At 41.2% G+C, this 144,179-nt stretch overlaps 1 protein-coding gene across 1 annotated transcript; it reads left to right on the forward strand.

The window, feature by feature from the left end:
• The first annotated feature begins 31,948 nt into the window (after positions 1-31,948).
• Positions 31,949-100,718, forward strand: LOC126442784 (poly [ADP-ribose] polymerase tankyrase-1-like). The gene is made up of 3 exons (XM_050090820.1): positions 31,949-32,062; positions 73,339-73,482; positions 100,126-100,718. The coding sequence occupies exons 2-3, from the start codon at positions 73,358-73,360 to the stop codon at positions 100,616-100,618; spliced, it is 618 nt and encodes a 205-aa protein (XP_049946777.1). The 5' UTR covers positions 31,949-32,062; positions 73,339-73,357; the 3' UTR covers positions 100,619-100,718.
• The last annotated feature ends 43,461 nt before the right edge of the window (positions 100,719-144,179 follow it).

A 144,179-nucleotide genomic window follows, 5' to 3' on the forward strand; every position in this document is an offset into this window, starting at 1 on the left:
ATCACCTCTCCGCAGTAGTGACTATCACAGAGACAATCAGAGAAACAGGCAATTTGGGAACCAAAATAATTATTATCAAGGGAGACAGAATAACTTTAGACGCAACGGTCCAGCGCGCAGTTACGATTCAGGGAGAAATTCTCCACCAGTTAACCGACAAGAAAGAAACTACAGGAACTACCGACATGACGACAGACGATGTGATCGTAACGACAGACCTGAATTGCATCAGAACTGGCGGGACTTAAACAGGGCAGGGCCCTCTCGTTGCGGTGAATTTGTAGAAGTTAGGTCTCCAAACCCCAATAACGACGCGCGCCAACAAAGAGACAATAGGCAATGACTCACACCGCTGGCAGCCACAAAACATACTTATGAAACTGACGACGCAGCTGCCGTAGCTAGTAATTACGTAAAAATGGAAGACATTAGGGACATCTTACTCCAAGAACATGATGTAAAATATAACAACATTGCATATCCTGTGATTCACATTACAGTAAACGACGTAAAATTTACGGCAGTACTTGACTCTGGCAGTCCCATTTCAGTAATCAGTGAAACAGCCTTTAGCAAATGCAACAAATCGAACGATTGCCCCACACTTCCGTTACGTAAGATTAAATCACAAGGTGCAATCTTTGGAAAAAGTGTAGATGTACGCCAACAAACCAATTTAGAATTCTTTTGTCAAAGCCACAGCTTCTCTATGAACTTTCTCATTGTTCCATTATTGTCGACGGAAATTATATTGGGAGTAGACTTTTTGAATGAATACAAAGCAATCTTAAACTTTCACGATGCTGAAATAAGTTTAGAGAAAGAAGGTAAGTCAATAGCTTTGAAATTTGAAGATTGGCTCTCAAACCATGACGAGGAAATTAATCGGCTTTACCTTCTGTTAGACAACAGTTCGGAATTTTCTACGGAACTAGACACTCACAATCACTCTGAAAGTACTGACAGGGATGATATCGACGGCGCATTTGACACTAATAAGTTAATTCAGAATAAAATTCAAACAATTGAGAATTGTAATGACACTGATAGGCAGGACCTTTTTGAGATTTTACAAGCACATTCCACAGTTTTTACTCATAAAACAGGAACAATCAAGGGATTTCAATACCAATTTCGTGTTCGTGAGCATACTCAATTTTGTGTTAGACCATATGTAATTCCAGCACATTATAGGGACCGTGTTAGAACAGAAATACAATCTATGCTCGACGAGGGCATTATTGAGCCTGCAGTAAGCTCATACAACAATCCATTACATGTTGTTGAGAAGAAAAATGGATCGATCAGGCTTGTCTTAGATTCGAGACAAATCAATACGATCATTATTCCTGAAACAGACAGGCCGCAAACGTTGGAAGAACTTCTTCAAAATTTTAATGGTGTAAAAGTGTTGTCTTCCATTGATCTCAGATCCCGCTTTTATCAGATCGAACTTCATCCAGAACGTAGAAAATACACAGCTTTTCTTTGTTTCGGCGTTTGTTATCAGTTTCGGAAACTTCCCTTTGGTTTCAACATTTCTTCGGCAGCATTCATTCGCGGGCTAAATTCCATATTACCTGAGTTCTTAAAACGTCACATCACCTTATATGTAGACGATATTCTGATAGCAGAAGCCTCATGGGAACAACACAATCGCATCCTCAACAGTTTGTTACATATTTTTGTAGAATCTGGAATTACAGTTAACTTGGAAAAGTCTGAATTCGGCAGGTCAAAGGTGAGGTTTTTGGGACATATTATTTCTTCTGAAGGCATTCAGCCGGATCCTGAAAAGTTAGAAGCAATCAGAGCCATTCCAGTTCCATCCACAAAAAGACAAGTCCGCAGTTTTCTAGGTCTCGTAAATTTTTACCGTCGTTTTCTGAACTTGCAAATTCTTGTTACATCAAAACTTTGTTCTCTCACTGGAAAAAATACTATTTGGAACTGGGACGAACAAGCACAGATGGAATTCAATTCTTTGAAAGAATCGCTACTTAACGCGCCAATACTAGCTCATCCAGATCTGTCACAAGATTTCTGCCTTAGCACGGATTCTTCTAAAGTCGGTCTTGGTGCCCATTTATTTCAAGAAGCCATAGAAAATGACACTACCATTCAGAAAACCATTGCTTTTGCTAGCCGAGTGCTAATAAAATCTGAAAAAAATTATTCCGTTACTGAATTAGAAGCTTTAGCTATCGTTTGGGCATTTAACAAATTCCGTTTCTTTCTTTCTGGTAAGCACGTAAAAGTATACAGTGATCATCGTGCATTACAATTTCTTATGTCTTCAAAATTAAATCATGACAGGTTAAAACGTTGGGCATTGTTTCTGCAAGAATTCCACTTTACAATAGTCTACATTCCCGGCAAGGAGAACATTGTTGCGGACGCGCTGTCACGCGCACCGGCTGGGCTTGAGAAAAGTAACACAGAAGGCAACCTCGAGAAAAATTTCAGTATTCTTTACATTCAGAAAGTCGCCTTTGAAAACTTCATCACCACATCTTTAAAGGACATTGCTCATGAACAAGATAAAGATCCGATTTAGAAAGACATCAAAAGTAAATGGCATGAAAAGACATACACTCAGATTCGGCATTATTACCTGGTTAGAAACAACATACTCTTCAAACGCTGCACTGTTGATGACAAGCTATGGGTACTTTGCATTCCAGACGATTTTGTTAATAAGCTCATTTGGTACATTCATTTCAGCTACGCACATTTTGGTCCACGAAAATGTTATCATATTCTTCGAACGACTTGTTATTTTAACAATATGGAAAAGCGAATTTGAAGAGTCTTGTCTATTTGTAAACTTTGTCAAAAGGCGAAACCATCTACTATCTCACATCGTGCTCCGTTGTTTCCTATCATTCCTTCTAAATTAAAAGAATTTGCTGCTGTTGATCTCTTGGGACCCCTTGTCAGAACATCTAATGGATTTTCGTATGTTCTAGTCGCTGTTGAACTTACTTCAAAATTTGTTTCTTTCACACCGTTACGTAAAGCCACTTGACGGTCTGTATCCAACGCCTTTGCTAAAAATTTCTTACGTGAAGTTGGACACGTTAGTAAAGTCATTTCAGATAACGGACCGCAATTCAGATCTGCTGTTTGGTCACGCATGCTTCGCAACCATAAAATCAAACCTGTTTTTATTTCATTGTACTCACCACATTGTAACCCGTCTGAACGGATTATGAAAGAAATCAATAAGTTTTGCAGACTTTATTGTCACAGAAAGCATCAGCATTGGGACAGATATTTACACCTATTTCAAAATGTGCTGAATGAAATGCCTCATGATTCAACTGCTTCACCACCTACTCTTGTACTGAAGAATGAAGAACCACCGAACAGAATCAGAGAGCTTGTACCTTTCCCGAATACACATAAACTTCGACACAAAGACATAATTGATTTGGCTCTTAAAAATATAAAATCTGCAGCAGACAAAAGGAGAAAACTACACGGTAAAGCAAATGCAAAGAAATTGTATATTGGTCAGAAAGTTCTCATTAAAGCTCATTCATTGTCACATAAGAAGAAACACTTGAGTCATAAATTCTTTCTAGTTTACAATGGACCTTACAGAATCCGACGTATACCACATGATAATTGCGTTGAAGTTGAAACTCTGCGTACTAGGAAGAGTAAAGGTTTACACCACATTTCACATGTAAAACCGTTTATTGAAAGATAATCTACTTTTTAACTTTGTCTTTGCCATAAAACTTTTCACTTCACATTTCTAGTATGCTTTGTCAGACTTAAGAAACTGTTAACATGCAACAATGTTTGAAGTTAAATATCCAGTCTAGAACCTAGGGAACATTTTTAAACAGAAATTACGAATGCATTGTTATAGTGAACAGACGACACAGTGTTGTATTTGTACATTCTTGCTTGTTAGTTGCACGATTACGTAACGACTATCAGGCTTACATACTTAGGACACATACTGGTACTGCTAATGAGATTTTTATGCAACATTTTAGTTTACTTGAAAATACATTCTGGGTTTAAAGTACTTTCTGTGAGATACCAGACGACACAGTGGTTAGTTTATGTGACAACTACACGGTTTTATCACGACGCTACTAATGAGTGACAATTTACAATGTTGCTTTTGCGGTGTATCTGTTTTATATCTGCACAGTTTTTCTGAATTCTTCTGGAAAGTAAAACAGGTTTTAGTAGTAACTTTTGTAGTATAGCTATAATGAGACAGGGTTTTCCGTAGCATAACAATACGTTACAGTACAGTACTTTCTTCATCACAACAATAAGCGTAATAACTACGATATCTATACACAAAGCATTTCACTTTTGTTTATCATGAGGTAAGTACATTGACTTCTGCAGAACTTAGCTTTCGGAGGACGATAACTACGACACTTCCACAGAGATTATGTTGCAACAAGACGCACATTTAGCGCTACAGGACACGTATTTGAGTGATTGATTTTGTACTTAAAATATTTATTTTTAAAAATATTTGGAGTACAATGATACAAAGGTTTTCCGTGATACATTTCATTCCATTGCTGTAATCTGTAACACCTGAGGGTATAATTACATTAATCCTCAGGGGGGTACACACTTACTTTGTGTACCATGTGTGTGGCAAACACAAGGAGCCCTAGCTAATATGGTATTTGCTTATACAACTTTACACATCGGTACCATATTTCTCTAACACACAAATTACACAGCTATCTGATCATTTAACTGAGAGATAAACATTTTTTTACTACATCAGTGACACATGTTTACGCAATACACAGTTGGGTAACTTCACACTTATGAAACTGCATTTTGTCTGTACTTTGTAAACTGTTCATATTTTTTCGGAATCATTGTGATACTATGAGAGCTTTGAATGATGTATTTGGTAAGGGAGCATGATTTTAAAGTATGTTTGAGGTAGATGACACTATTGAAATGAGCAGATAATTTTTTTTAGGTTTTGAAATTATTGCAGAAAGCTACGACGTTTTTGAGATTTGACTGAGGTGTTATGATGTTATTATTACGACGACGATGTGTACTATGCTGTTGAGATATGTTTATGATCAATAAGATGATGCTACCGTATATGAGGAATAAGAAGTATGTTGGAAACCAAGATTCGTACTTTAAGAGTTATGAAATGTGTATAAATGTGTGAATATATCACAATGCCGGTGAAAATTTTTTGGACACTGTTATGTTTATAGGGTTTTGTTTCTACACATTTGCAGCGCTAATTCTTGACCTGTGAAATATTTTTATGTGAGACTGTCACTGTAGCGGAAACTGCTGTCGTAAATATTTCCGTAAGAAAGTTAAGTGACCACCTGCACGTAATGCGTTGCGGGCACCCACCTGGGCGACAGCCGCCCGAAAAAAAGCCATTAGCCTTTCAGCGGCACAGGTAGAAAAAAAAGGGGAGGCCATGATCCTCGCTATTGACGTTCCTTTGTAGAAAGCATCGCAAAAACGACACTGTCGAACTTGAAAACATATGATTACACTGTGGAGCTCTTAATTTATGATATTTACTGAAATGCTTAGGAATTGATGGGAAATATTCTTACATCTGCAAACCTGATAATGACAAGTGTCTTTCTACGAGAGTTGAGAGCTACTGACTTACGAAATGCCACATAGCTATTGAATGATGTTTTTATGCTTTGGTTTGCGTAATTGCTTATTTCATTTGACATCTGTTTTCCAGCTGTGTTGCAGCATTGGTTTCATAAAATAAAATTAAATGCATTTGCTAATGTGAACACTTTCTGTCAACAGATCTATTAAATAATAATTTTGTGATCCACATTCTTCAAAAAAGGAGCACTTGGAAAGGAAAGAACAATAAGAAGGGACTGCATACATAATATTCTTTTCAAGTACATGGTAATATTTCTTTTACAATAAGTTGTTGTGGTGCACCACTTTAATTACTTAGACATTAAGATGTGATTATACATTTCCCTTATCTGCATTGTTATCTTTAGTGTACTATTTTTTCTGCTTGAGCTATGTCATGTTTAGATATAAGCTGCTGTTTGCCAGGCATAGTGCTACTGAACTTTAATTTGTGTTACTCTGCTAAGCCAGATTTATTTTTCTTGTTTGCTGCACATTGCCTCATATTAGTTGTAATGTTGAATTGCTTGGTAATTTAGATTTACTGTAGCTTGCTTTGCAATTTTCCATTTTTTTGGTCATTGCTGTTTGTGTTACTTATTTTGTGCTGCTGCATTGCCTCGTCCCTTAGTTTAGCATCTGAGCTCAGTAGATTTAAGTTAGCTTAAGAGGGGGTAGCCTCTAAGAGAATGAGTTGCGATGAATTGGAAGAAATGCATTGAGAAGTTATACAAAAAAAAAAGTACAGAAAACAGGTTTAGGTAGGATTTTCTTGGAAATAAATGTTGAGGTAAGAAATGTGTCAACATATAAATACAGAAAGCATGCTTAGATAGAATTTTTTTGGTGGAAACAAAGGATGAAATAAGAGGAAAGATATATGAAGTTTTGGGTTGGACTGCAGTACCAAATGTTACACTGAAAACAAACCCTGTCCTTTTCTTTTGTATTATTTTGCTATGTGTGTATGTACCATTGTATATTTGTCTTTTTCCTGTCTTTAAGTGTTTAGCTAATATGATTTATGTTGTAGAATTTTTCTAATACTATGTCATTTACTTTGTAAAGATGTTAGACATTATTTGTTCTGTTTTGTTTTAATGCTCATGTGTGCAATTGATGTTTCGAAAGTTATTCTGATCTTTTATGTATGTACTCATGTCATAATTCCTGTAACACTGACGTATATGTCTATTTCTACTCTTTTGTAACGCCTGTTTTACTACAAATGTTATCTGCATTGTTATGTTCTTTAATGATGTATTTTGTACCTTTGTAATTGTATTCTCATGTTATAAAATTGTAATTGACACCAGTTCATCTTATTATTAACTTGTAAGTTACATTTCACTGCACACGTTTCTGTTGGTCATAGTATATGGACAATATGTGAGAAGTAGGGACTGTTAGTGTTTGCACGTGTGTTACTAATTCAGAAAGGGACTGGATAACAGTATTGCTGGTTCTAAGGACAATTCCAAAAACTTTGTGAGTGCACAAGTGGTGGTTTATGGACTTGCTATATTCTCCGCAAGACTCTTCGATGGTGAATGTGCACCTGCACAATCGCAACAGATGGCTGCTGGCCATCTCTACAAGGACTGCAGTGGGTCTGCACCTCTGGTGGCCCACCAATACCACAATCTCTACCAGGACTCCAGTGGGTCTGCTCTGTGATGACCTACCTACCAATATTCTTCAAAACTTCGAATGACTCTGCTGTGGGTTTGCTCCATTGTGGCCCATTACCTGTCAGCATGTCAAGAGTCAGCACTGTCTTTCCGTTGGAAGGACAACACTACTTCTTCAAGACTGCATGGAAATCCACTACTTCCGTGTGCATTTTCTTTTACTGCTCAGAATTTGAGAAAAACACTGCTATTTTACTGTGATAAACAATCAGGACTGTCTCTATGGACTGTGAGAAAATTTTAGCTTTTGACCAACATTGTATCAGTAAGTGTGTGCATTTGATATCTTTGTTATTGTAATTATGAAAAATTTTGTCAAATCTGTATTGGCCACTGCCCAAACCAATTTGTAAAATTTTTTGTGGGGAGCATGGGGGCTATGTAAGTAGGCTGTTTAGCTTTTTTTATTGGTAACGCCACCTCTGTATGAAAATCACAGGCTGTGCTGTGTGCAGTCTGTGGCTGCTTTGCATTGTTGTAATACTCGCCATTGTAGTGTTGGGCAGCGGCAGCTGGATGTGAACAGCGCGTAGCGTTGCGCAGTTGGAGGTGAGCCGCCAGCAGTGGTGGATGTGGGGAGAGAGATGGCGGAATTTTGAAATTTGTCATGAACTGCTATATTTATATATGATGATATCAAGGTAAATACATTGTTTGTTTTCTATTAATGTCTTTCATTTGCTAACTATCCCTATCAGTAGTTTGTGCCTTCCATAGTTTGAATCTTTTATTTAGCTGGCAGTAGTGGCGCTCGCTGTATTGCAGTAGCTTGAGCAGCGAAGATTTTTGTGAGGTAAGTGATTTGTGAAAGGTATAGTTTAATGTTAGTCAGGGCCATTCTTTTGTAGGGAATTTTGAAAGTCAGATTGCGTTGCGCTAACAAAATATTGTGGGTCAGTTTAAGCACAGTCTTGCATAATTGTTCAAAGGGGACGTTTCAATTTGACGAGTTGGTCCAATCACTTCATCGCCTCGTTAGTAAGGGCGACCCGGTATGATAGCGTCTCTGGTTTGGAGAGAGAGGTTCAGCCGTGGGCAAAAGTCTGCGGCCGTTGCTTAACTAGAGGCGCGCCCCTACTTCCCAGACACAGCAGTGCACACATCGAGAGCTGAATAATAAACACAAAAATAAATGTGACTAAGTTACTACAGTGATTCTATCATTTTTCTTCTGGTCTCAGTGTATATCTAGTGCAGAAGACTAACGTAATCTCGATGACGTTGTGGTGTACGTGGAGAAGGGGTTAAACATAATGTGTCGGAAAAAATGGGTGCTATCAGTTCCTTACGGCATGGCAACAACGTAGGTTCATTTGTTACCAATATTGAGTAAACTGAAAGTTGCTAAATATTGCCTCCAGAACCGTATGTGAATAATCTCTAAAACAGCAGCTACAAGATTCGATATTTACATCGAAGGATAGGTCTGAACGAAACAAAAGTAGTATGCGTCGTTCACAGAAATGTTCTGAGTACCGGAGAGGCTTTCCTACGTAAAGTCAGTCTACCAAAGACAACTTAAAGACGCCAGTAGTACACAGTAATTTTAGCTTAGCAACTTTTTTTGCCCTAATTGGGACCTGGTTTTCAAAGATTAGCTACATAAACGATTTCCGCATATTTCAAATACAGGTTTCTATTATGGACTATTCAGACACGTCGGAGGGCGGACACCAAATGTCGCACTAGCACCTACTAATGATAAATTTCTTCTCTTTCATTATCCATGCAACTATGATGCCGACTTGATACTTGGCCGGAATGTGTAAGAAATCACAGCATTACTTCCTGCAGGAGGATGGAACCACAACAGAGGTTGGCAACAGAGGTTGCACAATTTGATTGTGGGGTCAGAAAATGAAGCGATGGAAATTTGTGCGTTTAGCACTTGAACCCGCTGTGTGCCAAACGATTGGTTAGTTTTGCGCCAGTGATGTTTTAAGAGTGTTTAAAGCTGCAGCAGAGCAAAAAGGCACTCCCTTAAAAAGATAAACTAGATAATAGAACCAGTCTTTTGGAATACTGAACGTATCAACTTAGGTGCAAGAGTGTAAGGCCAAGCTCTGTAGATTGTAGGAGCTGCATCATGTGGCGTTGAATAGTAAGACGCGATTGTCCATGTCATGACGACAGTGTTTGTGTGTCACGAAACGAGGCCTGCCGTGACATTTATAGAATATAGGGGAATGACTGTAATTCTGTCGTTCTTCAAAATATGGAATTTTCGGGACAGTGTTTGAAACGTTTGCTGTCATTCCACCTTGCCAAATGAACGGGGGTAGTCATGGCATTAACAATGTGAGTCTTGAGGAAGTTAGGTTAACTTAATTACAACATGTGTGATACTGGCACAACGAGGACTTCAATTGTAAAAGTAAGTGCTCGATTCCAGCTACAGGTACTGTGACTGTCTAATCCATTTGGTTTCAAACAACTGCATACTTGCAGCGCTTCAGGAACATAACTCAAATCTGACATACAGATGGCTTTACTCAACATGATGCGTAATATACAGAATGTGTATACATAAACGGGACCAATCGTCACGATGAGAACAAGATAAATTTCAAGTATCACTTTCACGCATATCTGACTGAGCTGACGCACCAGAAAGTACTTTCTCAGCAGCCAACACAAAACATGTTCATGTTTCATTTTTGAATATTCCTTAAAAGGACCAAAGTAAATGGAATATGACCCTCCACTTAATTCACAAAATTATGTGTAACAAATGTTGAAACTGACCACCGTTTTCATGCTGGCGTAGCGCGTTAGGTATTCAATTGCGACCTCTAGGTTCTATACTGAGATTCCTTCATTTGATGCTGTCTTTGTGCCCTACACTTTTGGTCAAATTGTGTATCCGCACCCTGCACTTGCCAGACGAGGCGCGACGAAATGTCGGTCGAATTCTCAGGAGTCCAGTGCACTTAATATCTGGCAGAAAGTGATGAAAAAGGCAAAATGGCGGAACGCGTTGGTAGTGACCTGTAACTTTAAAATTCATTAGACGATAACTGTGATACGTTTAAGAAAGGCGCTAAGGAAATGGATGTAAAATACGTTACTTGGTTACAAAAAGTCCTCTAGTAAAGTAGTAAATGTATAAGTGTCGTGACAAGAGTGTCAGTCATGTTATTATGGGTCAACGCATGAGACCCCACAGAGTCGGTATTACAGAAAGCAAAGATTATACACCGTTGGTCAATTGCCATAGCATTGAAAACGAAACAAAATTTTTAGCTGCGTTGGTCACATTCTTCGTATCACCGTGAGTAATGACGGTACTCTTTTATATCGTCTGTGATTCGGTAACTGTTAAATACAGTGACATTAACTTCTCTTTGTATCTCAGTATATACCTACAACATATGGGCAATGAATGATCTATGGAACCACGCAGCCGTCGACCATAATTTAATATTTGCTGCGTATTTCCATGTGGCCTGTTTACTGAGCAGGCAAGGTCAGCGGCACGACAGATACGACGTTTACGCGGGACACAACATTCAGAAGACGGAAATTTCGGAAATCGCTTTTTTCAAGTCATCGTCACATATTTAACCTTAATAGATTCTGCTAGTCTGAAGGAGCCTCCGTGTTGCGACCTTCATAATTTTTAGGCGTATGGTGTCTGCAGTGCAACTGTCCTTGATACAGCGAACTTGTCGGTGCTTTCCTAATATGGAGAGGAGACATTAGCAAATGGTGGAGGGTACGGATTTGTTACGGGCGGCAATGAAAATATACGCAGGAGGAGGACATTGCACAAAAAGGTTTACCCACGTCCGTTAAAGCGTTCGAAGATACTTTATTGAGTATACTTGGAAGGAGAGACAGCATTGGTCGTATATTTTTGTTTTATTACCGCAAAATCGATTTTCGGTCACATGGTGACCATCTTCAGTGCTGTAATATATAACTTAAATTGGTAAGCACTGGTGTCAATAAGCTTACAGCGATCACATAAACCATCATCAGTTTATGTGATCGCCGTAAGCTTATTGACACCAGTGCTTACCAATTTAAGTTATATATTACAGCACTGAAGATGGTCACTATGTGACCGAAAATCGATTTTGTGGTAATAAAACAAAAATATACAACCAATGCTGTCTCTCCTTCCAAGTATACCCATTATCTGGTCATGGTGCACAGGAACTCCAAGGAGTCGCCAATCAATACTTTATTGAGCCATCAATGTTACGCCTACTGGTGCATGGTTTTCAATTAAATGTAGATATAGATTGCGAACCTATTCTCATTGGCGGCTTTGTGGTATCGACTATTCAACCACGATGGAGAATGGACGGCATACTTGATAAAGAGGTTACAAAAATGATAACTTTACGTGTTTCCACATTGTCAACAAGACGAGTACGGGCCTGTTATTATATTTGACCGGAATGTGCAGGAGATGACACCAGCATATCGGGAAAGAACACGTCACAGCGATGTAAACATGTCGTCTACACGTCTCACGCGATCCTTCCGCTGTATCACCAGACACAGCGATTAATAATCATATGAGCGCACACTCCGCTGCAGAGTGAAAATCTCATTCTGGAAACATCCCCCAGGCTGTGGCTAAGCCATGTCTCCGCTATATCCTTTCTTTCAGGAGTGCTAGTTCTGCAAGGTTCGCAGGAGAGCTTCTGTAAAGTTTGGAAGGTAGGAGACGAGATACTGGCAGAAGTAAAGCTATGAGTACCGGGCGTGAGTCGTACTTCGGTAGCTCAGATGGTAGAGCACTTGCCGGCGAAAGGCAAAGGTCCCGAACTCGAGTCTCGGTCGGGCACACAGTTTTAATCTGCCAGGAAGTTTCAATAATTATATAGTTGGCAGCTGTAACCGGGAGAGTTGAAATCAGTCGGAAAGATGTCCGCCGTTCGAGTTTTCAGGCTGTATTAGGCCTACAATAGAGCAAAAGCGAGACTCATTCAAATGCAGGAAAATGTTTGTTGCGTACTTCAGTAATAAGAATGTGAGGCCAGGATCACTCGATTACAGGGATGGCGTGTTAGGCGGTGCAGATTCGTTCGTAATGAATGAGTCGCGAGTGTCGATGTTACGACGTCACCATACGTCTCAAAGATAGACGCCCTCCAGAGACTTGAATATATGTAACCCAACTGAAGCGAAAGGAACAGATAATTCTGGGAAACGCGCCTTATTTCTAACATTTACCGTCGTTTCCTACCTTCCTCTTCTAAGTATCATGCTTCGCCTAGCGTTTCTACGCAAAGTTAGAACTGTTATCAACGAAAAACCGAGGAATACAGATATTCTTTTGTGTAAGAAAAGGGCTTTTTTTCCTATCATCAGAGAGGCCGCACAGTTCAGATTCTCAAAAATAATTTCACCCTGTACAGCGGGTGTTCTGCAGAGCAGTTCCACGAATCAATTGCGTCCCGACGTGGGGAAACAGCGTCGCAGACGTCGACACCTTCTCTGGCAGCACTACGGTAGTGATACGGTGCCGAGAAAATGGCGATGGACATTTCTACAGTGATCCTGAACTGCTACTAAGGTTTAGCTCGACAAGAGCACGGACAGCGCCTGGCGCAAGAATGCCGTCGCGAGCGACTCCGTTCCCTGTTGCAATGGAATTTTAGGCACACAGCTGTTTTCGCAGCAATTCATTGTGAACTCCGCGTCATTTTAACTGCCCGTTACCTGACTGTGATGAATTACAGGGCGGTGAAATGGGAAGAACTGCGATTACGATGATAAGCTCAAGGATTGGCTTGACGAGAAATCAACTGTCTCTTAATAAATTTTTTAATTTAACTTTTGAGTCAAAAGGCTTAAATTCTTCTTTAAGAAGAAGTGCTTTAATCGGAAGAACTTAACATTTCTTATCGCGTTTTCTGTGGATTAAGGGAGAGAACACCATGCTGTTTCAGTCTATTCCCCTAAGCAATGAAACTAAAAGACCGATTTACCCCGAATTGGCAAATCGCTTCATCGTCTCGCTAGTACGGAAGACCTCCAGTATGAAAACGGAGATTCGGCCGTTGACAAAAGTTTGCTACCGACGCTTCCTCAGTTCCCAAATAGAGCAGTGCACACAGCGAGAGGTGAGTAACACACACGGAAACGAATGACTTCGCTAAGTGTACTGATATCAGGTGTATTTTATTTCTTTCTGGTCTCACTATAAACCAACGGCAGAAGAGTAACTTAGAGTGATGTGGTGGTTGTAGGTGCAGGAACGGTGAAGTATAATCTGTCAGAACAAAGAGGTGCTATCAGTTTCTTCTGACCAGAAGACAACATACCTTCGTATACTACCAATATGTTACCAATTCTGACAAAACTGAAAGCGGCTAAATACTTCCTCCAGAACCATATCTGTACTGGCTCCAAAACTTTAATAGTGGCTGAAAGTTTTGACGTGTACTTCGAAGCATCTGTTTAAACGAAACAAAAGAGTCGTTCATGGAAATCTTCTGAGTACAAAAGACGCTATGTTACCTAAGAGTCGGTGTATCAATGACAAATTAAAAATTCTAGTGGCACAGTAGTACAGCTACGATGTTTCCCGAAACTGCGTCACGGTTTTCAAAGATTACGCACATGGAGCTTTGGCGCCAATTTCTACTACAGTTTTCTAGTCAGTACTCTTTAAACACGACAGAGAGTGCACAACACATTTGGTACAAGCAGATATTAATGACAAATTCATTCTTTGTTGTTATCAAGGCAACTTTGATACTGATTTGATACGTGGCCGCTATGTGTAAGATGATGCAGAAGTACTTTGCGGGGGAAGATGCAACACTTTGGCAAGAGATGTTGCGGGATTCGATTGCCGAGACAGAAATCAAAGCGATGCAAATTTGTACGAATGGCACTTGTAGCCCGCAATGTTGAAAACGACGTCTTAGTTATACCGCATTAATATCTCAAAAACGTGCATGAAATCTTCGCTCAACAAGGAGTACCCCTTTTAAAAGCTTAAACTTGATAATACAGGAATATTTTGGAACACTAAACGTATCATATTGCGAGAAGAGCGTAAGGTAGGGGCTGTATTTGTGACGTTTGAGAGTCGTCGTAATAAAGAGGATGCGAGTGCAGATGTTATAACATCACCGTTGTGTATCAGGGAACGCGATGTTTATAGAACATACGCAGATTTTCCAAAGGAGATCTACACATCTGCATCTGCGTTTCTAGAGACGGGCTGACAGCGATGAGCTGCCGCTGTGTCTTATGACGGAAGTGCTTGCCGACCGCCACAAACACACGTGAGAGAAAAGCCAAGTAGCGTTTTCTGGTACATCACGCTTCTTATCTCGATATTGTCTCGCTATCTGTGCTGGCTTAAACACAAGTCATAGCTCTTTCTTCCGTGTAAAAATCGCACATGGCGGATGTCACTTCTTAAAGCATAATGCCACACGTGACTCGCACTCCTGAGGAAATTGCCAAAAGGCTACGTGCTTCCCGCCAAACCTGTTCTGCGGAAGCGGCCAGCTAAATGAGCCACAGTCCAACAGCGACAGGTATCCATCGAATTGCTGCAATTCTGTCGTTTATGAAAAAAAAGAATTGTCAAGACACTGTTTGAAAAGTTTGCTGGCGTTCCACCTGGCCAAACGTAACAAGGATAGTTATCGAATTAACATTGCGACTCTTGGGGAAAGTAGGTTAATTCAATTACTACATGTGTGACACTAATACAACAAAGTCAGTTGTTGAAATCAGTACTTGATTCCATGTATAGACAATGTAACTGTCTAATCCATTTGGTTTCGAACCTAAACACGGCAAGAATGGATGCATGCTCCGTGTATCTCTACGGTCGAACACATGATAGGTGGTGTATGTCCACAGTTTCACATGCGCCAACGAGCGGCGTATAACCAGTCAGGCACCGTAAATTAAAGCGTTGGTGGTCTGCGTTCTGCCGATCGGCGCTGCCCAGCGACACGACACAACAATATCTAAGACACGAGCTTTTTCCTTGTCATCGCCTTTTCAGTGAATTAACAGATCGTTTTTATCTGTTACCGTTTAACGAATGCAATTTGTAGAAACAGGACGTGAACAGTTAGATCCATTGCACCGAAGTAAAACAGGTTCTCTCGCACTGAGTTTGAATTTCGCTTCCATAAAAAAACAGATCAAAATCAAATAGGGGTAATGCAGGAGTAGGTTTAATAATGAATAGGAAAATAGGAATGCGGGTAAGCTACTACAAACAGCATAGTGCACGCATTATTGTGGCCAAGATAGATACGAAGCCCACGCCTACCACAGTAGTACAAGTTTATATGCCTACTAGCTCTGCAGATGACGAAGAAATTGAAGAAATGTATGATGAAATAAAATAAATTATTCAGATAGTGAAGAGAGACGAAAATTTAGTAGTCATGGGTGACTGGAATTCGTCAGTAGAAAAAGGGAGAGAAGGAAACGTAGTAGGTGAATATGAATTGGGGGTAAGAAACGAAAGAGGAAGCCGCCTAGTAGAATTTTGCACAGAGCACAACTTAATCATAGCTAACACTTGGTTCAAGAATCATAAAAGAAGATTGTATACATGAAAGAAGCCTGGAGATACTGACAGGGTTCAGATAGGTTATATAATAGTAAGACAGAGATTTAGGAACCAGGTTTTAAATTGTAAGACATTTCCAGGGGCAGATGTGGACTCTGACCACAATCTATTGGTTATGAACTGTAGATTAAAACTGAAGAAACTGCAAACAGGTGGGAATTTAAGGAGATGGGACCTGGATAAACTGACTAAACCAGAGGTTGTACAGGGTTTCAGGGAGAGCGTAAGGGAACAAATGGTAGGACTGGGGGAAAGAAATACAGTAGAAGAAGAATGGGTAGCTTTGAGGGATGAAGTAGTGAAGGCAGCAGAGGATCAAGTAGGTAAAAAGACGAGGGCTAGTAGAAATCCTTGGGTAACAGAGGAAATATTGAATTTAATTGATGAAAGGAGAAAATATAAAAATGCAATAAATGAAGCAGGCAAAAATGAATACAAACGTCTCAAAAATGAGATCGATAGGAAGTGCAAAATGGCTAAGCAAGGATGGCTAGAGGACAAATGTAAGAATGTAGAGGCTTGTCTCACTAGGGGTAAGATAGATACTGCCCACAGGAAAATTAGAGAGACGTTTGGAGAAAAGAGAACCACTTGTATGAATATCAAGAGCTCAGATGGAAACCCAGTTCTAAGCAAAGAAGGGAAAGCAGAAAGGTGGAAGGAGTATATAGAGGATCTATACAAGGGCGATGTACTTGATGACAATATTATGGAAATGGAAGAGGATGTAGGTGAAGATGAAATGGGAGATATGATACTGCGTGAAGAGTTTGACAGAGTACCGAAAGACCTGAGTCGAAACAATGCTCCGGGAGTAGACAACATTCCATTAGAACTACTGACAGCCTTGGGAGAGCCAGTCCTGACAAAACTCTACCATCTGGTGAGCAAGATGTATGAGACAGGTGAAATACCCTCACACGTCAAGAAGAATATAATAATTCCAATCCCAAAGAAAGCAGGTGTTGACAGATGTGAAAATTACCGAACTATCAGTTTAATAAGTCACGGCTGCAAAATACTAACGCGAATTCTTTACAGACGAATGGAAAAACTGGTAGAAGCCGACCTCGGGGAAGATCAGTATGGATTCCGTAGAAATATCGGAACACGTGAGGTAATACTGACCCTACGACTTACCTTAGAAGCTAGATTGAGGAAAGGCAAACCTACTTTTCTAGCATTTGTAGGCTTAGAGAAAGCTTTTGACAATGTTGACTGGAATACTCTCTTTCAAATTCTGAAGGTGGCAGGGGTAAAATACAGGGAGCGAAAAACTATTTACAATTTGTACAGAAACCAGATGGCAGTTATAAGAGTCGAGGGACATGAAAGGGAAGCAGTGGTTGGGAAGGGAGTGAGACAGGGTTGTAGCCTCTCCCTGATGTTGTACAATCTGTATATTGAACAAGCAGTGAAGGAAAGAAAAGAAAAATTTGGGGTAGGTATTAAAATCCATGGAGAAGAAATAAAAACTTTAAGGGTTGCCGATGACATTGTAATTCTGTCAGAGACAGCAAAGGACTTGGAAGAGCATTTGAACGGAATGGACAGTGTCTTAAAAGTTGGATATAAGATGAACATCAACAAAAGCAAAACAAGGATAATGGAATGTAGTCGAATTAAGTCGGGTGATGTTGAGGGAATTAGATTAGGAAATGAAACACTTAAAGTAGTAAAGGAATTTTGCTATTTGGGGAGCAAAATAACTGATGATGGACGAAGTGGAGAGGATATAAAATGTAGACTGGCAATGGCAATGAAAGCATTTTGGAAAAACGGTAATTTGTTAACATCGAGTATAGGTTTAAGTGTCAGGAAGTCGTTTCTGAAAGTATTTGTATGGAGTGTAGCCATGTATGGAAGTGAAACATGGACGGTAAATAGTTTGGACAAGAAGAGAATAGAAGCTTTCGAAATATGGTGCTACAGAAGAATGCTGAAGGTTAGATGGGTAGATCACATAACTAATGAGGAGGTACTGAATAGGATTGGGGACAAGAGAAGTTTGTGGCACAACTTGACTAGAAGAAGGGATCGGTTGATAGGACTTGTTCTGAGGCATCAAGGGATCACCCATTTAGTATTGGAGGGCAGCGTGGAGGGTAAAAATCGTAGAGGGAGACCAAGAAATGAATACACTAAGCAGATTCAGAAGGATGTAGGTTGCAGTAGGTACTGGGAGATGAAGAAGCTTGCACAGGATAGAGTAGCGTGGAGAGCTGCATCAAACCAGTCTCAGGACTGAAGACGACAACAACAACAACAACAAACCGATGATGCTGTCAACTTGATTATTATATGTTCACAAGCAGTGGCTAGAGACAACATATCCGCTAATCCTACTTTGATGATTAAGACTTCGCCTTGACTCCAGAGAAATTTTTCTATCCATTATATATGTCTTCAAAACCATGGAGTGTAAATACGTTCCACATATTATAGCTGTTACTATTCCGTACAACGCGTGTCATCCAAGTGAGTATAATAAGAGTATCACATGTGTTAATTGGCTAGGATAAAAGCATTGTGACGATTTCTACTCATGTTTATCGGGAGATTTTCTCACAGAATCGCCTCCGTCTCAGAAGCGTAGAGCTGGAGGCAGCTGAGACAGAAGGCCATCCACGAATGTGCGGAGTGCGAAACAGGAAGTGTGCGGATGCGTTACAACGGAGAGGCTGGTCAGCGACTGTCAGTGTGAGCCACATGTGGGAGTGGACACGCATCTGGCAACTGGAGCGATACGCGACATTGTGCTGTGGGTTGATTTTATAAATGTAGTCGCCGCGTCAAATACGGATTCACTCTCATTTCGGTAATGAACTCGTGCATGTAAATTTCTTTACCGTTCTCATTTACTTCATATAACCGCCAATGCTCGCGGGAGAGTTAAAACCGTCAACATTCCGCGGAGCAAACAGCAACAATCAGTCGCTGAGGCAGCGACAAAGCTGTGTTGGTTGCAGGACACGGAAAGTTAACGAAAAAATAAATTCAACTTTTACATTACTACTATCTGCATTTGCGATTTACATCTAAATGTGCTCATAATCGGTACACGTTAGGTATGCGGATCTGATGCCGCTTTCGCGATGCGGGAACGTAATTTAAGACATAGGGACGCCTGTACTCAAAATGAAAGGAAATTCACAGAAAATGTACGCATGAACACAGTCTCTGGACTAGCCAGTCTTCAGGATGAGAACAAGAAAAAATTAAAACATTACATACACTTTTATCATACTTAGCCGACGTACCAGATAGTACTTCTCTAGAAATGAAGAAAATCACAAGTTCATGTTTAATGTTTGAAGATGTCTTAAAAGATCAAAGTAAATGAAAAATGAGTAAAAAAATTAGTCACAACTTAATTAACGTAAGTATGTCGTAGCAAATGACATAATGATAGTCGAATTCTCAAGAGTCCATAGAAACTGCTGGAAACGGCAAAATGACGGAATGCGTTGGTAGCAACGTACAACTTTAAAATTACGTAGACGGTAAGTACGTGAAAGAAAATGCGATACGTTTAACCAAGGTGTTACTATTTAAGATGTAAAATATCTTTCTTGATTACAAAAAGTCCTCGACCGAAGTTGTAAATGTATAAATGTCGTGACAAAAGCGTCTGTCACATTATTATGGGGCAACATATGAGCCGCTACAGCATCGGTATTAATGAAACGAGAGACAATGCACCATTGGTCAGTTCCCAATGCACCGACAATGAAACACAACTTAGCCCAGTTGCCCTCATTTGTTGTATTTATTTACAGTTTTGACTGAAATGTGGTGAATTTTGCCTCAAGTCCTCCATGTAGGTATCTAATACCTGCTGCAAGTTTCCATTTTTTTTACTCAGCTGCCAAGATGAACTGTACGACACAGACGAGGACAACGCGGAACACAACATTCAGGTGAGGAAAATTTCGGAATCCGTTTTTCTCTAACCATGTGGTTATATGTTAAGTATTAATCGGCTTTGCTAGGGTCAACCAACGTCGATGTCCCGTGAATAATATTTTTTTTTTCACGCATGGTCTCTGCAATACAGCTGTCCTTGACCTATCAGTCTTTGTGTAATATGAACGGGAGACATTAACAGATAGTGGAGAGCACGGATTCCTGACAGACGCCAGTGGAGTCACGATGCGGTGGAAGCCGAGGAAGGAACTGCGGGCAGATGGATGTTCAAAAGCCTCGTGCACGGGCATTGAAGCGTTCGTAGCTGATTTGTTACGCGATCAGGATTACGATTGTTGTGGAAAGAAGATGGGCACTGCTGCAAACACATTTCACCAAAGAGCATCAGGCGTTTAGGCACGGCGACAAAACTTCTCAAAGAGTAAAAACACACTCACACCGCTGTGCACAGTCAGGGGGTGTCTTGACTCCGGCCACTGTTTGCCGTAGCCCTCCCCACTAAGTGAGAGGCTGGCTGTGGCTATAAGCACATTTCCAGGATAGGTATCACAGAGTTTGCGTAATAAGAACTTCTATTGGCAGATCGGCTTGGAAAGACTGCCCTATGTGCTACGTAGTAGCAGTCCCTTCTGTTTGATGTTCGCCCGCATCTCGTGGTCGTGCGGTAGCGTTCTCGTTTCCCACGCCCGGGTTCCCGGGTTCGATTCCCGGCGCGGTCAGGGATTTTCTCTGCCTCGTGATGGCTGGGTGTTGTGTGATGTCCTTAGGTTAGTTAGGTTTAAGTAGTTCTAAGTTCTAGGGGACTGATGACCATAGATGTTAAGTCCCATAGTGCTCAGAGCCATTGGCACCATTTTTTGTTTGATGTTCAGAAAAACGGACTGAGTACCAGATACGCTTCCCTACGGAAGTATATTACTGGGAAACCGGAGATTGGAAGACTAGATAACAATTCTGTCATCGCTAATGTCCCGCAGATAGGTTTCTCTCATATTGGGCAATGACTTCGAGATAGTCTCGCAGATATACAAATCGCGCCGATTTGTGGTACAGCTTTGCGATGTCGACTGTTGAAACACGACGGATGGCACGTTTATTAAGCGGAAATAAAAATGACAACTTTGTTTCGTAGTCATTCAAAAAAATTGTGGGATTTTGTTAATATATACCAAAAACGTAAAACCGACTACGGTAGAATTTCGAGATGTAAGGCGCCGCAGGAATATTATTAGCATGTTGCCAACAGAGAGCACGTGATCCGTTTGTATAGGCGAACACAAGCTGTACTCTGGTGAGTTAGACACGATCGGAGAGATATCGACCATTTAGACACTTTCAAAGTGAGTTAATAGCTATGCTAGAAAAAAAAGTGTCGTATTAAACGGAAAAAATCATCTCTTCAGAAAAGCATGGATTTTTTAGAGTAATTAATGTATTATTCTAGTGAGAACGAAAAGGCCAGGCTCACTCGATTTCAGGGCTAGCCTATGTGGCAGTGCAGACCCGTTCGTAATGAATGAGAAGCGAGTCTGTGTGTTATGACGTCACCATAGTGTATCGGCAAGTGACGACTGCCGTGGTCTTTAGTTAATGAAGTACTGTCACAAAGAAGCTGCAGAGTTACTCTTTAAGCTCTTAATAACACTAGATAAAATAATAACAACAAATATTTCTCTTTCCGATATCATCACAATTGTAACACTCTTTTAATATGTGGCCGGAATATGTAAACGGCCACAGCGCCACGTCGCAATAGAAGATGCCATATTAAGGAAAACATGTCAAGCAGTCAACATGTCAGCAGTCATGTCAAGCATGTTTAGGCCATAATAATTATACATAAGCGACAGAGTTGCAAACGGTTACATACACATCGCTGCTTTTAGAGCTCATTAAAGCTAGAGCCAAACAAAAAGCATGCCCCTTAAATTCCTTAACTTCCTAAAACGACGGAATGTTTAGGGTGCCAAATGCATTTTCTTAGTGTGCCAATAACAGTCGAAGGTCTGTCGATTCTAGAATACATGTAAACTATCATAAGTAGCTTTCTAGATAAGCAAATTCGTCTCCAATGCTGATTTGAACTTGTTTGCACTTGTTCATTATAGTGTCTGTTTACAAATTAATACAGTAGGAAATACAAATTGAACTGCCACATCAGACTCCTCCTTCTGACTGACCTTCTTGTCTGACATTTTTATTAAATCGACAGAAAATACCTCTTCACTTACACTGAAATATCATTTACCATTTTCTATGTCAATTTGCGTCTCATGTCGTAAACTTGTCCGTCCCCTATTAATTTGTCAATGATGAGGAAATGACATTTGACTAAAGTGTCCTATTATAAATGGCATAAGTGCTTGCAACTTCACTACTTTGGATTTGTTTCCACTGGCCGTCTGTATTCTACCGTTCTGCACTGGGAACATGGGAATTTACCCCTTTTTCTTTAACTCTTGGAAAAGTTCAGTCGACATTAAGTTAGTCGTTGCACCTGTGTCTAGAACTAAGTGTACCTCTATGTCAGATATCGTTGTCTTTGTAACTGCGTGTACCTGCTCTTCGTACAACTGTTCCTGAACTTCCTCCTCACGTCCGTATAAATCATCTTTCACGTCACCTTGTTCGTCGCATATCAGAAAACATGTGTTTACAGGTGTACTGGCTGCACTCGCTACCTGGTCAGCAGCGTGGGGCCTCACTGCGACCGGTTGGAGTTTGAAACCCCGGTGCAGGAGCGTTGGCCTCCAGTCACCGGACTGGAGGAATTTCAGCGAGACGTACGGTGTGTGTCGTGTTATGCCAATTGGTGTCACTGGCTGCGGGTGACCCATTTTCGCCTGAATTCGTAGTTGTGAAATTACAGTTCGCGCTATTATGTTGTCCGAAAGTGGGCTGAGGCACAGCGCGCGGCATTCGATTGTAGCCGACCGCCTGCCACAGCATCGGCTGGCTGTTACCACGTAACTGGCGGCGGATCTTTTGCAGAAAGATGTCTTACATAAGACACTGCGTTAAATGGTATTTACGTGGAAAAGATCCATAAATAAACGAAAGATTCCGACAGAGAGAACGGATATAATTGACTGGCGATGTTAGTACCCAAACCAAGTGAGGAAATTAAGGGAGCTAGGCAGAAAATTTGTTTTATATTGATGAAACTTGGGTGGACAACAATATTACTTACAGAAAATGTTGGCAGGGCCCTTGTGTTGATAGCATTATCGACAATGTTAGCTGAAGCAACAGGATTATGGTGGTCAATATTGAGTAAAAAGATGGGTTTTAATCCAACGCACAGTTAATTTATAAAGCAGGATATGCAACAGGGGATTACCGTGGGCAAATGAACTACGAAAATGTTTCAAATTGGATATCGACTAAAGTAATTCCGAATCTGCCACCGAACTTCGTTTTTGTAATGGACAACACTTCAAGTCACAACAAGGAGAATAACAAAGCTCCGACTACGTCCTCGAATAAAAGGGAAATGATTGAATGATTATTAAAAAAATGAGGTGGAAGATGATTTGTCAATGATAAAAACAAAATTATTTGATTTAATTAAACAACATAAGCTGGAAGACAAATTATTTGAAATTAATAAAATGCTTGAAGCTTATGGACAGACTGTGCTGCGACTTCCACCATAAAACTGTGATTCAAATCCAGTTGAAATGGCGTGGATAAAATTCAAAAATTTCCTCAGAGGAACAAATATTCTAGGAGATATTTACAAGACGAAGTTGCTGCAGCTGGTGAAAGAAGGTATGAAGCAGTTTTCCGAGATTCCGTTTTTTATTACAAACTAAATTTTGCAGTAACCGAAAAAAGCATATAGGAACACTTGTCCCAACTGTAACAGGTTTTGAAACGATAACTCAAGTTGACAGGAGTGCATAATGCCTCGACGTGGAGACACTTGAGACTACTGGGTTAAGGATGGGATTATTGAAGGCCTACTAGACGCCATAGTTATTAATTTAGAAAATGACGACGACGACAATGATAGTGACAGTGACACTGTTGATGGTGACCTCTAAAGTAAGGTGTATGTAAATAGGGCGATAAGTAATTTCTTAACAAATACGTTGTGTATTCTTTCAAGCGTGACTCTGCTCATACACTATAAAGTTTCTTTTGGTAGAAATGTACTACATGGCAATAGAAGTTAAACAGTTTTCCGAGATAAATACAGTCAAATGTGATTCAAAGCAAATACCTTTATCACTAGTTGTACGAAATCAGTAATAATTTAAGAACTTTATGATAAAATTAATTAATTTAGAATGTGATTTAATCACGTAAAACCTTTGATGCTTAGGGAACGCCAGCATTTGAATATATTCTGTCACTAATCTCGGTTACTAGTCAACTAATTCTAAGACATATTGCTTAAAAGCGTAATAACTACGCTAAACACTGCTAAAATTTCCTTCGACACTTGTACACCGATTCTGGACTTCTATGTCAAAAGCTTGACATAAGAGTTCCGTTCACATATTAATTTTTATTTTTTGGTAAGAAATTTATTTGTCAATCTACAGCAATGTTAACATCTTCAAAATACTCCCCAATAGATACTCAACACTTATGCCAGTGATTTTTCCAATTGCCGAAACAAATTTGGAATGGTTTCTTCTGGATAGTTTATAGGTCTCCTAAGTGTGTATTTTTAATCTCATCCATGCTAATAAATCCGCTGTCTTTTAAGGCCTGTTGGCAGTATACTAAAAATATGATACACTTTATTCCATTCTTATAACAAAATTTAATATAGATTCTCTAATCTATTTACATACAAAACAAATAATCCTTGATACTACCAAAATACATGTATCCTTTTTGATAGCTGGCAATAGAATAAATACCCAATATACATAACATTATACACATGCTTTTCAGACATGTTTACGAAGACAGTGACAAAAGATGTAGCGCAAATAGGACTAATACAACAAGCGGAATTATAAATTCCCCCCCCCCCCCCCCGCCTCCACTATTTAACCACTCTTCGTGTTGCAAGAATTGTCAAGTTTCGACGGAACCCTTCAAAGAAAATTTCTAGCTTTTAGTAGAAACACGAAATAAGAACAACCCTTAAATTCTACAGATTGATTGCACTATACGGGGTTCGTTTTACGAATAGCAGTAGAGGGAAGATACATTCACATGAACAGGCATTCGGTTCTGTGTTTGTATCAGAATCCTGACTTCGTTCTTATGTTAATATTACTTACTCTATAATTTTGTGTTTCGGAAGAAGCTATCGTCTTTTGTATTCATTATTTATCTAAAAATAAACGCCGCCGGGACGTATCTGTAGACGGCGTCGCCACAGATATGAAGCGCGCGCCGCGGCAGGGCCGGCACTACAGCCTGTAGAAGCGCCTCGTGACGTAGCTGGGTAGGCACAGTGGGGACTTGCTCGCTCGCTCTTCAGTTCACTGACAGAATATAGCCTTGTACTGGCGGACCGTAGTTCGCCTGCCCGTTGTAATTGTTCCTATTGTTCTGAAAACCTCGCCTAAATCTTATGTTTTTCCCATTTTCATTACCAAATCCATTCCCTTTTTGCATGTACTGTGTCGGGTATGGTTGCCGCACTTGTTGCGTAGTAACATTATTACTTACAGGTTAGTTTCCAAAGACGGGTTGAGGTGTTTCTTTATCTACTGCTTTATGTTGCCGTGTCGCCTCTTCATAAATCAGATCGATGGAATCCAAAACTGACAAAAAGTACTCAGTATCGTGTTGTGTTCTGATGTGGTTTTTCCCTTATGTGTGGCGGAAGTCGGCTCTTCAATATCTTCAGTACATTCACCTGTGATATGGGAATTGTCAGACATGTGGTCTTACTTAAATACTCGTCGAAATAACCCTGCAAGCTTTCAAGCTTGCCACTAAATGCAGTCTGTTTAAAGACTTCGTCTTAATCTTCCTTGAACGGCTTCCAACCAGTACTTACACAAGCGCCTTCATATTGCTCGTAACTGTGACAACGTTCCGCCATTTCATTGGCCCACAGAAGAACGCCACCTTGGGTGTAACCAACAACAAATCTTATCTTTTGAGCCTCCATCACGTTGTGGAACGCACTGATAAAAACCATCTGGTTCATCCGCTTTCCGTCTGGCGAATACGTGGCAAACCGCCTCGCCGGCGGAGATGGATGTTAAACATGCGGCATTACGAGACATCGGTGTGTTGCTACAAGTGTGCGGAGCAGTGTGAGACAATGGCGCTTGTGTTGCAGGTACAGCTGCAGGTAAATTACGAATTTTGCAATCTCCACTTGCGCTCGCTGTCGCGCTTGTGACGGGATGTGAGTTCTGTTGTTGATCGAGTCGTTACCGACGTGGTTGATGACAGGCCCAGTACTGAAATGCCTTTCTCGGATTCGCATCCGGGAGGAATTGAGAGAACACCAGGCGACTGACCGTAAGTAATACGTTCCGTGGCTTCAGTATTTAACTGTATGGTGAAATCCTTAGAATACACTTTTGCGTCACATATATCTCACGCAGATCGTGTACCCTGCGTTCAAGTTAGGAATTTCCATCACCCCTGTTTTTAATTACAACACTATGTTAGCTAAGAACGAGCGCGTGTTATGCTTTCTGTCTGGTCCCCTAAGAAACATGCGGTATTGCAGGACTATAGCTAAACAGTATTACATTCTCTTTAAAAATTAAATGACATTCGAAGCTACATTATTTGTGTGCTCGTCCGTTCTTACGATTTAACTGCAACGTTCAAATCAGTGCAGGTTAGTGCTGTCAAAGTTAAACGCGATGGTAAAACTGTTGTCCCGTTCTGTCGCTCAGTCGATGTACGCGTAACGCACAGCGCAAAACGTATCCTTATCATCGTACTTGACTGTACTCCAGTCGCCGGCCGGAGCGACCGAGCGGTTCTAGGCGCTACAGTCTGGTACCGCGCGACCGCTACGGTCGCAGGTTCGAATCCTGCCTCGGTCATGGATGTGTATCATGTCCTTAGGTTAGTTAGGTTTAAGTAGTTCTAAGTTCTAGGGGACTGATGACCTCAGAAGTTAAGTCCCATAGTGCTCAGAGCCATTTGAACCATTTTTTTTGTACTCCAGTCAGCTCGGCTTTCGCTCCATGTGAAACGCAACTCGATGAGATTCCAGGAAAAGCGGAATAATACATGGTGTAACGATTATATCAGGTTTATTCTTACGATGAACGTATAACGGCTAAATACTGTACTTGAACTATAAAATCCAGAGTTACTGATGGCGCTCTTGTTGAATTAAAGAACGAGACCAGGCAATAAAACATACTCAGTGCGACCTGTGGCTACCCTCAAAAAATTAAATACACACCCGTTCCAGAGACACAACTAATCGCTACTGAACCCACGAACACGAACAGGCGTGACCACTAGCTGTGGGATTCCAACGCCAACCAAACGTAGACCGAACCGCAACCGAGGCCAGCCGCTTCGTCGGCCAACGGAGCGGTTACTGCCATTCGTTGGCCAAGGCTAGCTAGAGTGACCAGAATTTCCACCTGAGAAAACGGGACATTTGCGAAAAACTGGGATAAAAAAACGGAACAAATCGGGACAATAGGCAAAAAGAAAATATTCTGCATATATGGCTGAATCGCTTTACTAAAATAAATAAAAGCTAAAAGTTTATACACACGAAAAGGCTTATAATTTAACAAGACACTTCGTAACAGGCTTATAATGGCACAGCATCCTATGACACATCATTGTTTTTCCAAAAACTGATTACAATGCTAAATACTCAGAAACTGATTAAACGTTTTCTAACAAATGGACTCAAATGTAGACATCAAAAATATGTAAACCGTTTACCTACTGTATCACGAACACTGCTACTAACATTGTGCCAGCCGCTGTGGCCGAGCGGTTCTAGGCGCTTCAGCCTGGAACCGCGCTGCTGCTACGGTCGCAGTTTCGAATCCTGCCTTGGGCATGGATGTGTGTGTTGTCCTTAGGTTAGTTAGGTTTAAGTAGTTCTAAGTCTAGGCGACTGATGACCTCAGAGGTTACGTTCCATAGTGCTTAGAGCCATTTGAACCATCTGAACTAATTTTGTGCTTATCAGAAGTCCTAATAACTTTCAAAAGCTTTGACTTGGTTAATATCAGATTGCAGAACTCGTTGAGATAAAATCTTCATAATGAGTCTTAACTATTCCAATTGCTGCAAGAGTTTAGTGGTAAAACGGTTTTTCTTATCTATCCAAATAGAATTCACAGTTGAAAACACACTTTCCACAACAACATTTGTGCCTGGTGCAGCAAGAGCAAAACTCCCATGCGTCTCTATATTTCTACATGAAGTACCTGTGATTTGAAGTGTATGGAATCCATCACACCATGACTTACTTGTTTCCAAATTAGTTTTTTTCCCATTCCTCATGTTTCTGGGATACAATGTTGTTCACGCATCCAATCTCATCTGAAATGTTGCACATCAGTCTACTGTCTCAAGATGTATCATACAATTTAAAAGTTAAGCCCAAGAAACGGAAATTTTCAGTGTTACCCAACGAAATGATTTCAGAGGTTGAAACGGAGAAGCTGACTTTTCTAAACAAGTCACGAAAGTGTCATAAAATGAACTGACAACTGTCCCATACCAGACTGAAAATGCCTTTCTTTTTCAAGTTAATTACAATTGATAGCTCCAACTCTTCAGCTGATTGCGGAACTGTGGTTCTTTCCAATTTTTGAAAACATTTTCATTAGCTTTGTGTGAAATAAAGCCAAAGACGTGTCTGTGGGTTCTCAAATTGTTTCAGCAATTTGGGACACCTATCTTGAGACAGAAAAGAAGATTTCAAAGATTCATGCATATCAATAACTCTTGTAACACCCAGCAAGAATGACAACCATCTAGTGTTAATACTGCCTAGAACTTCTTTGTATTCTGTATCAAAGAAATCACGGAATGATTTGAGTCCCCATACACACACCGAAAGTAAATGTCAAAATACTGAAAAATTTAATTCACTACTTTTTCTATGTTAATGGGAAGAATTTCTGCACTTGATCTCCACTTGTACCACATGGACTGCGCAACCAATGCCTTGAAAGTTAATCTCGAGAACACTGTTAAGTTTGGAATAACCATTGTTTATTCCTGCCCTCTTGTATTCACCAAATTTGGTATTACAGTCATTTGTACAAAATGTGACAATCTTGTCAACCATATTTTTCTTTTTTACAATATCCAGACTCAAGCTAGCTAATAATTCCGCCATTTCTCGACTAACGTTCTGAAGATGTATTATGTTGGATTGAACAACTTTTGTATGAATGAATTATCTAGTTAGGATTGTCACCAGCTTCAAGATTTTTTGATTTGATGCCTCAGCTATCACTCACACAGACGTACTATAAGCATCCTCAAATTCTGGCGCGGGATTAGTCGAGTGGTCTCAGGCGCTGCAGTCATGGACTGTGCGGCTGGTCCCGCAGGAGGTTCGAGTCCTCCCTCGGGCATTGGTGTGTGTGTTTGTCCTTAGGATAATTTAGGTTAAGTAGTGTGTAAGCTTAGGGACTGATGACCTTAGCAGTTAAGTACCATAAGATTTCACACACATTTGAACTCAAATTCTGCGTGAACTTCTCGCAATTTGTATGGCTGTAAAACGTTCATGAAGATCGACTCGCATTTTTTGTAGTGGTTCTCAAATTCGTCTCTGATAAGAAGAGCCATGAAGGTCGTAGAACGGAAAGAACGACCGTGTTTTGCGCTATGGAACCCAAACAGCACTTCTTCCGTAGCGGCACTTTTCTAGTCCTCTGTTTGTAGTTTATGCGTAGTTACAAAGAAAGTTATGCTGCTAGAAATTCTTGCAGAAACTTTGTGTGCTGCGTTTTGTCGACACGTCCCCAATGTTCAGTGGAAAATACCAACCGACGTGGCGTACATTCTACCATCGTATAGTCGTGCTTTCCTTAAAGAAAGGGACTCTCCCTTCACGGTTTTAGAGGAAGAACACTTTCTTTCCCTCGTATTAACGGGCACGAGTTAGTTACACATGCAGCAAACAACAACGTCCTAGTGCGTACGCGACTTAAAACGGCACCCGTCACTACGTTTACGGGAGACACATCTTCTGAAAGAAGAAAACTGTTTTTTGCTGTCTTGTTCACATATTAAGGTCTGAAGCGCGTTTGCTGGCGCGTGGAAAAGAGCTGTTACACTTTCTCATTTAGTCAGCACAATCGCTATTTCTGTTCAATCAGACGAGTTGTAAATAGTTTAACATTTACACTCATCCTTCACTGTACAAAAAGCCACTCTGTCCATATTACCCGAAAATTTTTAAAAACAGCGCGAATGCTGAGAGCACAAGCACATTTCAGGACCGGTTGCTTTTACATTGGAGCGAAAATCGATTACGGAGTTGGAAAACTGGCAAGTAGAAGTGGTTTTGTAGAACTTATTTTAATGTCTTTACATGACCACCCAGTAGTGGTGTTGGGAAATCGGTTTACGAAATCCACTTTTGGGAGCCCCAGGTGATCGGGGTTTGTGTCAGCAGCCGCATAGCGCGGTACGAGATAAGCGGACCGTGGCAGGGAAGGAGGCAGGCGGCCCGGCAGTGGCGACAGCTTACGCTTTACGCTTTAGAAACGGGCCTTGGCCTTGGCCCGAGGTGTAGGAGTTTAGACTTATTACAGTCGTTCCTCCTGTTCCTGGTGATGCGATGGTGATGTGGCCTCACTGTATGGTTTGTCCTCTGGTTGTCCGGTGTCTGTCCTGTCCTGGCTACTAGCAGGCAGGCATACTAGTGGACTTTGATCTTCTAGGTCTTCTTTGTCTTGCGAGAGACGTTCTGCAGCGCTGTCTGCAGACAGCTTCCTCGTGCCGTCGCGAACCTCGTTCCTCAGCCGACGACTGCGTCCTCTAGGATGTATCCCCAGTCGCGCGGCGTGAAGACTGGGTTCGCGTTGTGGTGTTGAGATCTTTCTTGGTGACGAACTCGAGCAGAATTGCCCGATGCCCGCCACGTATCTCAAACGGCCTGTGCGGGAGCGACGGCTTCCGTACCCCTTCCGCCTGGGCGAAGAGGTACGGGCTCTTTTGGGCTTTGAAGCGCCCACCCCATACCACGGTGGCAATCTTCTTCAGCACGTTCGTGCTGTCCGGGAAGGGTATGATGTCCGTGCGAAGATTGCCATCCTCTTCTTGCTTCCCGCTCTGTGTTGCCTTCCCGCCTGGAGTTGGGGAAGGAGAGGACGGTGCCACGTCCGTGGGCGTCTCCCCGGTCTCCTGTATTGCTACAGGTTCCGGGGCGACGTCCGTTTGAGTGGCCACGTCCTTCAGCGACAGCAGGTCCGTCTGCGTGACGGCGTCCACCCCCACCGGGTGCACCTCAGGGGGTGGGGGGGCGGGCGCGGGAACCATATTCTTGTTCAGAACACGCAGCTCCTCGCGCAGCTGCTGGAGCTGCCGATGAACTCCTTTGAGCGCGGCCCGTTCTGCCGCAAAGGGGACTCGGAGGCCGGCCGTGGCGTCGTCAGTGGCGGCTTCTGCTTCGCACCCCTCGCCGCAGCGGGGGGGGGGGGGGGGGCATGGGGGCCGCCGTGGCGCTGGAAGCCGCCGCAGCGCGTGGTACGGCGGGCTGACGGCGTGACTCCCTGAGGCAGCCGCAGCTACGCGAGTTGGCGGCGTGTGGACCGCCGCAGTTCGCGCAGCTGCTGGCCGCCCCACGGGGCTTCGTGCAACTGCGCGTGTCGCGAGCCGCCGCGCACTTCCAGCACGCGACGGCGTTGTCGCAGTCACGCGCAGTATGGCCCAGCTGCTGGCACTTGTAGCACTGCTGAATCTTGCTCCTCTGCTGAGTGCGCTTGCGCTTTGGCTGCCGTTGGCGGCCGCTGTTGTTCCCCATTGCACGGATGAGAATTCCCAGTGCGGCTGCAACCTGCTTCCCTTTCCGTCCAGCCGTGGCGTCGGGCTAGTGGCGTCGGCGTGCGCCAGCGACGGTAACGATGTGAGCCGCAGCGAGTCGAGCAGCGGAGTGCGGTTGCGACAGCGACGTAGGCGCCCCCGCCCGCCCTGCCGCAGCCGTTCCCTCGCCTGCCTGGCAACCCCGCACCGTGACGTCATCGCCGGGCGGGGGCAGCCGCGCGCCCCGGGTGTCTGTGCGGCCCAGTTGTGTGCCAGGCGTGTAGCAGCGTGCGGCTCAGTCCAGCCTCGGCGAGAACACCAGAGACAGGTGAGGCGGGCAGCAGGGCTCTACTGGATTATGTGGAAGCGGCGGATGTTGTTCTGCACGCTTCTGTGTGGTTTGTCCCGTAACTCACGGCAGGGCAACGTCAAGCAACTGCTGCTCCTGTCTAATACATTCTTACGTTAAAAAATTAGGATCGGTACGAACAGAGGGATGGCGAATAGTGTGTCGAAACAGCGTGTCTAGTGTTTAGTAATTTATTACTCGTTATTTATCGCCTTCTATCAGTCGAGCGAGAATGACGTGGAACGAACGGAAAATACCGCTACATTCGGCCGGGTACTGTTTCGATCTTCCAGTGTCGAATCCTGGAGAATTCTCGTACCACAGCTGTTGAAAACGAAAACCACGCGTTCCTAATTACGTCACTGCAAAGCAATAACCAATGGTCGTAGGACACAAGTATGAGAAAACCATCAAAATCAGCACTTCGGACTGAGGGAATTTTACTGCGACACTGCGTCTTCCGCCACCGATTCCAGATTCCAGCAGCCGTGGCTGCCTGTAATGCTGGACCGCCAGCCCGCAAGCCGAGAGCGATTGCAGGTCGCCTATGCGGCGGCATGCAGGGTTGACAACTTGCTTTTCAGCATTTCGCTTAATTTGGCCGAATTTAAACATCTAAAATATTGTCGTAATATTCAGAGGTGTAATCTGCCATTACGGTTTGCATACAGTGAGGAAAGTATCACAGTTGGAAAATTGGCGTGTCTGGACGTAAGGTAAGGTAACGCACAGGGCTGAAATACGCGGACGTTATTCAACAAGTACTTGAGAATGAGCACTTCGCGAGTTGGAACACACATTAAGAATATTTTCGAACCGTTCCTAAACCTTTTCTCGCTTACGCGCTCAACGTCAGATATTACACACTTTAAGTCGTCTGCAAAGTAATCAAACATCGGACTTTATTTTGTGGATGGGCATTCCGAATCCTGTGATCCACTCGCGATTCACAACACTTGGCGTCATGCCGACGTGCTTCTGGCGATCAAACGCAGCACTCGCGTTCATTTCACTATTTTCACAATTCTCTGGAGTTGAGGTTGTGATGCACGAGCGATCTGTTGCTTTCCGCAACATCCTGGTTAAACTGAGGCGAAGATTTGGTTAGTAGTTGGCGAATCCTGGAGAATTCATCGTAATGTTTGTGCTTCGTGAAATAAACCCTTCGTATTATTTTTTATTGTTCTGTGACGTCTCGCCTCGGTTGAGATTTGCCGATGAAACGGAAGCGATCACACGCCACAATTCTTTTTGCACTATACAACGCTTTGTTTGGCAGTTCTCGTGTTAATATTTGTCTGATAAGAGAGCGTGGTGTCTTGACAAAGCAACGCATCAGCGATCTTTGGGACGCGTCGTGTTCTGTGCAGCTAGTGTAGAAAAATTGTCGCAACCGTCCTTGCGCATTAGTCGTATCAAATGGTTCAAATGACTCTCAGCACTATGGGACTCAACTACTGAGGTCATCAGTCCCCTAGGAATTAGAACTACATCACACACATCCATGCTCGAGGCAGGATTCGAACCTGCGACCGTAGCTGTCTCGCAATTCTAGACTGTAGCGCCTAGAACCGCACGACAGCAGAATCTGGACTCAATTTCTCATTTTGAGTGCTATAATTGCGAGCATCGAGGTAGATTTCTGTTTCTAGTTTCCATCAGAAGAGTGAATCACGCCACAATTATAACATTTGTGGAGACATTTGCTGATTATATTTGATTGAAACCTGTAGTTAACACTTCGTTTAGCCATGTACTGTTACAGAAGCCTCACATGTAATTGACGGTAAGTCACTGCTCTGGAGTAACGGGCAGCCCCTGACGTCGAATTTACCGACACTTTGGCATGACAAAGAGTCCTGAAAATGTGTGTCAGTTAGACGGCACATCGTAAAATGTGTATCAGTTAGACCGCACATCGTCATAAAGCGCAAATTTGAATACCATAACTATAAATAGTTAATTTTAACTTCACATACCGGTAGATCAACACAGCGACTGTCCAGTTTGGTCCCCTCATCGAATCGCAGCACAGGACGCGTGATGTCACGGAAAAGTGACTGTGGTCAGACGTGAGGGACATGGTGATTTGATACAAGTTGCGCAAATTTTATGAATAATAAGTAACCCGATATCGGTGCTTGAAATGGCCTTCACTTTGGTGACATTGAACTGTCCGGTGGTTTCCGTATTTATACTGTTCCATCGTAAAATACGCAACGCAATTGATGCACCATATTACAGACGTGTCCAAAACGTCTCGTTTGTAGCGAGATTATTTGTGCTGAATTGTCGGGAAGTGTGACGTTGACAGATGAACAGTAGCGACGGCCACAACAGTGTCATAAAAAGGTCGTCATTTAATCGCGAATGTGTGGAATCCGCGCTTTGAGACACATCGATTGAACCATAATACGGGAGTAAGATCACTTGTGACTTAGGAATGGGTACCACGTTTCTAGGTGCTTTTAATTCTTTCGGTGTCTCGTCCAGCAGCAAAATATTTGATAGTGTGGTTGTAACATTACGAGTCAAGATAGCTGTAACGGAAATTGAATAGCGTAAAGTTATCATTAAAAACGCACGCCGCGCGATTTAATTGAATAGCGTAAAGTTATCATTAAAAACGCACGCCGCGCGATTTGTGACGATTTGGTTGGTCATAATAGTAGTAACATGCTTTTGAATACAATTAAAATATAATGGCGATACCTGTTTAGTGTTATTGGAAACAATATGTAGTACATTAATGAGTAAGGTAGCCGATCCTATAAGAAGAGGTGAAATTGGGCATACTAAGGTGTTTTGCTTTATGTCGACTAAGCCGATTATACGGCGTCTTTTTTTTCGTTTACTCTTAGAAAAAAAAACAAATAAGTAACGAAGTGCTAATTGTGCGTTGTGAAAAATATAGGGGCGAATTTTAAATAGCTACAGCGTATTATCAGACTAACAAATGGACATTCAGTTAGGCGAAATAGCGGACAGCGAAGTGTGGTCATTAAATTGAGTACACCTACAGGGCGGTCAATTCCGGGATAAGTCTATTCGCATCTCACGAGGGACGCGGTATTGAGACCGGTTTTTTTCTTATTATATCACGGAGAGCGTGCTTCACTTTATAAAAAGGAGAAAAGCTGTATCATTATCATTGACTGTTGGTGTTAAGCAACCAAAACTGTTCATCAAAGTGTTTCGGTGAATGAGTGGTGAATGCGAAATGAAACTGTGAACGAAGTTACATTAAATAAAGCAGAAGAGACAAGACAGTTTGGTCATATCTGTTATTATTCCATCAACCGTAACATTTCTTCTCGTTGTACGAAGCCTTTATAGACGATCGTTATGACAATTTGCTTTGAAGGGATCTCGTTACGAGTTAAGTTTTGGGGACCTGGTCAACAAGGGATAGTTGGTAGATCTTAACTACTGCAGCTATTCTGGAATCAGGTGCTACCGTGACCGTTGTGTGTTGTCAATGGCTTAAGGTCATCATATCTCATGCTCTGAGATCGACACGCCTTTCCTCTTGGTATAACGGTGTCTCACGGTAACAACGACAACGCCGACGGCGAAGGAAGATACGGTAGAAGTGGCGCCACAACGTGCGGCTCGATCGAGGAGGATTGCTGCATCGAGTCGAGTGTCATCCGGATTCACGAACCCTAGAGTTTGAAAATATTGTAGCAGCCAGTGAGTCTGTCCAATGAAAGAGGTATTCTTCAATAATCGCTAAAAGTGAGCGATACTACCAGGTATGATTAAAATAACTGTAAAATTGTTGAGACTTGTGATTTCGATAGATAAATATATATAAATACATAGTGAAAATAAGTGTATGTCTTGGTAGTGAATAATCATGTCAAAACGAACGAAAAGAATACATGATAATGTGCAGTTGAGTAGAGTAATGAGTAGAGAGAGAGAGGAAAGTGAAGAGGATATGGATGATGCATCCCATGAGCTCAATCTGGGACAGGAGACATGTACAGATAATAATACAGTTATTGATTTAGAGCCATTAGGAGATTCAAATACAATGATAAGTAAGGTAAGCAGGTTTCGGAAGTAGATCAGCAAGTTGATCCTCAAAATGGAAATATTAATCAAAAAATGTTTGATATGCTGGTACCAATAAATACTCAAATGGGTGTAATGAATGGAAGACTTGGTTCACTAGAAAAAGATAATAAGCAATTAAAAGAGGACAATCAAAAGTTAAACGAAAAATTTGAGGCCAAATTTGGTTCATTAGAAGTTAAAATGGATTCTTTGGAAAGCAAACTGAACACCTTTGATTATAAACTGGAAAATACTAAGAAAGAATTAAAGGCGGACTGGGAGACTCAATTAAATACGAAATTTGGAGAACTAGATGTAGAGTTTTCTAACACCTTAGAAAGGCAATATAATAATTTAATGGGAAAACTTCATGACGTAGAAAAGAAATATGAGGTAGTTTCGAAGAGTTATGATGGCCTGTCCAATAGGATGGTTAAGTGTGAAAGCAGCTGTTTCAATGCTAGCGCACAGATGGAAGAGCTTTCGAAACAAATAGTCGAGTTTGAGTCCGATGCTCGTAAGGGGATTGACAAGTATTTAGTAGATCAAACTAAAAGACTTGACGAAGATCTATCTGAATGGATAGAAATAAAAGAAAATGAAATTGTAGACAAGGTTAAGATTACTATTGGATCCCAGCCAAATGAAAATATCAATGAGCACCTAAGTAGAAATGATGAATTAATTAAGCTCTTCACTAGTGAAATTCAGAAAATAAAAGAGAAAATAGTTGATAAGTCACCTAAATGGCAAAAGGAAACCAATCATAAATTGGCGGAGTTAGAACGAAAGTCATCACAAAATTTGTTGACAGAGGACGAACGTTCGGGGAATAGGTCGAAAAACAACCGAACATGTGAAAATACGAAGTACAATTGTGGTGAAAATTTTCATTGGGAAGTTGATGATTCGGTTGGTAAAGATGCAGCGAGAATATTTGTCTTCTTTAAAGGTGGAGAACAGCATTTTTAAAAGTAGACAATTCCCAACATTCTCCACTGAAAAGAACAACCTGCATCCGAAAATCTTTATCAATAATTTCAAAAGAATATTTCCACGTAGCTGGTCAGAACATGACCGACTTCAATTTATAGTATCCAAAATTACCGGAGAAGCTGCATTATGGGCCGCTGAAGTAAGTGAAAGTTGCCATACTTGCGCTGAGTTTGAACAACTTTTTTTGGCTAAATACTGGTCGTCGAGTAAACAAGAGAAATTAAGAAAAGAGGTTTACCAACCTGAGTATTTTAACAGTAAAAGGAGTACTTTAAGGCAATATTTTGAAAAGTACATAAATAAGACACGTTATTGGAGTGATCCAATTTCTCACAAGGAAGTGATCAGAATTTTGAAGGGAAGGTTGCCCATAAATATACGTGAAAAGTTAATAAATGTTCCTGACCACGATGTAGAACAGTTCTTGTCGGTGATTGACTCTATAGATATGATTATGGAAGACGCAAGACAAATGAGTGGTAATCAAATGTCGACTCACACTCATAGTAATACGAATAATTATAATAATAATAATAATTTAATGTATGATAATAATAATACCGAAAACCAGGTCAAACCCGCATCACAGGAGCGTGGACAATCTTCATCCTATGGTTGCAATAAAAACAATGATTATAATAAATATAGAAGAGATACTTACTGTGCTAGAGGTAAACCTCGATATGGTGACGCAATGTGCATAGTAGTGATAGTAATAAGAGTAACAGGTACCCAAGTGATGATCCCAATTGTATTCGACCTTGGGAAGATAATTCGAAGCATAATGTTCATCGGCAGGATGGAACAAATGCCTCGAGTCCTCATCCAGCACAAGGAGTTATACCAATGGGCGAAGGAGCCTCCAGTGTGCGACGGGGTGAATACCATAACTCGGATCATACTGTACGGATTGTGGAAGTTCATGAACCCCCACCGATGACTCAACGAGATGGATTAAACTAATACCAGTCACCAAATGCCTTCCTAGGATGACTGGAAAGGAGAAGGAAGGCAGGCATCAATTTGAACTGAGAGTATTAAGGTACAATAATGATCAGGATATAAGGAATGAATTAATTGAAGAAAAACCTGAAGTTTCTAATAAATGTGGACAAATTTTACAGGCAATAATTCCAACAAGTATAAATAATGTTGATGTTGAAACATTAATTGATACTGGAGCAACTATTAGTGTCATGACGCTGGACTGTTTAAAACAGATAAGCCGAGGGGTAAAAATGCCCACTTTTCCTATCACAGGATGTACCGTGTCTGGCGCATTCAGCGCAAAAATGCAAAAAGTTGTGAAACAGGTACGTGTCGACGTTACAATATGGGGGGCTCAAATAGAAAGTACATTCCTGGTTGTTCCTAAAATGACAGTACCATGTATCTGGGGTTTGGATTTTTTATGTGAGACCGGTGCAATCATTAATTTAGAGAAAGGTGAATGTATATTTAATTCCAATGGTAATGTTTTGACAGCCACCCTGAGAAAGAGCCGAGTAATTCCAAATCAGTTGTGTATGAATCTAATGGTAAAATATGTCAGTATTGATGATGAAAATGTGTATGATATATGCCTTATTGAATGTTCTGAAGAAATGATTGATAAAATGTCATTGCAGGAAAAGGTGTTAGAATCAGAATATTTATCTGTTATCCAAAGGGACGAACTGTACTACTTGTTGGAAGCATATCAGTCGATTTTTAGTAAACGTCCGGGTATAATAAAAGACTTTGAATTCCATATAAAGACGTATGCACATAAACCCTTTTGTCATACTTCCTATTCTATCCCATGGACAAAGAAAGAAGTAGTCAGAAAGGAAATCAATAAAATGTTAGAATGGGGTATTATTGAGCCCTCAGATTCCGAATATTGTAACCCTCTTGTGGCGGTAATTAAACCAGATGGTGACATCAGATTGGTGTTGGATGCCAGAGAGATCAATAAGATCATTATACCTGTACAAACGCGACCGCAGAACCTAGAAGAGTTAGTACAAAAGTTTTACGGTGCCCGCTTCTTAACTTCTTTGGATATGCGTAGTTCATATTGGCAAACTAGAATATCGAAAGAATCTAGAAAATATATTGCATTCATTTTTCTGGGCCGAAGTTACCAGTTTACCGTCATGCCATTTGGGTTGAAAATAAGCGGTGGTGTTTTCATATCGGCATTAGATACTGTACTGGGCAGAGACCTTTTGAATGAAGTTATGTTATATGTGGATGATTTGCTAATTGCTTCTGAAACTTGGGAGGAACAGTTGGACTTATTAAGAAGAGTTTTTGCGAAATTTTTGGAATACGGAGTTACTGTGAATTTGAGCAAATCCAAGTTTGCTCATAACCAATTGAAATTTCTTGGACATATAATCACTCCTGAAGGGATAAAACCAAATCCTAAAAAGATGGATGCGATTAACAGATGTGCTTATCCAAAAAATACGACGGAATTAAAGTCATGTATCGGCTTAGTTTCATTTTTTCGACGATTTTTACCCAATCAGTTAGGAAGCCAAGACTGTTTGTTACGGCTGTTAAGAAAAAATGTCATGTGGGAGTGGAATTCCGAATGCACGCAAGCTTTTGATAACATCCGCAATGCTTTGACTAATGCTCCACTGTTACATCATCCGAGACTTGATCAAGATTTTTATATTGCTGCGGATGCTTCTGAAACAGGATTGGGTGCCACTCTTTTCCAGATGGACAATCCAGAAGATATCAGTACCATCAAAATAATTGGGTTTGCCAGCAGAACACTCTCCAGCTGGGAACGTGCATATTGTACTACTGAATTGGAAGTACTGGCCGTGGTCTGGTCCCTTAGAAAGTTTCGCTATTTTGTATATGGAAAGAAGATCATTGTATTCTGTGACCACAAAGCTTTATCTTTTATTTTAACAGGAAGGATGTTCCATTCACGTTTAACCCGGTGGGCCTTGCTACTGCAAGAATATGATATTACGCTCAAATACATCAGAGGGAAAGACAACATCATAGCCGATGCTCTTTCAAGACTACCGAAAAGAAAGATTGACGACGAGTGTGAAGAACGGACTATTGACTTTAAAGTCATGAATTTATCAAGGCAATATTGTGAGAGGCAGATTTCACAGCTATGTCGAAGTCTTCCACAACTGCAAGAAGATGATAAGTTGTGGAAAGCCATTAGGCATGCTGTTGAAAGCAAAACGCTAAGTCACTCTCAAGAACAGTATCAATTAAAATCCGGAATATTGTATCGAAAGAAGGATGAAGAAGATGTTTGGAAAGTTTGTGTTCCAAATAAATATTTAGAATCACTAGTATGGTACACTCACTTGAATTGGGGTCATTTTGGTGCCGCTAAATGTACAGCCAAAATAGCACAATACTGCTATCATCCAAATTTGGGACGTATAGCTACAAATATTCTTAAGAAGTGCAAAATATGTCAGAAGGCGAAACCCATAAACTATTGTCGGAAGATAGAATTACATCCTATCATCCCACAACAACCTTTAATGTTGGTGTCATGTGATGTGTGTGGACCATGTCCCATGACACGTGGACGGTTCAAATATGTATTGGCTTTCTATGATCTCTTTTCAAAATATGTGAAATTATATCCTTTGAAAAACCTCCACGTTCGACCCATGTTACGCAAATTTATGAACAACTATATAACTGAGCTTGGCAAACCTATAATGGTCTTGACAGACAACGCTGCTTATTATACAAGCAAAGTTTGTTACAGGTTTGAATCCTCCCTCGGGCATGGATGTTTGTGATGTACTTAGGTTAGTTAGGTTTAAGTAGTTCTAAGTTCTAGGGGACTGATGACCACAGATGTTAAGTCCCGTAGTGCTCAGAGCCATTTGAACCAATTTTTTTTTTTATCTTGTTACTAACCGCCACTTGCACAATTTGTTCAGTATGAGCACCATAGACTTCGGCGAGATGTTGCACAGCGATAGATTCGCACCTGGTATCCAAAATAGGAACTAATTTCCTCCTGTGCAAAATGGTTTCGCATTAACGCCTTAGCATGTTATCTACCAAGTTTCGTTACCTCACGATAATTACAGACCACAGTGGACCTAGGTGAGTAGCTGCATTTTACTTGCGACCACTGGTACTTCCATGCCTCTGTCGAAGAAAAAAACTATTCGCGAAATTTTCCCTGTCGCCATTGTGGCCCATTTGGTGATAAACGATTTAGACAGTTAAAACAAATCTGCATTTGTCTCAGACTTTCGTCGTGTGTTTCACTTTTCTTAAAGCATCAACACCCATTAGGTTCTGCAAATACCAGCATTTCCAGTACAGGCGGCTGTCCAAACTGGAGTAGGTCGCAGCTACCGATACCGGACGTAGCCACTGCCCCGTGGCGTAATGATGTCCTCTGTGACGTCTCACAGACTTACGGACGCAACAGAACGTAGTGATGTTTACATGGCTGGCACATTATTTTTTGTAATGTAGGCTGTGGTGGAAAACTGATCTGTTGCATAGCCCGAGGTCTAGGCTAGTTGACAGGTTGACAGTATGGTTGTCAGCGGAGCCACAGAAATGGAATGTTATAGCAACAATAATTCTTGCTGTGGCACGTATTTTACACATGTTTGATTTTGAAGAGTATTTTATGTCTGTTTTGATGTCGTCGTGGATGGAAATGTGGCTGGAATCGGCAGGGTCAGTATTTTTCGGTATTGGGCAGCGTTCGTCCCTAGTGTAGAGGTACGTTTCAAGACGCGCACAGCCTCTGCACGAAGAGACGTCGGTGCAGCCAGCCAGCGCCGCACGCCCCTGACACGTGAGCACGGCGCCCCCGCGGGAACCCCACGTCCCGGACGAGTACAGACCGGGCTGTTCCGTCCACGGTTTTGTTTCGTTTGCTCCGTTTTGCTGCGTCTTACTTTTAAGTTGGTCTAAAAAGAAACAAAACGCATCTGAACATTACTGTGCATATTTGTGACGCGAGTTATCGGTAACTTCCAGTATGGCTTCTGAATGATGTAATGACAGGGTGTATACGACCCGGGACAACCGAGAGATTCGGGAAAAACCCGGGAATATTTTAGAATTCCGGGAATTTTTCATTGTTTTAGTTTTCAGTGAACTTTTTGTGTTTTCGGCTTCTAAGAAGCGATATTCTAACAAAGGATATAACTGTATCCCCCTTACTACAGAATAATACTGCAGCAATAAACGCTTCCCGCTCCCGGGTCCCCGGGTTCGATTCCCGGCGGGGTCAGGGATTTTCTCTGCCTCGTGATGACTGAGTGTTGTGTGATGTTCTTAGGTTAGTTAGGTTTAAGTAGTTCCAAGTTCTAGGGGACTGATGACCATAGATGTTAAGTCCCATAGTGCTCAGAGCCATTTGTACCATTTTTTTGCAGCAATAAAAGATTAACGAGAGAAATCACGAAAATAAAACTTCAGTTGCAAAGGAAATGCGCCACATACAACAAAAATACACAGTGCTCATACAAGCGTCTGCCATCAACAAAATGTGTCAAAGGCTTTAGGAAGACTATGCAATGCTTCAAACAACAGATTGCCTCCGATCAATGTGACGTCACAACTGTTTACATTATTAGTTGTACAATCAGTAGCAGCAAGCAGCCAGACGCTACCCGTAAAAATCGACAGTTTCGGGGGGGGGGGGGGACGCCAAATTCATATTCTTGAGGGAAAAGACCTTGTTTCACAAAGCATCCAGCGCATGTTGGTCTGTGGATTATTCATATGATTTAGAAACGCATTGCTGTTGATTTCTTAATATTTTTGAACGTATTCCAAGTTGATTTCTGAATGAATCATATGTTGATTTTTGAATGCATGCATAGAGTATGTGATGTCTCTGCCACAGGAATCTCGGTCGCATTTTGGAATAAACTTTCCTGCACACAAAAGCGGGCAGGGCTATACGAGCTGAGCGGAATAAAGCCAAACGGGTGAATGCCAATAGCTGTTTGCTATGTGGTTGATGGGGTTTGCGAATGATCAGCTTTGTTATAATTACTAGCTAAATCCGTAGGTTTAGACTACCAGAGTACAAATAAACGACAAACACGAATAACAGTTTAAAGAAAGATCATATATAATCTTCTCGGTGTATCTAAGAAAATGAAATTTTGACAGAAAAGCATGGTCAGATCGTTACACTTACTAGTGTACAGTCCCCAGCTAGCAGCCGCTTAAGTTAAATTCTGGGAGTAGCGCGGAAAACACGTTGTACGGATACGTAATAACGCATAACCAGAGAATAAACGCGGGATGACTAAACTGGTGATTGTGGCAGGGTTGGTGAAGCTAACCAGAGAATGAGTCTTACTTAACATTGGCAGGAAAAGTTACAGAATTAGTGATGACAAGGTTGTTCGTTGGAATGAGGAAGGAGAAGAAACGGGGACATCACACAAATTATGGAAGAATATGATGATTCCAAATTTACACAAAAATTTCATACTACTACTTTTCGATCTCATGCTTGAGAAGCTGGAGCGTATGAATGAAACGTGAAACTATTTCCTAACATAAAGATTTTTGCTATTAGTAGGTGTAATAGGCATCTAATATATATATATATATATATATATATATATATATATATATATATATATATTTTGTTGATACTTCGTGAATTACATTCTGTCGTGCTATAAAAATGACTATTTCTGCCAAAACAGTCTTGGTTGCATTTTAATTTTTTTATTTTTCAACTACGCGTTTCGCCTTACTTAGGCGTCTTCAGGTTGATCTTATATTGATACTTCTTAGAACGATCCTTTGGACAGTGTAGCCACAGGGCATCGTCAATACATCAGGCTAACATCGCCTTCGTTAAGCTCAGTAAAAACTTTTCTAGATGGACGCGAGTATGCACACTACCTGAGCCCCATCTCATGCTGTTACTCACCACAGCTTTCCCACGAGCTGCAAACGGCACCTTTTGAAGTGTAAGCGCCGAGGCGCACGGTCTTCCACACACCTTGCTGCGCTATTTAGAGTTCGCGGCTTGTGCCTGCTGTTGACTTCTTTGTACGAAAATCTCGTTCAGCCCCCCCCCCCCCCCTCCACGGTTGCAGCTGCCCACATTAGGTCAAATATCTCGCGTATTCCATCACACGAAATCGCTTCCCTTGCCTTGCCTCGTCGGCATTTTGGCAATGCGGTGAATTCGTGATGTCAGGTGGTCGGCACAGTTTAAACTAGCTGCTTTTGTATTGATTATCCAATAATATTTGTGCACGTAACATTTTGGAAAATTCAGAATTCAGGAAACAAATGATTCCTGGTAGCCCTGTATTTCACCTTCTGTCTGTTGTCTTCCTTTTCTACGCCAGTATGGTCACTGAACCACTGAACTCATAATTTCGATCCGCTTGCTGCTTTCTTCTTCTTCTTCTTTCGATTTCGGCCATCTTTGGACCACGTTCAACAATTCACTTGCCCGGCTTTTTGATCTTTTTTTCTCTCTTCCCAATATTTCCTCATCATTTTCGAGTGGTTCCTCCTCCGCTCTTCCGACCATTTCCTGTTATTATTCTTTAGTTTCGTTTCTTCTGGAAAACACTTAATTTCGTTCACTATTTGTCTAAACTTTTCCCTGTCCCTGATTGACTCACGGGTGACATTAAAATAGGCCAAATCCTTTTTCACCATCTGTATCCATTTATTGTTGGTTTTTTCGTTCCTGTTACTATGTTCAAACACTTTTCTTGTTAGTCTGTTTCCATCCATCCTCGACAGGTGACCATAAAACGTTAGTCTGCGTTTACGCATTGCCTCACTCACTTTCTTAATAGTTTTGTATATTTCCTTATTACTCTTTAGCTTGTACTCTTCTCCAATCTTTCTCGGTCCTAATATTTTTCTCAAAATTTTCCTTTCTTTCTTTTCCATGTTTTCTATTACCCCCTTTTTGTTAAGAGTTAGGCACTCCGATGCATACAGGCATTCTGGTCTAATGACAGTTTTATAATGTCTTAATTTAGCTTGAATCGAAATGTTTTTTTTGTTATATATGTCTTTGGTTTTTTGAAAAGCAAATTCCATTTTCCTTGCTCTCGCCTGGTTTGCACTCTTGTCTAAACCATTCACTTGAATTATTTCACCTAAATACTTAAATTTTTCTACTCTATTAATATTGCCGTATTTAGTAATAAGATTTTTCTTGTTATTTCTATGATTAGACATATACACGGTTTTTTCAAATGAAATCTGCAGTCCAGCTCTGGCCGAAACTTCTTGTAGTTTCTCCAGGTAGTTCTGAGCTATTTCTTCGTTTTCTGTAATTATTGCCAGATCGTCTGCAAAAGCTAAACAGTCCACTTCTATTTTTTCTTTTTTTGTTCCAATTCTGATGTCATTCTTGGTGCCTTTGAGTTCTTCTTTCCATATTCTCAATATCTTTTCCAGTACGCAGTTGAAGAGGATTGGGGATAAACCATCACCTTGTCTAACACCTGTTTTAATTTCGAACTTCCTTGAAATTTCACCCATAAATTTAACTTTGGCCTTACTGTTTGTTAGCGTCTGTTTGATAATTTGAATTGTTTTCGTATCGACCCCAAATTCTTCCAATACTTTCAGTAATGTTTCTCTATCTACCGAGTCGTATGCTTTTTTGAAATCTACAAATACTATTGCAAATCTCTGGCCTCTTGAGATTCTGTAACGAATTTGTGTTTTCAGGTTAAATATTTGTTCAACACAGGATCTACCTTGTCTAAAACCTGCTTGATATTCACCTATTTTTTTATCCAGAACTGGCTCCACGATTTGAAGTAATTTCCTTGACAAAATTTTGTATCCTACTGGTAGTAGCGAGATCCCTCTATAATTATTAACATTCATCTTATCCCCCTTTTTGTGTAGTGGGTGTATCAGGGCACACTGCCAGTCTTCAGGAATTCTTTCCTCGTCCCAGATCTTCTTAAACATATGTTCCAAAACTTGTGGGAGGTTGGTATCCATTATTTTTAGGATTTCTGGTACTATGGAGTCTTCACCTGGGGCTTTATTGTTTTTTAGACTGTGTATTATGTGTTTTATTTCTTCAGCGTCTGGAGGTTTTGACTCGGTATTAGTATTTCGATGGTTTTCAAAACTCATTTTATCTTTGGGTGGTTCACAATTTAGTAGATTCTCGAAATATTTTGCTAATATTTCACAATTAGTCTTGTTTGTCAAACCTAGCTTGTTCTCTTCATCTTTAAAACATAAATTTGGGGATTGGTATTTGGTTAGCTGTTTTCTAAAAGTTTTGTAGAAATCTCTAGAATTATTTCTTTTAAAGTCTTCCTCAATCTGTTCTAGGTTATCCTGAAATTGTCTTCTTTTTTTATTACGGAAAAGCTTAGCTGTTTCTCTTCTCTGGATTTTAAAATTGTCAAGATCTTGAGGATCTTTTGTGGAGTTCCATTTCTGCCACAATTTCTGTCTCTTCTCCAGGTTCTCATCACATTCATTGTCCCACCATGGATGTCTTCTTACTCTTTTCACGAGACAATTTTCTTTTGCTATTTCAACTATTTCGTTTTTGATCTCCTCCCATCCCGCTTCCTTATTTATTGTGGATATGCCATCGCTATCTTTGTGCAATGCTCTTTGAAACCGTTGTTTAATTTCTTCATTTTTTAACGTTTCTGTGTTATATTTTGGAATTTTGTAAAAGGTTTTCTTCTCTTTTCGAAATGGGAGTGGTCTGAATTTAATCGTAGTCAAATAGTGGTCTGAATCAACATCAAGGCTTTTCAGCACTTTAGTGTTTTGAATTTCTTCTTGACAATGAAGTGAGATAGCCACATGGTCAATTTGGAATTCTCCGAGAAGTGGATTTGGTGATCTCCATGTTTTAGTTTTTCGGCTCAGGTTTTTGAAATGTGTTGTCATTATTTTCAAGTTGAAATGCCTACATACCTCTATAAGCCTTTCTCCATTTTTTGAAGTTCTTTTGTGACCTGGGAAGAGGCCTACTGTTCCATGGTATTTTTTCTCCCTTCCTATTTGTGCGTTAAAATCGCCTACTAACATTTTTATGTTCTTCTTTGAGCATCTATCCAGTTCCATTTCAAGTATCTCCCAAAATTCTTCAACTTTCTCCGGGTTATTTTTGTTGTCCTGGTTTATGGGTGCATGGCAGTTGATTATAGAGTATCCTTTGTTTTTACATTTAATCTCAAGAATGGATAGTCTCTCAGAACTCGAGTAGAAGTTAGTAACTGAATCTAAAATTGAGTGATGTACTTGCTGCTTTCATGTAATGCCAAAAATTATTTTAATTTTTAGTCAGACCTGTTGAGAAATTTGTATTTGCGAATTCTTTGAATGACCTAGAAAATATTTGTACACATAATCTGCCTCAAAGAAGACTCCCGACAATGTTTGCAACCAGAGTACTCCTGTGCCCTTACTATTAATCAATGGTGAGTATATGCCTATTGGTATCGGACCCATATTACTCCTTTCTGGTACACACTGTAATTACGCACATAGACGGGACCAACGCAGTTTCGCGTGTGACTGACGTATACATAGACAAAAGACCCAGGTGTCGTTAATACGTTGCGTTAAGTGTTTGAATTCTAGAATTGGATCTAGAAGTTCATTATGTGCAGAGTCAAGTACGAAAAACCACTGCACCAATGGCTTCATTCTTCTTGCAAAATAATACTGAGAAATTTGTCATAGTGTTTCCTAACACGTATGGTGAGCTATCAAGAAAATGGTTCAAATGGCTCTGAGCACTATGGGACTTAACTTCTAAGGTCATCAGTCCCCTAGAACTTAGAACTACTTAAACCTAACTAACCTAAAGACATCACACACATCCATGCCCGAGGCAGGATTCGGACTTGCGACCGTAGCGGTCACGCGGATCCAGGCTGTAGCGCCTAGAACCGCACGGCCACTCCGGCCGGCGGTGAGCTATCATTGTTGCTATTCATTACCTTGTAATTCATGTCTTAGTGACAGTTTACTTATAGTATCATTGGTTTCCTTGTGTAACATTCCGATTACAAACTACGAAAGGCCACAGTATGTGATGTAACGTTCTGCAAAGCACAGTTGGATCTCTACTATATCTCTGACTTGTACAGATAATACAATTAAATTTCGATACCACTAACGAATTATTCCATCTCACGTTCATTCACGTTTAAAATGTTGAGTAGTTGGCAAATGTAGTGATAGCAAATATTGCTCTACTTACACTTATTCAAAATACGGCCTCGACCTTCGCGCCTTTTTTCTTTCCACGGGTAAATTTTTCCAACTCCAAGCATATAAGTTAACTGCCAAATCAGAGATACAGTTTTGGTCCCCTTGTTTATCAGTTTCAAACAGCTATTTCTCTTTATCTTTTCCTAGTGAGAAAATTAGTTTCGAATATTTCTTTGTTCGTATCGCCTGTGCACATTATTTCATGTTTTTACTTCACATAAAAAATATGCAAATGATCATTAGCATCTAGACAGATGTAAAACAATTGATTCTGTGGTCGGTTACTCTCTGTTGCGGCTAGAAGAGAATTAGTTTCTTCTTCGTAATCTCTTTTGTGTTGGGGTCTTCCAAAACATTTTTCTTTGAGACCTAAAATTAATTAGGAGAAATTCTAACTTGAAATGATAATGAGGGAGCCGGTTTTTATTTTTTTTGCTAACAAAATCTTTATTTGATGTTCATTATCTTTACAACAGTTTATCGCCTGCTGTGAGTAGGTGGCGGCAAAGCTAAAACAACGATAGTGAATAAAAATAAACAATGGAAAGAAAAATCCAGGACAGAGGAGCCGACACGGCGGTCAAATATTGTCCAAAATGTGCAGACACCACCCAGGAGGTCTTTAAAACAGTGTAATAACAGGTGTAGCAGTCTCCATTCTCACAGTGCGAAACGTAAAACCCAGTCTTTACACGATGAATGCCGCAGTTTTTATAAGTGCATGCAAGACTTTACTAACGTGAGTTTTCTCTAACGAAATATTTCCGACACGACTAAAGAAAACTACTACGGAATCAAGTCTTGACAGTTTTGTGTGTTGATCCACCAGTGCTGACCTTACTGTAGTTAGTTTCTTACTGTAGTTAGTTTGAAGGGGCAGAAATTAAACTCGGTGTTTGACCCCAAAGTAAGTGCAGCTTGCGATGATGACGTCGTCATACAGCGCGTCATTTTGCGCTGTTCTATTGTAAGAATTCTCACCTATAAGTACGCGTTTCCGAGGGTCCTCTTTTTCCTTGCACTTATGTTCAATACAAAGCCACTAAATGTGGCACCAGTACTCTGGTAGTATAAAACCGAGTACGGGACTGGTCAGTCTGTACTGCATCAACCAATCACTGCACAATAACAGCCAGTTACTAAGAACTGTTAAAAAATACTAGCGCAAAAGTGACGGTTACTACAAAAACAGCTGCCACAAAATAACAATTTAGGCCCTCGTACTGGGCACAGCACAAGGGAACAGACGGAAGAATTTAAGTTCCTGGATGGATACCAGGGCAGCCAAAAGTAAACTCAGTCGGTGAAATGTACTGAATGGCCATCTGATACGAATTAATTACGTTATGTACTCGCAACCTGTCAGCTTCTCTGTAAGACTGAAATCGAAATAACTGTGGAAAATACAAGCGGCCACCACTTCGAATTAAAAGTACTTGTAGTACGGTAAGTGAAAGTAGCCTTTAAGGATACGTTCGGAACGTAAGATTTCCTTGAGAGCACGGGACTAGGTTCTGTTCTGTCGTTGCTAAAAATGGCTGAGGAAGACTTAGAGGCAAGTGGAGGGCGAAACTGTTTATTCGGAATGCAGCGTTCTGTCACGGGAAGCGCTGCATGTGCTCGCATCTTGGAGACAGAAAAAAAGCAGGTGGGAGCGCCAAGGTCACGGCTTGCAGCGTCCGTTGCCGGTGGCTGTTGGTGCGGGGGGGGGGGGGGGGGGAGGGGGCCATGTGACGTCAGAGCCGCTGCCCCGCCACTTCAGGGAACAGTGGCTCGCGATGCGGCGCTCAGTTACTTTCCTACATCATGGCGTGTGTGTGTGTGTGTGTGTGTGTGTGCATAATCTCTCAGGTGATAAAAAACATTATGCCATATGTCAGTCTCGCTTACCTGTTTGGCAGTTACCTTCTAATTATTTATAGTAGTTGTTATCCTCGGAATTTACGTAATGTGTGCAATTTAATTCCTAGATCTTGATTCTGAGAATGTAGGCACTGCCTGGTTTGCGACCTCAGGCCGTAAAATGCTGGGTAATATGTGGCTGACCGGTCTAAATCCTTTCAAAACCACAAGACAGCGTCTTGTTGCATTTTCCAGTATCGTCTAAACGCGCTCGTCGCTGCAGACACGGAACATGGCATACCCATTGACGTACTCGCCTGTACGACACGTATCACGTCCTGCTCTCTGAAGCGTGGAAGCCCCGTATACAGAAAAATGTTGCGACTGATGCCGGTAGCAATACCTTGAATTCAGTATAAAGAGCGGCAAGTACGGACTGCTATTGTAACTGAATAGCCTCCCAAAACAAGGTTGTAACCGACAGAAGTAATTTTTTTTCCAGGAAGAAGGGAAACATTATATTGCACAAATGTTTGTACTTCTAAAACCAAAATTGTAATGCAACAATTCTACTGACTTCGTCATTTGACTGACAGGCACTTCTGAACGCCACACGTAAACTAAAACCAGAAATAATGGATAAACTACCATCTTGACAGAGAACAGGGTTTCAACCTCACACATAGGTGTACAAGATTGTAACCAACAACAGTATACAAAGGATTGTATTTAACCACGGTATTCAACAAAATCTTCATATGAAATATTGTGAATACTAAATTATTGATGCTGTTGTGGTCTTCAGTCCAGAGACTGGTTTGACGCAGCTCTCTATGCTACTCTATCCTGTGCAAGCTTCTTCATCTCCTAGTACTTACCGCAACCTACATCCTTCTGAATTTGTTTGGTGTTTTCATCTCCCGGTCTCCCTCTACGATTTGTAACCTCCATCTTGCCCTCCAATACTAAACTGGTGATCCCTTGATGCCTCAGAACGTGTCCTACCAACCGATCCCTTCAAGTCAAGTTGTGCCATAAACTCCTCTTCTCCCCAATTCTATTCAATACCTCCTCGTTAGTTATGTGATCTGTCCATCCAATCTTCAGCATTCTTCTGTAGCAACACATTTCGAAATCTTCTATTCTCTTCTTGTCTAAACTATTTATCGTCCACGTTTCACTTCCATACATGGCCACACTCCATACAAATACTTTCAGAAACGACTTCCTGACACTTAAATCTATACGCGATGTTAACAAATTTCTCTTCTCCAGAAACGCTTTCCTTGCCAATGCCAGTCTACATTTTATATCCTCTCTACTTCGACCATCATCAGTTATTTTGCTCCCCAAATAGCAAAACTCATTCACTACTGTCTCATTTCCTTAACTAATTCCAACATCACACAACTTCATTCGACTACATTCCACTATCCTCTTTTGTCTTTTGTTGGTGTTCATCTTGTATCCAACTTTTAAGATACTGTCCATTCCGTTCAACTGCTCTTCCAAGTCCTTTGCTGTCTCTGACAGAATTACAATGTCATCGGCGAACTTCAGAGCTCTTATTTCTTCTCCATGTGTTTTAATACATACTCCAATTTTTCTTTTGTTTCCTTTATTGCTTCCTCAATATACAGGTTGAATAACATCAGGGATAGGCTACGACCCTGTCCCATTCCCTTCCCAACCGCTGCTTCCCTTTCATGCTCCTCGACTCATATAACTGGCATCTGGTTTCTGTACTATTTGTAAATAGCCTTTCGCACCCTGTATTTTATCCCTGCCACCTTCAGGATTTGAAAGAGTGTATTCCAGTCAACATTGTCAAAAGCTTTCTCTAAGTCTACAAATGCTAGAAACGTAGGTTTGCCTTTCCTTAATCTATCTTCTAAGATAAATCGTAGGGTCAGTGTTGCCTCACGTGTTCCCGTATTTCTACGGAATCCAGACTGACCTTCCCCGAGGTTTGCATCTACCAGTTTTTCCATTCGCCTGTAAAGAATTCTCGTTGGTATTTTGCAGTCGTAACTTATTAAACTGATAGTTCGGTAATTTTCAAATATGTCAACTCCTGCTTTCTTTGGGGTTTGAACTATTATATTGTTCTTGAAGTTTGGTGGTATTTCGCCTGTCTGATACATTTGTTCACCAGACGGTAGAGTTTTGTCAGGCTCTCCCAAGGCTGTCAGTAGTTCTAATGGAATGTTGTCTACTCCTAGGGCCTTGTTTCGACTAAGGTCTTTCAGTGCTCTGTCAAACTCTTCACGCAGTATCATATCTCCCATCTCATCTTCATCTGCATCCTCTTCCATTTCCATAAAATTGTTCTCAAGTACATTACCCTTTTATAGATCCTCTCCTTCCACATTTCTGCTTTCCCTTATTTGCTTATAACGGGGTTTCCATCTCAGCTCTTGGTATTCATACAAGTGGTTCTCTTTTGTGCAAAGTTCTCTTTAATTTTCCTGTAGGCAGGATCTATCTTACCCCTAGTGAGATATACCTCTAAATCCTTACATTTGTCCTCTAGGCGTCCCTGCTTAGCCATTTTGCACTTCCTGTCGATCTCATTTTTGAAACGCCTGTATTCCCTTTTGCCTGCTTCAGTACTGCATTTTTATATTTTTTCCTTTCATCAATTAAGTTGAATATTTCTTCTTTTATCCAAGCTGGGTGTATACGAACCGGGAGATCCGGGAAAAACACGGGAATTTTTTTTAATTCCGTGAATTTTTCATTGTTATAGTTTTCAGTTAAAGTTTTGTAATTTTGATCGGTAAGAACCGATAGTCTACGTAAGGATATTACTGTTTCCCCGTACTGCAGAATAATACTTCAACAATAAAACATAAACGAGAGAAAAAAAACGAAAATAATTTAAATTGCAAAGGAAATGCGCCATATACAACGACACCCAGTGATCATGCAAGCGTCTGCCAACAGCAAATGTGTCAAAGGCTTTAGGAACACTATGCATTGCTTCATAACAACAAATTGCCTCCGATGAGTGTGGAGCCGCAACTGTTCACATTATTTTCTTTTTAGCAGTTACGAGCGGGCTCATGCGCATGCGCAGTTGAGTCGTGTTTGAGCAGTAGATTCTCCCGCTTCTAGCTACAGGAATGTGGCTGTTGGCTGTGCGAGCAGTCGCAGCAAGCAGCTAGATGCTACCGGGAAAAGGGGGCGCCAAATTCATATTCTCAAGGAAAAAGCTTGTTTCACAAAATGCCTAGCATCCAGCTCACGTTGGTCTATCGATTATTCATAAGATTTTGAAACGCATCTCTGTTGATTTTTTAACATTTTTGAACACATTTTAAGTTGGTTTCTGAATGAATCGTAAGTTGATTTTTGAATGCGTGCATAGTGTACGTGATGTCTCTGTCAGGAGAATACTCGTCGCATTTAGAAATAAACTTCCGCAGAGCAAACGGAACGTGACTATACGAGCTGAGCGGAGTAAAGCGGAATGGATGAACGCCAATCGCTGTCTGATTATGTGGTTGACTGGGTTTGCAAATGTTCAGCGTTATTAGCGAAATCCATAGATTCAGACTACCAGAGTGGAAATAAACGACTAACAGGAATAACGGGTAAGAAAGATTGCGTATTATCTTCTCAGTGTATATAAGAAAATGAAATGTTGACTGTAAATTTTTGGCCAGATCGCTACACTTGTAAGGACCAGTTATTTACAACACGACAGAATATAATTCACGAAGTACCAATATCAAATGCCTATAAGACCTACTACAAGCAAAAAGCTTTATGTTAGGAAATAGTTTCACAGTCCGCAGCTCGTGGTCGTGCGGTAGCGTTCTCGCTTCCTACGCCCGGGTTCCCGGGTTCGATTCCCGGCGGGGTCAGGGATTTTCTCTGCCTCGTGATGACTGGGTGTTGTGTGATGTCCATAGGTTAGTTAGGTTTAAGTAGTTCTAAGTTTTAGGCGACTGATGACCATAGCTGTTAAGTCCCATAGTGGTCAGAGCCACTTGAAGCCAATAGTTTCACATTTCATTCATACGCACCAGTTTTTCAAGCACGAGATCGAAAAGCAGTATTACGAAATTTTTATATAAATTTGGAATCGTCTTATTCTTCCATAATTTGTGTGATGTCCCCGTTTCTTCTCCTTCCCCGCTCTAACAAACAATCTCGTCATCAAGAATTCTGTAGCTATTCCTGCCATTGTGAAAATTTATTCGCCGATTAACTTCACAAACCCTGCCAGAATCACGGGTTTAGTTATCCCGCGATTATTCTCCGGTTAGGCGTTGTTACCTGTTGATACAACACGTTTTCCGCGTTACTATCAGAATAGAACTTAAGCGGCTGCTAGCCGGGTCTTTTTTTTTTTTTTTAAAAAAAAAGAGGACCAGGCTGTCAAACGGGCCGACTGGGGGCAGGAGAGGCACAACGGGACATTTCAGTTTCCACTGTCCTGAATATAGTTTGACGGCATCCATTACAAAATACACACGTTTAAATTCCAGAGAGCGAAATACAGTGACATGCTATAGAAGAATGGTGTATGAAGAGGCGTGGCAATGCACTTTGGCGCACTTCAGACGATATAACATGTCTTACATTTCCTCGAACACATATGTTTTATGTTTCAGACTTTTCAGAAACATGTACGCTACAAGATGAAGATATTTTTGAAAATTCGATTTTTTCGTATTGATCCGGTTCGCGAATGTCGTAGATCGGGGGCTGATGCGCAGAGCAGTCTGAGCTGTAGTGTGTAGTCTCCACGTGACCCGTCTTTACATTTAGTGATTTTGCTGTTTCCCCATCGTTTACTCTCACGTCAAATGAAAACAAAACGGATGTCTGTGGCCGGGAGCTATCAAGTGAATTAAAATACATACACATAATTACGGAAGGCTAAAATATCTTATTAGTTTCAGATTTTATTTTATTTCCACCTTTTTGACAGTCAAGCATTAATCACGTTGCAGAACAATGTAGTCATTCTTGTCTGTTTGCTAAAGAAATTTGATTTTATTAACCTTTTCCGCAGAGGCAGTCAATGTATTTGAAACGAAATTCCACAGTACTGGCTAGTTTCAACTGGTTGCTGAATTTCAAGTGCACGTTTTCATCTTCTAGCACGTATGACATTTTGCCACAATTAAGAGCCAGACATGATATAATACAGTACTGGTGCTCCAATAAAATTTACATCCCGAAAACCACACTGAAAAGCTTAGTATCAGGTCGAGGCCCACTTCATGGGGAATCTGGACATTGGAATGTGCACTTTAAGTATGGACTTTAAATGTGCACATTTTAGTATGGTTCACGAAATTCCGATGCTCTTGCAGTAATCTCTGACATGTTGTTTCTTTTATGACATAATGTGTGATTTTTTAATGTTTTACACGTACGCACATACGGGCTTCCTGCGTCACGGTAGCTTCGCAAGCGCGGTGTCGCGTTATCTGCGCTCTCTGGCAACTGCGGAAACGAACCTGTTTCTAACAGGTCGCGGGAAAATATTCCGAATGGTGGTTTGAAAAGCGTTACTTTCAAAGTAAATATCCTTTTACGTAAGTTGAACTATGTGCGAGAATGTACCATGAATTTCTTAAATCAAAGAGCGTTTGAGTCTCATTTAAAAATCAACTCTTCGATGACGAGCCATTTAGAAGATTTTCGAACCCTGAAGATCAGACATTTACGTCATTATCAAAAATTTTACTTGCACATTTGTGTGATATATCTTAAAGTGTAACACGCGCAGAAAAGATCAACATTATATGCGAAAACTTAGCTTCTCTTGCAGCTTATTAACCTTAGAGACGACTTTTATATGTGAAAGCTTTGCTTTTCTTGTAACAACACAATGTATATTAATTTAAGGTATTAACTTTCCCTGTTTGTGTGATCACGCTACTTAACAGTGATGTTGCTGTTGGATGACTACATCACGTGTCCTATGCTCTGAATGTCCGCTGTCAACGGCTGGCGAGATCACGTGACATGAGCTGTGACTGGCATAAAAAAGCGCATCGCAATCTCGGTTTCAATGATTCCGAAAGTAACATGCGGTGTTTGGTGGAATTCCAATGTATACTTTCGTAATACGCAGCGCACATGTTGCTACACGTTAGACATCTTTCCAAACGTGTTTTTTCCCCCGTGAGTTTCGTTTTGTAAAGTGCCGGGAAATTCCACGCCCGTGCATAAAGCCATAACCATCCAAAGGATTGATAAGTTTTACAGTTCCGAGAGAAAATATAGTGTCACTTAACACGGAGAAAGTGTGTTTTCACCCGGGAGAAAGAGTATTTTTAACCGGGAAATCCGGGAAAAAACCGGGAGTTTTTTTTTTCATTTTCCGCGTATACGCCCTGCCAAGGATTTCTACTAGTCCTCGTCTTTTTACCTATTTGATCCTCTGCTGCCTTCACTATTTCATCCCTCAAAACTACCCATTCTTCTTCTTCTGCATTTCTTTCCCCCATTCCTGACAATCGTTCCCTTATGCTCTCCCTGAAACTCACTACAACCTCTGGTTCTGTCAGTTTATCCAGGTCCCATCTCCCTAAATTCCCACCTTTTTGCAGTTTCTTCAGTTTTAATCTACAGTTCATAACCAATAGATTGTCGTCAGAGTTCACATCTGCCCCTGGAAATGTCTTACAATTTAAAACCTGGTTCCAAAATCTCTGTCTTGACATTATATAATCTGTCTGAAACCTTCCAGTATCTCCAGGTCTCTTCCCTGTACACAACCTTCTTTCATGATTCTTCAACCAAATGTTAGCTATGATTAAGTCATTCTCTGTGCAAAATTGTACCAGGCGGCTTCCTCTTTCATTTCTTACCACATTCCGTATTCACCTACTACTTACCCCTCTCTTCCTTTTCCTACTATCGAATTCCACTCACCCATGACTATTAAATTTTCGTCTCCTTTCACTATCTGAATAATTTATTTTATCTCGTCATACATTTCATCAATCTCTTCGTCATCTGCAGAGCTAGTTGGCATATAAACTTGTACTACTGTGGTAATCGTGGGCTTCATGTCTATCTTGGCCACAATAATGCGTTCACTATGCTGTTTGTAGTAGCTTACCCGCATTCCTGTTTTTTATTCATTATTATACCTACTCCTGCATTACCCCTATTTGATTTTGTATTTATAACCCTTATTCAGCTGACCAGAAGTCTTGTTCCTCGCCGGCCGTAGTGGCCGAGCGGTTCTAGGCGCTACCGTCTGGAACCGCGCGACCACTACGGTCGCAAGTTCGAATCCTGCCTCGGGCATGGATGTGTGTGATGTCCTTAGGTTAGTTAGGTTTAAGTAGTTCTAGGGGACTGATGACCTCAGAAGTTGAGTCCCATAGTGCTCAGAGCTATTTGAACAATTTTCTTGTTCCTTCTACCACTGAACTTCACTAATTCCCAATATATCTAACTTTAACCTATCCATTTCCCTTTTAAAGCCCACCTGCCCAATTAAGGGATCTGACATTCCACGCTCCAATCCGTAGACGCCAGTTTTGTTTCTCCTGATTACGATGTCCTCCTGATTAGTCCCCGCCGGGAGATCCGAATGGGGGACTATTTTACCCCCGGAATGTTTTACCGAAGGGGACGCCATCGTCATTTAACCATATAGTAAAGCTGCATGCCCTTGGGAAAAATTACGGCTGTAGTTTCCGCCAGCTTTCAGCCGTTCGCAGTACCAGCACAGCAAGGCCGCTTTGGTTAGTGTTGCAAAGCCAGATGAGTCAATCATCGAGACTGTTCTTGTTTTGAACTTTACGTGAATGTATTGTGTAATAGACTGTTGTGGGGGCACAATCGGATTGTTTTCTTTCCGTGTTCTTGTGACATTTCCTAGCAGCATGTTGTAGCTTGACAGGGAACGAAATATGAGCTTCTATGGCTGGCACCATCAGACAGCTCAAGTTCAACAGCCGGGACTGTCAGAAACACACGAATAGAGGCAAAAAGCGTAAACAACGAGTGAGTGAGTGGCGTGATGTGAAACGTAAAAGACTCGTGGATGCTGGAAAACAATATATATGTATTAAATAAGGGAAAGTAATGGTGGCAAAATCTCCACCAGATGAGGTACGTAGTACCAGGTTGCAACCCATTTTTCATGGTAGTATTATGATTCGATAACCTTAAATAACTAGCCTAGTTTGTGACTAGCGAAGCAAATTTCCGTCTAGCCTTTACTGTGAATTATCACCAAGTAGCGCAAACCATATCTCAATATAACGAATTATTGCACAATGGAAAGGTTAGGTAATACAGTGCGTAATAATAAAACACAACAGAGCACGTGACTTACACCTTCAGGCAATATTCTTCAATCATTTTCTTCGACTGGATAAATAACGAGTTATTTATTCAAACACTGTTTCAAAAGGTGGTTATTGTTTACTGTGATCCCAGGCATTCGGCTGCAGGTGCACCTAGCAATCTAAACGAATTGCACTGGATACAAAACACACAGTTTAAAGACTTCTATACTTTGAATTACAACCAACAGTCAGTATTGTTCAAACAAAACTGTGTCAAACTTGAGCACACCAAAATAAGATATGTCAAAGATCTTTCTCGTAGACACTGCAGTTTCCTTATTTGGTAACAATACCATCAGGTGACAGCAGGTTTGTCAAAAGACGCTATTTCATGTTTATAACAACTCTTTATGGAATACATGAATTGGAAGAGGTGTTCTGTGACAAGACGGGCAAACGTAAATATCAACTTACGCCATACCTGATCATCGGAAGCTATGTGAAATCAAACGTACACTGCCAGAACAGTCGCCACAAATCCGTTAAGAATTGCTTGTCTGCTGATCTAAACATAAAAAAGATATTGATACGTTTAGAAAACAACATCCCGTATATAAATGCAATGAATGAACATAGAAAGCGATTTTCCACTCGTGTTTCAATCTGCGATTTGATGTTCCTGGAGCAGAGTCTTGATCCTACTGTGACAGGTTTTATTTGGGTATTACGTCAGCAGAGAACGATGAAAGACAAGCTATTGAAATTGAAGGAAGATTACATCATTCCAACGCTGAAGGGTCTTATAAAGCAGTGAAGGAAGGCGAAAACAAAGCCCTAGTCCTATCTCCTTTTTTACTTTACGTTGATTTACAGCAAGTGTTTTTCTGTCCTGTATTGTCCCTCTCCTCCGTGATTTATCAACGGCAATATTCCTGTTATAGTGAAGCCACACATAATGCGGGAACTAACGATGGAACAATGTGCTTTTGGCGTGAAAGTGTTGACAGGCGAGGATCAACCGACATTTCTTCGTGTATATTGAAGTACATCACCACAAACTATCAGCTCCTCCCTCAGGGGGAAGGTAAGACTTTCGTCATTTGGTCAGACAGATACACAGGGCGAAAAAATAACTGGCATATGTTGTCTCTTTGGCAATATTTAATAGCTCTGGAATATTTTACGACAGTCAATCATAAGTTCCTGGTATCAGGTCACAATTTTCTGCAGTGTGACCGAGACCTTGTCCTGATACAGCATCAGAAGGATCATCATACTGTGCATGTTCCTTAACACTGGGTAGAGGTTTTCGCTTCATCGTGGCTATGAAACCTTTCCTCGTATGTGATATGTAGCCTGAGGAGTTAAATTGGAATGATTTGGAACATTCGTTGAGAAGGTATTCGAAATTCCAAATAATTTCTTCACACTGGATGCAGATAACTGCAGATGATCCAGGAAGAGTTCACATCAGAATCCGCCACAATGTATTAGACGGTCGCACGCATATTCCACCATAAAGAATTGTCACGTACAGAGCGATGGAAATTTATTTGCCAAACTAAAACATGGCGGACGATGCACACAAGATGAAGTAGCAGACACGCTACAGTTCTATAGTCAAAGACCAGACTTCTACATCCAGGTTGTACAGAGATCACTGGTTTTTTAGCACTGACCCTGACTTGATGTGTCCGCCATCTTACTTACCGATTCAACCTTGTTGTGCGCAACGCAAACTTGTTGATCTGTCACCTACTAAAGATTGTGTAGAGCAGTTCTAGTATCGCTACTTTTTGCCAGGTACTGTTAACCTTTCTCTGTGTAAAAGGCAGCTTTTGTAAAAATGTGGGTTACAAGTTTGCTCTGGGCGACTATTCAGCTGTCAGCATGTGCTGAGTTTAATCTCGTTGCCGACCGGAGTGGCCGTGCGGTTCTAGGCGCTACCGTCTGGAACCGCGAGACCGCTACGGTCGCAGGTTCGAATCCTGCCTCGGGCATGGATGTGTGTGTCTTCCTTAGGTTAGTTAGGTTTAAGTAGTTGTAAGTTCTAGGGGACTAATGACCTGGGAAGTTGAGTCCCATAGTGCTCAGAGCCATTTGAACCAGCCATTTAATCTTGCTTGTTTCGAGTTTTCTCATTGTTCTAGTGATCTCAGAAGGCAGCAACATGCAGCTTACACTTTCATTCAGGTCTTGTAGGTAGAATCGATTGAGCTTGCTATTAAGTGGCAGAACAGAAATGAAAAGAAATTACAGGTTCCCTCAGAAATGCTTTCTTACAAAACAGATCTTATCTTACGGTAAGTGAAACTGACAGAAAGTGTTCCCGGCGAAATAGGTGGGATACTGCGGAGTACATCTTGGCTGGATAAAATTTCCCCGCATTTCTGGTGCATCCGTGGCTTGGAATGCAACCGTCGTAGTACTATACTGTAGTAGTTACCGACGGAGTAGGAATCCTGTCCGTTGCGGATAGTATCACAGAGGGCATTAGTACCAACTAAAATACTATTCTCAAGAAGATTCCTTTTCATAATATTATCTGTTTATGCCATTTCGCGAATGGCGCGTGGGTAGGGTGATGGTCGGTATACCTTTGTATTGGCTGCAATTTCTCGAATTTTCTCCTCGTCGTCATTTCGCTGCAATCTCGAAAGCTTCGAGGAGACGCGTTGGCGCTGTGAAAGAGCAGTCTGTGGGCAGGAAGCGGGCGTCCGCGCAGAGCAGACAACGCGCCAGGCTGATGGAAGTCGTGTTGGCTGCGGTAGTGGTGGGGTGGAGGGAGGCAGGGGGAAGGAGGGGGGGGGGGCGTCAGTACGCAGCAGCGAGGCTGACGTGACGGCGCAGATGTAGGTGGTAACCCAATTTTCCTGCGTGCTGCATCAAAATGTTAATTTTGTAGTAATTCATCTTCAGATTTGATTGTTACACGAGACATTCGTTGGAAAAGAGCAGTATAACGAATTGGAGTCATGCAGATGAGAAATTGGAAATTTGTGGTAAGTTCTATGGGACCAAATTGCTGAGGTCATCCATCGGTCCCTAGGCTTAAGTTAATCGAACTTGAAATAAAAACTAAAAAAGGACAACACACACACCCAAGCCTAAAGGAGGACTCGAACCTCCAACGAGGGCAGCCGTGCGAACCATGGCAAGGCACCTTAAGACCGCACGGCTACCCCGCGCGGCCTCGTGCAGTTGAGAGCATATAGTTACAATCAGAACGGGGCATTTCGTATACTTCATATCGTTCGAAAACTTAGCTTCAGACTGACTGGAAAACACTGGTGCCACAAAATTTTCGGGTGAAAGAACGCTTCCTTCAGCTTTTATATGTTGGCATAGTTTGAAAACATAAATTGTACTATTTTTCGTTCTGGTATAGACATAGTAAAAGTGGTTTCTCGATTGGCAGTTAGCCTCCCCTTTCCTGTTCCACGCTTCCGTAGTGCGTTTGAGAGAAACTGAGGTCACGACACTCCCATAAAAGTCTTGAAAGGGTCCGTGTAACTACCTTTCATTAGTCCGGTGGCCCATTTTCACTAGCATTTCTCTTTCTTTTCGTTGTTTCTCTTTTCTCATAACTGTCATACTGACGTGATTGAATGAATGTGGTTGAGTGTCACGTTGCTAGACGGTGGCGTAGTCTGCTGCACGAAGTCTGCGATGGTCGTACAGATTCAGCAGCAGTTGTACAGAATAGCCAACTCTCGTAGTGGTCAAGTAGGCAAAGAGGTTTGCACTACTTGTGAGAAATCGACCTGCGTTAGGTTGGTGGCGGAAATGGCATCTTTGGGTTTTCCGGGCCACGCGGAGTGTGGAAGAGGCTGGAGAGGAAAAAGGGGGCAGTCTGCCGCCGGTACGGGAAGCGTCCACAGCTGTGCTCCAGTCGAAGAAGGGTGACTTAGACTGACCGCGTGGCGCGTCGTTACTTGGCGAGAGGAGACCTGTTAGCTTTTGGTCTCGCTTTTCAACTCTGAAAGATTGCTTTGCCTTGCCGCAGCAAGGAATGCAAAACTTTGGCAGATTTTTCTTTTAGAAAATTTCTGTAGCGATAAGAAGTGAGCACTCGCTTCTGTATGAATGTCTGTCTGCCTTCAGCTGTGCCTTTATAAGCTTTCAATTTCCTAAATATCAATAGCTTTGCCTTCTCTTAAATTTTCCTTGCTTTGTGTATCTTTCGTCCGTGGGGAGCCAACCACGTGGTTGAACATTAGTTTGTTGGGCTACCGTCATCACTAACTGTCCGATCTCATGTTTGTTTTAAGGAATGTTAACTGTTCATGACTGTGTGATGTGATATTGTTGTAACTTAATGAACGATGATCATTGCCCCTCAGAATTCTCACCATGCCTAAATGACGTTCGAGTGGGGGATGATTAAACTTTGCCACCAGGACACAACTGTTTCCTCCACTAGTACAAACATATGCGTAGGGTACAAAGAACGGAATACAAAACGACTGACTCATTAGAAAGAGTGAGACAAAGACTATTCACTGCTGGTTACACAGTGTCGACCATGAAAAAGTGCTCATAGCTCATAACGTATGTATTTTAGGACTTTGGTTTACTTGACCTTTTTCCTGTAACTGCCCTTTTTAGAGATGTCCATTCTAAGTGGCTAATGAGCTACACATTATTGCTGTATCTGTAGCCTCAGAGACCTTTAAGCGTAGCTCTTCATTCCTTAGTGCTTCCCACTTGTGTGCACACTGCTTCTTCCCGACTAGTCTCCTAAACTTCAGCCTCATCTTCATCACTACTAAATTGTGATCTGAGTCTATATCTACTCCTGGATACGTCTTACAATCCAATACCGGATGTCGGAATCTCTGCCTGGCCACAATGTAATCTCACTGGAATACCCTTGTGTCTCACGGCGTTTCCCAAGTATATCTCTCCCTCCTGAACTGAGTATTCGCTATTACTGTCCGAACTGTGTTGCAGAATTCTTTCTCGTTCTCATATTCCCCTGCTACCCTCCCCCTACCAACGCATTCCAGTCCCCCGTTACTACTGCATTTTCATCTCCTTTTACGTACTGAATCAACGATTGAGTATCCTCATACACTTTCTCTACGTCTTCATCTTCTGCATGTGACGTCGGCGCGTGTACCTGAACTAACTGTTGCCAGTGTTGGCATGCTGTCTACTCTGATGGAAACAACTCTGTCACCGAACTGTTCGCAGTAATACTCCCCCTGTTCCACCTTCCTGTTGGTAACGACTCCTACTGCCGTTGTACCACTTGCTACTGTTGTTGATATTGCCATATACTCGACTGGCCAAAATCCTGGTCTTGTTCCCACTAACATCGCTGACCCCCACTGTATCTAGATTGAGTCTTACCATATCCCATTTCAGGTTTTCGACCTTCCCTACCATGTTTACACTTCTCATATTTCGGGCCCCACGCCATTCAACGCAAGCCTTTCGTTGGTTATTCAACCTTTTCTTACAGTCACCTGCCCCTGGGCTGTCACCTCCCAGGGATCCAAATGGCGGACGAGTCCGGAAGCTTTTGCCAGTGGAGAAATTATCAGGCCACTCTTTCAATTACAGGCCACACGTCCTGCGGATACATTCAGTCGAGACAGTTTATAGCGACATCACTTTTAACGACTTGTTGGCTGTAGGACCGAAATCCAATGGTTCCACCTAACCCTATGTGAACGCTATACAGTAGAACCCCTCTAATCCGTCACCTTCGGGACCGGGACCATGATCGGAACGAGAAAAAGGTCGGACTATCCGAAAAATCTAATATTTATTGCAAAAAATATAAAAAGAGATTTAGTACAAAAAATTAAACGATTTAAGAACTAAAAGACGTCTACAGTAATATAAAAAGACTTTTTTACCCAGTGTTAAACAATACATTAATCAAAAACCGTCTACACACATTATAATATGTATTGGTTTTAAAAGGAAAAACGACAAACAAATTACAGTACTGTACTGTACTTAATAACGTATTAACGATATGTACTGTAAACTAAGAAATGTTTATTGCACTATATATAAAAAAGAATTTTTTTGCAATGAAATAAACTACTGTATGTGTAAACTAAGAATTGATTATACTGTATGCATTGTTTTTACAGTAAAAATGAAAACAAATTACTTGGAAAAAAAGTCCATGATACATTTTTGTTTAGCAGATGTTATTCTAGATTTAGCTGCAGTGTCCCTCCATTTTTTTATCCACAAAACGTCCATTGGAGTTGGATTCTGCTCGACGTACTGAAGGGCGAGGTCAAAAGCGTTTTTTGCATCGTTGTGTGAAATCCGGGTGGGGGGTTCGTCTTCGCCGTCCGAGTCTTCATTCACAGTTTCCTGGCTGACAGCGGCAACAATCTGGTCGTCATTGAGCTCTTCAAAAGTGTCAGTCTTTGTCACATTCGTTGGTCCACTCCTCAACTTCATTGGCAGGGACGTTCGGCTGCAGAGTTTGTAGATCTTTAACGATTTCCAGGGCGTCGTTGCTTTGCTCATCTTTGGTATGCTCATTTTCAGTCATAACTTGTGGCCAACGCGTACGCCACCATTTCCGCAGTGTCAGGTTTCAGTTCATCCTATGCTGCAGCTACTGTGTAGATAGCATCTTTGATGTTCAGGTATTTCATTGCCTCAAATAAGTTATGACCTCCTTCAGATTTTTCCAGGGTTGAGCTGATATACTTTCTGCGATATCGCCTTTTTAACCATTGATAACGCCCTGATCCATTGGTTTGATGAGTGAGGTCACATTAGGAAGCAGAAAGAGAGCTTTTATGTCCCCCTTCACCAAATCTTCCTAAGATGGATGTGATGGTGCGTTATCCAACAGCAGTAGAGCATGAACAGGCAGATTATTTTGCTTTAGGTTGCAGTCCCTCGAAACATTTTTGATTGTGGTAATAAACCGGCAAGGAAGTTTATATTTTTAAATGCCCTTGGCTTCTTAGATTTGCCAGTGACGAGCAAGTGGAGATTGTGGGTCCCATCTGAGTTGCTACAAGGAATGACTGTTATTCTAAGTTTCGTGCCTACCACAGAATCATTTGAAGCTGCGAGCGTTTTTGTTGGCAACATTTTTAAGTTCCCGTCGATGTTATACACTTGGCAGGGTAACAGTTCATTTTCTTCTATAATTTCTTGAAACTTAAAAGAAAACTCCTTAGCAGCTGCGGCATCGGCAGATAGTTTTTCACCGGACGCCATGACGGGTTTCCCAACGATCAATCCAGCCTTCACTGGCAGCAAATTTACTTTCAGCTTCCAGTTTTTTGTGCCAGACTATCGCTTTTTCTTGGAGAATTGGCCCGGATATTGGCGTTCCTTTCCTTCTTTCTTGACAAAACTACATACACAATGCGTTATCAAGCATTTCGAGTTTAGGCTTTTTTAATGTTTTGCGATTCTTCAGAGTATTTTCACCATCAATCGTAACTGTATAGGATTCAATGTCTTTCCGATTCTTCCTCCAATCCTTAATTGTCGTAACACCTACATTCAGTTCCTTTGCAAATTTTTGGAGCGATTCTCCTTCGTCTAGTGAAAGAGTTACGTGTTTACATTTGAATCCAGGCATGTTGAAAAACAGGCAACTGTACACACAATGAATCTACAGTAATAAGTATTGTAGAGAACACTGAATAAAGCAAACAACGACGTTTTTTAATCCAAACAAAGGATAAAACTGCACAATAGCGTAGAGTGTAGCAATACGCACAACGATAGACACCGCAACAATAGCGCGACAGGCGTCCAGTCAGTGACAAGTAGGCACGGGCTCGCGAGCCTGAGCACGGTCGCACTAGCCAGAGTGACGGACCATCCAAGGTCGGGTTAGAGGGGTTCTACCGTGTTTAAAAAGTCGCTTAGTACGACATCCCTTTTTGCGACTTACCGTATAAAGCTGCGGTTTTTATTCCATTTTCGGAGAAAGGCATCGGCTGTAAGGTCCAACATTCGGTTTTGTTTCTTGCGTATTCGGGGATGTAACGCTCATTTTCAAACAATCGATTTCTGCAGACTGTTGTTAGCAAATGAGGCGTCACAACGAATACATCGTCAAATGCAAAATGCGTAAGCACATCTTGGATGCGAAAACAAACAAGTATAACAGATAACCTTAACTAGGACAGTATATTGTAGTATGCGTTACTGTACTGCAATTAAAGCTAAAGCAACTGGTTAAAAAAGTTACAGCACTGACTTGGCTGTGGTCATAGTTGTTTTTTCAAAGAACAGAAATGGAGTAATAGTGTTCTCGTTATTGATGTTTAGTGGTTACGTGTGTTCAGTATATCTAATGTTTTAGATAGAGTTCATCACATCTGTGGAACATTTTAACGAGAAACGTAGGAGGAAGTGTAGGCCTTCCTGCAATTTGAAACGTCCCCTTAGAAAAATTATTGAATTACTATGCTGGTTAACCTCTTACGTTATTTGAACGTACTCAGACATTTCGCTCTTTACTTATTCTGATCAACACTAAACTGACACACAATATTTTTAGCGCAACGCAATCTGACTTTCAATAATCCCTAAAAGAGAATGGCCCTGACTAACTTTAACCTATACCTTTCACAAATCACTTACCTCACAAAAATCTTCGTTACTCGAACTACTGCAATACAGCAAGCGCCACTACTGCCAGCTAAATAAAAGATTCTACCTACTGAAGGCACTAACTACTGTTAGGCATAGTTAGCAAATGAAAGATTTTGATAGAGAACAAACAATGTATTTACTTTAATAGTGTTCAAAGGTCATAATATATATAGCAGTTCATGACATCCAGTCTTACAAATTTACTCTTTCTGGTAGACACACGTCCAGATCATCCGCTCTCAAAACTCCGCCATCTCTCTCCCCACATCCACCGCTGCTGGCGGCTCACCTCCAACTGCGCAACGCTACGCGCTGTTAACATCCAGTTGCCCAACACTACAACAGCGACTATTACAACAATGCCACCCAGCCGCAGACTGCACACACCACAGCCAGTGATTTTCATACAGAGCTCTACGTGGCGGTGGCGTTACGTATATAAAGAACCTAAACAGCCTACTTACAAATTTATGTAAAGAATACTGTCTTTCCATTTTGGTACTGTTGGTTAAATGTTATGACACAGCGACTGAAGCGGAGGTGTGTGCTTGCTGGCTGCCCTACCTCACAGCACTCACTGCAAGTTCTAGGCGTGCGCAACACGTTACCTGTCCAAGACCACCTGCAATATGATTTACATTGTTTCTACTACTTCCTTCACTTATTGACGTTTCCTGCATTTTGACGGCATTTTATTGCTGCTCATACTGTAAAAACACAAGAAAAATTCCTCTTCAGTCCCTCTCCATAAATAGTGTGATGTAAATACTGCAGGTGCACTGTATCTCTGCTACCTTTTCAGAAGCCGACTCCATGACAGCCTGAAATCTACAGACGTGAAATTTTTATCAAAAACCAAAGCAAAAAGCGGTTTGCGCGACTCCCGGGTATAACTAACGCAAACTCACGGTCCCTTGTACATCGTTATAACCTGTTTGGACTGCATGATGTCTGATGCAGTGTACAATATATTAACACACAAATCAAGAGTTTTGCTGAGTTCAAACATTCGCCGGAACAAGCGAGAAGGCCATCTCGCAAAAGAGAGTAACAAAAATGGATCCTAAATATGCCCTTTTTCTTTCATTTTCATGTTTATCATTTTTAATGATTACAATTATCGTTTTATAAAACCGCAATTATGTTTTTCCAACATATACGTACTATCTCTTAAAAATTTTTACAGTGACATAACGTTTATCAGCTAATTACCATCGCAAGTGGTTTCCATTGCCTTCTGCATCCTCGTGCCATTGATCATTGCTGATTCTTCGACGTTTTTGGAGCAGTTTGGCAACCCAGTGGCAAGAAGGTGCCCTGGACCTCTTCCCCCTCCTCCACCCCTGTGGACAAGGCCGCTGGACGATCGAGTGAGACTTTTCATGCTGGAAGTTTTCAGCCGCCATTGATGATGGTTTCTATTCAAGATTCAATTAGTGGCGAGGCTGGAACCAAAGACCAAGGAAGTCGTGGTTATTAGTCAAATACGCTACCCCTAGATCACGGGTTACCTACACACACACACACACAGAGAGAGAGAGAGAGAGAGAGAGAGAGCAACGGCAGCTGCTCCAATGGCACCAAAACTAAATAAACAAAGGAACGCATGCTGCAGTAACAAAACAAACAACCCGAAATGACCCCCCCCCTCACCCTCCCCTTGTCAAGCCGAGCGAAGTGGCGCAGTGGCTGGACCCGCATTTTGGGGGACGACAGTTCAACAATCCCGCGTCCGGCCATTCTGATTTAGGTTTTCCGTGATGTCCCAGGCAAATGCCGGGATGGCCCTTTTAAAGGGCATGGCCGAGTTCCTTCCCCGCCCTCCCCTAACCCGATGATACCGATGACCTCGCTGTTTGGTTTCCTCCCCCCCAAAGAACACCTCCCCCCCGTCACGTATATGAAAGTACGTACGTCGTAGTTGCCATGTAGTGAAATTGAAAAATATTTTGCTTTTCAATCACACGACACAAAAGGAATACTCACTATCAGCAGTCAGTAAGGCCAAAGATAGATTTGAGCCGTCCAGACATTCGTAGCACTGTCAGCTCTCTATAGCTCTCTTAGCCAAAACCCAATGTTGGCCTTGCTTGATTTCAGTTTTTTTAACAAGTTCAGTTGTTAATTGCAGTCGAATGTAATGTAAGTGCTACCTACCGTTTATTGTGTTCGTGCTGTTGTTCAAATGGCTCTGAGCACTATGGGACTTAACTGCTGAGGTCATCAGTCCCCTAGAACTTAGAACTACTTAAACCTAACTAACCTAAGGACGTCACACACATCCATGCCCGAGGCAGGATTTGAACCTGCGACTGTAGCTGCAATATTACAGTATTTCACAAGGCAGCGAAATGGTAAATATCATAGAAAATAATATTAAATTAAAATCAGTGGATAAAAATACACTCGGATTCAGCTGTGTCGCCCAAAAATATATCGCCTAAATGGCGATGGCTGTATTGCTCTAAAAAAATTTGCTCGGTATTCTGTCATTAGTAGACGAAATGGCAAAATATCACCCAATCTGATGACTTGCATGATATCAGTTATGAAAATCAGTTCCTATATGAACTTTTATTTTTGGGTGGGGGGGGGGGGGGTTTGTGGAGAGCGGAAGGGGTACAGGATGACAGCGCATTCTATAGTTCGTTCGTTTCTAAAAGCGGGCTGCTTGAATTCGTCTGAGCTGGCAGCTCCCTTCATACCTGGCTCACCCCTTCGTACGAAATCTATTTCTGCTCTTGTAATAGCACAGTAACTGAAGCCAGCAATTCCATGCACAGTTAAATCTTAAAAATATGCACTCACTCATGCAGTGTGGAATGACCAAACATGCACATGTAAAGGAAAAACAGGCTATGTAAGAATTCAATCTTTTGTTGCGATGCTTTTCATTTTATTGTAAAAAAGTGTACAGCAACCGGTTTTCCTCGATTCTCCACCGACTCCGGGTAGCTCTGCGAGACGAGCCGCTGAACTAGTAGTCCCTGGATTGGGAAGGTGAGTTGGTTCAAATCCATGCGGCGTCTTTGTTGAAAATGATTGTCAGTGGATTGTCATTTTCACTTAAGGCAAATGTTGGAGGCCGCAGCGAATTGCTTCCGAACGCCTTTCTGTCCTGACAAGATCCATATCCCTTAAAGACGCACCCCTCTGTTTAAATGGAAAGAGCAGCATCAAAGGCGTGTCGAGCATCTCTTCAGACTCCCAGCACTAAAAGCATTATGGCAAATAAATGGCAATCCAAATGCTCCTCATCTGGGCTCACGCATCTGTCTGTTGGGGTGTTCTTCAATGCAGAAAATGATCTCCCTTACATTGCAAGAATTGATAGATCCATTCTAAAATGAGGAAATTTGGGAAAGTGTAACGCTGAACAATTCCAAATCGTTTGCATGTTCGCCGCCAGAAATTATTCTGCGTTCTCTGTCGAACAGGGGTCTCTCTATTCCTTTTCACTGACAAGGGCAGCTCACCTGCTGGTCAACACCGACTTCCTCCAGATTTATGGTCTCTGCAGGGCTCGGCCAGAAATCACTGTGACATAAATGAGGGCTCCAGAACGCCAAGTGTTCACCAAACGTTGGGTCTTTTGGCGCGGGTCGGGCGGGGAACGGGTCGTTTATGTCGGCACAGGTCCAGAGAGAGTTCCGAGCGGTAATCCGAGGGTCCTGGGGTCGAGTCTCTTGGTGCAGTCTTTTTAGTTTATTTCTCATTTTGTACGTCACAGAGCAGATAAACCAGAGTAATACTCCAGACAATGTATTTATTAATATTTATTAAAAGCCATGAAAACGAATGGGAAAGTAAAATTTGAGTTTGCAAATATCAGTGCTAGCCGTCAAATTTTTTATTTGAAAACTCTTAAAGCGCTTTAAATAAGGCAGACTTTATTAACATTCTGCATTTTCTCTTCATGTTTACGTATCTGTAAATCAACATAGCCGCCCTTGCGACGAACACATCTGTGCCAACAAGAGACCAGACTCGCGATGCCGTCACTGAAGAATGTTTGACTTTGTTGACGAACCCACAACCTCACCTCTCGACGCACCGCTGCACCACTACCAGAGCAAAGTCCTCGATGGGGTTTCTTTTAAGTTTCGGCAGCAGATGAAAATGGGATGGGGCCAAGTCGGCAGTGTACGAGGGGTGGCAGACGGCAGTGAAGCCAGGGCGGGCGTCGGACGGTCGGAAATGTGTCGCGCCAGAGGGGAGGGCGCTCCGTGTGCGGACGGACTCTCCTGCGGTCGGCAACTGAACTGGATTGTAGAGTGTGCACGAGAACTTCGTACGTAAAATGCGATACTTCTAACATTTTACAGTTGATGATTTACACGTGCTTGGTCGATATTAATCCACTCTGAATTTTTACAATTGCATGCCTGTTTTAAGAATTCCCGAGAAAAAAAAACTTGCTTTAGATACATAAAAGCTTCTCCCTCAGTGCATAGCTTGTCAGCAAACCACATGCAACGCACCAATTTGTCAAATATTGGCAAGGATAGCTGGTGATGTAGAATGGAATATATTTCGATGCAGTCTTGTTTGGATGTGATTTCCTTTTCTCTCACGATAAGTATGGTTGTGAAGATTTTTGACCAAACTCTGTGCCTGATGACGACGGACTATATCTCGGGAAGAATCACTGTAAACACTGCACTATGGCGATTGTTTAGCCTGAAAAATCTCGTCGTATATCTGTGGATTTGCTTGTCCCTCCGTTTTATGTAAATGTTGACATATACGATGTATCAAGCATTATTTTGGTTTATTTGCAGTACACATAGGGAGATGTACAACTTTATTTGGGATCTAATTTGTTTAACCTATCTTTATAAAGTTTTCAGTTTACTTGAGAAGGGGATCGATTTAGACTGTTGTCGTTCGGAAAAGTAAGCGCAGGACCGTTGGTCGGAAACCCAAAGTGGGTCTGGACTGTAGCATGACTCACACTACAGAAGAGTTGAAACATCAGACCAAAACGATAACTCCCTTGCAAGCCTTCCAGTGTTTCAGGTACATATGCGGCTTGTCTTGGTATGACCACAATCCTAGAGCGAAGCTTTAATTGCGCGAGTATGGAAGGAAAGATAACGTCGAACATAAACTCCCCAGACAGCATGACTTTGCCTCTGTGAAGGAAGTCACACGAGCTGGAGTACAAAGTTATAAACTGGTATAATAATACCTGCTAGCAGCCATCTATCAGAAGTACTTTTGTTTGTGAGTGATGTCTATGTGACACAATCATCTGGAACTAGAAATATGTCCAACACGGCATTAAACGGCTACGTCCCGTGCTAATAGAGAGCTGTTATTACCTTCAGTAACTAATCAAAGCGTTCTGACGTCCAGTCGATGAACTGGGTCCTGCTTTACAGCAGTAGTTTCCCTGAGCAGGCATAACCCATCGCTGTGTATCATTTTTTGCTGTTATGTATTACACTTGTGGAAAACAAGGAGTAAAATTGTACAGGACGAAAGCAACATCCATTTAACGCTTACTGTGTGTGTGTGTGTGTGTGTGTGTGTGTGTGTGTGTGGTCAGTGTAACCACTGCCAATACTGCACATTTTTGTTTTTTCCATTTTTTTAGCCGAAGTGAATTTCTGAAAATGTGGCTTCACCATTTCATGGAAATAAAGTTGCTATTCCGCTTAAATGTTCAGTAAATTTTCCCTCTTTTTTTTTAAAAAAAAAGTCTGCCTCCGTAGTTTAGCGGTAGCGTTTACGCCTACCACGCATGGGGCCCGGGTTCAATTCCTGGCAGAGGCCTGGGTGTTATATGTCCATCATCATTGACCCGCAAGTCGCCAAAGCGCGTCAACTAAAAAGGATGCGGCGGCCGAACTCCGACGCATCGGGCCTCCCGGCCAACAGTGCCATATGATCATTTCCATTTTTCCTTTTTTAAGTCAGTCTTCTTTCTATATATAGAAATTAAAATGTTTCTGTCAAGATGCAGGGACAGTTTTCCTCATGCACTTACATCACACATGAGAGCATAGAGCCAAACTTTCACTTTCATTGCTCCCACTTCGACACAACTGATGTGATTTTGTCACTGGCAAGTCGTTTGCACTATCTGCACCGCTACTCCCATTGTCGGCGTGTGTCCTGCGTTTGTGTGTGTGCGTGTGTATGTGGACAGGCCCTCAGCAGTGCTGGCTGCAGTGAGCCGCGCCCAGGACCCCACGAGGACACATCAGCCAGCTCACACTCTGCCTCTCTTTCTCTCTGTGTGTGCAGCCCACCAGCCGCCACACAGATGAGGCCTGCCACCACCACCGCCGCCCCCGCCGCCGACATCTCTGCCAGCGCACCTCGCCAGACACCTGCTGCTGCACGGCCCATGACTCCTCAACCTGATGAGGCCACTGTCTCTCGCATGCGGTGAGTTCTCACCACACACACACACACACACCATTATGTGGTAGATAAGATATAAATACCAAAAAGCCAACTGTAAATGCTCAGTCTAGATTTAATTAGGGTCAGGAAAGTCAACTGGGAACATAATCAGAACATAGATGCATAACAGGCTGGTATACACAGGATTAGGTTGTAGTAGAATGAAGAAAATTGAAATGAGTGTATGGCATTGTTGGGCGGGACGCCCCATTGTGGGGAAGTTCTACCACCGAGTGCAAGTCTTACTCCAGTCGATGCCACATTGGGCGACTTGTGTGCCAGTGGTGAGGATGAAACGATGGTGAGGACAACACAACACCCAGTCCACGAGTGGAGAAAATCTCCAGTCCAGCTGGGAAACGAACCTGGACCCACTTGCATGGGAGGCAAGTACATTACCACCCAGCTAAGAAGGCGGACTGTAGTATCATGGGAGAGTGGTTAATTAAGAATAGGTTGGTAGAGAAAATAGTGTGTTACTGTCAACACTTCAGTGATTCATTCTCATCAGAATCAGCAAACCAATGTCTGCAATAATTCAGGCATGTACACTAGCATCATACAAAGAAAATCTACTATAAGAGGTAGGGTGGTATGCACTGAGCATGTAACACTTTAGGTAAAGATTGATAAACATCTAATACTGCCGATGTACTGGAATGGTCAAGCAGAGGTCAGATAAACACATGTTTAAAAGACCATTAGCGGTGGTTGGCATGAATGAGAGAGGAAAAAAAAACCAATTATTTGCCGTAAAACTTCTGCTGGTAACAAGAAATATGCTAATAAAGCACCAAACAGAAGCAAATGTCTTCGGAGGCCAGCCGGCCGGAGTGGCCGTGCGGTTCTAGACGCTACAGTCTGGAACCGAGCGACCGCTACGGTCGCAGGTTCGAATCGTGCCTCGGGCATGGATGTGTGTGATGTCCTTAGTTAGGTTTAAATAGTTCTAAGTTCTAGGCGACTGATGACCTCACAAGTTAAGCCACATAGTGCTCAGAGCCATTTGATCCATTTTTCTTCAGAGCCTCAGCTTGTCAAGTTGTGGATCACCTTGTCACCCCACCGTGGTTTGGTGTAACAGCCACTCTCAGTAACAAAACATGCATAGTAGAGACTCTGCCTGCTGCACATGATGTTTCTGCCTGTTTGAGCACCAGATTTAGAGTGCCATGAGCACCCAAAGTTCACTATCATTTCTGGTACGCATTTCGATCTGTCTTGCCCTACAGTTTTTACGTTCTACAGCTATTTCCATTACCACTGCAGTTAATCCCTGTTGCTTTCACATTTAACCTATTACGCTGACCCTTGTAGTGGCATGGTTTTCCATGTATCACTATCCTCACCTACTCTGCAAAGATATTCTAGAGTTCCTATGTTATGTATGCACCTAACTTCAACATCCTTCTATAGCACCACATTTAGAATGCTCCAATTCCTTTCTTGTTTTTCCCATAATCCACAAATCATTTTCCTGCAGTACTGAGCTCCAAACATACATTCAGATATGTCTAACACAAATTAAGGCATATCTTTGGTATTAGTAACTTTGTTTTATGAGGAATCTCCTGTTTTTCCGTGCTACATTACTCCTTATAAAAATCACACATTGTCCCTCAGCATAAATTGGCTTCAGGGTAGCAGTTTGTCCTTAATTCTGATGTAAACTTTGCCACCAATGTTATTTTTACCACCCCCTAGCACTGTCGTCTTTCTTCTGTTCATTAATCCTAATTTGGTCATTCGACTGTTTACTATATTCCTTTCTCACTTTCAGTCGGCATAGCAATATCACTAGTGAATTTTATCATTGAAATCCTCTTCAACCTCAGTTTTAATTACATTTCTACAAGTTTCTTTGATTCCACCAACGATTCTTCAGTGTTCAGTCTGAACATTTTTGGAGGCTACCTGCAACCCTGTCTTTCACTATCTTTAATCAGAGTACCAATCCTTGTTGATTATTGTACATAATGTATGTTACGTGCTGATCCCTATGTCTTACACCTATTTTTTTTAAGAAAAAGGTCTTACATTTTCACAATTTCTCCTTATCAAATATCATTTGTTGTTGTTGTTGTTGTTGTTGTTGTTGTCTTCAGTCCTGAGACTGGTTTGATGCAGCTCTCCATGCTACTCTATCCTGTGCAAGCTTTTTCGTCTCCCAGTACCTATTGCAACTTACATCCTTCTGAATCTGCTTAGTGTATTCATCCCTTGGTCTCCCTCTACGATTTTTACCCTCCACGCTGCCCTCCAATACTAAATTGGTGATCCCTTGATGCCTCAGAACATGTCCTACCAACCGATCCCTTCTTCTGGTCAAGTTTTGCCACAAACTTTTCTTCTCCCCAATCCTATTCAATACTTCCTCATTAGCTATGTGATCTACCCATCTAATCTTCAGCATTCTTCTGTAGCACCACATTTCGAAAGCTTCTATTCTCTTCTTGCCCAAACTATTTATCGTCCATGTTTCACTTCCATACATGGCTACACTCCATACGAATACTTTCAGAAATGACTTCCTGACACTTAAATCAATACTGGATGTTAACAAATTTCTCTTCTTCAGAAACACTTTCCTTGCCATTGCCAGCCTACATTTTATATCCTCTCTACTTCGACCATCATCAGTTATTTTGCTCCCCAAATACCAAAACTCCTTTACTACTTTAAGTGCCTCATTTCCTAATCCAATTTCCTCAGCATCACCCGACTTAATTAGACTACATTCCATTATCCTTGTTTTGCTTTTGTTGATGTTCATCTTATATCCTCCTTTCAAGACACTGTCCATTCCATTCAACTGCTCTTGCAAGTCCTTTGCTGTCTCTGACAGAATTACAATGTCATCGGCGAACCTCAAAGTTTTTATTTCTTCTCCATGAATTTTAATACCTACTCCGAATTTTTCTTTTGTTTCCTTTACTGCTTGCTCAATATACAGATTGAACAACATCGGGGAGAGGCTACAACCCTGTCTTACTCCCTTCCCAACCACTGCTTCCCTTTCATGTCCCTCGACTCTTATAACTGCCATCTGGTTTCTGTACAAATTGTAAATAGCCTTTCGCTCCCTGTATTTTACCCCTGCCACCTTCAGAATTTGAAAGAGAGTATTCCAGTCAACATTGTCAAAAGCTTTCTCTAAGTCTACAAATGCTAGAAACGTAGGTTTGCCTTTCCTTAATCTTTCTTCTAAGATAAGTCATAAGTCAATATTGCCTCACGTGTTTCAGTGTTTCTACGGTATCCAAACTGATCTTCCCCGAGGTTGGCTTCTACTAGTTTTTCCATTCGTCTGTAAAGAATTCGTGTTAGTATTTTGCAGCTGTGACTTATTAAGCTGATAGTTCGGTAATTTTCACATCTGTCAACACCTGCTTTCTTTGGGATTGGAATTATTATATTCTTCTTGAAGTCTGAGGGTATTTCGCCTGTTTCATACATCTTGCTCACCAGATGGTAGAGTTTTGTCAGGACTGGCTCTCCCACGGCCGTCAGTAGTTCCAATGGAATGTTGTCTACTCCGGGGGCCTTGTTTCGACTCAGGTCTTTCAGTGCTCTGTCAAACTCTTCACGCAGTATCATATCTCCCATTTCATCTTCATCTACATCCTCTTCCATTTCCATAATATTGTCCTCAAGTACATCGCCCTTGTATAGACCCTCTATATACTCCTTCCACCTTTCTGCTTTCCCTTCTTTGCTTAGAACTGGGTTTCCATCTGAGCTCTTGATATTCATACAAGTTGTTCTCTTATCTCCAAAGGTCTCTTTAATTTTCCTGTAGACGGTATCTATCTTACCCCTAGTGAGATAGGCCTCTACATCCTTACATTTGTCCTGTAGCCATCCCTGCTTAGCCAGTTTGCACTTCCTGTCGATCTCATTTTTGAGACGTTTGTGTTCCTTTTTGCCTGTTTCACTTACTGCATTTTTATATTTTCTCGTTTCATCAATTAAATTCAATATTTCTTCTGTTACCCAAGGTTTTTTACTAGCCCTCGTCTTTTTACCTACTTGATCCTCTGCTGCCTTCACTACTTCATCCCTCAAAGCTACCCATTCTCCTTCTACTGTATTTATTTCCCCCATTCCTGTCAATTGCTCCCTTATGCTCTCCCTGAATCTCTGTACAACCTCTGGTTCTTTTAGTTTATCCAGGTCCCATCTCCTTAAATTCCCACCTTTTTGCAGTTTCTTCAGTTTTAATCTACAGGTCATAACCAATAGATTGTGGTCAGAGTCCACATCTGCCCCTGGAAATGTCTTACAATTTAAAACCTGGTTCCTAAATCTCTGTCTTACCATTATATAATCTATCTGAAACCTTTTAGTATCTCCAGGATTCTTCCATGTATACAACCTTCTTTCATGATTCTTAAACCAAGTGTTAGTTATGATTATGTTGTGCTCTGTGCAAAATTCGACCAGGCGGCTTCCTCTTTCATTTCTTAGCCCCAATCCATATTCACCTACTACGTTTCCTTCTCTCCCTTTTCCTACACTCGAATTCCAGTCACCCATGACTATTAAATTTTCGTCTCCCTTCACAATCTGAATAATTTCTTTTATTTCATCATACATTTCTTCAATTTCTTCGTCATCTGCAGAGCTAGTTGGCATATAAACTTGTACTACTGTAGTAGGTGTGGGCTTCGTGTCTATCTTGGCCACAATAATGCGTTCACTATGCTGTTTGTAGTAGCTTACCCGCATTCCTATTTTCCTATTCATTATTAAACCTACTCCTGCATTACCCCTATTTGATTTTGTGTTTATAACCCTGTAGTCACCTGACCAGAAGTCTTGTTCCTCCTGCCACCGAACTTCACTAATTCCCACTATATGTAACTTTAACCTATCCATTTTAGTTTTTAAATTTTCTAACCTACCTGCCCGATTAAGGGATCTGACATTCCACGCTCCGATCCGTAGAACGCCAGTTTTCTTTCTCCTGATAACGACATCCTCTTGAGTAGTCCCCGCCCGGAGATCCGAATGGGGGACTATTTTACCTCCGGAATATTTTATCCAAGAGGACGCCATCATCATGTAATCATACAGTAAAGCTGCATGCCCTCAGGAAAAATTACGGCTGTAGTTTCCCCTTGCTTTCAGCCGTTTGCAGTACCAGCACAGCAAGGCCGTTTTGGTTAGTGTTATAAGGCCAGATCAGTCAATCATCCAGACTGTTGCCCTTGCAACTACTGAAAAGGCTGCTGCCCCTCTTCAGGAACCACACGTTTGTCTGGCCTCTCAACAGATACCCCTCCGTTGTGGTTGCACCTACGGTACGGCTATCTGTATCGCTGAGGCACGCAAGCCTCCCCACCAACGGCAAGGTCCATGGTTCATGGGGGGGGAAAAATATCATTTAAAGATCTACAAATCCAATAAAGATCTCTTGATTTTTCTTACACACCCCTTCTACTATCAAGTCAAAGGTCAGATCGGCCTCTGTGGATCTTTTACTCCAACTTTAGTATCCTCAAACAGATCGTCAGCTTTGTATTGCATTCTTTTGCATGTTGTTATTATTCTTGTCAGTAGTTAGAATTTATGAGCTGTTTAGGTCATTGTCTGAAAGCTATCGCAGTTACTGACCCTTGGTCGCTTCTGTAGTGTCTAGATGGTCTTTTTCTGGCAGTCTGCTGTTAAGACTTCCGTCTCATGAATCACACAGATACGTGAATACTCATTTGATTGCCATCTTCCCCAACGATCATGTAAGTTCTGAAGGAATGGTAACTAACCATTCCGCCTTGTTTGTGTGTAACTTTTCCTGAGCTTTAAATTCTAATTGTCAGTCCCCCACATTTTCCAATTCGGCTTTCATCTCTTCTTCCGTCAAGTCATGTGGTAGTTCCTCCCATGAACTGTTTTCTGCCATCTGCTCTTTCCTGCACGTTTAACAGTGAAATTCCTTTCGAACTCTTGTTGACTGCTGTGCATTTAATTTCACTGAAGATTGTTCCGAATTTTCTATGTGTTGAGTATGTCCTTGCTACGTTCATTTCTTCTAATTCTTCCTGTAGTCATTCTGCTTGTACTTTCCTCAAATTTTGTATTGATTTCATTCCTTAGTAACCTATAATGATGTATTCCTGTCTTGCCCTTTTTCTTTTCGTCAAACAGTTTAAATATCTCTTGTGTTTGCCAATTATTCTTCAGATTTCCTCTCCTTGTACCTAGATTTCTCGGTCAAACTTTGATTATTAGCCTTTCTAGAGTCGCCAACCACTGTTAACCTGAACTTCCAGCTAGGCATTCATTATCACATTATCTAGAGCCTCATAGAAGTTAAAATTCCCATTCCATTCCTCAGTACTTCCGTATTCCATTTATTTACACATTGATTTCCTCGTGACAATTCTCTTAAAATTAACTTCATTGATCATCATAACTAAATTGTGATTTTACTATACGTTTGTTCCTAGGTACAATTCAATACCTGACTTTGGAATGTGTGTCTGGTTGTGATGTACTCCAGCTGGAAACCTCTTTACCAACTATACCTCCGCCTCCATCCCAAAGAGCCGAAAATGCTGAGACACAGATGCAGCCATACAAATGTCACTGAATACTACAGGGCGTAGTCCTTCAGTGAGTCCGCCATCCAGAAACTGTTCTGGAATGCTGCAGGAGGCGTCTTCCACAGGGAGCACTTATAACGGTAACACTGGCCACCTTAAACAGCAGTTGTTGCTAACTTTAATCCTGTGTGAGGAATTTTTTTTTAAAGTTACGGCCTTGAGATAAGAGAAAGGGAACAGAACAATCAGATGGGGATTTGTTTCCCTAAACACTTCAACAGAGTATAAACAACAGTAAACTGGTGGGTCTGGAAAAGACATTCTGCCAGCACAAAAGCAAGTTGTAATATTAGGTATTAATATCGGTCATCAGCCTAATTATGCATTCTTGTGTCAAACAATATAATAAATCAGAACACAGTGTTACAGCTAACCTAAACTTCCTTGACACACACACACACACTAAATTCTGTTATATGAACACACTACAACACAGTAACCCAACTTTGCAGATAAAAGTAGTACTGACTAGGAAGACAGACAAACAAATGGCCAATGAGATAGCAACAGTCTTCAACACACATGATGCTAATAGCAATACTAAACAGGTCAGAGCATGAAATGATTCTGATTTAAATCAGTGGGTCTATTAATGACTGTACTCTATAAAATAATTACTTAGTATAGGGTCTCTATGCCTGTGCATTAACCAAATTGCTTTGGAATAGGTAAAACAGGAAATCTTTCTTAAGCTCAGTATGAAGCAATTAATCAGAATGCAAATCTAACTACACTGGCTCTGAAGGAGTCATTGCTTTTCTTCATTAACTACCCTAGCACACGATGGTCGTTACTCTTTCATGGTTTGAAGAACCATGCTCATTAACAGAACTACCCAAGTGTGTGTGGGAAATGGTAGATATTGTCATCAACAATTATTAACTGAAGCACAACAAACTGTAACTCTTTAAATAACAAATGTGCTTTGATAAGCAGTCTTTTAATCTACTCAAAGTATATTTGGCTGTGCAGATGCCAACACAACGTTAAATTCAAGTTCAAACAGTTTCTCATGAAATGAAGAGTGGTAAAACTTTGTAATTCTGATCAAACAGCATAAGTGCAACAATTAATCTTTTTCACCTCAAATCAATATTTTTCTTTTAAATAGTAACTGTACTATTGTGGGCAGCTTTTCAAGTAAAGCAAATTATTTAAGAAAATAACTGCAGATCAATTTAAAAATGCACTGGAAGTGGAATATTTCTGAAACTATAAAACTGAACTTTAAACACTATAACTCCACATGTTACGAAGCAATCACAATTATTTTTACAACTGCTGAATAAGTCTTTCCTTAATACGTTAGGCTACTCGGAATTAAATTCATTAGGATGGGATTCCTGTGCAGATTTGAGATTTGGGATAATCACGGTTGTAAGACAGATTTAAGCAACACCATGATTATTATTAAAATCAATAAAAGTTCACAAATGCCTGGATCATTTTCAAAGTGGAAGGCTGGTGGCAATGGTGGCGTAATTTGCAGTGGCTGTTAACATGGCGGCGATGCAGTCATGGCAGTAGTGTTGGTCTCGCCCTGCTGCAGACCTTCTTGGAATCGGAATTATATTTTTAAAGGGCCAAAAACAATGCCATGATAACAGTGTCACCAAATGCATCACCCGAGGCCCATAAATACTGCTCTTAGGCTCCTCTGCCTCAAAACTGCAAGAACATGAGCCAGGATGTTCTGCTACTGCTAGCGAGGTGTTAACATCACTACTGCTCAGCCCAGACTCCTTACCCGTCACAAAGGACGAGTTGTCACTTGCGTACCAACCACACCTTTTTCAGTCCGCCAGGCTACTTCAATAACTGTATCTTGGACATTCAACCCTACATTCCCTAACTGTGGACAAAGTCATTTACAGTACATTATATAACAATCATTCCAGTAGTTATTTAAATCCACAAGCACGATTTAAACAATATTGTTCAGAAGGTTCACATAACTGAAATACATAGTCAAAGAATTTCCATGATAGGTACTACAGTCTACATAAGCAGCATTACAAATTGACATAGAAATATTGATACAAAGTAGGTCAAAATTGGATGTTACATATGCCCCATGGTTCACTGAAGTCTGCTGTCAGGTTAACATCAATAACACCTTAATGGTGTCGAACAGTCAGAGAAATAATCAATTCTACCAGAGCTGGGTTTGAAAACACTATACACCCAATACACATAATTACCAAAACAAGACATAAGCATCATTATTCAGTTATGTACACCTATCATAACTGGATCTCATTTTGAGAAACAGTTAGCTTGAGTAGTAAGTAAAATTTTTCTGTATTGCCAAGATTATTGAGAGTAGCATGTTGTAAGCATTCAAAAAATGTAGGTACACTTATACAATTATACCCCTACAAATATCACAAGAAATTTGACATTGTACGTGTAACACATCCTATTGCATAAGTTTGAAGTTACGAAACAGGAATCTACAAATGCTGCTTCTAATAATAGCAGTCCATTCTTTGATATTTACATAAACAAACAAAGATATTTAAACTGAACCTAGTATTCTTTCTCACTGCCCTTATTTGAAACACAATCCCTCTTTGAAAACCATAGCAAACACATAAAATACTAACAGAGGTGATAATCGAATAATTTTCCTACCTGCCATAGCATCTCACAGTCTGACAACATTCGACACATCACGTATCTCATCAATCGATTGACTGCCCATTTTTGGTTTTGGAAGTCTTCCAGACACGTTTTCTTGTCCCACTTTGGCAAGTGTTTTATGCCGCCCACTCTGTATTTTAGGCAATCCACATTTCTTTTCAATTCGGCAACATTTGCCTTTAGCCATTTCAACATAGGGTTTCACATTTTACAACAGCTTTTAGAATGTGTAACTTACAAGAAGGTATCAGCAATTTTAGATAGGTACCATCATTTATGTACAGACATAAATTGCAGTTAAGTACAGTACAATATCTTCATTAGAAAGATGTACGAGGGTCATCCACAAAGTAAGTTCCGTTTCTATTTCTATCCGCGGCAGCGCTACGATCGCAGTTCCGAGCACGCGCGGCAGTTACTCTGACTCAAGGAGAAGACACGTACGCCATTTTCAGATCGCTGCTGCCGACGTGTGCTTTGTAGTGCTTCCTTATATTGTCAGCCGTAATTGAAAACGGGGCCGTATGTGAAAACGGATCTATGATTCGTTTTCTTAATGTAAAGAAAGTTAAACTAAAGGAAATTCATCGGTAAATCTTGAAGGTTTACGGACAAAATGCTAGGAGTGACTCAGTGGTTAGAAGATGGGTGACACTGTTCAGTAAGGATGTGATCAAGTGCACGATGAAGAACGAAGTGACGCCCACCTGTGGTTATTGATGAACTGGTTCACACAATTGAAGAGAAGATTAAACACAACCGTAAATTTCCACTTAGTACCGTTGCTATGGAAGTTCCGCAAATCTCGCAATCACTAGTTCATGATATAGTTACTGAAAAACAGAAATTTCGAAAACTTTCTTCACGTTGGGTACCAAAAATTCTTACTGAACAAAAAAAAAAAAAAAAGAAAAAAGACAATGGATGAGCAGTGCACTTCAGGCTTTGACACGCTACAATGAAGAAGGCGATGGGTTTTCGACGGTTTTCTTTCTCGGATAGTCACCAGGGATGAAACTTGGGTATCGTATGACGCCCCTACGACAAAACGGCAATCAATGGAATGGAGGCACACTTCATCCCCAATGAAGGCTAAGCCTAAGCAAATCTTGACACCTTGAAAAGTCATGTGCACAGTTTAATGGGACAGAAAAGCCATTTTTGCTATCGATTTCTTACCACAAGGCTAAACAATCAATGCACATGGTTACTGCGAGACCATTAAGAAATTGCGCCGCACAATACAGAACAAGCCCCGAGGATTACTGTGAAAAGGTGTTTTTTTCCATGATAATACCTCGCCTGACACGGCGAATGTGACCAAAAAACTCTTACGGGAATTTCACCGGGACGCGTTTGATCATCCGCCGTACAGTGCAGACCTCGCTTTTAGCGACTTTCATCTCTTCTTACACCCAAAATCTGTCCTTGGTGGTCAACACTTCAACGATGACGACGAGCTGAAAGAACATGTTACCATACGGTTAAATACACAGACGGCAACCTTCTTTGAAGAAGGCAAACAAAAACTTGTGCCATGCTATGACAAGTGCCTACAAAATTTCAGAAGCTATGTAGGAAAGTGGTTCAACAGTTGTAGATTTTTGTACAGTAAATATTTTTTCTGTATTTGTACACATCTGTTTTATATAACCAAACAGAACTTACTTTGTGGACATACCTCTTATTTCCTTTACAGCATAATACACATTTTAATTTCTGTATCACTTCTGAATATACTTCATTTACAAATTCCTAGGGACATACGGTTTGAGATCCACTATATTATGGACACCAAGCGGCTTCTTGGACTTTGGATAGATTAAATAGATGGCATTGTTGTAAGGTATATGTTGTATTATGAATGGTGTGTTATATATATTTTTAATTTCATGCTTAAGTTCACTTGATTTCTCATGAGTCTTCAGAAGAACATAGCCTCCAATTTTGAACGTGGCAAACTTCAGGTTCCTACTGTGCCTATTAGATCTCGTTTCTGCTTTGTTTCTTCTTTCATCAATTATTTCTTCTGCGCTAATCCCTAATCTGTACATGGTGGGAACTAGTTTTTTTCTCAAATAAACATTTGTTCTTATTATTGTGCATGATTTCCTCAGGTGTGAACCCAGTAGATTCACGAGGCAAGATATTCATTACACTCTCAAATTCAGATAGAAATCTGCCCAGTTGTCGATGGAATAGGTCCTACGTAACCTTCCTATTTCCCTCACATACCGTTCAACAGTGTTGCGTGCTGGATGTTAGGCTGAAATATATTTAGTTTCTACACCATTTTGCTCCATGCCATCTTTCAAGATTTAATAATTGAATTGGGAGCCATTATCGGACAGTACTGCTTTGGGTTTTCCAAATACTCAACCATCCTATTGAACACTGACTTTGCTGTCACCTACAGTTTTGTAAATGTAGAAAATACTTAATCACTAAATTATATTTGCAATTACGAGAAGTTTTGGGGAAGGGGCGCCATACAGATCCATGGATGGTAAATCCATGGTATCTTCAGGTAACGTGTTCTGCATTGGGCCTTGGTTAATTCTGTTGGTTACCTTAGCTCTCTTGCAGGTGTCAGAAGATTTAATACGTTCAGTGGCCTTTCTACGCGCACTATTAACAATCACTATAACAATAGCCAGTTTATCTAGACACCCCTTTGTCTCAATGATAGGTGAAAATAATCTGATATTGGTATCAAATTTGATAGGACAACACACCTTCCATTCTTCAGTAACGAAGTCTTTCCTCCTACGCAAGATACTTTTAAAAACTTCTCAGTCTGGGGATATTATATATTATCAAAATTTACTTTCACAGATTTCAAGTTGGATCCTCATTTTCTTGGTATATCATTTTTTTGTAAATCGTTCAGTTTTCTTTTTGCCTGAAACTTCCTTCATGTGATTAATGTGGAAAGATTAATCTTCATTGGATTCCTTGAGTACCTCATAAATACCATTGGGACAATGCATTGCCACATAAGTTTCTGTTCCCTTTACACAGCAGATTTCGCAATTAAATTGTTACAGGTATAAAGCCCATAGAGTTAGCATGCCATTTAGAAGGCAAGATTCTTCAAAATGTTGGACCCTAGTGGTCAGTGTGGATGATGATCTTATAACCCCACAAATAATTTCTAAATTTCTTTAGGCCCGTACTATGACCAACTCCTCCTTCTGTGTATGGTATAGTTCCTTTCGTATTCCGTCAACATCCCACTGGCAAAAGCTATAGCTCTGTTCTGAATTTCCTGAACCATTTACCTCTTGGAAAATTTCAATACCAATCCCATAGGTGCTACTGTCGGTATTCATATGGAAAGTCTCTGACAGTATTGGCTGATGTAAAACATTTATTATGTAAAAGTTCATCTTCAGAGATTCGAAATCCAGCTGACATTCATCTGGCCAAACAAACGCACTATTCCTTTTTAAGAGGTTGTTCAAGTATGGGTTATTGAAGCCTTGCCTCTTAACAAATTTTTTGTAAAATCCACACAAACCTGGAAAGGCTTTCAACTGATGTCTATTTTTTTATTTTATTTTATTTTATTTTTTTGCGAAAATAACGCAGCGACTCGGCGACAGGTATGGGTGAGGCGTTGCCAGACCTCGGAATCGTCAAAAAATTAAATGAACGAAAGGGGGTTAAGGGCGTGAATTTCTAGTCTGCATGTAGTGGGTTCGAATACCGCAACTTGCATGAATTTTAGTTCGTGATAACAGTTGTTAGTTAAAAAAAGTTGAAATGATTCTTGCTACGTATGCTGAAGGTCTGGGTTCGTTTCTCACATCCGGCAATAATTTTTAACAAGCATAAGTGGCAGCTCTCCCACCACTGGTAGCCTGGAGGAGAGTCGGTACAGGCTGGGCCCTGACAGAGGAGGAAGTCATGCCAGGTCGAAACTCTGTCCCCAGTTACCTTTCTTAAGCGATATTTTTTTAAATCAGTCAGCCAATCGCCGTGCAGGACCACAGGGCACTTGACTCTTACTGTATTCGAGCCTGAGATGTGGAAAACTTGGCGCTGGACTGGGATTCGAACTCAGCTCTCCCTTTTCGCGACGTTCGATGCCTTTCAGATAATACATTTCCACCGCGTCATTGTTTCCACTTGTCTGAAAAGTCATAAAGACCTTCACAAAAGACACATGTCTGGGTTGGAATGCTGGTAAGTCATTTTGTGTTGTACCATGCGCACAGCAAACTACATGTGACAAGTTATTGTGATTTTTAACGCCTGTCTGCGCTTTGTCAACAATAATGGTGGGTTCTAGTTTTGACTCCCAAGTCTGACAGGCAGCTTTTCGTTCTCTTACGTCAGTTTCAAACATGCCACTCCTAGCAACTGGTGAAAGAGAATAGTACAGTCAATGTGTCTTTGTATGTAGTCAACAACGATGTGTCTAGGGTTCGATTCCTAGTCAGCAGAAAACATTCATTATGGTATTTACAATTCATACATGTGCACATTTCGCTGCTCATGAAGTAAACCAATATATAAAGTCTACGAGTGACTATAACCCGTTATTCATAAGAATAAACCTGATGTAAACATTGCACTATGTATTCTTCGGCATTTTCTGGAACCTCATTGGATTTCTTTCACGTGGAACTGCAGCCAAGCTGTCTGAAGTACTGTCAGGTACGATAATAAGGCTATGTTCTGTGTGGTGCGTTACGCGCACATGGACTGAGCGATAATACGGGACAACAGCTGTACCGGTGCCTTTATCTTGGACAGCACTGGCCAGTCAGCTGGTGCAGCTAGCCTGGCGTGGCGTGCCCAGCTGCAGTTCACACGTAACAAGAGACGAGCAGAGGAGCAATACAGCTTCGAATGTCATTTAATATTTAAGCAGAATGAAATAATACACTGCAATCTTCCTCAATACGCTCCTTAGACGACTAGACGCAAACCGCAACACGTTATCGTTTTTAACTAATGTTTTATAGTAATTATAAACAAGAATTATGCAAAAAATGAAATGATCATATGGCATTGTTGGCCGGGAGGCCCCATGCACAGCAGTTCCGCCGCCGTATCACAAGTTCTTTTTAGTTGACGCCACTTCGGCGACTTGCTTTCGTCAGTGATGATGGACACACAGCACGCAGTTATCTCGAGGCAGAGAAAATCCCTGATCCGGCCGGGAATCGAACCCGGTGCCCTGTGCGCGGGGAGCGAGAACGCTGCCTCAAGACCACGAGCGGCGGACAGCAAGAATGATGAAAATTCCTGGCTGAACCACATGGTACTTTTTCTGTATAATCTGTGTGTAACGTGAGAGAAGAGTGAAGCATTTCACTGTACAGGTAAATATTGAAGCCACTGAAGTATTTCTTATAGTCAGTCGTCTGGTAATCTCTTAGCTCCTTCCTTACCCAAATCCGAGAAAAACATTCAGTTCACCTGCTGCTAGAATCCACGAAGCCAACCAGGCACAGCATTTTCTCTTCTTTTTTTATGATGAACCCTTTCTACAAGGCGCCAGCGTATGACAGTGACGTGAAAAAGCTGCATGCGTTAGTTCCGGTACGTCTGACAGCTTAACAGTCTTGTTACTTCTCGGGCCAAATCCCGCTGCTTGGCTCCAGCTCAGTTCTGTTGGGTTCATATTACGTCTTTGTACGATACTTATCTACCTCTGTGGCATAAAACGATGGACATAGTCCAAATAAAGAGGATTTGGTTTCTCATTTTTGCATTAAAAATTAAACTGTTATATTTTTTAATTTAAACAACTTTTATGAACAGTATTTCATAAAACATAGATAATTAAGAATTTGTATTTGAAATGGAAACAGGAATTTCTCGTCCAATATGTAATTAGAAACAAGAAGGCATGCATTATTCTTAAAAAATGATGAGTAGTTCTATAATTGCGAGATGTAGGTATTTCAAATTGAACGAGAAAAAAAAATGATACTGGGGAGATTTAAACAAACGCACGAATAACCGCGTGTGGTTTGCATTTCGTTACGCTACCGACTAACTGGCACTTTTTTTGTGTTACTGTTGGGTAGAATGTGAAGCGAATTATGTTAGATTTTCTATCTGACTCGTAACTTTAGACGAGGGCCGAAATGTAGTTACAAAAAAAAAAAAAAGTCGATACACTCGGACGCGAACACGCGACTGTAAGTTTACAATGTATGACGATTACCTCTTTTTTTTACAATTACCACTTTTTTCTTTCCGACCGGGGCTCGAACGCGGGATGTCATCTGGCTAAAAATGGCTCTGAGCACTATGGGCTTAACATCTATGGTCATCAGTCCCCTAGAACTTAGAACTACTTAAACCTAGCTAACCTAAGGATATCACACAACACCCAGTCATCACGAGGCAGAGAAAATCCATGACCCCGCCGTGAATCGAACCCGGGAACCCAGGCGTGGGATGTCATACTTAGATGGCAGACACTTTTTTTTTTATATATATTGTTCGCTCACCCCACAGTACAATACCGTGACCAATTTTAATTTTTCTTTTTTTCCCAGACACAGGAAAAACACCGAAATTATACACTCAAATGGCAGTGTATTCCTTCAAAAAACGAAAATAGTCACTCTTTTTTTTTCAAAGTACTTACTGAAGGCAATCAATTAAAATAAAAGAATTCACTTCACTTTGACAGTCGGGATACCATTATAACACTGCAAGCCGTATGACTCCAAACGGAAGCAACGCTGTTTTAAGAAATGAATCGTCCACTTCAGGAAATAAATTCTAACCAGAGTGTACTCGAGTGCCACATTTTCAAGGAGGACTTGACTAATGGAACCATCGCGATGTGTAAACAATACTTTAGAACCAACCCGGGAGAGTAGTCTTTCTGCTTGAACGGGATCATAACACTTCACAAAGAATGCATACAAATCAGAATCAAAGTAAGCAGTATTTACCTGATCAGGTGTACCACGGATAACATCAGCCAACAATCGTGAATTTCTAAGGAGCCAGGTTGAACACGATGCGTACTCTTGTCAAAACTGAAACGGACAGTACCTCGACGAGGAACTGATTTTGGAGACTCGACGGACACCATGGCGCAGACAGAAAATACCGCCGCCAAGAGCAAAACGAGAAACTCCGCTACGCCAACTATGATGTGACTCCGGCCGATACACCAACAAGACTGAGCTGAGCGGCTTCGACACTAGCGGCGCTGCGGCACAGGCGGAAATTAACGACGACCTGCTCGCTCGACGCGCAAGGCGATTCTGTCACGATCAATTTGGATTTGTAAACAACTGCGTTATGTACAACTCTGGAAAAACCTCAAAGCCGATTATCTCTGTAAATCTATGAAAAAACATTAGGAACAGCCTATTTCTCGGCACTTTTTAACCGTGATTCATGCGCATTTTTCGCCACGGAACAGAGAGCAGCCTCAGCCAGTTTCATACTGCGCATTAACAGCACGACAATCGGAGCACAACGCTGCAGAGGCTGTGACTGTACACGATTTTTGAAGTAAAAACTATGTGGCTAAAGCGTGACTAACTAAAACTTTAATGGCTCTTAATGCATTTGAATATCTTAAAGTTTCGTTTAACGTAACTTAGTAATAAGATATCTAATACATAAGTGGGTCCTACTTCCAAGAGTGTTGACAACACCAGGGTACGTGTGCTACGGCTTCTGACCAGTCATCGCGTTTGCGTTTGTTTACACCAGGTTTATTCTTATAATGAACGGGTTGTAGATGTCAACGTCGATAGGTGCTGGGTTGGAATTCCCATAAGACAAGACTTTAGTCTACTCATTTCAGTTTGTCATCTCGCTGCTGCTGAAAAATGATTTCTGACGTTTGACTGTGCTTAGTTAACCATCCGATTAAGTGTTAGAATATCCGGTAAACACAAATCTGTGTCAGGTCATTTCAAGTTTGAACGTGCACACTCTTTCTTACTTGTGACTGAAACCATACTTAAAAATATGTTGTCTTTACTTGCTCGATTGAATTCCCAGACAGTAGCGCAGTAAAAAAAAAAAAAAAAAAAAAAAAAAAATATCGTCGTGTAATTTGAAGGTGGAAGTTGCTTTGAAGGTTCATGTTTGCAATAAATTTGAATTTGCAAGCGTAATGGCTGTGTAATCCCCAATAACATGTTTCTGGTATTTGCATTATCGAAGTATTAATTTGCATTGCACAGAGTGAAACGTCCCCTTAGAACAATTTATACAAGACTGTGCTTAAACTGACACACAATTTTTTAGCGCAACGCAATCTGACTTTCAAAAATCCCTACAAAAAAATGGCCCTGACTAACATTAACCTATACGTTTCACAAATCACTTACCTCACAAAAATCTTCGTTTCTCGAACTGCTGCAATATAGCGAGCGGCAATACTGCCAGCTAAATAAACTGAAGAGGCTAACTACTGATAGACATACTTAGCAAATGAAAGATTTTGACAGAGAACAAACAGTGTGTTTACCTTAATAGTGTTCAAAAGTCATAATATATATCAGTTCAAGATAACCAGTATTACAATTTTCAAAACTCTGCCATTTCTCTCCCCACATCCACCACTGCTGGCGGCTCGCCTCCAACTGTGCAACACTATGTGCTGTTAACATCCAGCTACCCAACACTACAATGGCCAACAACAATGCAAACCAGCCACAGACTGCACACAGCACAGCCAGTGATTTTCAGAGTGCTACGTGGCGTTACCAATATAAAAACCAAAACCTTAACAGCCTACTTACATAGCCCCCATGCTCCCCACAAAAAATTTTACAAATTGTTTTGGGCAGTGGTCAATACAGATTTGAAAAAATTTTTCATAATTACAGTAACAAAGAAATCAAATGCTCACACTTATCGATACAATGTTGGTCAAAAGCTAAAATTTTCTCACAGTCCTTAAAGACAGTCCTGATCGTTCATCACAGTAAAATTGCACTGTTTTTCTCAAAGTCTGAGTAGTAAAAGAGAATGCACGAAGAAGCAGTGGAGTTCCATGCAGTCTTGAAGAAGTAGTGTTGTCCTTCCAACAGAAAGACAGTGCTGACTCCTGACATGCAGAGAGGTAATGGGCCACAACAGAGCAAACCCACAGCAGAGTCAGTCGAAGTTTTGAAGAATATTGGTAGGTAGGTCATCACAGAGCAGACCTACTGCATTCCTTGTAGAAATAATGGTGTTGGTGAGTCATCAAAGGTGTAGACCCACGGTAGTCGTTGTAGAGATGGCTAGCAGCCATCCGTTGCGACTGTGCAGGTGCACAATCACCATAGAAGAGTCTTGTAGACCATATAGCAAGTCCATGAACTACCATTTGTGCACTCACAAATTTTTCTTGAAATGTCCTTAGAACCAGCAATGCTGTTATCCAGTCCCTTGCTGAATTATTAACACACGTGCAAACACTATCAGTCCCTACTTCTCACATATTGTCAATACACTATGACCAACAGAAATGTGTGCAGTGGAATGTAACTCACAAGTTACTTAATTTGATGAACTGGTGTCAATTACAATTTTATAACATAAGAATACAATAACAAAGGTACAAAATACATCATTAAAAACATAATAATACAGATAACATTTGTAGTAATAGGGGCTTTACAGAAGAATAAAAATAAACATATACATCAGTGTTACAGGAATTATGACATAAGTAAATACAAATAAGATCAGAATAACTTTTGAAACATCAACTTCACACATGAGCATTAAAACAAAACAGAATAAATAATGTCTAAGCATCTTTACAAAGAAAATAACATATTATTAGAAAAATTCCACAACATAACTCATGAAGACAGGAAAAACACAAATATACAAGAGTACACAAACACATAGCAGAATAACACAAGAGGAAAGGGCAGGGTTTGTTTTCAGTGTGACATTTGGTACTACAGTCCAACCCAAAACTTCGTTCTGTAGATCTTTCCTCTTATTTCAACATTTGTTTCCCCCCAAAAAATCCTATCCAAGCATGCTTTCTATATTCTGTTCACATCCTCTTTGAAAATTATTTTTTGGCTCAAACCGCTTCCAATTCATCATAGTTAGTTTCTTATATATACCCCATCTTAAGCTAACTTAAATCTACTGAGCTCAGAATATATATATATATATATATATACCAAGGGATGAGGCAATGCAGCAGCACAAAACAATTAACACCAACAGCAATAAAAATGCAAATTGGCAAAGCAAGCTGCAGTAAATCTAAATTTGGAGAGCAAATGCAACATTATCACTAATATGAGCCAATGTGCAGCAAAAAGAAAAATAAATCAGTAGTAAAACTGGCTTCACAGAGTAATACAAAGTGAAATTTAATAGCACTATGCCTGGCAAACAGCAGCAGCAAATGCAATAACTTATACCTAAACATGACAAAGCTCAAGCAGAAAAAGTGTTACACTAAAGATGGCCATGTCTAATACCTATGTCACATCTTAACACTAGAATGATGCATCACAATTTATTCTACAAAAGAAATTACCAAGTACTTGAAAAGAAAATTCTGTATGCAATTCCTGTGAAGGGAAATGTGTTTTTGAGCTCCTTCGTTTTTTTTTCGTGAAGTACATCATAAAGTTATTCTTTACTGGGTATGTAGGTATAAAATATTTATATTAGTATATCTATAAAATTTCATTTTAACCAATGCTGCAGGGCAGCTAGAAACCAGATATTAAACAAATTGAGCAATCTCTCAACTGGAAAGACAATAGATGTAAAATGTTTCTCATCATTTCATTAGGCATTTTAGTAAATATCGTAAATTAAGAGCTCCACAGTGTAATCATATGTTTTCAAGTCTGAGCGTGTCGTATTTGCGATGCTTTCGACAAAGAAATGTCAATAGCGAGGATAATGGCCTCTTTTTTTTCCACCTAATGGCTTTCTTTTGTCAGACGACTATCTCTCAGCTGGGCGCCCAAAACGCATTATGTCAAGGTCACTTACCTTTCTTACTGAAATATTTACGACAGCAGTTTCCGCTACAGTGACAGTCTCATATAAAAATATTTTCACAGGTTGAGAATTTGTATTACAAATGTGTAGAAAATAAAATCCTATGAATATAACAGTGTCCAAAAAATTTTCGACAGCATTGTAATACATTCACGCATGTACACATATTTCATAATTCTTAAAGTACGATTCTTGGTTTGCAACTTCCTTTTTCACAAACCAGAGTCTCTAACCACTACTCATTATACTCATTATTCCTTGCTTTATTACACATATACATATTCGCAGACACTTCTTCAATATTTCATCATAATAAATATGTACCATAATCAAATTCCTCATATAGCATCAGCTTATTGATCATAAACATACCACAATAGCATAATACACACCGTTGTCATAATAATAACAACATAACACCTCAGTCAAATCTCAAAAACGTCGTAGCTTTCTGCAATAATTTCAAAACCTAAAAAAAATTCTTCGCTCATTTCAATAGTGTCATCTGCCTCAAACGTAAATCATGATCCCATACCAAATACATCAGTCAAAGCTCTCATAGTATCAAATGGTTCCGAAAAAATTTGAAGAGTTCACACAGTACAGACAAAATACAATTTCATAAGCGTGAAGTTATCCAGCTGTGTAATTGCGTAAACATCTGTCACTGACACAATAAAAAAATTTTTGTTTCTCTGTTAAATAATCAGATAGCTGTGTAATTCTGTGTTAGAGAAATATGGTACCGATGTGTAAAGTTGTATAAGCAAATACCATATTACCTAGTGCTCCTGGCGCTCGCCACACGCTTAGCGCACAAAGTAAGAAAAATAAATGTTTTAAGAACAAAATTAATCACTCAAATACGTGTACTCTAGCGCTAAACTGTGCGTCTTGTTGTAAGATAATCTGTCATATTCATTACTACGGAAATGCGATCTTTCTCTGTAACTATTACTCTGCCAGTGGTTGTCATACGGGTGGAGTCTGTTTCGGTCACGATTTGCGTTATAAGAATAGCCTTGTCGTGTCCAGTTATTATTTCAGTCATTGTGGAATTCTGACGGATGTGACCTGTAACTGCTGTGTTCCTGTTTCGCATCCCATGATTGTCAGTGTCAATTTACAATTCTTGTAACAGTCCCTGAAAAGCTCCAATATCGTCATTCTAACGTCCTGCCAAAATGATATGTCATAAATGTTCAGGCAGTTTGATTAAGCAAATGCGGATGAGTTCTGAGGGGCTGTATGGGTTTGACAGGTACTGATTCTTGTGCAACATGTCTTCAAAATACACTCCTGGAAATTGAAATAAGAACACCGTGAATTCATTGTCCCAGGAAGGGGAAACTTTATTGACACATTCCTGGGGTCAGATACATCACATGATCACACTGACAGAACCACAGGCACATAGACACAGGCAACAGAGCATGCACAATGTCGGCACTAGTACAGTGTATATCCACCTTTCGCAGCAATGCAGGCTGCTATTCTCCCATGGAGACGATCGTAGAGATGCTGGATGTAGTCCTGTGGAACGGCTTGCCATCCCATTTCCACCTGGCGCCTCAGTTGGACCAGCGTTCGTGCTGGACGTGCAGATCGCGTGAGACGACGCTTCATCCAGTCCCAAACATGCTCAATGGGGGACAGATCCGGAGATCTTGCTGGCCAGGGTAGTTGACTTACACCTTCTAGAGCACGTTGGGTGGCACGGGATACATGCGGACGTGCATTGTCCTGTTAGAACAGCAAGTTCCCTTGCCGGTCTAGGAATGGTAGAACGATGGGTTCGATGACGGTTTGGATGTACCGTGCACTATTCAGTGTCCCCTCGACGATCACCAGTGGTGTACGGCCAGTGTAGGAGATCGCTCCCCACACCATGATGCCGGGTGTTGGCCCTGTGTGCCTCGGTCGTATGCAGTCCTGATTGTGGCACTCACCTGCACGGCGCCAAACACGCATACGACCATCATTGGCACCAAGGCAGAAGCGACTCTCATCGCTGAAGACGACACGTCTCCATTCGTCCCTCCATTCACGCCTGTCGCGACACCACTGGAGGCGGGCTGCACGATGTTGGGGCGTGAGCGGAAGACGGCCTAACGGTGTGCGGGACCGTAGCCCAGCTTCATGGAGACGGTTGCGAATGGTCCTCGCCGATACCCCAGGAGCAACAGTGTCCCTAATTTGCTGGGAAGTGGCGGTGCGGTCCCCTACGGCACTGCGTAGGATTCTACGGTCTTGGCGTGCATCCGTGCGTCGCTGCGGTCCGGTCCCAGATCGACGGGCACGTGCACCTTCCGCCGACCACTGGCGACAACATCGATGTACTGTGGAGACCTCACGCCCCACGTGTTGAGCAATTCAGCGGTACGTCCACCCGGCCTCCCGCATGCCCACTATACGCCCTCGCTCAAAGTCCGTCAACTGCACATACGGTTCACGTCCACGCTGTCGCGGCATGCTACCAGTGTTAAAGACAGCGATGGAGCTCCGTATGCCACGGCAAACTGGCTGACACTGACGGCGGCGGTGCACAAATGCTGCGGAGCTAGCGCCATTCGACGGCCAACACCGCGGTTCCTGGTGTGTCCGCTGTGCCGTGCGTGTGATCATTGCTTGTACAGCCCTCTCGCAGTGTCCGGAGCAAGTATGGTGGGTCTGACACACCGGTGTCAATGTGTTCTTTTTTCCATTTCCAGGAGTGTATTTCACAAGACTGGAAAATTCAGATTGTTCGAAATGTTTCATCATTATGATGCTATGTTTTACTCGGTCTTGTGTAGTTTGAGACCAATATGCTGAGAGGAAGGCATGGTAAAATTCTCCTTCACTGTGACAATCGTGAATGACCGATCGCATTCTTACAGCTGGTTCATTCTCTAAATAGCCACACATAAATTCTAATCTGTGCTCTAATGACCAGTTGGGAGGAAAACAATGAGAGAATTGATGGAGCCACGCTTGTGGATGAATGTCGTTGCCAGAATTCTTAAATGTTTTTAATTTACGTGTAGTAATGAACAGCTTATTGTCAAAGTCATTGAGTCGCCGAGTCACATATCGGTCATTGTTACATCGTGTCCCCTGTGTTATTGTTTTGTGGCTTTTCCGTATTTCTAAGTCCCTCTTCCCGTACTGGAGCGCGAGTGTCCTCTGAAATATGTAATTCTTGCATTACTTGTGCCAACTGACCACGTACTTTCCGGATTTCTCTTTTGTGTTGCGTATTAATTTGCTTTTGATTTTGTTTAAATTTCTTGATTTGTTCATACTCTTTTGTGTCAGTGAAGGCTACGGGTGTTGTGTCATTCAGCTCATCATCTACCTTTGTAGATAAGTTAGTAAACTGAGCCGAAAGCTCGGCTACTTTCTCCGATAATGAACTGATTTCCTCAGTGTGTTTTTCTGAACCAAGTTTCAGAGTGTCCGTTTGTGTTGAAAACGTATATAAGGTGTCCTTTAAGTTTTCCCGAGTTTTTGCAAGTTGCGTAACCGAATCGGTAGATGCAACTGCGTCAACTATAGCTTGCAAGGTGTCGTGATTTCCATGAACAATAGTCTGCAGTTCTTTTATGGCTGTTTCGTGATTCAGTAATGCATTTTCATGACGCTAAAAAATAGGTTGGAAATGCTCACTAATCTGTGTTTTTACATCATTACAGACTTTTTGACATTTCTATTCAACTTTAAGTAACTCAGCAGTTAAACCCTAATGTGTTTGTTCAAACGTGGTGTCCAACTTTTGAAGCTGTTGCTGTAATTGTCTCTGGTGTTGGTCCTTTGTGTCTTAACTTTTGAAGCTTTTGTCCCATTTGTTGCAGTAATTGTAATAACAATGCACTGGTGTCTGAAACATGTACCTCAGTGCTATTCGGCAGTGCATTTGAACCGCAGTATTCGTATTCTGAAAAGCAGAAAATGTGTCTTGACTTATTTGAGAAAATGGCAAGGACGCAAAACCTGAATCTACAGTATTTTGATGATTGTGTCCTGTCACTTCGGATTCCTAACGTGAGCTGTTGCCGACAGATCGATCGATAATGCTTCCCTATTCACTAATTGTTTCACTGTCTACACCATTATATGCCGCCCGCTCCATATCCCCATGCACAATTACCAACTTACTACTCTGAATGTCTGTTAATTCATTACACGGTGGTGCTGATAAGCTACGCTCATCGTCACTATCATTTCTCAATTTACTTTGGAGCCTAGTGTTAGGTTTTTAACATGCCATAATTATCAAATATTTCACACGCTAACAAGAAAAGCACAATGTGAAGAGCAAAAATAAGAAAACACATTAACGTAGCACTGATAATAGTATCTAATTAATTGCAAGCACAGTTGCGAAATACTTGGTGCAAATCTACATGCATGTCACATCTGTTTTACTGTACAACAATGAAAAACTACAACTACAAAGAAGAATCTCTCTACAATTACATGCTAGCAGTAAACAATAGCTACACTAATTACACAAACTACAAGATAAAACCAGAAGATTCCAGTGAGGTATCCTGGCAGGGTCGCCATATGAAACGTCCCCTTTGAACAATTAATGAATTACTGTGCTTAAACTGACACACAATATTTTTAGTGCAATGCAATCTGACTTTCAAAAATCCCAACAAAAACATGGCCCTGACTAACATTAACCTATACGTTTCACAAATCACTTACCTCACAAAAATCTTCGTTACTCGAACTACTGCAATACAGCGAGTGGCAATACTGCCAGCTAAATAAACTGAAGAGACTAACTACTGATAGACATACTTAGCAAATGAAAGATTTTGACAGAGAACAGACAATGTGTTTACCTTAATAGTGTTCAAAAGTCATAATATATATTTCAGTTCAAGATATCCAGTATTACAATTTTCAAAACTCCGCCATTTCTCTCCCCACATCCACCACTGCTAGCGGCTCACCTCCAACTGCGCAACGCTACGTGCTGTTAACATCCAGCTACCCAACACTACAATGGCCAACAACAATGCAAACCAGCCACAGACTGCACACAGAACAGCCAGTGATTTTCAGAGTGCTACGTGGCGTTACCAATATCAAAACCTAAACAGCCTACTTACATATGTATCGCACAGAGCAGTTGTCTCTTGCGGCCCCATGCAGTGAACATTCTGTACAGGCAAAGACTTTACCGAAAACAGAGCAGATGAACAATGTCATGTGGACTGATCACAAATCAGGCGAATCACAATTCAGATCGTTCCACAAAGTTTAGGGTACGAAGCCACATAAATTCAGCCTCTTCTAATATTTCGGCTGATTACCGTCCAGCCATCTTCAGAGTGAGCGGAGGTGACTGACGCTGCAGCGCTTGGTCCATCCTTTTAAACCCGAGGACCGAACCACTGCGTAAAAGGACGGAGCAAGTGCGGGAGCGCCAGTCACCTCGGCTCGCTCTGGAGATGGCTGGACGGTGTTCAGCCGAAATATTAGAAGAAGAGGCTGAATATATGCGGCTGGATGCCAGAAACTTCATGGCAAAGTCTTTACACCACGAAAACACGAACATGGACAACAAATCAGATTGTACAGATGCTTTTGAGCATGGTAGTACACGTTAAATACATGTGCATATGCTATCAGCCACACAAAATGTGATGTGCGCACACACACTCAAACACAGTTTTTTTATGGTGATGGAGTGGCCAATATGCTGTATGTTACGTCTGAAATGTTTCGAAGACATGGTTGTCTGTCAAAGAGTTTCAGTATTTGGTGAGGCTGTGTCAAGAAAACTGCCAGTAACTGGAGTGAAATTTTTGTGGCTGCATATCAGGAAAGTGTGTCTTTGAAAACCAAGGTATGGGATTCTTCTTGTGTGTGACCTCTGGCAGTGAAGCTGCAGACAGAGTAGTAGTATTAGCTGCAACAAGCCTGTTCTGTAGTGGAGGTGAGCGACTTGTTAGCTGTAGCGTCATGATAGAAATGGAGCTGAATTCGAGAGATGAGTGTGACAAAATGTGACAACATAATTCTTTCAGAGGTTGTGTAATGCTATTTGTAAAGGACGATGAGTGAAGAATTTTTTATGAGGGCGTATAGAACTGATAAGCTGTAGCTTATATTGTAGGCTTGTTTCATGACACTTTCGTATTAACAACAGTTGTTTCCTCGTGCGGTTCGATTCCCGGCGGGGTCAGGGATTTTCTCTGCCTCGTGATGACTGGGTGTTGTGTGATGTCCTTAGGGTAGTTAGGTTTAAGTGGTTCTACGTTCTAGGGGACTGATGACCATAGATGTTAAGTCCCATACTGCTCAGAGCCATTTGAACCATTTTTTTTCCTCGTGCTGCAGTTTTCCTCGTTATGTGGGTGTGTTGTGTGTTTGTAGCAGAGAGTGGCAGTTTGTGTGTTTTGTGCAGGAGGCTCTCTGCAAAGACGAGAAACATGAGGTTGGTCCATGCAGCTGGGAAGAGGTCAGTGGGGCAGCTGAGGGCGCTGCTCGCCGCGGGGGCAGACGTTGGGGCGAGGGCCGGGCTTGAGGGGCGGACCGCCCTGCACTGGGCAGCGCGCAGGGGAGACGTCGAGGCGGCGAGGCTGCTGCTGGAGGCAGGGGCGGCGGTGGACGCCAGGGAGATCAAGGGCAAGCAGAGGACGCCTCTGCACCTGGCTGCAGAGGAGGGAGGCGCCGCTGTCGCACGGCTGCTGCTGCGGGCGACCGCCGACCCCAACGCCAGAGATTGCAGAGGGTGGAGGCCTCTGCATCTTGCAGCAGCCTATGGCAGGGCAGAAGTGGCAGCTGCGTTGCTCGACGCGGGGGCCGACAGGGGGGCCACAACTGGTGATGATGGGGAGACAGCACTGGACATCGCCAGGGAGTCGGGCTACAGGCGGGTGGTGGAGATGCTGTCATGAGGCAGCCAGTACAACGAACTCTGTGCGAGAAAAGAGAACTGAAACAATTTGTAGAAGAGCAGTATTCACAACTTTTTAAATAAAGAAGCAAATAACTCAATCGTATTGTGACTCACTAATTTCAGCCCTCCTCAAGTACCATTCAGCACAAAAATACTCTAAGCAACGCTGTAGCAAAACTGAGACAACACCAGATAACAACAGACAATCTATCTCTCAAGAAAAATGTCGTGAGTACTCTTCCAGATTAAACTTGTCAAAAGTCAACAGGTCATTGTGAACAAACACAACTGTTCTATAATATCTGATTGCTGAAAAGTATTTCACAGTAGTCTATAAGGTGCTGTATCAGACTACTTTAATTTGCAACGTACACTGTTATATGAGTTATGTCAACCGAATTTTCGCTTCTGATATCACACTTAGTTTACTTCAGCATATTCAGCATACATTGTATACTACCATACTCCCCGTGTCTAATTACAATGAGATATTAGTAGCAACATCCATCCCCCATAACGCGCCTGTCATCAGGAAATATACAGTCTGTCCACATTTAACTAAACACATTTAGAGCACAACCTCACCCCTCACAGTACCCCCACAGCTGTTTGTACAAATTCGATACTTCACCAAACTGTACTTTCTCTCTAGTTTGTTTAGGAGTCACCTCTTTTATAATCCTAATATAATGCAACCACCAGACAAACTGTGACCCTGTTGCAGAACAGTCCTTAAGGCCGTCATCGTGTTTTTGCAGTAGATCGTTAAAATTGCACTTACGAAGAGCATTTAAAAGACGCAGAAGAAGTCGCTCAGACCCAACATTCCCTTCATGAATCTTTTCAACACCAAAATTTCTTATCTGAGACCCTCCCTACTAACGGCTACACTCTAGGAAGATTCGTCGTTTTCCTTACGTCGTTGCACAGGAAACAACATGTTTGTGCTGTGTGTGGCTGCTCACAGTACACTCTAGTTTCTTATAGCTGTGTATTAAAATGGGAAACATTTAGTTAAAACTGTTCTTCCAGCTCTGGTTTAAATCGTCATCTGGTGCTTCATCAACAAATCGTTTTCTTCTGCCTTGCCGTTTGTCTCTGTCATCAATCATTACATTCAGTTCAGGTGATATTCCAATATTTTCTGCTACTTCACAACTTCCTGCGTAGATAGTATCCCAACATTTCTCAGTTGATTTAATTCTTCTCCGAGACACGTATTAATACTATTTGCATGTGTTGTAGTTTCTCTGGTTTGAAGTACAACTATATGTATGTTTATTCCAGATAATAATTTCAAATACTTCTGAATGCTCCTTAGTTCAATATGTTGCTCCCGCAGTCCAAGTTATTAGCAAGTTCAACCAGCCTTTGTAATCCTGGTAAATTCTCAGCAAATGGATGCATGGTGCCAACCCGCATAGACCATCTCGTTGCCGATATTTTCTTTTAAAACTTTCCATAGCTGCCACATCCATTTTAATCGAGTTTCTTAGAAACAGCAGCTGTCCTGAAAACAGAGGAGAAACGTCTTCGGGAAGTATCGCAGTTATCTTGAGTGCTTCTTTTTCCCAGATATTCCCCATATGTGGCAGATATGAACTGACGTCTGATTTCTTTGTGTGCAACTATGACTTCCATCTCAGACACAATCTTACACACCTCCGCCATGATATTAAACGCTCTTTATGGAACTAAAGCAGCGCAATCTTATGCCCCTTGCCGAAAATACGGAATGCACCTGACCCCCTTTGTCTGGTGTTCTCTGCTATTTCCTCACATTGGAACGGTACAGCACGCTTCAGCAGAGTGGAAACAGCCCATAACTCCACTTCCTTTCCTCGAATCGTCAAAAACGCCAGTATTCACTACTGGTAACTGCTCAATAACGGGACATCCTATATTCTGAAATGTGATACTATTTATTTAAACTTATGTTTGTGAATGTATGGTTGGTATCTGAGAAATTATTAAAATTTATTTTGCTATAGAGATACGTAAATCTACGTGCAGGGCAACAGAAATGTGTTAAGATTACATTTTGAGCGGAAGTACGTGAAGCACACGCTACACGAAGCAGAATCCAGGCTAGCCAGTAAGTCACTTCGCCTGCGAGAGAGCAGTCCGTTTTTACAAATGCTATTTCACTGCAAAACGACTCACCTTAAAATGTTGGCCCTGAATATTGTTAATTTTTATCTTTAGAGTTGCAAACAATCACTCTATCAGAACTGTTATTGTAATCATAGAGCAAGAGAACATAAAATTTTACACATCTCACCTTGTGTTAAAAGTGCTTGAAAATAGACAAGATATCAACTTTCTGAAATCTTTTAGCGATTTGAAACGGATTTTAACGGATACATTCTGACAGTCACTGTACCTTACAGAGGGCATTAACTTTGCTGGTAATTACACTTGTTGGACTACCTGTGCAAACAGAAGGCTCGTCTGTTCTGCAACCTCTTACTACTATGATAATGATGGAACTGTCAAAAACCAAATTTCCTTTACCGCTCTTGATAACTATATTCAGCGCAAGCGGTATCTTATCAGTTTCCATAAAAATGTTTCTCCAGTACGCAACTCGCGATGTGTAGTTCCAGTATGCAGACACATTCATAAAGGTAAAGAATGAAAAATGATGAACTAAAGTCCACCACTGATAAATGAGAACAAAGATTCCAAGTATAAGTGTGCGTTATTAAGCCACAATAGCAATACACTCTTTCACAAAATTCTCGCAACTACACAGGTTAGCAAAATATTTCTTAATAAATTTCCCATGTACAGTTACTTTCCTTAACATGTGTTTCAATTTTAGGACAAAACCTTATGTTGCATTATGCAATTTCCCCTATAAGCTTCAGCCATACGCAATGTCATAACAATAACAAACTACACAGTTACAAATATACGAAATAGGAACTTGTTATCATTACTCGAAATATGTTAGTATAATGTCCTTCTTAGCTAATGCTGTCTCCACCACACGGCAGTCCAGTTTTCAGCTGAGTACACAGCCAGACTGCCCTACACACCCTGCTACTGACTGGAAAATAAGTGACACCTGTGGTGTCGGGAACAGACCTACAACGAATATGGTTATGCCGATACTACAAGAGTTGAGTGCATTTGCCCCATTCACAACTACACTCACATTCATGGTCCAAAGAACTTGAAAATTCACATAGCAAATAGGACAGCCCATTTCAATTTCTCACTAAAATGCCGACACGAGTTATTTCTGCATTATGGGCATTTTCCAAAAAGCGTGTGGCTCCAGTTTAGCGGAAATATCAACTGCTGAATCCAATCGAGGGTGCAACGGACAGTCTACAGTAGAAATAGACCAACATTTCACCACCACTTACACACGTAATTTCATTGCCGCATTGTACACAGTGCAGGAAGGCCATCCTTGCATGAAATATTTCCCGGTTTCGGACGACAATTGTGAATTCTGTGTCTCTGGAGAGACACCCATACAACCGTACCTCTTTGAATGCACTGATTCTCGTCCACCTTCCCAAGTTAAGCTACTCTGGATGGGGAGCACTTCTTGGCTGTAGTTCAGTTTTTTCGCGTCCTCTGCTATTCATTCCCAATGTCCCAATAGGAACTCCAGTAAACATTTCGTATCACGTCACACGCAATCTTCCAGACCGTCGCCTTGGTACTGGGTGTTGCAAGGTATGAGAGGATATGGGAAAACAAATTGTGTTCTCCAGAATATTACGTGCGGTAGGAGAAAACCAACGGATACTAGGAACTGAAAGTAGTGCCATTAAGTAGATCTCATGTCCTACGTAATTCACGGCACACTCACTGCTTACACGTTTCGTAATTTATCCCTAGCCACAGCTACACAACCCCAGTTGGGAATAAATCTGTACCATCATCTGATGATCGTGATTCCTGTTCGAAAAATTCTTTGCATTCAATCTCGCCACACAAGTCATGGATAGCACTGTGAATGTTCGGGGCTTGCTATGGAGATTTAGGATAGATGCGAACTGATACATCAAAATTAAACACGCATCAAAGGCAAACACCAGTAAGGACTGAAGAATAAAATTGTTCTTAACCTCTCAGATGAACGTTTAAACAGTGCAGTATGTGGTTCGTTAGGACTGAAATACTCCAATAAACCGACTGCAGGTTCTCTGACACGAAGAAATCGTAGGCAGTTACTCTCGTAAAGAAATGGCCAACGATAGTGACGTAGATGACCAACAGATGTCTCCGAAATAAATTTAAGAGCTAAAATTTCCATGCCGGAAGTAGGACAAGCTTTGGTGCATTGAATGAAAGAACGTGCTAGTAAGTGTGTGGTAAGAAGTGCTTACATATTATTTAGTAGCCCTGATGGAAAGCAATTTCATGATATTCTTACTTATCGCGAAATATGTCGGCGGAAAAAGGAAGATGCAGAATAACGTGAAATCCGGTCATTAATAATCAAATGTACGTTATTTTATTGCTGTAGTTTCGGCCTTGGTAATCGAATTGTGAAACCTATATTGATCAATTTTTTGCGCTATAGTTGCATCTTCCTCCAAGAAGTATTGCTGTGATATGTTACCGGTACACATTCCGGCCATGTATCTAAATAGTACAATGGTTGCTTTGACTACAGACAATAAATTTATCTTTAGTATCTGCTCCTCCCAAACATCGTGTCCCCTCCCCTTCGTTTTTAAGTTGTCCATACTAGAAACATGTACTACAATTTGGCGCGAATAATGTGTACCTAATGCTACAAAACCACACCCCCCACCCAGGGCTAACACATATGATGTGATAGAATTAATACTTACTCTTTCAGTAATGAAGTAAATTTTTTTAAGGAAACACATCTCGTACTCTGACCACATCTATGAATGACACGTAGCTAGTGGCCGACTGCTTCGTTCAGTCCAGTGCTTTGATATAAACATCGAAACTTGTAGTTAGTATCAAACTCCTGAAGCTTATGCACGAACTGTTCTGGAAGCCATAAGTTAAAGCGTATGCTGGATAAATGAGAGACTGACGAAAATGTTTTCAAAGTTAAATGTGAGTGCTGTTCTGGATGGAGTAGCTGTTGAGCACAGTATGGGATTTTCTCTGGGAGGGCTGAGTGCTCAGCAAGCAAGGGGGTGTCAAGGCAGGTACCATACCAGCAGATTTTGCCCAGTTGCCGTCGTAGTTCTGCCGGCAGCTCGCCTTCCCTGGAGTGGGTGACTTTGGACACTGGAGAGAATTTGAGGCTTACAAAAGGTGGACATTCTCAAATAAGTATATGATCTGTTATTATTCAGGAGAAGATGGTAGATCAAAACCAAGCATTTCAAATAATCACAGTGTGATGTGTCAAATAAAATGTCATTCATAGTTGTATCAATAAAAACAGCGAAGCTAGAGATTACAGCAAAACTGATAACATTTCAAATATTAATTGAGTTAAAAATGGCTCTGAGCACTATGCCACTTAACTTCTGAGGTAATCAGTCGCCTAGAACTTAGAACTAATTAAACCTAACTAACCTAAGGACATCACACACATCCATGTCCGAGGCAGGATTCGAACCTTGTAAGTAGGCTGTTTATGTTTTCTCTATGTAAGTAGGCTGTTTATGTTTTCTTATTGGCAACGTTACGTAGCGCTCAATATGAAAATCACTGGCTGTGCTGTGTGCAGTCTGTGGCTGCTTTGCATTGTTGTAATACTCGCCATTGTAGTGTTAGGCAGCTGGCTGTGAACAGCGCGTAGCGTTGCGCAGTTGGAGGTGAGCCGCCAGCAGTGGTGGACGTGGGGAGAGAGATGGCGGAGATTTGTAATTTGTCATGAACTGATATATATATATATATATTATGACTTGTGATGATATTAAGGTAAATACATTGTTTGTTCTCTATTAATATCTTTCATTTGCTAACTATCCCTATCAGTAGTTAGTGCCTTCAGTAGTTTGAATCTTTTATTTAGCTGGCAGTAGTGGCGCTCGCTGTATTGCAGTAGCTTGAGCAGCGAAGATTTTTGTGAGGTAAGTGATTTGTGAAAGGTATAGGTTAATGTTAGTCAGGGCCCATTCTTTTGTACGAATTATTGAAAGTCAGATTGCGTTGCGCTAACAAAGTATTGTGTGTCAGGTTAAGCACAGTCTCGTGTAGAAATGTTCAAAGGGGAAGTTTCAACCTGCGACCGTAGCGGTCGCTCGGCTCCAGACTGTAGCGCCTAGAACAGCACGGCCACTCTGGCCGGTTTAAATGAGTTAGTCAGGTGCCTTGAACCATCTGCATGGATAACAGCTATCAACGAAACAACCAAAATCACAGTACATGCTGCTTTCGTGGATGGTAGGTTTTTACGTATTTTATTGTCAATCTATGTCGAACCATTAGACTATTCCATATTCACTCAGGAAAATAAAACTGCATGAAGTTGTTATCTATGTTGAGTATTTCACTTATTCTTACGTAATTTTCTTTGTTTCATGGCAAGAGATTGTACGCTAGATTTATATGAACACTGAAGGGAAGACCATTGCTACATCCAAAATTAAGTAGTGTACAGTAACGAAATTTCAAGAATAGATTTGCTCGAGGTAATATGTTTAAGCGATTAACATTGCAAGATACAGAGTGATGTAAATGTGAGATAAGCCATTGCAAAAGGGAGTTGCTGGTACATTAATAACTGGCGTAACCGCCAGAACGGCGAATACAAGGACGCAAACGTGCACGAATTGTGTTTTAGAGGTGCTGAAGGTCAGTTTGTGTGATGGTGGATTCAGGGACTGTTAATGCTGTTTGTGGATGACGCTGGAGTTGTCGTCCGATGGTGTCCCACGTGTGCTCGACTGCAAGCCACAGCAGCATGTCGACAATCTGTAGAGCATGTTAGCTTACAACAGCAGTGTGTGGGCGAGCGTTATCCTCTTGGAAAACACCCCCTGCAATGTTGATCATGATTGGCAGCGCAACAGGTCGAATCACGAGACCGACATACAAATTTGCAATGAGGGTGTGTGGGATAACCACGAGAGTGCTTCATACGAAATCACACCCCGGACCAAAACTTAGGGTGTAGGTCCAGCGACTCTAGCATGCAGATTGTTTGGTTGCAGGCCCTCAACTGGCCCCCTACTGACCAACACACGGCCATGACTGGCACCGAGGCAGAACCAGCTTTCATCAAAAAACACAACAGACCCCCACCCTGCCCTCCAATGAGCTCTCACTTGACGCCACTGAGGTTGCAAATGGCGGCGGTTTAGGGTCAGTGGAATGCACGCTACAGGTCCTCTGGCTCGGAGCTGTCCTCGAAGTAACGGATATACAACACTTTGTTGTGTCAGTATGATGCCTGCAGCGCGGGGTAGCCGCGCACTCAGGCGTCTTGTCACAGCCCGCGCAGCTCCTCCCCTCAGAGGTTCGAGTCCTCCTTCAGGCATGGCTGTGTGTGTCGTCCTTAGTGTAAGTTAAATAGTGGGTAAGCTTAGGGATCGATGACCTCAGCAGTTTGGTCCCATAATACCAATTTCCACTGTGGTGGCAACTGCTGCTCAGATTGCTGCTGCAGATGCATTACGATCTGCCAGAGCCATACGCCAATCACGACGGTCTTCCCTCTCGGCAGAGCCACGTGGCTGTTCGGAGCCCTGTCTTCTGGCGACCATACATTCCTGTGACCACAGCTGCCAGGAACCACGCACAGTGTCTACATTCCTGCCAAGTCCTTCTGCAGAAGGAACATTCGGCGTCTCGTAGCCATATTACATGACCTCCTTCAAACTCGGAGGGGTGTTGGTAATGGCGTCTTTGTCGCCTTAAAAGCAACTCCCACTGCTAAAGGCAACTAACGCCCACGACCGCTACTGTTACGTCGCACGTTTGAAGCACACCTCATTTGCATCCTCATAGAGGGGCTACTGGCTCCACTCTTATTCTACTGACGCGACATGTGAGATGACTTCATCTTTCAGATGTAGGAACATGCCTGCTAACTGTCGTTCATGTCAAACAATTCCGTTTCGGTCTTTCGATTTTCTTTTTATATCTGTATGTTTATTTAAGGTGAAGTGTCAGTTTAACGAATAATGTCATTACTAGTGTCAGTATTGTCAGCCAGTAATCTTTTACTTAGAATTCGTGCCTAGTTGGTAGCATTTTGGCACAGAAATGGTGGTCAGTTTTGTGCATTTTATGACAATGTAAGAAAGATGCGCCGAAACACTGGAGGAGCTCTTGCAGAACGGGGTGTTGTGTGAATCCAATGAAACAACGTGGCGAACAGCACCGAATTTAATGTTTTAACCAGGAGCAATAAGCAACCAGCTGCAGAAAAGAAATTTGATTTCTGGCCCATCTTCAGGATGGTATATTTGTCACATTGTTTGCAGGTGTCATCAGTGAGGTGCATACAGCAAAACGCAACTGGTTGCACATTATTTCGTTAGAGCACCGAATTTCTCCCCGCCACAGACACAAGTAAACAGCATGGTTAATCAACGACGTTCACGTATCGTAACTTTCCTAGCAAAAGGATGTCTATGAGCTCAGCTTTCGGATGAGGTTCAGCTTGCGATTTGGGCGTTTGGGAGTTATAACCCTGACAGCAGCAAATATCTTCCACCAGTTTAATGCTATCATTTTTCTGGAGCAGCTGTTATCTGAACATGGAGCATTTTACATGAGTGAGTAAGTGGCGCAGCGCCAAGCCCGTTGGCGCTGTGGGGTATACCTACCACCTGTCACACCCCACAAGTAGACTCCATCTCCTCTCCAGACACACACAGTCTCTATATTCGTCAGAAATGGGGCCGTATTAGATGCAAGGATGACCTTCTGCTGCTGTGAGGAATGCGTCAAAGAGCATACGTCCGCAACTGAAGATGAGCTGAACACGAAAAATAAACAAATAAATACATTGGAGCCAACAGATAGAATCATCGATATCTGGAGAAATGGCAATAGGAATGTTGTTGCAATTCTAACACGGTTCTAGGCGCTACAGTCTGGAGCCGAGCGACCGCTACGGTCGCAGGTTCGAATCCTGCCTCGGGCATGGATGTGTGTGATGCATCAGGTTGGTTAGGTTTAATTAGTTCTAAGTTCTAGGTGACTGATCACCTCAGAAGTTAAGTCGCATAGTGCTCAGAGACCAATTCTAACACGTCACGCTTTTCTTCCTCTTTCATCTGTAAGGTCGCTATAATTTCGCATCTTACAAGCACCCATCCACATTCTTTGTCATTGATCTACAAACACAATTAAGTATCATGTTGCACCTCTTATATATGAATATATCAAGGAGACCGACATTGCCACATACGCCTTGGAAATAACTGTTAACGCTTATTGAATGAAAAGTGATGCAGTGTCTTTATTATCAGAACGGCGTAATGAATGATTGCCTATACTAGTAGAGGTTGGAACGACAGTGGAAATGAAATGGCAGCAGGAACTGAAGCCCTGGGTGGAGGGCCCCCACAGGCGTGGTGGTTCGGCTCCGCACAGGAAGTGCCGAGACGGACAGTCTGGACACCTGAACGCGAAGACACAATACAGGGGCGACCGGCCGCTATTGAGTAGGGCCAGAAGGGTAACTGGATAATACTTCCGAACTCTACAAATCTTGGACGCAGGTGAGGGGAACGAAGAAGCGGCATCCCGGAAACCACGCAGTCTGGGTTATTTCCAAGGATTTTTACTCAGAAGCCTACCATTGTATGAGTATAAGCATTTCCTCGTAAACTTTCCGCGCTGGACGACAAAATAGTAAAATATGATTGGTCGGCGCTCGGAAGAATTTGTAGAGAGGTAAAGTATTCCGTAGTTTCGGGAATATGATTCGTTTGTGGAACTACGATGGTGGGGAACTGAGCCTTGCTGGGAGACCAGCACTGGAGAGACGAGGTCTTCCGTTGTGAGCGCCCAAGTGTGACGTTCGGTCGAAATCAGCTTTGTTGGGACAGACGGACTTGCTGTCTTTCCTCTCAGGAGAGTTTATACTTAGAACAGTTAGGCACTGCACTGTTGCGAATCTATACGATTCTGGACTTCACCTCTAGGCTGGAAGTCGTCATTGAGTACGCAGCGTTCAGTGATTGAGTGAGAGCACTTCCTCTGCCTATACTTACGTTGCGAAGTTATCTGAACTCTGTCATTGTGGCTGGGAGTTCACATTTCTCGTCTGTAGAACACGGAGAGGGGAAAACAGTATTATATTTGGCAGAGGATCGCCTTGTGCGTCCTAGTGTTTGAATGAGTTTATTTGTGGCTGGAGTTCTTCCATCGTCACAGACGAGTACGAGAACCATCACTTCGACGCACTGAATGCAGTACACACGGTGATATCGAAAATTGCTTCAGCTTATTAGGGCAATAAAAGCTAAACAGCTGTGATCACTTTAGCTTATATGCACTGAGGTTTCACACCACCGTAGATCATCTTTGAAAGCAGTGTCTTCTAAAGTTTGGTACATACATGATGTCAGTCATTTCACGTTATTGGTATTAGGTCGCATTAGTAATTTTAGTTAGGAAATGTAAACTTTGTAATATAAAGTTTTTTATATACAATAAATATATAAGCAGGAACAATGTTTATCATTTAGTAGTATTAGTTGTCTTATTCATTCATTTATGTTTATGTTGTAATTTACATGTTAAATTCCATTAAGAGATCCTAAGGTCTGCTTCAAGGGGTAGTCAGACAGGGCCAAATCTTCATTTTAGCGTTTATTATTTTCCGTTGTGCACGTTCATTTAAACCTCCCTCTAGTATTATCTTGGATATTGCTTACCCTGCCAGGATCCTACTTATGCCCTTTCGATAGTAGTCATAAAGTGGTTTGAAACCTGGGAAATTTTCTAAAAGTCTTTATTTCCATTTAATGTTTAGGTGTTGTTGATAGTGATCACCAGCTTGCGTGTATAGTTTGCAGTGGCAAATTCACGCAATAACATTAAAGATAATGTTTGTGAATTTTAATGTATCTCTCTTCAGAGGCGTTGCGCTTCATCCCACTGGCTGCAATTCACTGATATTCACGTAGTGTATTTATCGTTGTTTTTTGCTTGTATTGTAAAGACACTGCTCGTTCATGGCTGGTTCAAATGGCTCTGAGCACTATGGGACCTAACATCTGTGGTCATCAGTCCCCTAGAACTTAGAACTACTTAAACCTAACTAACCTAAGGACATCACACACATCCATGCCCTAGGCAAAATTCGAACGCGCGACCGTAGCGGTCGCGCGGTTCCAGACTGAAGCGCCTAGAACCACTTGGCCACACCGGCCGGCGGTCGTTCATGACGTAGCCATTAGTTTAACTTCCTTGTTGTACATATTTTATGTTACATGCCCGTTATATAATAAATGTGGGTTGTGTAGATTGTGTACCTTTATCAGAGAACTGTTATCAGGGGTCAGTCCATGTTAACTAGGGTGAAAGCGCTCCAAGTAGCACAGCAGAGTACTAGAAATGGCAGATACACGGGGTAGTCAAGAAAGCCTATGGGATGAGAAAGAGTCAGCTATGTTAGCAGCAAAAGGCACTGGTCAGGAGAATACCGATCCAAGGGAATGAGGATGATACACACAGTCAAGCCCGTGGTGGGCAATCTGATAGCGAAGATGAGGAACAGCGACACACTGAAGCAATCATAAAGATACGGGAGTATTATGTATGGAGTCCAAGTGAATTCTGAACAACTTAGATTTGTGGTACATCGCCGTCAGTGACATCGTCACGAGTCAGCATATAAGGGGCGTGTGGTGATGACTCTTTTGAATACCAACAAGTGGAAAGGGAAAAGGGGAGCAGTTCATGTAAGAGTAGTGGAATGCAAAGTCACAACAGGAGAGAAGATTTAGATAACACAGATGTGTTGGGCGTCCTTAATACCTAAAAGCAATTGGAAGTGAAATGCAAAATAAAATTCAAAGCGTTAGTGCTGAAATGCTGAAGGTCGTGTCTGAATTGGAAGAGCAAATAAAAAAGGGGAATGATGAAGTACGCCCAGAAATGGGAAGTAAAATTCAGGAGGTCAGCTCTGAATTGGGAAGTTAAGTAAGAAAGGGGACCGACGAAGTACGCTCAGAAATGGGAAATAAAATCCAGAACGTTAGTGTCGAAATTCAGGCAATAAAACATGAAACGAGGGAAGTGAAAATGAGGCTGTGACGCTCAGAACAATACTAGAACGACGGACAGCGGAAGTCAGAAGAACCGTGATCGAGGCGCGATTACTAGCGAGGGGCGCAAAGCGGATTACTATTGAAACATTAGAGAAGACTGAAAACATGACAAAGACAGGTAGAGAGGTGCATTAACGAAGTTGCAGAGGCGCGTGAGACAAGTAGAAATAACGCAGCTGCAAAAGACAGAAATTGCACCAAATAAGGCGTTGACTGTGGAGCTCTCCCAATTTAAACAGAACATAGAAAGCGAAATTAAACAATTATCTCAGGAAGTCAGATCGCAACCAAGACAGACAAAAATCACCTCCCGGAAAAGAAATAGTAGGTAATTTGGAAACAACAGAATGTGAAAGAGCCAGTTCAAACTCTTCACGATCACGTTCAAGCCCAAACATTATTAGAATGTGCTCCAATGTAAGAGTTGCTCGCCAACTAGAGACTGAAAGCGTATCTGCAGAGTGACGAAATATCGCTAGAGATATGGACCCCGCATCCACACAGAATACGACTGGATCGAAAATTGCGAACACGGAGAAGAGCAATGAAATGTTTCAAGTGCTTAATTGTTATCCGTTAACGCGCAACACGGAACATTTTTCCAGCGAGGACAACGTGACAGAGAATAGAAGAGGGGATGCCCAAAGTACAGGGTTATTACAAATGATTGAAGCGATTTCACAACTCTACAATAACTTTATTATTTGAGATATTTTCACAATGCTCTGAACACACATACAAAAACTCAAAAAGTTTTTTTAGGCATTCACAAATGTTCGATATGTGCCCCTTTAGTGATTCGGCAGACATCAAGCCGATAATCAAGTTCCTCCCACACTCGGCGCAGCATGTCCCTATCAATGAGTTCGAAAGCATCGTTGATGCGAGCTCGCAGTTCTGGCACGTTTCTTGGTAGAGGATGTTTAAACACTGAATCTTTCACATAACCCCACAGAAAGAAATCACATGGGGTTAAGTCGGGAGAGCGTGGGGGCCATGACATGAATTGCTGATCATGATCTCCACCACGACCGATCCATCAGTTTTCTAATCTCCTGTTTAAGAAATGCCGAAAATCATGATGGAAGTGCCGTGGAGCACCATCCTGTTGAAAGATGAAGTCGGCGCTGTCGGTTTCCAGTTGTGGCATGAGCCAATTTTCCAGCATGTCCAGATACACGTGTCCTGTAACGTTTTTTTCGCAGAAGAAAAAGGGGCCGTAAACTTTAAACCGTGAGATTGCACAAAACACGTTAACTTTAGGTGAATTGCGAATTTGCTGCACGAATGCGTGAGGATTCTCTACCGCCCAGATTCGCACATCGTGTCTGTTCATTTCACCATTAAGAAAAAATGTTGCTTCGTCACTGAAAACAAGTTTCGCACTGAACGCATCCTCTTCCATGAACTGTTGCAACAGCGCCGAAAATTCAAAGCGTTTGACTTTGTCATCGGGTGTCAGGGCTTGTAGCAATTGTAAACGGTAAGGCTTCTGCTTTAGCCTTTTCCGTAAGATTATCCAAACCGTCGGCTGTGGTACGTTTAGCTCCCTGCTTGCTTTATTCGTCGACTTCCGCTGGCTACGTGTGAAACTTGCCCGCACGCGTTCAACCGTTTCTTCGCTCACTGCAGGCCGACCTGTTGATTTCCCCTTACAGAGGCATCCAGAAGCTTTAAACTGCGCATACCATCGCCGAATGAAGTTAGCAGTTGGTGGATCTTTGTTGAACTTCGTCCTGAAGTGTCGTTGCACTGTTATGACTGACTGATGTGAGTGCATTTCAAGCACGACATACGCTTTCTCGGCTCCTGTCGCCATTTTGTCTCACTGCGCTCTCGAGCAGAAACCTGAAGTGCGGCTTCAGCCGAACAAAACTTTATGAGTTTTTCTACGTATCTGTAGTGTGTCGTGACCATATGTCAACGAATGGAGCTACAGTGAATTTATGAAATCGCTTCAATCATTTGTAATAGCCCTGTAATGGTAGACCGGAAACTTTAGCACGAAGTCAGAATGTGATGGGCCGAGCGGGGAGAAACTCTAATGAAATTTTCGATTTTATGCATTTTATCTCTGTACGAAAATTTCAGCATTACAAAGACGAGGGTAATGTTTTACACTCGAAAACTTTTCTTGGTCAAATTGATTTATCATTACCTCACTGTACTTCGTATCTTCACATAGCGAGGGAACAACGGCCGAATGCATGTGGGACATTGCAAAACCTCACGTCATGCGATGAGTTTCGTGACGCATTTTTAGACAAATACTGGTCCAAAGAGACACAGGACAGGATCTAATGATGACCAGAGACTTGGAGAGTTCAGGATTCCATAGTCCAGTGAAGGTTTTCGAATACTTGACCAAGAAAATCAGTATTTGGACGACCCATGCACACTAGCTGAGATAAGACTGTGATAGATGAAGCTGCCAATTGCCTACCCGCAAACGCTCGTCGACCGATGTGGTGTAGAAGACTTCAAGAGTATCTTAAGAGAGTTGGAGTTCGCTTTCAACGAGCAGCAGGCGGGAGAAAAACGTAGGCAGAGAGATGTGCAGGGCGAAAGAAGGGAGAACAGCGAAGGGAATAATAGAGGCCATAATTAGCAAAACAATGTAAATCGTCCGCACCATGAAAACATGGGCGCGAGAGATCGTAGTGGGAATAACGGGCAGTGGAGAAACTATGGCAGAGAATGTAGGCAACAAAATGGCCGGAGATAGGAGCCACAAAATTATGGCGCATCATGGGGCGACAATAGAGAAACCTGTCACTGGTCTGACCGAGGATGGGGTGGACTGGACAACAACAGGAATTGGAAACAATTGATTGAAATTAGACCACCTAACCCTGGGAGAGTACGCAAAATAACATTGAAAATGAACAATGACTAGGCCAGACGACAGACACTAGAGAAAATGCGCCCATAAACCGTCTCGGAAGTAATAAAATAATATTATAGATTATGAGGACTTAGGGAGATATTACTTGATGAAAAGGAAACATTACCCAAACAGGAAATCTATCTGGTGGTAACAGTACAAATTGGAGGAATTATGGGTACTGCTGTAATAGATATTGGAAACGAACTCTCAGCTATTTGAGATAGGCTGTTCGCTAGATGCAAGAAGTCAGTTAATCCACCTATGCTCACAGTACACAAAAACAAAGGTATGAGGTGCGTTAGTTGGAAAGAGTATGGAAATATCTCAACAAATATGTCTAGATTTTGATTGCCAAGGACACCATATGACTGTAAATCTGTTCATAATACTGAAACTAACATCTGACATAATATTCGATGTAGATTTTCTTTCAGTGCAGAAAGCTATCATCGATCTAGGATGGTTATAATATTTTCATGCACCACCGCACTGTTGATGACTTGTTCAATTTAGACATGGCTCTAACTAGTACGATAGAGAGACTAAATAGATGGTGCCCATATGTTCAGGCAGTATACACCGACATCATTAACTGGCTTCACACATGTAGCATCCACATAGATGATATAGAACATTGTTTTAGTACGTGTATAACACCAGTGCCCAAGTATTGTGCTATTCCTCGAATAAGTGTTGAAAATGTTAAACTCAAATATACTGATCGAATACCGGACTATTGTAATTCACCCATAACATTACGACATATACATGCTGAATTTCAAGCTTACAAGAGGTAGCTATTTTCCAAATACTGTACTTCTGCTGCACCGCTTAAAAAAGAGTGTACTGATTTTTTCTCATGCTGATCATATTTGTAAATATTTTAATAAATAAATATATTATTTTATAATATGAAATAAAATAAAAATCAGAGTTGATGAGAGGGCAATGAAGCTCAAATTCCAGTTAGCTGTTTAAAACTACAATTCACAGGGAAGGGAAGGGAAGTTCGGAGGGAAGAAAAATTAAAAAAAGATACTGACAATAGAGCACATTTCAAGGCCGAACGTGAACATGTTAATAAAATTAACGGTAGGATTGATTCGGAACTCGAGAATCTGTATAACATAGATAATAAGGATATATAAGGGTTGGAGCTTGAACTCAAAAATAATGCAAAGATCTTCGTACCAAAAACCGGATGCATTAAGGGGTATCAATATAAATTTGACGTAAAGAGACATAGACCATTTCGGGTACCCCCTTATGCCATCCCATGGTCATACCGGGAAAGGGTTCTAAGTAAACTACGAAGAATGGAGGACGAAGGTGTAATTGAGGCCGCGAGATCTGAGTGCAATAGTCCACTACGCATAGTAGACAAAACGAACGGTGGAACTCGACTGGTGTTAGACTCACGGCAGATAGATACCATTATTGTGACAGAGACGGATCGCCCTGAAAGGCTTCCGGAGCTCCTTCAAAGATTTCATGGAGTTTCGGTGTTTTCCTCACTTGATTTGGGATCGAGCTTTTGGCAGATAGAGCTCGATCCTGAATGCCAAAAATACACGGCCTTTATTGCCTTCGTAAGGTGTTTTCAATTCAAAAGGCTCCATTTTGGATTGAATATATCTTCAGGTGCATTTATCAAGGGTTTTAGCAAAATATTGAATGAAGAGTTAAAAGAGAAGCTCACGTGTTGTCGACGACATATTGATAGCAGAAAACACCTGGGGGAGACAAAAAAGAGGAAGTGTTAAGCAGTTTGAAAAGGTATGGGGTAACCGAAAACATTGAGAAGTCTTTTTTTGGTAGCAGTAGGGTTAGCTTTCTGGGACACGTTATAACAGGAGAAGGGATTAGTCCCAACCCAGAGAGGATGGCGGCAATTACAAAGTTTACCACTCTTACAACCAGAAAACAACTGAGAATGTTTCTAGGAATAATAAATTTTTACAAGAAGTTTATCTTTGTGAAAACATTAGCTATTCCCCAAATGTGGCAGTTGACAGGAAACTGAACACCCTGGGTGCGGGATGAGTGTGCTAACCGAGAATTCAGTAATTTGAAGGCAGCACTCGTCACTGATCCTATTTTATCACATCCTGACTTATCACAAGATTTTTGTATGGCCTCTGGCAGCGTGAAAATCGGTCTGGGTGTTATGGTGTTTCGAGAGTCTGAACAAGATGGCAAATTAGTACAGAGAACAATAGCCTTTGGTAGCAGAGTACTATCCGAAAGTGAAAGAAATTACTCTGTTACCGAACTTGAAGCCCTTGCAATAGTATGGGGATTTAAAAAGTTTAGATACTTCCTATTTGGTAGAAAAACAAAAGTCTATATGGACCATAGGGCCCTAAAATTTCTCCTAACCGCAAAACTTCCGCATGGAAGACTAGAGAGATGGGCATCTGTGCTTCAGGAATACCAGTTTCCAATGGTCTATGTACCTGGTCCTACAAACGTCATCGCTGATGTCCTGTCCCACTCACCTATTGGTATAACAGAAGAGACGGCTAAAGCATTAGAAGAAGAGCACGTTTCGTTGTGCTGCCTCAACGAGTGGCATTTGAAAACTTCGTTACTGGAATGATGCAGAATATGTAGAATGTGCAGGACAAGAATCCAGATTTAGTGAAAATGAAAGAAAAATGGAAGAATAGGGCGCAGGCCCACATAAGACAGCACTACCTTTTGAGAAAAGGCATTCTGTTTTATAGGGCAAACGTTAATGATTCGCTGTGGGTGGTGTGCATACCAAATGCGTCAATAAACAAGCTTATATGGTATACACACCCAAGTTACGCACATTTAGGTCCTCAAAAATGTTTTATGAAAATGAGGAGTGTCTGCTGCTTTAAAAACATGGTGAAACGCATCCGGAAAGTACTAGCCATCTGTAAAAGCTGCTAAAAGGCGAAATCCATAACTAGGAACCCATGCCCCTTTATACCCAATTATTCCTGAGCAGCTAAGGCATATGGCAGCGACGGATTTAATGGGACCATTATCCAAGACACCGAGGGGCCATCAATATATATCGGCAGTATTGGAGCTGAGAGCCAAATTTCTGGATTTCTGGCGCAGACGCCACTGGAAAGGGCGACTGGTGCAACTGTAAGTAGGGCCTTGTGCATACTTCATAAACCAAGTGTGAAGTCTAGACTGTTATCTCAGATAATGGACCTCAGTATAAATCTGAGGTATGGATAAGAACACTAAGTAGGTATATTTATTAGTAGGTTTCACCTGAGTCTGAACCCCGCAGAGAGACCGATGAAAGTTTTCGGTAATTTATGTAGATTATACTGTGGAGTGAATCATGCTAGCTGGGATGCATGTCTTAAAGATTTTCAGGATGTGATAAAGGAGCTTCCTCACAGTATTACACTGATGCCAGCTATGATGGTTCTGGAGAACAGGGAGTCTCCAGATAAAATTTTAGGACTAATCGATTTTCCACAAAGGACGCGCCGACAATATAAAGTCATAGTGGAGGAGGCTTTGCACAATATTCGGGTCACTGGAGAGAAGCGTAAGGTGCGCACAGACCAAAAGGCGCACCTAACGGAATTTGTAGTCGGACAAAAGGTCTTAGTTAAATCGTATAGGTTGTACAACAAACATATGAAGCTATGTCAAAAGTTCTTCAAGAGATACAGCAGCCCTGTACGAATAAGAAGACTAGCACATGCAAATACGGTTGAAATTGAGTCTGGAAATTTTTGGAACTCCATCACGTGAGCCATATCAAGCCATTTATAGAATAAGTAGGGAGAATTGAAGGGAGCTTGTATGGCAGAAGTATAGTATCGTATATAGATAGCAATTAAGTTAAGTATTACACTGAAGTTATTTATAGATTTATCAAATTTTCTGCAATATTATCAGATTAAAAGAGGTACTACAGTACATGAAAGGGCAGGATGTCGTGGGTAAGAAAATAAGGGTATGCTTCTTTGTGTAGACTATAACTACGTGAACAACAAAATGAGTGTACAATTTTAGGTGTTCAGAGCTTATGATGTACTATCTGTCCACAAAGGAATAAAGTAAAATTGAGAAACATGTGGTACTGCAAAAATGTTGAAAAGTTGCGGTGCAGTGTAGGGGTTTTTTAAAAAACTCGTTAGCACTGAATGAAGCAAGCTGCAAAATTAATGAACACCTACCTCGGTACAGCGTTCGTTCACCATCCATTTCTCTGCGTTCGTAGGTACTATGTAGACGATGTTAAAAGTAGCATTGAACAAAACCATCGTTCATACTTACGATTGCAAAGTCCGCGTAACTCAGGTAACAAAATAAACCTGTAAATCTAGTAATAACGGGCAAAAGTGGATGCTTCCTTCCTTCATTGAAAATGTCCGCTTATCGATACTAACGCTTTTTTTTCTTTTTTGGTCTTTTACTTATGGTGTCAACAAGCCCACGTTTAAGTCGATAGCACATCCACTACTAGTTCATGCAGCTTAGGCAACACAGCCAGAAATGTGCGAAGTCCATCCCAAAACATTACGAGATTAATGCAGTCTATGTTATGCTACGAAATAAGTTTCACATTCGGTCCTTTTCAGTGGATTCTTCAAAGGAAGATGCTCACAAAAAAATGTTCTGTAAACGCATACTGAACACGCCACGTAGAATTCTTCACAGAGGCCGATAGTTACACACGGTTTTCTCTACAACAAACACTCCAAAGTCTCCCAAAAGTTCACAGAACTGTCCGTAACTGCATCTGTTTGCACAGCGATATAAACCGAAAGCGAGGTAACAGTCACTTACTTCTTCATTTTACAAGTAACTTTTTCGGACACGTCTAACATGACCTCCTCGCCCGGCAGCTAGGCTGCGTCTCCCCAGTGCCGTTGCTTACTGCGACATACAACTCCTTCCAATGCGCGGGCAAGACTTTACTCTGGTTGACTGATCAAAACGAACAGCCAATCAGATCAATCTTTCAAGGCCATATTCGCGCGTAAACTGTTTTACTCCAATTAACATTCGCAGATGCGTTTACGTCACCTCATTCTGAAAATATTAGAAAAATGTTCCACCAAACCAATCGAAACGAAAACTAAGAGAAAACTATGCTTGAAATATGCTTTAGAACTGATTATCTTCTTATTACCTTTCTGGCTGCCTTATTACAAAAGCAAACGCTCGTAGCAATATGTCATCCACCAGTGAGGGGGATTTACAGTTTCCATGACATCCTGGTGGCGTAACACTTGCTTGTTACACAAGGTGTAATGCAATGTAGAACTTAAATCTGACGTATCCCACATACACACTCACAGTCACTCTCATTTACTCTCACCGTAACACAAAAAATATTAACTTTTAAACTATTATTTTCATTACGAAAGAAAAATTATCGAAAGTTTAGAATTGATAATCTTTATGAAGTAAGTACTGTTTTCAAGTAACAAAAGAAATTTAAACTGTTACTGTTCCTATCTGAATTTACTTTCTTGAGTGTTGGTTAAGTAATTTTAAGGGGTTTTTTATATCTCCGAAACTATTTTATAGCGGCATCAAATTTTGAAACAAAGTTCGTCTGAATAACAAAAGATCATGTATCAAATTTGGAATGAAGCAGTTAATATTTAACATAGTTATTTAGTTTCTTAGGTGAGGTGAATAACTGATTTCAGAACGCACCACAGTGAGCATTCTCACGGTCCGCTTTAGTGACGGGTGTGGCTAAGACACATACGGCAGGCCACATGCCAGCCAGTGCCCAATACTACTATACTGCAGGCTTCCAAAACAGCTTGCCATAACGTAACAAACTTACTGCAAAAATCTGCAGTCGCGTAACAGCTAGAACGCTACAGTGGGAATAAGAAATAATTGTTAACCAATTGATGTAGAACGTATTAAGAGAGAATGTCAATTGTTAAAATTTTATAAATAAGTGTCTATTTTACATGTGTAGAATGGGATCATAAATGAGTGACTTGCTAATAGGGTCTGTGGTGACACACAAGTGTGTCGTCCAAGTACGTTTTTGTCTCCATTCAGAGAAACGAGAGTTCAATAGGTGACCAGCTCCACGTGCATACACGAGAGCGCATCGTTATTTGTATGGGAATGTTGTATTTATGCTGTTCAAAGAGATGGAATAATTGTGTACATGGTGGCCAGTTCTTCAGAGTTCCGTATGAGCGCACCGAAATATTAATTGAGTGTTATAGCGACATGAAATGGAAGTTTAATAAGGGGTTATAGACACGTAAAATGTAATAAAAGACATCAAGAATGCTGAAAGTTCAAAGCACATGAAGTAGATGGTAATACATAAGGTGTTGATGAGCAGTGATTTTACATAATGTACTAAAATCTTTATATTTGCACGTACCACTAGTCAAAATAAAATATAACCTTAGGAGCCAAAATAGGAAGAGAACACCACAGAAAGATAATAGCAGCATCTCCAGGAGAAAGGACAGCGGCAGAGAAGCTGTTACTGAGTAAAACCATGAGAAATGACTCTGAGCACTATGGGACTTAACATCTATGGTCATCAGTCACCTAGAACTTAGAACTACTTAAACTTAAGTAACCTAAGGACATCACACAACACCCAGTCATCACGAGGCAGAGAAAATCCCTGACCCCGCCGGGAATCGAACCCGGGAACCCGGGTGCGGGAAGCGAGAACGCTACCGCACGACCACGAGCTGCGGAAAAAACCATGAGATAAAGTACGTGAAAGTAGGATAAAGAAACTAGCACTGGTTTATACTATACTTGCTATGTAGTTGATGACTGCCCACAGGAAGCAAGCTGAAGCATGAAATGAAGTAGAGATACACCTAATCATTCATTTGTGTATGCTTGTGTGTGCAGACGTGCGCTTTATTGTTCACAGATATTCACGTCGTCATCCACGACGAAACCGAGAGCCATGAGATCAGACGATCTTGTGATACCCATCAACAGAGCAGTTTTCTTTGAATACTGCGGTAGTTAGACTTATATAAACATCCTGCTGGCCAGTAATTACCAGTAGTTAACAAGTAGTTTGCAGTTATTAACATTGGGCCTGGTGATGATTATAATTCTATTAGTGTATGAACAACTAATGAATATGTGTTTTTATAGGTATACAGGTACTGACAGATATTTAATAATTTATTGACATAGTAATGGTCTCTTATAATTAACATTAACTTTGTGCATGAAATTTTGATCATAACAGTAAATACGTGAGCATCTTGGTTGATCGTACAAATAGAACAATAATAAATGTAAATATAAATGACCTCACTAGAGAAGGCATCTTAAAATTTTATATTTCATAAATGTCAATAATATTGTGTTATGTATTGTATAGTATTTGTTGTAAATTGGAAACCAAATGTGGACATTAGTGGGCACAGCATGCACAAAAAGCTTTGTGGGACACACTGGTAGCAATAATGCGGTGTGCAGATGGAACAGAGCAGAAGCAAGGAACACCGTCAGCCATGTCGCGGCGGGCACGGACGTCGGCTGTTGGTCGGCTACCTGGAGACCCCGGGTGGCGGACAATGGCACCAGGTAACGTGGCCGGGGCCGCAGAGGTGGTACTTAAAAACGGCCCCTGATGACTTGTCTCCACTGTTGTACTACACGATGGAGACGAGGTAAACCATTTGCACACATAATACCATCAGTTCAGCCTGCAGCACAACTGCTAATAGCTGTACGGAACTGTCAACTATGTTTGGTTTTCTTCTGCGGTCCTCTGCCAGAGAGAGGCTGATAAACATCATGATCTGTAGCAGTCAGTCATCTGGCATTGACTCCTGAGGAATCTGATCTCACACGAGGACACAAGTTCCATGTACAGTGTCACCAAACACATAACCTACCCATCCACAATTATCGATATCTTTATTCAAAATACAATAGTTATATCAAGAGAAAGAAGCGACATGAAGAAGAGGAGGAACACAAATATAGCAAAAGAAGAAACACAAAGAACTGAAGACTAGATACAATTACACTTCTCTTAGCCGACGCAGAAGAATTCTAGGTGACCTATAAAGATCCTACTTCACTGTACCTTCCACACACTGTGTGCAAGTTCCACAACAATCTTGGCTGTTTCAAAACATACACCCACTTACCTGGCTGTACATTCCGAGGTCCATTCCACGTCATCAACTCTGCGAGAGGCTGGTAACCTGACGTAATCAGCAATGGGCTGAGGGTCCAAAGGCTGACTTGTAAAGGTAACATGTCCGATCTCAAATAATCTTTGCATCCTAAACTTAAAAAAAACTTGTTGATTCTATCCCCGTACACAAATGAAGAAGAAAGTGTGTTGTGAAATCAGAATCAGTGTGTGACTCTTGATAAAAAGATGCATAATCTAGTGAACACTGAAAAAGTCCACCCAAAAAATTAACACTTTCAGACATCTTTCATTGTGTAAACATTTTGTACTTATTTTTCAGAGTGGTCTTAAGAAAATAGTTGTGTATGTATTCATGTAAAAGTATTGTTTGACATTCTATTTGATAATGATGTGATGTCCTTCACTGTTTCTATATATTTGTATATTTCCAGAATTTTATTTGTGTATGTATTTATGTAAAATTATTGTTTATTTCCTTTGTTAATGATGCTATGGGTTTTTAATGTTTTTATGTATTACATAATATGCACTGTGGACAAACACTTAAGTTTAAATTGGTGGTCAATCCGAACTCTTATTACAAATATTAATCGGCACAGTAAATGTAAATGCAGTTTGTCAAAGAACGCGTTAGAACATAAGATTTTTGAACTGTTTAAGTGGTATACACCTTAGGGAAACACTAGACTTGGTAAATCAATTTGTGAAATGTCTTGTGGATGGATGAATGACAGAGAGCGTGGGTCTTAAGAAAGATGGGAACTGCCATTTCTTTAAACAGAATAAACATTTTGTAACGTTATTTAAATTTCTTTTGATATTGTATATTACAATTTTCACATCTCAGAACAGTATTCCTAAAATAAGGAGTAGACAGATTATAATAAAAATGTTATAAGTACATTTATGGCAGTAAACCCACGAATGAATGCAGAATAACTGTAGATGAACGTATCATGATTCAAGTGTTCCTCTGCCCATACATTCTTATTAGTCCTCTTGACCAGACAATTGATGGTTATATGATTTTGTACTGGGTGAGATAATACTATAAGAATTACACGATCCTAGTACAAAATAGTTCTTTAGGTGGGGGTATTGTAAGGTGACTATAATTTCCCTCCTTACAACCACCCATCCACATTCTTTGCCATCATCTACAAACACAATTAGGTATTATGTGGTAGGTTGTACAAAGTATACAGGGTGAGTCAACTAACATTACCGCTGGATATATTTCATAAATCACATCAAATACTGACGAATCGATTCCACAGACCGAACGTGAGGAGAGGGGCTAGTGTAATTGATTAATAGAAACCATAAAAAAATGCACGGAAGTATATTTTTTAACACAAACCTACGTTTTTTTAAATGGGACCCCGTTAGTTTTGTTAGCACATTTGAACATATAAACAAATACGTAATCAGTGCCATTTGTTGCATTGTAAAATGTTAATTACATGCGGAGATATTGTAATTTTAAGTTGACGCTTGAGTACCACTCCTCCGCTGTTCGATCGTGTGTATCGAAGAGCACCGAATTACGTAGGGATCCAAAGGGAACGGTGATGGACCTTAGGTACAGAAGAGGCTGGAACAGCACATTACGTCCACGTGCTAATACCTTTTTATTGGTCTTTTTCACTGACGCACATGTACATTACCATGAGGTGTGAGGTACACATACACACGTGGTTTCCGTTTTCAATTACGGAGTGGAATAGAGTGTGTCCCGACATGTCAGGCCAATAGATGTTCATCTGCTGCACACAGTTGCAATCTCTGGCGTAATGAATGTCGTACACGCCGCAGTACATCTGGTGTAATGTCGCCGCAGGCTGCCACAATACGTTGTTTCATATCCTCTGGGGTTGTAGGCACATCACGGTTCACATTCTCCTTTAACGTACCCCGCAGAAAGAAGTCCAGAGGTGTAAGATCAGGAGAACGGGCTGGCCAATTTATGCGTCCTCCACATCCTATGAAACGCCCGTCGAACATCCTGTCAAGAGTCAGCCTAGTGTTAATTGCGGAATTTGCAGGCGCACCATCATGCTGATACCACATACGTCGACGCGTTTCCAGTGGGACATTTTCGAGCAACGTTGGAAGATCATTCTGTAGAAACGCAATGTATGTTGGAGCTGTTTGGGCCCCTGCAATGAAGTGAGGACCAATGAGGTAGTCGCCAATGATTCCGCACCATACATTTACAGTCCACGGTCGCTGTCGCTCTATCTGTCTGAGCCAGCGAGGATTGTCCACGGACTAGTAATGCATGTTCCGTAGACTCACTGCCCCATGGTTTGAGAAACCCGCTTCATCGGTAAACAGGTAGAACTGCAACGCATTCTCTGACAGAATTGCACTCGATGATTAAAGTCATCACCATGTAATTGCTGATGTAGCGACACATGAAACGGGTGGAAATGGTGACGATGCAGTATGCGCATGACACTACTTTGACTCAGTCCACCGGCTCTCGCAATGTCCCGTGCACTCATGTATGGGTTCATGGCAACAGCAGCTAACACACGAACTGCACCCACTTCTCCTGTGACGGGCCTGTTACGGACCCGTTTGCGTGCTACGACCATACCTGTTGCATACAGTTGGCGGTAGAAGTTTTGCAATATGCGGCACGTTGGATGCTCTCTGTCCTGGTACCGTTCGGCATACACCCTGCAGGCTTCAGCTGCATTTCGTCGACACTCGCCATAGATGAGTATCATCTCCGCCTTTTCAGAGTTCGAATACACCATGGTCACAGTTCCTACAACGCTACACTATCACAGACGTCTGGTAACACGGTGTACTACAGTTGGTCTGCGTGCGGAGACGAATGCAGAACAACAATAGCAGCAAGCGCTACATGCGGACACTGCGACAGCTAGACCAAACCACAACAGTGCACTACAGCCACACTCGTAAACACGGTCGTCATCGTAAACATGTCCCTGCAGATGCTGCTCGCTGACCGTGGCCCGTGTTTGTTACAACACGCGACTGAACGTCGGAGGTTTCAAGCGTCAACTTTAGGTTACAATATCTCCGGATGTAATTAACATTTTACAATGCAACAAACGGCACTGATTACGTATTTGTTTATATGTTCAGATGTGCTAACGAAACTAACGTGGTCCCATTTTTAAAAAAACGTAGGTTTGTGTTAAAAAACGTACTTCCGTGCATTTTTTTTATGGTTTGTATTAAACAATTACACTGTCCCCTCTCCTCACGTTCAGTCTGTGGAATCGGTTCGTCAGTATTTGATGTGGTTTACGAAATATATCCAGCTGTAACGTTAGGTGACTCACCCTGTATACGGAATCTGTGGAGAAGTAGGTGCATGTGAGAGATTCCGGAAGGATCATAGAGATAACTTGTTTTACAACTAACAACGTTCAGGTGCCCACTCTGCAGCAGTTCGTTTGTAAATAAAAGTGAACGTCATTGTTGTTGTTATTATTAGCTCCAGCAATAGCAGCAGTAGTTGCTGTCACCTTAACAAGGGAAACTCCCGTTCGCAACCCCCCCCCCCCCCCCCACATTCAGTGGTAAGAAGACCGAATGGATGGCCCAACGAAATCTGAACACAGATCAAGTATGAAAACAGGAACAACTTGTACTGGAATTTAAAAAAAATAAATAGAAAAGCAAAATGGAAACAGTGGACGGTCCAAGAACAAGAACTACGATATAGGGAAAAATGGCGTCGTGGTTAAGTGGTTACGGTGTTCAAATCTCTCTCGTGCTTACTTTTCTTTCAGCGCTTCGCTTTATTCAAATTTGTGCCTGTGTCGTTGTGTAACGTCCGTTTGCAACAGCGAGTTGTAAGATAGGGACCTATAATGACGGTTCATTCTGCACAACTACTCTATTAGCAACCGGAAGGAAGCGGCTTTCCAGTGGGAACCGCAGACCTTTGATGACAAGGCAACATGTCAGCCGAACCCTTCCCCGGAAAACATGTCCGCTGTGTCACACACGGCGTTAGTGACAGTATGTGCGTCATATGAGAGGCGTCTCTTACCGACGCGCCTAATTTGTACGACCGGTAACTGAATGAGATACGCCTGCTTGCCCTATACAGGTGTTCGTAAGAATGTGAACGTGATCACTCCCAAGCAAATGATGAAGGCAACAGTTTCATAACCACACAATTTCTCTGTGCTCAGTCGAAACTATTTTTTAACTTTTAGAAGTTGCGTTTCTTTTTGGAAGCTTTGACTTTTGAATTCTTTTGTTGTAACATAGTTCATTCCAGTTTATTTGTTGTTTTCATTTCTGTGAGACTATAACCCTCCTACCTCTCCAGCTAATTATGATTTCCTATATGACTTTGTACCTAAAGACCCTAATATTTGGAGAAAAGGCAATTAATCCGAAGTATAATGCAAAACCGAGTGAAGTAGGTGAAATTATAACCGAATCGCCACTGCTAAGTACTTTACCAAAGACGAAGAAACAAAGTTCGGTTAAATTATACGTTTATACCACGTAAACTAATTTTTAATTAACAGAACTTAGTGGAAAATCTGGAAAAAAAGGATTTCAAAGCACGTCATTAATGAAATAACCAGTTCCTCACCGGAACAAGAATAATTAAATTGAAACGGAACTTTATGCTCGTAAGCAATCTTACATAAGAATAGTTATTGGCATATTGACTTAGGAACAGTACCTAAGGCACACTTTCAAGTACTTCACACCACACATGTCACAACAGTCAGATAATAATCAAACAGCAAACACATAAACATATTATATTAATTTCAAACGATCAATTAAAGTAAGATTGTTTACTGGCTGTGGAAAGAAACTTTTTGTTACGTTACTCACCGTAATACTGATTGTCGTAATTGTAGCAAACAGAAAGGTTGTTTGAATTTACTCATTGGTAAGGACTGTCATTTACCTAACAGTTACTCAGATATTTCTTTGCAATAAAAGTTATAAGTTATGCCACAAGCTATAAATTAGAGCTGTGTCTTGACAATGAAATTCAGTGTGCAACTTTCGTAATGTTTTACTACCAATCTTTTATTACGAGAGCTACTCTATTTTTAGCAAAAGAATCAATACTGGCTTTGGCATCATTCCATTTCTGACATTATTCGTACTACATCCAAAGATTTAATTATTACATAATTGACCAAAAGTTGGAAAAATTATGTTTTGATAATCCACTAAATTAGTGATCATTTTCAGTTCATTTTCTGATTATCTTGGTTCATACAAAGGGATAGGATGGATACCATTTGAATGAGACTTGGAAAATTATTTACGTGACCATATGCACGACACGACAACAGTGATATTTAAGCAATAGAAATCCAATTAAGCTGGTCAGTCTATTACTCTTCTCGTTATAAAAAGTCTAGATCTGACTCCAGTTTATGATGCCGTTGGTTTGTCGAGTGGCTGTATTTAACAGTAAAATAGGGCACAGGTTGATCTTCTTGCCATACCACAGTCAATAACAAGGGCCCACACTACTCTTGATGTTACGTGGATTACTCTTGCTGCATTTGTACTGTGCCCAATAAATGCTGTGGCTTGCCCACATTATCCGCCAAACCAACCATTTCAGTTTTCACTCCTCCGCACTTCGGAAACAGACTTTTTAATCTCCGTGCTTCCGAACCTTTTTTGGGGGGGGGGAGGTGGGGGGGGGGGGCGCTTGCGTGCCCAGTGGTAATGCATTTACAGTTTATTGCACTATTTGACAATATGTTTTCCCTGACAAGACTAGCTTGTCTATTCACGAAATGTTAACATCCCATGCTACTTTCTTTCTTAAATAACAAATAGCATTTGTAACTTGACAACATATTTACAAGAATAATACTCAGCACAACTAATAAATCAAACTTCTCAAAATATGGTGAAAATGTATGTTCATCCACAGAGTTGTGGTGTTATAAGATGTCTATGTGGTATCTCGCTTGCTCTCAACATTCATCACATTTACTTGTGACATACTTAATCGTTTGCGTAGTAAAATGCACTGAAATTGGCATCTGCACCGACTTTTCCATATATTCGTTTACAATCTCATTCTAATGTTTCTGCTCCACCCCAGGTTTAAAAACAACAGTTTCTGATAGAAAACATCAGAAGTAAGTGACTCGAGTCAAACAATATTGCGTATCGCCTAATGGGTCTGCCTCTACAGGAATTGCTGTAAGTAGGCTGTTTAGGTTTTTATGTTGGTACCGCCACGTAGCGCTCTGTATGAAAATCACTGACTATGATGTGTGCAGTCTGTGGCTGGTTGGCATTGTTGGAATATACGCTATTGTAGTGTTGGGCAGTTGGCTGTTAACAGCGCGTAGCGTTGCACAGTTGGAGGTGACCCGCCAGCGGTGGTGGATGTGGGGAGAGAGATGGCGGAATTTTAAGAGCGGACGATCTGGACGTGTGTCTACCAGAAAGAGTAAATTTGTAATACTGGATATCATGAACTGGAATATATATTATGACTTTTGAACACTATTAAGGTAAATACAATGTTTGTTCTCTATCAAAATCTTTCATTTGCTAACTATGCCTATCAGTAGTTAGTGCCTTCCGTAGTTTGAATCTTTTATTTAGCTGGTCGTAGTGGCGCTCGCTGTATTGCAGTAGTTCGAGTAACGAAGATTTTTGTGAGGTAAGTGATTTGTGAAAGGTATAGGTTGATGTTAGTCAGGGCCATTGTTTTGTGGGGATTATTGAAAGTCAGATTGCGTTGCGCTAAAAATATTGTGTGTCAGTTTAGTGTTGATCAGAATAAGTAAAGAGAGAAATGTCTGAGTACATTCAGTTCTGCTCAGCTGTTTGAAAATCAACTAATGTAAGAGGTTTATCAGCACAGTAATTCACTAATTTTTCTAAGGGGAAGTTTCATTGCCTTACGTTTACAATAGTGTTTTCGTTGTCAGGACACCGAGAATCTGGGCTCCTTTCTGCAACGACATATTCCCCACTATCATAACTACTGAAGCACCCGGTTTCTTCATTCTCTGTAGAAATGCCCAGTTCAGTATTGGCAACATCTCACTGATGATTTCCCAAAATTCCTTCTCCAGCGTCCACATTTTGTGAAGACTTAAAACCAGAATTAATGAAGCATTTTCTAATTTTTTCGCTTCATTCCGAGCACTTTTAATCCAGTTAACAGCGTCACCTACGGTCACCAGCTTGGCTAGCTCATATACTCATGTGGCGGTGTCCATTTTCGCAACTACGGAACGCAGAACCATCTTTCAGTAATTTAACATAAAAGATCGGATCACTCTCTGGTCAAGAGACTGAAGATACGATGTTGCGTAGGCAGGAAAAAACTTTTCTTCCACGTTTGGTAACTTTTCGCTGCAATCGCATGGTGTATTAACTACAAAAAGTAGTGATTAAAATTCTTCTGGGCACGTGCCCTAAGGAAGGCTATTGCAATTCCGCCGAAACGTCGGTTTTAGTTTATTATTGTTGTTAGTTTTTAGCAATGACGCGGCATAATACCCAGAAGAATTTTAATCACTATGACACCGGCCGCGGAAGCCTACATTCTTATATACAAAAAGTAGTATTTCACGATTGTGAATGCCCATTTTGGAATTTAAGTTATTCATCCAAGAACGGAGAATGTCACATGTCATACGTACATTTTTATTTGCATTTTGAAGGACCATCAACGATTTTGTGTATCTATCACTAGTGGTTATTGTTTTTCACCGCAGAGGTTAGCTCAACGACCGATCGTTAATCTTCGTTTCGCCATTTTGCTACCTTCGCACTGACCACTCTTCACAGTAAGTACACATTAAGTTTTTTTACAACTGCGAATAAAGATAACCATCAACTATGGAGTGGAATGGCGACAGTGAAAATTTGTCACAGACCGGGGCTCGATCCCGGACTGCCCGCTTATCGCGAGAGGTAGCCTTACCGTTTGGCTGTCGGTGCAAGTCTCCAGGCCAGACCCGAACTCCCACGTGTCGTGAACCACGTGTCTGTGACCTGCACTCGTACATTCATTATGTCTGTCCAGACGTTGTCCTTGAAAGTCGCTTGCCCAGTATCGGTAGATGTATACTTCGTAGTTAGTGTTTTGTCTGAAATAGCTTTTAAAAATCATTTACGTCGTAAATGTCGCTATCACAATAGCCACTTGTTTTTACTCTAAGTTTCGACTTCCAGTCCGGTACCACATCTTGACTAACTACTGATCTTTCTCCACAGACTGCTCAGGAAGCAATTCTGTATCGAAGACGAAATCGATCCGCCCAGACGATGTTTGTATCGAAATCAGGAAGTCCAAGACAAGAAGCAAATTTAAGAGCTTTTTCTTGTAGCGCGGCAATTCTCTGGCACATGCTGTATTAAATCACTCCAAAACAGCATTATTAACGCATTCAGTTGGTTGCTACCGTCTTTTGCATGAATGGTGCAGACCCTGGCAGTTGACCCTGAACGTAAATAAATGTAATATATAGTGCATACATAGGAAAAGAAATCCACTACTGTACAGATTAGATCAGATTAGATTAATACTTGTTCCATAGATCATGAATACGACACTTTGTAATGATGTGGAATGTGTCAGGTTAACAAAAGATGTCTGTGCAAGATATTACATTACACAAAATACTGCAAGACACTAGTGTTTAAGTTGTTTTTTTTTCCTTAATTTAATATCGAAAAATTCAGCCAGTGAGTAGAAGGAGTTGCCATCTAGAAATTCTTTTAACTTATTTTTAAATGTTAGTTGGCTGTCTGTCAGGCTTTTGATGCTGTTTGGTAGGTGGCCAAAGACTTTTGTGGAAGCATAATTTACCCCTTTCTGTGCCAAAGTCAGATTTAACCCTGCATAGTGAAGATCATCCTTTCTCCTGGTGTTGTAGCTATGCACACTGCTACTACTTTTGAACTAGGTTGGATTATTAACAACAATTTTCATAAGTGAATATGTATACTGTGAGGTTACTGTGAGGATCCCTAGATCCTTAAATAGATGTTAGCAGGATAACCATGGGTGGGCTCCAGCAATTATTCTGATTACACGTTTTTGAGCAATGAATACTTTTCTACTCAACGATGAATTACCCCAGAATATGATGCTATATGAAAGCAGTGAATGAAAGTAGGCATAGTAAGTCAATGTGTTGCTTCCAGTTGAACATCTCATCAATGGACACACCTAAAAATTTTTGAAAATTCAACCTTAGCTACAGACTTCTGTTCAAAGTCTATATTTATTACTGGACTTGTGCCATTTACTGTATGGAACTGTATATGCTGTGTTTTATCAAAATTGAAAGAGAGTCTGTTTGCTGAGAACCACTTAATAATTTTGTGAAAAACATCATTTACAATTACATCACTTAGTTCTTGGTTTTTGGGTGTTATTACTGTAGTTGTATCATCAGCAAAAAGAACTAACTTTGCATCTTCATCAATGTGGAATGGTAAGTCATTAATGTACATCAAGAACAGTAAAGGACCTAAGATCGAACCCTGTGGGACACCGTACTTGATAGCCCCCCCCAGTTTGAGGAATCAGCTGTTGTTTTAACATTACATGAACCACTTATTTCAAGAATGAGATTTTCACCATGCAGTGGAGTGTGCGCTGATATGAAACTTCCTGGCAGATTAAACCTGTGTGCCCGACCGAGACTCAAACTCGGGACCTTTGCCTTTCACGGGCAAGTGCTCTACCAAGGGCAAAGGTCCCGAGTTCGAGTCTCGGTCGGGCACACAGTTTTAATCTGCCAGGAAGTTTCACTTATTTCAACTTTCTGCTTTCTTCCAGTTAAGTATGAATTAAACCATTTGTGCACTGCCCCCCTCAAACCATAATGATCCAGCTTCACCAAAAGAATTCCATGATTTACACAATCAAAGGCCTTTGAGAAATCACAAACAATACCAATGGGTGATGTCTGGTTATTCAGAGCATTTAATATTTGATCAGTGAAAGCGTATATTGCATTTTCTGTTGGAAATCCTTTCTGAAAACCAAACTGACATTTTGTTAGTACTTTATTTTTACAAACATGGGAGGCTACTCTTGAATAAATTACTTTCTCAAAAATTTTTGATACACCTGTCAGAAGAGAGATTGGGTGGTAGTTGTTGACATCTGACATATCCCCCTTTTTATGCAATGGTTTTACAATGGCATATTTCAGTCTATCGGGGAAAACACCCTGCTCCAAAGAGCTATTACATATGTGGCTGAGAATCCTACTTATCTGTGGGGAACAAGCTTTAAGCACCTTGCTGGAAATGCCATCAACTCCGTAAGAGCTTTTACTTTTCAGTGAGTTTATTATTTTACTGATTTCAGAGGGAGAGGTTGGTGGAATTACAGTTGTTTCAAACTGCACAGGTATGGCCTCTTCTATTACTAGCCTTGCCTCTTCTAGTGAATATCTATATCCTATTTTCTCCACAACATTTAAAAAATGATTTTTGAAAGTATTTTCAATTTCTGATTGTTTGTTATTACACTTGTCATTCAGTTTTATGGCACTAAAGTCTTCCTGTGCTCTTGGTTGCCTTGTTTCCCTTTCAATAATATTCCAAATTACTTTAATTTTATTATCAGAGTTACTGATCTCAGACATGATACACATGCTTCTGGACTTTTTAATAGCTTTTCTTAGTACTGCACAATAGTTTTTATAATATTGAACAATTTCTGGGTCAGTGCTCCCTCTTGCTGTTAGATACAGTTCTCTTTTACGGTTGCAAGATATTCTTATTCCTTTAGTTAGCCAAGGTTTTTTATATGTTTTCTTGGAATTAGGTTTAACTATTTTCTTGGAAAAACAATTTTCAAATACCCTTAAAAATGTATCGTGAAATAAGTTATATTTCAAGTTTGCATCTGGTTCCTTATACACTTCATCCTAGTGGAGCTTGTAACGGAACATATTAAAGGCTTTACTGTACCGAAGTATGCGATACCCTCCAAATTCAACCAGTTTAACGAGTATTTATGATTATAGAAAAGTTATTGTGTATGTTAACAATGATTGCATAACATGTCTGCATAAACAGTCAACCCATTAAATTATACTGAATAACTGACCCACACAAAAGTTAATATCACTTGATCACTGATACAGCAAATGTCATCATGTAAAAACACTAAGTTCATCTTAAATAATTAATATGAAGTACGAAAAATAGTGGACAACTTAGGTATTTTGGATCTCCTTAAATAAAAATCACCCAGTGAAAGCTATTTGTTCACTAGGAGCGGTTTCACTCAGTATTCACGAAATCAATCCTGTTTTAGACGAAAACCAATGTAATTCTTAATAATTCATGTTAATTACTTATTTATGCAAATTAGAGAAGTCAGTTGACAAACTTCTAAAAAACGGCCTTTTTGTAACACAGAATTATTCTGTCAAGTCAACAAATCTGTGTCATTTTAATAACATGTTAAATTATGTCACTCGATGCAAATTAATAACTTTTCTGCACAAATTATGATAACAGATGTACATGTGACTTGTAAACTATATCTCTTTTTAGTAGTTCTTTGACAATGTTATAAATACAAGCAGCAAGAACGGTCGGGAGGCAGTCGGAATGTCACTTTGGTAAAGTGTGTTTGTGTGTTATTGTTTGAGGTGGATAAACAAAGCAAAGAACATGTAACGGATGTACTACTTTGTGTTGTGTCATGGTCTTTGGTGGACAGTGGAATTAAGATGGCCACTGGAGTAATAAATATTTGAAGTTTACATATTTGTTGGTTTCACTCGTTCTTTATCATCAAAAGCATATAAAAACACGGGACCTCACGTTTTTAACCCTAGACAACCAGATGTAGAGCCAGCATCAGCATCGAGAGACAGCAGCGATCCAGCAAGTAGCAGCGATTACTACAACACAATGCATTTTAATGGCGCCTACCTAACATCAAGTGCTAACAAGCTCCGTAAATGGGAGTGAAATAGTGCGATTATAGCAATTAGCTATATCTACGACCAGGCGACCATTACAAGCTGCTGTAGGCTTGCCCTAAAGTTTGAAATATTTATATTGTTAATTGAACGCACTGCTTTGAAAGTCTGATTTGATATACTGCATGGAGCTATGTCATATACTGTAACTAGCAGTGCACCATGATCTGAAAGACCATTCTCAACAGGATAAGCATTTATGTCCTTAAACTTATCTTGGTCTATAAAAAAGTTATCTATCAATGTACAGCTGTTCTTTGTTATCAGAGTAGGAAAATCAATGACAGAGCTCAAATTGAAAGAGCTAAGTAATACTACAAGGTCATTCTTCCTATTACACTCTTTCAGGGAATCAACATAGAAATCCCCACAAATGATAATTTGCTTCCCCCTGTCTGACAGATAGCACAACAAAGCATCTACGTTTTCTAGAAATAGCTGGAAATTCCCTGAGGGGGACCTATACACTGTTACAATTATGAAAGTGCCATCATTTAGTTTAAGTTCAGTAGCACATGCTTCCAGATGTTGCTCTATACAAAATTTTTTAGTTTCTAAATTTTTTACACCGTGGAAGCTTTTCACATATATGGCAACTCCTCCTCTCATCGTATTATCTCTACCTACATGTGCAGCTAATTTCTACCCATTGATGCTAACCTTTTGCATATCAGTGACAATGTGATGCTCAGACAGTCATTATTACATTATTACATTCTCGGTTTCTATATCTTCTAAACAAAACAGAAGCTCATCAATTTTATTCTTCATCCTCCAATATTTTGATGAAATATACTAACATTATTTTTCACTTTACTTTTGTGAGCATCTTGAACTTTTTTAACATCTTTAGTACTTGCCTGGCTGAGTTTCCCACTGGACACTGATCTTACACTACACACAACATTCCTGATTGACCCAGCTCTTGGGCTACGCTACAGGCTAGTCTTTCATCACAACCAAGACTTCAGGACAACATGGACAGACAGTCCAATAAAACACTCTGACAAGTATTTTTTAGTAACTGCATAACAAAATAATTGGCAAATAAGACAGCTAAAACAAGAGGAGAACAGAATTTTCATTATTTACTTTCAGTTTAATACACATTTCTTTTTCATCAGTTTTAAATTCAGAAAACGACGATATTTAACTGAGAGACCAGTAATTTCTATTCTGGAAATAGAACATTACTGATGTTAATACACACAGCATTCCATACTGACATAGAGCCTTGGCAATGCTACAGGTTAGTCTGTCATCACAACCAAAATTTCAGAGCAGGATGGACAGACAGACCAATAAAATAAACTGACAAGTTTTCATCCATAACTATGTGGCAGCCTATTATCTTGTATGATTCGCTATATATATATATATATATACAGGGTGTTTCAAAAATGACCGGTATATTTGAAACAGCAATAAAAACTAAACGAGCAGCGATAGAAATACACCGTTTGTTGCAATATGCTTGGGACAACAGTACATTTTCAGGCAGACAAACTTTCGAAATTACAGTAGTTACAATTTTCAACAACAGATGGCGCTGCGGTCTGGGAAACTCTATAGTACGATATTTTCCACATATCCACCATGCGTAGCAATAATATGGCGTAGTCTCTAACTGAAATTACCCGAAACCTTTGACAACGTGTCTGGCGGAATGGCTTCACATGCAGATGAGATGTACTGCTTCAGCTGTTCAATTGTTTCTGGATTCTGGCGGTACACCTGGTCTTTCAAGTGTCCCCACAGAAAGAAGTCACAGGGGTTCATGTCTGGCGAATAGGGAGGCCAATCCACGCCGCCTCCTGTATGTTTTGGATATCCCAAAGCAATCACACGATCATCGAAATATTCATTCAGGAAATTAAAGACGTCGGCCGTGTGATGTGGCCGGGCACCATCTTGCATAAGCCACAAGGTGTTCGCAGTGTCGTCTAAGGCAGTTTGTACCGCCACAAATTCACGAAGAACGTCCAGATAGCGTGATGCAGTAATCGTTTCGGATCTGAAAAATGGGCCAATGATTCCTTTGGAAGAAATGGCGGCCCAGACCAGTACTTTTTGAGGATGCAGAGAAGATGGGACTGCAACATGGGGCTTTTCGGTTCCCCATATGCGCCAGTACTGCTTATTGACGAAGCCGTCCAGGTAAAAATAAGCTTCGTCAGTAAACCAAATGCTGCCCACATGCATATCGCCGTCATCAATCCTGTGCACTATATTGTTAGCGAATGTCTCTCGTGCAGCAATGGTAGCGGCGCTGAGGGGTTGTCGCGTTTGAATTTTGTATGGATAGAGGTGTAAACTCTGGCGCATGAAACGATACGTGGACGTTGGCGTCATTTGGACCGCAGCTGCAACACGGCGAACGGAAACCCGAGGCCGCTGTCGGATCACTTGCTGCACTAGCTGCGCGTTGCCCTCTGTGGTTGCCGTACGCGGTCGCCCTACCTTTCCAGCACGTTCATCCATCACGTTCCCAGTCCGTTGAAATTTTTCAAACAGATCCTTTATTGTATCGCTTTTCGGTCCTTTGGTTACATTAAACCTCCGTTGAAAACTTCGTCTTGTTGCAACAACCCTGTGTTCTAGGCGGTGGAATTCCAACACCAGAAAAATCCTCTGTTCTAAGGAATAAACCATGTTGTCTACAGCACACTTGGACGTTGTGAACAGCACACGCTTACAGCAGAAAGACGACGTACAGAATGGCGCACCCACAGACTGTGTTGTCTTCTATATCTTTCACATCACTTGCAGCGCCATCTGTTGTTGAAAATTGTAACTACTGTAATTTCGAAAGTTTGTCCGCCTGAAAATGTACTGTTGTCCCAAGCATATTGCAACAAACGGTGTATTTCTATCGCTGCTCGTTTAGTTTTTATTGCCATTTCAAATTACCGGTCATTTTTGAAACACCCTGTATATATATATATATAGCGAATCATACAAGATAATAGGCTGCCCCATAGTTATTGATGAAAACTTGTCAGTTTATTTTATTGGTCTGTCTGTCCATCCTGCTCTGAAATATATATATATTAGAGGGAAACATTCCACATGGGAAAAATATATCTAAAAACAAAGATGATGTGACTTACCAAACGAAAGTGCTGGCAGGTCGATAGACACACAAACAAACACAAACATACACACAAAATTCAAGCTTTTGCAACAAACGGTTGCTTCATCAGGAAAGAGGGAAGGAGAGGGAAAGACGAAAGGATGTGGGTTTTAAGGGAGAGGGTAAGGAGTCATTCCAATCCCGGGAGTGGAAATACTTACCTTAGGGGGGAAAAAGGACAGGTATACACTCGCACACACACACACACATCCATAAATTCTCGTCTGTAGAAGGAAAAAAGGCGGACATTGCTTTGATACCGGCGGCATCAGTAATTCGGTGAGTAAATTCGATAAAAGGCAATCATGATGTCCGATTCATTCACATCCTCTGTGCTGGGATACAGGGGCCTCTACATAGCGGAGGGGACGTTTGTGTGTGTTGAAAGCAGGAAGGGTAACATGCGATAGAGGCTGTGCCTCGTTAGGTCCACAAGGGAGACTGCATTCAACGTTATTCTGCGCTATTTTCGTAAACAGGTTCTGTTAGGGTAAGAATTTTCTTGCATACAAGCAGAGACATCAAGAAAAACGAGCATTAACAATTTCTGGGACATTATACAATTTCCGTGAGGTCGGCTCAGTTCTTATTTTCACATAGTCGTGTGACATGAGTATAAGGTTGAGAATGTTGTTAGAAGTGCTTGCGACAATCGGCCCCCGTCTGTGCTTAGACAGTGATCTATTTCCAAACAAGGAGAACGCTCTTACTATTAAGGGTGTTTTCAGAAGCGTGCCACGTTGTGGCGTCTGTGCTTTGAAAATAGGTATTCGCTCCCGTACGATCGCAGCATAACACTTTTATAGACCAAGATAGGTTTAATAACATAAATTCTTGTCCTGTTGAGAATGGGCTTTCCGATCATGATGCTCAGCTAGTTACAGTATATGACATAGCTCCATTCAGTAATTCAAAACTATCCTCCAAAGTTGTGCATTCAGTTAGTGACTCAACAATTAGAAATTTCATAGAAAATCTTCAGCAGCTAGACTGGGATGTGGTGTACAAAGAACTTGATGCTAATTTAAAATATAACTTATTTCATGATACACTTGTAAGAGAATTTGAAAACTGTTTCCCCAATAAAGTAGTTAAATCTAATTATAAGAAACCATGCAAAAAGCTTTGGCTTACCAAAGGAATAAAAATATCTTGTAACCACAAAAGGGAACTGTATCTAACAACAAGAAAGAGTAATGACCCAGAAACAGCCAAATATTATAAAAACTATGGTGCTACATTAAGAAAGGTCATTAAAAAGTTCAGAAGCATGTGCATCATGTCTGAGATTAAAACCTCTGAAAAAAAATCAAAACAATTTGGAATATTATTACAAGGAAGACAGGGCAACCAACAGTGCTGGATGTCGGCATCACCATCAAAGCGAATGGAAACTTGATAAACAACAAGCCGGAAGTCGAAAACATTTTGAATAATCATTTTTTAAATGTTGTAGAGAAAATAGGATCTAAATGTTCATTAGAAGAAGCAAGGCAGTTAATGGAAAAGCCCTTACCCACACCATTTGATACAATTGAAATTCCACCCACCTCTCCTTCTGAAATTAGGAAGATAATAAACTCTCTCAAGAATAAAAGCTCACATGGAATTTATGGCATTTCCAGCGGGATAATAAAAGCTGGTCCCCAAGAAATAAGTGGGATTCTTAGCCACATATGTAATAGCTCTCTGAACAGGGTATTTTCCCAGATAGACTGAAGTATGCCATTGTTAAACCACTGCATAAAAAAGGGAATACGTCTGATGTCAACAAATACTGCCCAATCTCTCTTCTGACTGCCTTATACAAAATTCTTGAAAAAGTAATGTATTGTAGCTTCACACCTTTGTAAAAATAAAGTTTTAACAAAATGTCAGTTTAGTTTCCAGAAGGGTTTTTCAACGGAAAATGCTATATATACTTTCACTAATGAAATATTAAATGCTCTGAGTAACCAGAAGTCACCCGTTGGGATTTTTTGTGATCTATCAAAGGCTTTTGTTTGTGTAAATCACGGAATACTTCTAGCTAAGCTTATGTAGTGTGGTATGAATGGGACAGTGCTCAAATGGTTTAAATCATACCTAAATGGAAGAGTGCAGAAAGTTGAAATAAGCAGTTCACATAATACGTAAAAAACTGATGATTTCTCAAACTGGAGAACAATCAAGAATGGGGTGCCGCAAGGTTCGGTCTTGCGTCCTCTGCTGTTCTTAATATATATTAATCACTTGCCATTCTATATTCACGAAGATGCAAAGCTGGTACTTTTTGCTGATGATACAATTATAGCTATCACACCCAACAGACAAGAATTAACTGGTGAAATTGTAAACGATGTTTTTCAAAAGATCATTAAGTGGTTCTCTGCAAATGAGCTCTCGTTAAAATTTGACAAAACATAGAATATACAGTTCCACACAGTAAATGGAATGACACCATTGATAAATATAGACTTTGATCAGAAATTGGTAGCTAAGGTAGAATATTCAAAATTTCTAGGTGTATGCATTGATGAGGTGTTGAACTGGAAAAAACACACTGAGGATCTGCTAATACGTTTGAGTTCACCTACTTACGCTATTAGGGTCACTACAAATTTTGGCGATATACATCTGAGTAAATTAGCTTACCACGCCTATTTTCATTCTCTGCTTTCGTATGGCATCATATTCCGGGGTAACTCATCATTGAGTAAAAGTGTGTTCATTGCACAAAAGCGTGTAATCAGAATAATTGCTGGAGCTCATCCAAGATCATCCTGCAGACACTTATTCAAAGAGCTAGAGATCTTCACTGTATCCTCACAATATATATATATTCACTTATGAAATTTGTTATTAAAAATCCAAACGAATTCAAAAGTAATAGCAGTGTACATGGCTACAACACTAGGAGAAAGCATGATCTTCACTACTCAAAGTTAAATCTAACTTTGGCTCAGAAGGGAGTAAATTACAGTGCCATAAAAGTCTTTGGTGACTTACCTAACAGCATCAAAAGTCTGACAGATAGCCATATCACGTTTAAAAGGAAATTAAAAGAATTTCTTAATGGCAACTCCTTCTACTCATTAGATCAATTTTTGGATATAGTAAGTGGATAATTTTCCCAACCCCCACAAAAAAAATAAATTAAAAATATTGAGTGTCATGCAATATTTTGTGTAATGTATAGACACCTTTTATTAACCTGACACATTCCACATCATTATGAAGTGTTGTGTTGATGATCTATGGAACAAGTACCAACCTAATCTAATCTAATATAAGAAAGTGGTCGAACAGATGAGAAGGATGATAGTGCCCTCTGGTGCCAGTACTGTGTACTAGCTCAGTTGGGCTCTGGACCTCGTGGCGAACACACTGGACGACTGTAGTGCCTCAAATTGTTGAGATACAGACTGGTGCTCGATTTCGACAGTTGGTGATTAACAATCACGTTTGTAGAGTCTTTTAGTGATTCACGTGTCTGTAGGCTGTGTAACATGATCCCAAGCATGTCAGAGGGTGTGTTATGTATCTGTGTAATAAATATACTCCATCCCTAAATAAATTGTTCCAAAATAAATAAAGTACACTCCTTCCTCTCTGCACCAGCCCAGTGCAGGCTGAGGCTTTCTTCCACGAATCCCGAGGAGAAGGTGGCGGTCAGATAACTTAGGTTAGCCCAATTTTCTTAGGGTAGCAGAGGTAGCCCAATTGACCTATCTTCCCGCCAAAATTCAAACTTCCCACCAGCTCCTAGGATGAGGTGGCAGGTTAGTGGAGGTAGCCCGAGTGACCTATCTTCCCGTGATTTTCTTAGGTTAGTAGATATAAACGTGGTGTGATGAATTATCCTGTTTTAATTTGAACTTCCCGCCATTTTGGTGAGGGAGGGAAGCGTGGCACTTTCCCGCCAAATTTCAAACCTCCCGCCAAATTTCAAACCTCCCGCCAAGGGTGTGTGGCAAGGGGTGTGGCACTTGCGTCATCTGGAGTCTACCTACTTTGGGGTGACGTCCTGGTCTGGGGTGAACTACTTTGGGGTGACGCCGGCCTTGGGGTGATGTCCCCCTTCGGGTGATGCCCCCCTTGTCACCCTACTGGCAGGATGTTAGAAAAGGAAGTATCAGAAAAATCTGAGTCAGATCCAAGAATTTAAATTATTTTGTTATGCGAGTGCATTCTTGTGGTTGGTTGGTTGGTTGTTTCGGGGAAGGAGACCAGACAGCGAGGTCATCGGTCTCATCGGATTAGGGAAGAACGGCGAAGGAAGTCGGCCGTGCCCTTTGAAAGGAACCATCCCGGCATTTGCCTGGAGCGATTTAGGGAAATCACGGAAAACCTAAATCAGGATGGCGCATTCTTGTGTTTAAAATGTTTATTGAAGGCTGTTTGTCACCAGTTTTCTGTTTTATTCATCAGGAAATGATGTCTGGTTTGCCTACGCCCTATCCTTCGATAATACTGTGACTTGCCCCCCTCTCCCACCCAATTCCACTAGTTTATATCGTGGTTACGCCCTTCGATTTCACATTCATAGGGACAAATCGTGAGGTTATTCTCCAGAGCAGATTCTCAGAGCAAAAAAGTATTCACTGATAAAGTTTGCAGTTTCATACGAATGAAAAATTGGAAGCGTATTCTCCGACGAGAGAGTTTCCTCCCCCCTGCCTCCCCACCTCCCTGAGAAGGTTCTCTGTGTGTGTCGTCCGCCGTGTCACGCACAGAATGCACGCATAACGCCAGACTTCATTCAGCTCGCTCAAACAGGCTAATCATTTAGTGTACAAAGATGGAACTGGGATCAGTGTGTTCTGGAAGAGTTCCACTACGATCGATTTCACTTTTACCTGGGGCAACGAACTATTAAGACGATTAATGACAATTTAGAAAAATGCGTTTTCTGCGACCTTATCGAATTAACGATATGCGGGAACCTCTTCTGTTACTGAAGTTAAGTGAACACATTATGTAAATGAAATCTTAAAATTACTCGATTTTTCATCTACTCCAAACCGGAACTGTGGCAGAGCTTACTAACACGAGATAATTTTGATTGAATACGACGCGGAACGATCTGCTCGCGTGTCAATGACGCAAGCGATCGCCTGTGGGGTTCGTTACGAGAAACAGATCGCTAGGTTTGTAATCAACCAGCTGATAATTCTTCTGATTCGCCTACATTTCTAACGTAACAAGATATTAGATTTATGCTGTGAGAAGACATGATTATGAATATGAGGAAATGTCAGCC

Source organism: Schistocerca serialis, unplaced genomic scaffold (genome assembly GCF_023864345.2).
Source record: "Schistocerca serialis cubense isolate TAMUIC-IGC-003099 unplaced genomic scaffold, iqSchSeri2.2 HiC_scaffold_1407, whole genome shotgun sequence".
Taxonomy (NCBI): Eukaryota; Metazoa; Arthropoda; class Insecta; order Orthoptera; family Acrididae; genus Schistocerca; species Schistocerca serialis.

What these genes read in the sequence shown, in the direction of transcription:
- LOC126442784 (XM_050090820.1), top strand. Translation starts at nt 73,358, where the DNA reads ATGAGGCCTGCCACCACCACCGCCGCCCCCGCCGCCGACATCTCTGCC. An exon ending in GCCACTGTCTCTCGCATGCG is followed by an intron (nt 73,483 to 100,125) that starts GTGAGTTCTCAC and finishes TGTTTTGTGCAG; the next exon opens with GAGGCTCTCTGCAAAGACGA.